Raw genomic sequence first — 144,179 nt, forward strand, 5'->3', positions numbered from 1 at the left:
GGTGTTGTTTTTTTCCAGTTGTGTGAGGGCTGAATGAAGAGCCGGGGAAACTGCATCTTCTGTCGAACTATTTGGGCAATAGGCAAACTGGTGTCGGTCCAGTGTAGGTGCTAGGCGTGCAGTGAGAATCAGTTTCTCGAAGCACATTATAATAATAGGGGAGCGTGCAACTTGGCGAACTGGTCCGTGGAAACTGCATCTTCTGTCGACCTGTTTGGGCGATAGGCAAACTGGTATGGTTCCAGTGTAGGTGCTAGGCCTGCAGTGAGGTGATTCAGAACCAGTTTCTTAAAGGACTTCATAACAATAGGGGTGAGTGTAATTTGGCGAAAATCATTCAGGCATTCGGCTGCTAAATGCTTAAGCACTGGTATGATGGTTGTAGTTTTCAGCCATGTAGGAACCATGGCTTGGGCTAGTGACAGGTTGAAAATGTTAGTGAAGACCTGTGCCAGTTGTCCAGCGCTTGCTTTGAGAACACGTCCCAGTATGCCGTCCGGACCAGCTGCCTCTCATGCATCCACTCCACTTCTGTTGTTGAGAGTGAAAGTGGACTGTGAGCAGTAGTAAAGTCAGCAGCTGAGGTGAAATGTCCTATGCTTTGATCGAAACGAGCAAAAAAGTGATTGAGTTTGTTTGGTAGAAAGGCACTGCTGGTCGGTTGAGATCGAGGTGTCGGTTTGTAGTCTGTAATTGCCCGGAAACCTTTCCACATACGTCTAGGGTCAGAGTTGTGGAAGTGTGCTTTTATGTGGAGTTTGTATGTGTGTTTGGCTCTCCCAATACATCTTTTCAGGTTTGCCCTGACGCTGTTGTAGTCCTCTGTGTTGTCAGATTTAAAAGCAGCATCTTTTGCTTTCAGCAGGAGACAGACCTCAGAGTTCATTCAAGGCTTCTGATTAGGAAAGCATTTCACGCGTTTGACAGTAGTGACATTGTCAATGCACGTGTTGATATGATCCAAATCAGATTATGTGTACTGTAAATGTGAATGTCTGTATGAGAGACCGGTGTGGCCTGTGAGACAGATATGTTGCAGTTAGTATCTTGAAACTGTTGCTGTAGAGAAGAAATGGCCCCCTCTGGCATTACCTTTACTGTCCCCACAGCTGGTTTCACCCATTTGATCAGTGGTGTTCTTGGGTAGCAGGAACAAAGAGAGGTGATCAGACTGACCCAAATGTGTGAGAAGAATGGCCGTGCATGTAGATGGATTGTGCCAAATACAGGTTAGCTCTGGTTTTAAGAATAACGCCTTCCAACAAGTCAACAACATTTATTATATTGCGTGGTTCAAAGCCAAGAACCTAAAATTTGTAATAATGACCCAGTCAAAACCCAGAGTATAATCTGATTAAGAATCTGTGGAAAGAATAATAAAAAAAAAAAAATAAATAAAAAAAAAATATATATATATGTATATATATATATATATATATATATATATATATATATATATATATATATATATATATATATATATATATATAGAGAGAGAGAGAGAGAGAGAGAGAGAGAGAGAGAGAGAGAGAGAGCTAAGCAATAATGATATCTGGAAACAGCAGATAGAGACATATCCCAGGGCACCAGCAGCTGTAAGTGGAGCGAATATTCATGCATTCAACAAATATCTGACAAATATTTTTTAATTTTTGTGTGTCGTAACAAATTACATGATCATCTTGACATTTTCTCAAACTTAATATGGAGAACAATTTGCTTATTGGCATGGAAGGATAGTGAATAAATGCTTGTTAAACTGGCTCCCTGCCACTTTGATATTTTTAGGCAAACAGCCAAGGCAAAGGTTAAATCCACATTATTCTGGTAAAATATATATTTGGTTATAGTCCACATAGATTATTGTCTGTTTAATCTCGTATGGGCACAAAATGGCAAAGCAAGTAGCATTGCTGTCTTAATTCTGGATATTGTCTGTGGATTTTCTACATTTTCTCCTTGTGTGCATTTAAGTTTCCATTTGGTTTTCTGGTTTCTTTTAGACTTCTAAAGACATGCTGCAGGTGGAAAGATAAGATGCAGGTGCTACAAGACATATGACTGATTATATTATTTTACATATATTGGATTATATAGGAAGGTGATAGCTCAGTGTTTAAGGCTATGGGTTACTGTTCAAAGGGGTGTGGGTTCAAGCCAAAGTGCCACCATTGGGTCCCTTGAGCCTTAGACCCCAGCTTCCTAACATGTGTACATCTGACAAGTATAAAATCCTTTATTATTGTACTTTCCAGAGTAACTTACAAACTCATTTGTTGACTGCTGTGGCAAATGTAAAAGACATTTGAACTCTCAATCTTCTGATATAGTATGATTATATTAGTATTAGGCAGGTTCCCTTATACAGAGAGGTTTACTTATTATCTCATTTATGCAACTGAGCAGTTATGGCCCAGCAGTGGCAGCTTCATGCTGCTGGGATTTAAACTCACAATATTTCAATCAAAGGTCCAGCATCTTAACCACTGAGCTTCCACTTACCTACCAGTACCACCTTGTACTTTATATTCCATGAATGGGCTTTGGATTGATTGACTCTCTGGCTAGGTTAAACTATTTACTGAAGATGAATGAATTCAACTTGGAGGACTGGTCCAAAGCAGACAAATTCAATATCGCCTGATTGTATCTTCAAGCATGACTTAAAAAGTATCTGGCCATAATTCAAAACCCATGCAATGCTCATATCCCCCTCACAATAAAAGCCAATGTATTAAGGTAAGGTAACATCAGTGTGTACCTTAAGTCCCACAAGGGATGAAGAAGATAAGCAAGTAGCACATTCAACTAATTACAGCTTCAACCAATCTGAAATACTCCATAACTTTTGAATTTGTTTCATTATCAGCATTGATCGTGTCCTTAAGGTCTTCCTCACTATCCCCAGTCCCTGTCCAATGCATTGACCCAGCTGTATGTAGAAGATTTGTGCAGAGTTTGCTTAGAGGATTTTAGTGTTTAAAAGTGAAGGGGTTAACTCAGGTCACTGAGACCCTGTGTATTAAGAGATCAGAGGGTCTATCTGTGTGTCAAAGATTAGACTGTGGTCTATGGGATAGAGATTTGATGTTTGACCCAAATCAGTGGTAGCATTTGGAAGCAGGTGGTGTCAATAATGTTCGCTGCAGCTAAAGCACTTTCGCTTTGGTCCATGAGGGGTAGAAAGACTAGAATGGGTCAGAACAAATTGTGTTAATCCTTATGGATGTGGCCAGACACTGCAAAACCCCTAGAGAGACCTTTATAATGTCCATGACATCATAAACAGCAAGGATTTCCATTAAACAAATTTTGGTCTTCACTGTGTAGTCTTAAACTGCTGCTACACAATCATCATATTTATAAGGATTCTGCATATTGACCTAGTTAAGTAAATGCTACAAAGGGAATTGCTTTATTGCCATTAAACAGTACCCCACTGTGTTTGTTTGCCAATAGCCAGGGTACACACATAATATCTGATCACTAGATATTGATTAAATTAGGCAGAGCAGCTGCTTAATAATGAGATTTCAAATAATTATAAAGACCTAGCAGGGCAGGAATGCCACAGATTAATCTGCTTTGTTCCATTTCCACACTTCAGAACAGAGAAAATCAGTAAGTTTTTTTTTTTTTATCCCCATGATAGCACCACATGATAGTCCCTGGGATTCTGCATTCTGAGAAACCTGTCTCTCTGTCTGATTTTATGATATTCTGAGCATTCAAAGAGAAATAATAATGTGGAAAAAAGTTTTTTGACAATTGTTCATGCATGGGGGTGTTGGTTTTCAAGCTGGCTTTGTATGTCTGAATATAGAAAATAGACTAGGCTATATAGAGATAAGATGTACAGTCTTGGCGATGGGATGATAGCCAGATTTCAGAAGGTGAGAAAATAAAAAGGACATTTATTGGTGTTGGTGTTATTATTGGTGAGATTTTAAGTGGTTAATTCTGTCAAATATGTCTATTCATATATGGCAAAAATATATATTTCCTTCTTGGATGAATAAATTAATCTATCTATCTATGTATTCATCTATGAATGAATGTATGTATGTATGTATGTATGTATGTATGTATGTATGTATCTATTTTTCTATCTATCTATCTATCTATCTATCTATCTATCTATCTATCTATCTATCTATCTATCTATCTATCTATCTATCTATCTATCTATCTATCAATCTATCTATCTATCTATCTATCTGAGTCACCTTTTACATTAAAATACAAAAAAATATGCATAAGAAGAACAAATAAGAAGAACAAATTTAAAACTCTTTTCTCCTTTGACCTACGTAGGTATGACGTATTCTTGCAAAGAAATCACCTTGACTTTGAAACATTTTTTATAAATATTTGTATACATTGAACTTGCAATGAACTTGGCTAACCTTCTAACTAACCTTGTTTTTGAGCAGGTCAGAACTAAACCATCTGCAAGAGGTTGCTAAACACTGTGCCATTTTCCAGATCCATGGTGCTGCAGGACATCAGCACTGACCCTGGGGATCAGTGAGGAGAATTAGAGCTTGGCCTATCTGCCACAGTCCTGAGGCCTCAGGCCCCTCCCTTCCACTACTCCCGCATTGTGTGCCAAGCTCTTCCCACACTCCTGTTCACCTCTCGTGGGTAGGGCTTGGGATCCTGTCAATCCAGCAGAGTGTGGCCTCTGACAGCCTATGCTTTGCCACAAAGCACTTTGTTGTGGTTTTGTTTGGTTTTGTTCTGCTTCTTACAGGCGTCTGGTGCACCGGAACAAAAATAAGAAGAGGGGGGTGTTCTGACATGTCTGCTCACTGGATGAAAGTTAAAGCTCTATTTTTCTAAAGTCATCAGGACACTTCAAACATGAACTAAGCTTCTGTTTTAACTTGGTTATTAGCAAGGCATAATGGCATGGGAGTTGCTAAGTTGCATACTTAGCATTTATTGCTAAGTATGAATGTATGGTTGGTAGTGTAAACACAGTCACATTTGAAATCTTACATTTTTAAAAGTTTTATGACAATAACATGACTGACAAATTAAATTATTAATGCTCAAAGATGCATGTCTTATGCAGGTCATATGATTTAATTGATCATATGCCATTTGCTACTACATGCTTATTGCTTCATTTTTTGTTTCATTTAAAAAAATTTTGTTTTCATTAAGCTGTAAAAAGACACAAAAAAAACGCATAATACCTGATTATTGTGATACATTTACTTTGGATTTACAAGCAATGGTTTCAAATAATCACATTTTGGCAATCTATGCAGCTGAATTTAATGGATTTCACCTCTGCTGTTTTTTTGGCCAGAGTGCTTTCTCCGTTCTTTCACCATAGCTGCAGCTACTGTATGTGATGGGCAGATATGATCATTGGAGCAGGACCTAGCCCTAGGAACTTGTTCACTTGTCTTATTAGGCTCAAACATGAACACTGAGCAGTGGGGAGGCTTTTGGTTTGAAGGTTGCCATGTATTTGTCAGCCGTGTTCAAACTGTCATAGACTAGATGTGGGGGCAATGGAGCAACCTGCTTCTTTGGTCAGTGCAAACTATATAGCAGATACCCATAAATGCTTTGCTGTCACAGTGCTAATTAATAAGGTGAATTAATTGCATAGAAAGGTTACCAAGGAATATGGTAGACAGGTGATGTGTTGTGTGTTAAACATATATTGAGGCTCAGTGGAGCATATATTTGAATATGGATTAAAGAGGTCATTTAAAATGTGAAAGGTGGTTGAGGCATGCAGGGGGGAAAAAAAGAGTAGGACGTTTACACCTAATGTAGATTTAATGTGAATATAACACACACATACACATGGAGTGAAAGCAATGTGTGATTCTTTGTTTAAGTGAAGAGCACGCTCCTTATCCAGCATGGAAATGCAGCATTTTATGGTTCATTAATTCTTATTGTAATCACTCACACTCTCTCCATCTGCCCTGTCTGTCATTTAGAGAGAAAGACAGAGAGCCTGAGAGAGGGCACAGACTGAGTAAACAAGGGAAATGAAAGAAAGACTATGAGAAAGAGAGATTCATTTTTTTTTCAGCTGCGTAGTGTGCAGGGTGCCCTGAGCTTTCATAAATACAATGCTCCCATAGCATAGACCCTTTGGCAACTCATCACATCAAGGGCATCAAGCAAACAAAATCATATTTCTGCTCAGAGCATTTATGAGTTGCTAACCGAGCATGCAGATTTTGGAAAAAAACATCATTCTGTGCCTTTGTTTATCTACTCTCAACTTTATTTTTTAAGAACTGTTTGAAATTTAGTTTAGCAATAAATTAAATATATAAAAACAGCTGCTATGTGAACGAGTGAATCTCAAAGTATATGTTGCACATTCTATTGATTGCCAATTAAACCTACTTAAACTTTAAAGTGATCTGAAATTCTCTTTTTTTTATTGTGCATATTTGCTATAGATTTTTTGGTATTTACCGAACAATTCTGTCAAATATATGTATTCATTGAGGTTATGTATTGATAATATGGTGATAATATTCATCCCCTCTAGGATGAATAAAGTGATCTGTCTATTTATCGAAAAAACATGGATTCACTTGTTACATTACCACCTGCTATCATTTTGGAAAACGTTATTTCCTTTCAACTGGGATTTACCTTACATTAGAAAATAGCAGACAACAAGCAAGCTGATTAGCTAATTAACACATACCCACTTAACACCTGTTCACTTGATAATTCATACAATATTCTGCACATAGCTATATTTTAGATAATTTGACAATATGATGCACACCTCGCCTTCATATACTCATCCCATTCAGGGTGAACTACCATCAGACAATCCATGGTTTCCAGAACTCCAGTTACTTACTGAAGACAAAATACTCTATTTAAGCCTCCTAGTAAACATTCAACACATAACAAAACCAATCTCAGACACGCTTTTTTTTTTTTTCACAATCTGAGCATACGGTGTTGTTTTACATACAATGTAATTGCTTGCTTGTTAAAATTAAATGTTTGGATAAATAGTAGGGTTTATGTTTATTATTGTTCTTATATATTACTTTTTTAGCAGATTTGACAGACTACTTTAATTAAATAGTGTATTCCAAAAATACATTGGGTTAAAATAATATCAACTTTTCCAATGTGTTTTGTCAGTGGGAAACACGTATAAAATCCTTGATTTCGCCAATAAATAACAAGAATATACATTGCACACAGTTACAAATTGAGATCAATATTTGTATAATCTTTGTATAATACAAATATTATACAAAGATTATACAAATATTGATCTCAATTCGTATAATCTTTGTATAATCTTTGTGTAATATTTTTTCAATAATTTGTATAATTTGTACAGTTTCGGTCCATTAAATGTAGTGAATGAAATTCCTTGATAATAAAAAATATATAATTAATAATAATAATAATAATAATAATAATAATAATAATAATAATAGTAATAATAATAATAATAATTATTATTATTATTATTATTGTTGTTATTGTTATTATTAGATCATTATTAGTCTATTCTATTCATAATGATCTATTATTAGATTCAATATATTTGTTTATTTATTTAATGATTTTAAAAAGAATGTTAAGCCTCTCAACTTTTAACTTTTAACAATTAATTTGGCCAGTGTTTTCATTTTGTTTGTTTAGTAATGGATTTTTGCCTAGATACATACAGAAAGAAATATTTAGTCCCAGGCATTTAAAGAAAGAGCTCCAGTGCATCCACCAACAATCTAAAACAAAAACAGAATAACTAAATGGAGAGACATGACAAGGGTAGATAGAGATGATAAGAGGAAAAGATCTAAGTGATTTTGAAAGAGGTTTCATTATTGTTGCAGATGACAGTAGTACAGTCAGTCACAACAGCTCACCCGGATGGTGTTTCAAAACGAATAGCAAATTTTTGTTTACTCTTTACTAAAACTCCCTTTTTTTTCATTTAAATTTGTCACCTGTCTGTATCTTGAACTGCACACCAGAGTATACTATCACTGCATTAATCTTTATTAATAAATTATAATATAATGTAATTAACAAAATTAATAATTGATATTTAAACTCAGATTTTACCACATATCACTGTGATTGTCATTAACCTTTATGATTTTTTAATGGAAGTTGAAAGCATGATTTTTAAATGGCTGACTCCTCTTGGATGGCTGGTTCCAATTATATACTGGCTATAAAACTGACCCTGTATCCGCAATGGCATTTTTCATTTCCTACAATTGTAAAAGTGCATTATGGGTTCTCTTAATATCTGCATTGTTTGTAGGAAGAATATAATTGCCACAAGCTAATTGTGTCCATTTTGTAAGCATCATTCAAAGATCAAAACTGAGTCTAATATTATGTACATTTTAAATAATTGGTAGTGGCATGATGGTAAAGTGGGTAGATTTGCCAGTTCACAGGTTTCCACTGGATTCTCTAGTTTCCTCCCACTTCACATAAACACGCCTAGGTTGATTAACTATGTTGGATGTAAATGGGTATGCGAATGGTACTTGTGATGACGTGGTATCTTATTCAGGGAGTATTCCTGCCCGAATAAGCTATCAATTATCTCAATGTTCTCCTGTAGACAATAGCCTTCAATTGATGTATGTGGCATGCAAAGAAATCCAATGACTTAAGTATCATGCGACCAGGAAATTGATTTCAAAATGGGGTCGTACTATATCAGCTCATAGCCATGTGATGTTTAATAGTTTAACATATATGATTCTGTCGTATATATGATTCTGTATATATGACATATGATTCTGTTGTATATACTGTGGAAAATGATTGGGAAGGAAATGGTTGGGTTGGTTGAATTGTTTTTGTTATATACTGAATGCATATGGGTTTGAGATCAGAATACAAATATGAGATGATACTTTGAATTTTAGCTTTCATTTCTTTATATTTGCATTTAGATGTGTTGAATGCATGTTAAGAAATGCACATGGCTTATTTGCTATATTAAAGTAACCAGTCACCTCATGCTTCAGTAGTTTCTTACACCTGAATAATTTACTTGCAATGATTATTTTAATGGTAGGTTATACATTTATGAGCAGAAACAAAAATACAGGCAACCAAGTCTAATTTTATAGTTTATTCCCAGTGTATTTTAAGCATTTACACAAGCCCCGCCCAATTCTGTTTGATTGACAGGGCGCGCTCCTGGCGGATCCTCCTTCCAGCCCGCGCTCTGTCTCTCCCTCCGGTTCATACAAACCAAGTTTGCGCACCGGGATGCGGGAGCAGCCTGATCATGGCTCTCTACTGGATTTACTCATCCTTTTTTCTTTTTCTTCTTTACACTTTGCTACACTGTGAAGCCTTGAGAAACTATCCGGATAATGAAGGTAAGCGAACGGACAGTTATTATAGTTTTTTCCACGTTTTTTTTTATTATTATAATGATTATGATTATTATTACGGGTGTATGAGCGCAGTGTCCGATAACGGACATTCAGTTCATTTTCCACGGCTCTCTCACAATGCAATGATGGAATAAACCAGGATTTAGGCAATGCAACTCTGCAGGATCTACAGAACATAGTGAAGAAACAAATAATAATAGCTTGGTGGTTATGGCAGTGATATTTTGTATTTGAATATATTCCTGACTTGTTATACAGTCTGGCTTTTCTGCTGCTCAACAGACGAAATCCATATAAACAGACGTCCATATATAAACCAAGACTTTAGTATCTTATCAGTAAATTTTTGTCCATTATACTTCTAAAAAAAACTACATGCACTTGTTTCAAATCATTGTCGTATTTAATCATTATTCCACAGAATTCTTATATATGATTGGTGAGAAGATATTGATTAGTTTTTATGACAGTATCTCTGTACAGTATGTATTGTAAACCCTAAACTGTGCATTCTATACAGGTTCGTATTGAATGTGATTTTTCCTTTTCATTATTCATAACATCTAATTCCTATAGACTTGTAATGCAAATGATCTACAATAATCTAAAGCTTATAATAAAGGAACTAATAGTATATTCTGTTTTTCTGTAAGGAGACATGTATTTAAGTAGTTTTTGGGAGTCAGCACTTTTTAACATTATTAAGTTTTCTATCAAGACAGAGGACTTTGTGATTTGCAAATTCTCTGAAGGTACTGTACATGACAAGCTGCATTAAAGCCTTGTGAACCTTTAAAGAGGAAAGAGACAGAAAGAGGCCTGTGAGGGAACGATTGCTAATAGGTGTTATGTGATTAGAGGACCTAACCTGTCTTGCAGACATTATGCAACTGTTAAAAGTGCGATAAGTAAAAACTTGGGAAATTTCTGCAGTATTATAGAAATACAACAGTTTGAGACAAGCTGCTATAGTCAACTTTCAGTGTTGTTATTTATAGTGTATGTGATATATAACCACTTATAATTGTGCTGCGTTCCACCAGTTTTTCTTTGCTTCTTTAAATCAACAAATAACTAAATATTGTTTTCCTGAATACAGGATAGTTCATAATAGGTCTATATGATCTTTTGAAGACTAAAGGATGTGAATATGAAGAATTAAGGATGTGAAATGACCTTTTACGTCAGAGTTGAGAACCTGTAAATGTTCATTAAAGCTCTTTAGCCAGGTTTTGTAATAAATTTGGTATACTATGTCATAAGTCTATTAGAAATCTCCCCATTATCTGTGCAGCTTGCAGTGCTTCTAATAAACAGCAGGTGGTATCCTAGAGGCCTTGTATTTTTTATGGGTGCGTGTGTGCACTTACTGGAGAAAGTTTGTCAAATATATTTCTTTTAGAGTAATTTTTTCATGTTAATATTGTTTTTTTCTGTTTGATTACTATTGTAAATCTAGACCAAAGTTTACACTTTTAGCTTTTATCGTTGTCGAGAGACACGTGCATGTTCCATTTTTTCATATTCAACAAACTAGGTAATTTAACTGTATGAATGTTTACTTTGACCAAACAAATATATAAATGTACAGATGTTGTGCTTAATTTTCATTGAAAAATCCTCCCATAGCTTGAATAACAGATTTACACACTCTTGGCATCTGGACAGTTCGATTCTACAAACATTTGGATAAAATACTTTGCCATGCCTCTTGTAAAATTGCCAATGGTGTTCTTTGCTAGTTGGATATTTCTTTCTGACTTTGCGGTCCAGTTCATCCCAGAACAGTTCTGTAGGATTTAGACATGGTGTCTGGGCAAGCCATTGACTCTAAATAGTGCTTAGAGAGCCTGACATATGGTTCGGGTCATTGTATTATTGTATGTTTATTAGCCGCAGTCCAGACAGAATTGCATGGTATTAAAGTATGAAATGGTAGACTTGTTGGTTCAGCATTCCTTTCGCCTGGAATAAATCTCCACCCTTTCCTGCTTCAGAACAACCCCTTAACCATTAAGCTTTTACCTTAATGTTTGACTGTGGCTATGGGTCAGCCTGGTCAAATCTTCTCTCTTGATATTCATGACTCATCACAGCAAACATGGTCAACAACAATACCCCAATTTTAGCTTATAATGTTTGAACTTGAATAAATAAATTTGAAGAAACTGGGCAAGTATAGGCAGAACATTCAGTGGAAGATCTCAAAAAAGTGTCTGCATCTTAAAGGTCAATTCCTCATGGGACAGAAAGCGATCCAGTCAAGACTTGCTTAACGTCTGGCAGAGTCATCCAGCACCTCATTTCATGCTTCGGGGACAACAAGAAGAAGAAACAAAATATATAGAGCACAATGAGTGTAGGGTAAAACATTTTTCTGAAGGAAGACAACTGCAATTTATTGTAATACTCAAAAAAAAAAAATGTATGACCTTGTGCAAAGAAGAGAGATATCTAGACTGTAAAAGCAAATAATAAGTTGCTATTAAGTTTAATTGATTTAGCATTATTTTCATAGACTAGAACCTTCTGTAGAATACTGTATATGAAAAGATCTCAACAACAACAAACATTTCTTTCTAATTGGTTTTAATCTTGGCATAATTTCAATTGCCTATACTAGATAATACATTGAGGGGACTGAGACATATGTAGACTGGTAGATATGTTTAAATGACTCAATTTGTGCTTGGAGGAATTGCCCCTCTATCTTCATAAGACCTTTAGGTTCTCCGTCTTCGGCTACTCACTCTCATTAATTCTCTTTTTGTAAGCATTTCTACTGTGTATGGAGAGGCCTACTTCGCTGCCATTGTTCTCACTACTTGGCACTGTGACAGAGAAATTAGCATGAGAAATAGGCTTCTTTTATGTTCTGTTTAGAGGCCATGGTGAAGGAAGCCCTGGGTTTCATTCTTTCTCTCTCACTCTTGATCTATTATTTTCAGGTTTGAGATCATAGGAAGCATAAACCAGTTGCTTTTGTTTAAGGGTGGTAATGAAGTTGCTTAATTGGCTCAATCCTTGGTCTTAGTTCTAACACTTGGTTTTTCACAGACAATCATTTTCTCAACCAAGGAGATCAGAAATATAAGGTTCGGTCAAGCATTACTTAAACATGTGCTTTAGGTTTCCATTTTCAGTCGATTTCTAAATACACCTTTGTTAAAGTTAATAACTGAACTGTAATAACGATAGTGTTTACAGGATAAATTCAGGTTTGCTGTGTATGCTTGTGTATGTGTTTCCATCTGTGTAGGTGTGTTGTTGCTTTGTGTTTTCGTCTGGTTTTGGAGATAGTGAGGTTGGACGTGTTGGTGCTAAACACTGTACATCTTTCTGTGCAGAGAATGCAGGTTTGATTAAGTTTAAACATTTGTGGCACTACATGATATTTTCTTACAGATAGCTGAATTAAACATTCATTCATTTAATTTGTCATTCATGCATTTTTTTACGTTTTCCGTCTAACCAATTGAATCTACAGATCCATGTTGAATGATAGGATACATCGTTATGCTACATCACTAAAATGTTTCTCTCCATTAGCTAACAGATGCCTTCTGCAATGTAAAGTGTATCTCCACTTTTGGACGAAGTTTTCCCATGAAATTGGTGTGAGCATCTGTAGTCACAAAAAAAGATGAATATAAAGTGTGGAGAGAGCTTGTATTGCTTCAGAAGCACGTGCATCAGCTCCCCAAGCTGATTTGATCAAAAACCACCATCCTCTACTAAAGAATGATCCATTGCCTCTGATTCCTCCAACTGCTCTAAACTCCACACTGTAAACCTTCTCTCTGCCAGCCCTCTCCAAATTATAAGCAAATAAATAACCTTGTTCAGCAAGACATGGTTCAGAGACCCTTGGTATTCGATCGAAATCTCTGTTGCAGGATTGCGCATGGATATTCAAATACCTGGCCTGGTTAACATTCGAGGTGGCAGTATTTAAACGCTGAAATCACTATTTAGGCATTCGTTAGGCTGAGGGACCACATAAAGTCAGTTGGAGTCCTAAATATTTTGATACAGAGGCAGAACTGTCATGATGGGCAATAGTAGAAGCATCTGTTAGGACAAAAAATTCTGTTGCCTTAGCTCTGTGGCAGGTCAAACTTTTAACAAGGTTTAACGTTTACACCGGAGTGGCTGCTGCTATCGAGCACCATGCTGAAATAATGAGTTGACATTTAGCAAAGCTTTCGCAATAGAGAAAAGTTTACACAGTGAAAAAGTGATAGTTGATTACCACATTAAAGTTGGATTTTTTTCACATTCATTTCTTCATGATGAACAGAATATCTTTAATTTTATGGCTATTAAACCATTCAAAATGAGCTGAATCAGAGCTGTCTCTCTGGTTCTCACTGTTTAATCAGTGCCCACTGTCCATAAGTGCATTGTGTGGCTTTATGCTGCTCCAAAACCTCTTTATACATTGCGTTAATGGCCGTTGGTAATGGTATATAAATAAATCCTCTCTTAGGTGAAGCCCTCAATTCATTGACTAAACTCATAAAACATATGTCCACTGCAACCATCATGTACTGATTGAAAGTGAAAGAATTTAACACAATAAAGTGGACCATGTACCATGAAGAACTGGATGAAGAAAACTGCATGAACTGCATGAAGAAAAGGGTTTGCAGAATTTTGCTTAAAGTGAACGCTCATCCACTCAGAGCTAGTGAAACCTGGATAGGCTTTAGTTACAGGACTCAAATGTCTTGGTGAATTCATGTTTGGTTTGCTGATTTTTCATTACAACAGGTAGGGAATTGAAATTCCTCCACAATCCTAATCCTCTGATAACTGTAAAGCCCATTCCACATGTCAAGTCAAGTCAAGTCAAGTCAAGTTTATTTGTATAGCGCTTTTCACAACAGACATTGTCTCAAAGCAGCTTTACAGAAATCAACAGTGAAGGTGAATGGTGTGCGTTTGTCCCTGATGAGCAAGCCGTGGCGACAGTGGCACGGAAAAACTCCCTTAGATGATATGAGGAAGAAACCTTGAGAGGAACCAGACTCAAAGGGGAACCCATCCTCATATGGGTGACATCAAGAGTTTGGTCATAAATCTTTCAACAATACAGAACAATTTGTGATCATCATAGATCCAGCATCAGCTTCTCCATGCCAGGGCCTTTAAACACTCGGCATCTACTTCTCCATGATCATCCATAGGTCCATAATCTTCACGAGGTGGGACGTGACTGGAGCTGGCCAAACCTCAGGATGCCTCGGGATGGGGAGAGAAAGAGAAGCAGTGGAGAGGAATTAGCGTAGCTGCTGTTCATGATATTAACAGCACAAGTTGATAATGTGCATGTAATCATATATTCTGGAGCACAAGGTTGTGATGTGATGTGTGTGATGTGTGTTATGTGTAGGCTTTGCTAAAAAGATATGTTTTTAATCTACACTTAAACTGGGAGAGTGTATCTGAACCCCGAACACTGTCAGGAAGACTATTCCAGAGTTTAGGAGCTAAATGTGAAAATGCTCTACCACCTTTAGTGGACTTTGCTATTCTAGGAACTACTAGAAGCCCAGAGTTTTGAGATCTCAGGGAGCGTGACGGATTGTAGCGTGTTAAAAGACTGGATAGATACATGGGAGCCAAACCATTTAGTGCTTTATAAGTGAGTAGCAGTAGTTTGTAGTCTATTCGAAACTTAATAGGAAGCCAATGTAGGGACGATAAGATTGGGGTTATGTGATCGTATTTTCTTGACCTAGTTCCACGTGTCTTCACATTATAAACTTGAAGACATCTGTTTTGCTATACAATCAATTGCCATATATTTAGTTACTCTCAGTTGATCAGGCCCACCACAGATACAGGTAATGCTGGGTTATTTTCATGATTAATTCAAAAAAAATTTTTTTTAAGAAATGTTCTAGCATATTTTTTTCTAGTTTTCATGAAGTTTTCTGAAGAATAATGTACATGGTCACATATTCATATCCATTTTAAATAGCATGTCAAATGTATAAAGAGCAAAAGAGAAGCACAGCCTTCATAACTTGATAAACACACTCCCCACTACACTGCATGAAGACAAAAAATAATAAAATATAAATATAAACAGGCAGTACTTCACTGAAAACTTGTAACAAAGAAAGGTAGAGATATTATGTATTAATTAAGTGGGAATTCATCTTTTAATTTTATCTTCATGTTTGACAGACGAAGTAAAAAAATAAGTGTTTGCCTTCATATTCAATTACCAAGAATATATTTTCTTCTCCTTCTTATTTTTTAAATGGATAGTCCATGTTTTCAACTTAACAAGCAAATATATCTGTATGTTACCAGATCTAATTGTAAGGCATATTGAATAGATATCTAAATAATATATAATAATACATAGTAATAATAAATATATAATATATAATATATTTTGACATCTTTAAATATGTATTTAACATGCCTTACATTTTGATCTGTTAACAAACATATATATTTGCTTTTTAAATTGAAAAAGTTGTTGTGAGCATCACTTCATAAATTGGAAGGAACTCACAGTTAACAAGACCTCCCTGAATTCTGGAAGAGGTTACAACCCTGGTTAAAACTTAGCGAAGGTGATGCAAAAACATTTCATGTCATGAAAGACATCTATAGCAAATAATGCAAAAAAAAAAAAATTATTTGCAGTAGTTACTATTTAAGGTGCTGGATTTCTGCAATATCAGCAAGCCCTAGATATATTTCCTGAGATACAGTAGCTCTTTATTGTAGATATACAATTACTAAATGTACTGACAGTATCTTGGTAGTGGAATATTACAGGCCGTTGTTCCAACATGTATTTATCCTCAGTGTTTTTATTGATTTTAAAAACTGTGTTCTTGTCTGGTCACTGCCCCAAGACAGTCATAGTACATTTTTAGTCATTAAAATTAGACAAGATATGGGTTCATTGAACTTTTTAGGTTCTAGTAAGTTCATCCAGCCCATTCTTCTTGCTTTATAAGCATGTGCACTGTATAGTTACATGCTACTCATTCTAAAATTAGAAGACATGACTGTAGACTATTTATTAACTGTAGTATGTGTTTATTAGTGTTTGCCCATATGATGAGTTGGTATGTTTTTATTTTATGCATGTCGACTTATTACATGATCTTGGAAAGCTTTGAAAACTATTGGTTTCCTATAGTGTATCACCCCAAGTAATATTGTTCTTATTTTGATTTGCTGTGTGCCAGATTATGATATTATACCTGTACTTGTTATTGTTTAACCAGTGATGAAAATTCTTGCTGAATTGCATGTCCTCCTCTGAAAGGCCTCCTGAGATCCCTAATATCTTTTGCATGGCTGCAAAGTTAAGAATGGCTGGATATAAGCTTCAGAAGATGATGATGTCACTCTCCCAGTGTGTGGCCTCAGTTTGAGTTGTGTAACAACAGTGCATTGTGCTGCTTTACAACATTAACTTGTCTGAGAGCTCTCCTGGGACTGTATATCTGATCAGCTTTCCATGGCAGAAATAAACCATAGTGAGACACACACACATACAGGGGCAGGTGTGGGGCAAGATGTGTGTTCTTCTAATGAGGCATCCCAAGAGTGTACTCTCTCCTCCTGTGTGACTACAGGTCACCATCACACGCTACATCTAACAGGCCTATTTGTACCAGTCATCATTACAAGCTGCTTTCTGGAGTTTGTCAGTGTTCTGTGACACATATTATACACACTATTAATTTGCAAAGTGGTCCTGCTCCTTTATGTTCCTCTGCTCACTTGTTTAAGTACTTCCTGTTTAAAGATAGACAGGACATTGAAGGAGACAAGTCTCAAAATACTTGTTTTTCCCACTGCCTGGTGTTTATAAAGAAAAGTAAAAAAAAACATAGAAATTATACATGGATTTGGAGCTATGATTTAAAGACAAAAATAAATATTACCATGCATTAGCATACAGCATCAGTCTTGGTGTAAAACTGGTTTAATCCGCAGTCTGCTGGATGATACTAGGGATGTATAGTCAGTAACGTATTTTACTTTAATGTATCAATGTATTGCATTAGATTAACATTACCATATACAAAATGCTAATACAAGATACTCCAAGTATAAATACTAGAACTTACTATTCAGTTAAACATTTTGCCAATTACCATTTGTATTCTCCAATCGAGAATCGAGAATCGATCAACTTAAAGCTGGTTCCTTATACAGTTAACAAGGTAGTTGCATGTTTGTTCAACACCTTCTGTAGGATGGTAAATACTTCCTAGGTTTGGACTTTAGATTTTGCGCTACTGCCGCAAGGTTAGCAAGGAAATATAAATTATTGTGAGAAAGTGTAGTCGCAAGTGTCCATCAGAAGACCTAAATGTATCAATTTATGTCTTCACAATTGTTAACTGAGTCTGTATAGCAAGTTCAGATGGACACTTTCTCACAGCCTTCTTTCTCACATTATTGATTTTTTTCTTGCTAACCCAATGGGGCAGCAGGGCATAATGAATGCCACAATAATTACTGTTTTAACTAAATGCTGGTGATTAAAACAGTAAAGCAGGTAGTTGCATGTTTGTCACACATGGACATTTTCAGTAAGCTTATCATCCACCACCTTCTGTAGGATGGTAAATACTTCCTGGTTTTGAACCTTACATTTTTACACTGGCTTTGTGAAGTATATTTTATCCAACTGAACATCTGCTAACCATTTATCTCCTACCATGGTGCCTTGGTGGTCTTTCAAAATACTGGTGACTACCATGTGAGCAGATATGACCATATCTTTGGAGCAGGAGCTCTCAGCATCTAAAGCTTAACTCTTATCTCAACTGTGATAGACGACTGCAGGTCATGACTTCCTGTCAGCAAGCCATGTAGCTCATCAGCTTTCAGCCTTCTGCTCTTTTCAGGAAGATGAACAAAACTAATAAATACAACAGAACTCACATTAAAACATGTCAGTGTGAATGACCTATGTTTGATTTAGTTTAAATATATATTATTATGCCATGATAACTTTTTTAGGTCAAATGTTTTTGTATTGTTTTCTTTTACACTGAAACATGGAAAGTTTTAGTTGTTGTCTGGGTCCCTTTTCTTTTCTTTTCTTTTCTTTCCTTTTCTTTTCTTTTCTTTTCTTTTCTTTTCTTTTCTTTTCTTTTCTTTTCTTTTCTTTTCTTTTCTTTTCTATTTTAAAAGACTAGGAGCTCTGTTGACAGGTTCCTGTTGGATGCTTTCTTTAGCCTCACAGTGAGCTATCGTGTCCCTGTGGACTGCACCATTCACACCTGACAGCTTACTTCCCTTTACTCCAACATATATCAGGTTTCTGCTTGGCCATATCCTTATGTCACGTATGTTTAAAGACTCAGAATTATACTATTCATTCACAACTAGATTTACGAGGAATTTACAAGGGCTATTACGGTCTACATTTGGTTTCCTTATATTCCTTGGATTTCTTACTGAGGCATTTTCTTGTAAAAAATAAAATAAATATGCCATTTAAGGCGAAGGTGTATTCAATAAATGTGAATACTTCCTTGTATATGTCACAATGATGGTTTTGCTGTTTATGCTCTCTGAAGGCACATGCTGATGGGTGAGGTTTATTGGTAAAATTGGTGAGACCTGATCTCTGACCTGATGTGATATTTCTAGCCCCCAAGAGAGTTTAACTGGCGAAAAAAGGCGAGGTAGATTCATGGGTAAAGTATAAAAAAGAGGCTTTGTCCTCTTATTTTTTACTTACATCCTGAACAACTGTTAAGTGTTGTTTGCACAAAAACTTCAAATAATTTAATGAAATATTTTTTTTTTCCACAAAGGTAAATGTATTGTGATTCCTGAAATCAAAATGACAAAATGAAAATAAATTATAATTAAATACTAAATAAATAGAAATAGGAAATCAATACAAAAAATTTTATTTTATGTACACTTAAAATACTGGGTGCTCTATACCAAGCTGAATTTATAGGAAAATCAAATTACCCTGTAAGTTTGATTCAACTATAGTCAGAACGCAACCTCTCATTAGTTTTGTCCTATTTAAATGTAGTATCAATCAATCAGAATCAAACTTTGTCTTCTGTAGTATTAAAAAGGTATTGAACTTCGATTCCTTGTTAAAATGTATCCTATAGCTGTAACAAATGGCTTTGATGGAGATCTTTTTTTTCTCACCAAAACACTCTTTTTCTCTGTCTGTCTGTCTGTCTGTCTGTCTGTCTGTCTGTCTGTCTGTCTGTCTGTCTGTCTGTTTGACTCTCTCTTTTTCTTACTCTCTCCTGCTCTCTTTGCATGCCTCTCCCAAGTGTTTATGCTCTTTTGCTGGAATCAGATCGTTTGTTTTGAGAATAGTGTAAAGAAAGTGGTGCATTCTTCTATTTACTCCTGTAGAGCTTCTGATATCTAATAGCATTATATGGCAGATCTCTGGAGGAAGTTTCATTGATCCTTTTATGCTGTAAAGCTATCATTTTATTATATTAAAGGCATATAGCAACTGCCACAACACTACGAGTTAAACATCCTCACACTAAGTTTTGTTATATTTTCTTAATGTAAATACATCTCAAAGTAAAATTCCTTAATCTCTTAATAAGATCTATTAACCGGTCTGGTGATATGGTATGTTTAATACTGTTATCTCAGTAAAACACTGTCACTTTTGACACCAGTAACCAATCAAATCAATGAAAGTTTTAATTTTTTTTCCTACTCTTTACTCAGCATGAAACCCATAATTATACATAACCTGATATAAATCCATTGTATAAAGAGTTTTAATTATGTGCGTGCCAACCAAGCTCACACACACACACACACTTCGCATTTAATTAGAGGTTGGACACAGATTTCTGAATTATGCTACATTTATTTCAATTTAACGCCATACGGTATGCAACAGGAGAATGACACACAGCATGAAAGAGGAGAAACATCTGAGGTTTGAATGTGATTAAAAATTAATCGCTCTGTTTGCCCGGGCTGTAATTGGTTTGGGATAAAGCTGAAAATAGGAAGTTCGGGGCTTAGGCTACAGGGAGACAGGCTAATTTATATAAATAGAACTTCTAGAGATTTTTTCAACCGCTAATAAATGTTGTTTTAGCAATAGATATAACAAGGCAATAAGGGTGCTTATTATTCTCGAAGTTTGGTTCAGGATTTTACAATTATTTCAAGTTGTAGAGTAAGTAAACCCTAATATATTTTTAAATTACTATTTATAAATTAAAGAAATAATTTACTATGAATGGGAAATTTCGAGAAGCACAAGAGCTTTGGCTTTTGTATGGAAATCATCTGTTTTAGATAGAAGTATAATCGAAGCAGTAAAGCTATTTTTAAAGATGAAAGTTTTATGTTAATGAATACTGTATATGTGGCAGACTTTGGTGAAAATTCGGCCAAGATGTGTAAATATGAGTAAGCATTAAAGTATACATCATAACTGAAGTAATGAAAACAGCTGTATTTATTATTCCCTCTTCTTTCTCTCTTTGTTTCTTCATAAAGTTACCCTTTTGGACTCCATGTCAGCTCCAGGGGATCTGGGCTGGGAGGCCTACCCATCAGAAGGGGTAAGTAGATCTCAAGGTTTCCTTACTCATGTGGCCTACTCACACGGCTTGTGCTCTGTGTAGTTTGTTATATAATGAAAGTAGGCATCCTGTCTGGAAGCCATATTTTATCTGCTTTTGGTTTGCTGATCTTCTGCCAGAAAAAAGAGAGAATGTTTTGAAGAAAATAAAGTCCACATAAGGCAATGTGGAACATTCACAGGGAGTCTACTTTGTTGGCAAATCATTCATTTTTGCATAAATATTTTTTTAGAAGAAACGCTTAACCCAGACAAAGGCTCAATTGTCAGGTCAGTTTGTGTTCTTTAGTAACCCTTTGACCTCACAGTCAGGTGGCTCTGCTATTATTCTGTTGAGTTTGAGGTTCAGAATTTCAATCAACTTTGACTCTGGCGCAGACACTGAAGGGTTATTAAAGAAATGAAATTTCACACCAGCTCCATGAAAGATGGGGAATCTTTTCCAGACTCTTATCTGCCACCATTCAAATCTTCAGCAAGTAAAGAAGCAGTCAAGGCTTGTTGTATAAGATATTTGGCTATAAAATGCAAATGTTGATTGAGAGGTGGTTCCCTCCTGATGAGAAGAGAAAAAGCTTCCTGCTGTTCAGGCAGTTTGTTCTTGCTGATTACTGACTTTTAATACTGAACACAGCAGCATTTAATTAAGCCTCCATTTTAATGCACTCATCATTCATCTGTCAAAGTCTCTTCCCTCAGGACAAAACTCAAACTGGCTAAAAACAGTCTCAGAGGGCAATAGAAGTACACCAAACTAACTAGGGAAACACTTTTATTTGTAGCCTCTTAACATTAACAAATCCAGAGCACAGAATTTTCCCTGGTATAAAAGATGTTTTCGCCAGCATTAGCAGAATAAGGAGACAATGAGGGAAAACACAAAATGTGTCTTTATAAAAAGGTGCACTTTATTATAGTGATCCTTGTTTGTGTGAGATCTGTGATTCATGTTCATATTTTAGTTTCAGTTGGTTTAATGACATAAGTATTTACCAAGTACAGCCTCATCTCTACACTCAATGTTAATTAAATGTACTTAATAGCTTTTTATATGGTTTCCTTGATGAATGTGATCCAGTGGTTTAATAATGTTTCATTTCAATGCCATATAATGTATATACTTAGGTTAATATTAAATGTTATTTTATTACCAGATTTTTGCATATATTTTAAAAACTGCCATACATGCATTATACACTAAATTGTGTAGAGATGTGGATTGAAATGGGCATCCTGTAAAGCCTAACAGATGATTAGCAGCAAAAGGAGTGGCATGAGTCTTGCAGGACATAGAAAGGTGGCATATATTAATATACAAGCTCAGTCAAAGATAGTCAGTAAGTCACATGAATGTTTAAACCATTCATTTTGTAGTCAAAATAAGAGTAAAATCAACACCACATGGATTGTTTTCTTTGTCTGCTAATTGCTGAAAGCGATTGTGTTAGTCAGTGGTGGGCCAAGCATGTCACACCTAGGCCTTCAGTGGTGTTCTACATGAATCAATCCACCTCAGACATCATCTCAAGCAGAAGCAATATTATCCCCATAAAATGACCCTGGGTTTACCATGCATTTTTGTAGTTTGTAGTTGAGTTCTATGACTATGAGAAAAATTACAGTTTATTTGGGAATTCAAAATGAAGACAAATTGTATTCACTCTGATGGCTCAACACAGTTTCCTTTGACTGAGGCAACATGTCATGTGAAGGCTGAAATATGATTCTATTGAAACTACAACCTAATCTTACACTACAGGAAGCAGCACAAGCAAGAGCAACACTTTAAAATCAGGTTTATTGGCCAAGTGTGTTGAAATGCACTAGGAACCCTCCCCATTTATCCAGGCTTGGGACAGGCACTAAGGCTTGTGCAACCCTAATGGCTGGGGTTGGTTCCCTGACCGGGTATCGAACTGGGGCTGCAGCTGTGAGAGTGCCGCATCCTAACCACTAGACCACCAGGGAGCCCTCGAGACAATATGCACAATATGAGTACTAAATAGAACGCCATCTTGATCACTTCTCATTGTGTTTGTAATCATTGTAGAATAAAGATAATAGACTATTGGAAAAAATAAATATTATACGTTTTTTTATGTAAAAATTTATTAAAAGGTAGGTTATTGATTCTGATGGTGTTTAGTACAGCAGAGAAGGCCCACCACTAGTGTAAGTTCTATGTGCTGCTTTGAAATAAAAAAAAATCTCTAATTCTGTCTGTATCTGTTCCCATGCAGTGGGAGGAGATTAGTGTGATGGATGAGCGTAACATCCCTATGCGCACATACCAGGTGTGCAACGTGATGGAGGCCAACCAGAACAACTGGCTACGCACAGCACTGATCCCACGTGCTGGTGCCCGACGTGTTTATGTTGAACTCAAATTCACACTGCGTGACTGCAACAGCTTACCTGGGGTGCCCGGAACCTGCAAGGAGACATTCAACGTCTACTACCATGAATCGGATGGTGCAGTGCCACCTCCACCACTACGGCACGCTCGTGAGAGCCAATATGTCAAAATTGATACGATCGCAGCAGACGAGAGCTTTACTCAGAGCGATGTGGGGGAGCGTGTCATGAAGCTTAACACAGAGGTGCGACACATCGGCGGACTCAGCAAGCGAGGACTCTACTTAGCATTTCAGGATCTGGGGGCCTGTATCGCCTTGGTATCAGTTCGTGTGTTCTATAAGCGATGCCCTCTGGCGGTGACGAACCTGGCACTTTTCTCTGACACGGTGACAGGGGGAGATCAGGCGCTGGTGGAAGTGCGGGGGTCCTGTGTGGAGTACGCTGAGGAGCTGGAGGCACCACGTATGTTCTGCAGTGCCGATGGAGGCTGGCTGGTGCCTATCGGACGCTGCGTGTGCAGGCCTGGATTTGAGGAGATTGATGGGCAATGTCAACGTGAGTATACATTTAGTACGATATGAAGTTAACCATACATTGTGGTTTATCATGTGTGATGATCAAGAAACACAAACAAGAAAACTTGTTTGTAGATTGCTGATTTTTCAGTTCAACTGTACTGAGAATGGGGTTTTTGTGTTTGCTCAATAGGATCTGTTAGAAATAAGTAAGTCTCTTTATATATACACATTGCATGTGCTATAGGGAAATTTATCAGGCCTTCACTTGTCATATTGTTTTATTGTAAAAAGTCTGTCTTTTTATTGTAAAAAAATCAGTCTCAGGCCTGTTGGCCAGTGTGCCATTATGAAGCTCAAAATTAAATAAATAAAAGTGTTTTATCTTAAAATATTTTCCTTCAGCATCACTCTTCTCTTGCTCAGTGGTCTATTGTTATGTTCCACCTCTGCTGGCTAATCTCCTTCCCTGATCCTAAATTATTTTTCCAGATCAACTCTCTGCTGAAATAGTTGACCATCTGGACAAAATTATGGAACCATGTTAGCAAGATATGTTGTCTGGCTAAGATAGCAAGAAAGGATTGCACAGGAATCAGAGAATCACAGAGGAAAGCTAGGGGTTGAGTGCAATATGAATTTTATTTTTAAGCCTCATTGTAATTTCCATGTATGGTTAAACTTCAGACATATTACATTTACAAGGTCAGGAGCAGCTACTAGGATGCATTTTTAGTGTACATACATTTCTAGTGTAAAGGCTCCTCAAGAAAATGTTGCAAATATATTTAGTAATATTCAGTTTGAATAACAAGGCCAACTGTGTGTGATGGAAAGGAATAATGACTGTTTTGTTGAACTTGTTGGGGTATGATAAACTTTTCTTACCCTTTTCTTACCTTCCCTGTATCAACATGAATATCTGCTTCGTTGACAAAATATAACATAAAAAAGCTTTCTTTACATGAGCTGTTGTAGCAGAACAGAGGGGTGTCTTGCAAAAATGTCTTTCTGAACACTATTCTGTCTATTAGCTGGTTTGTTTAAAAATTGGTCTGATTAATATTTGTGGGTAGAAAAGCAACTTTATACAGAATGGTTATGTAAATGTGCCATGTTGGGTGTATCTGTAGGTCTTGGTGAGTAATGTATAAAATGTTTGTGTTTGTCGATCCAGAATTAAACAATCTTTAGTAAAAAAGTACTAAATTCACGTTATTGTTTGTCAGAGATGGTAAAAGTACACACATCCTTCACTCAAGTAGAAGTACAGATAATTACTTCTTAAAAGATCTTTTACTTGGTAAAAGTACTGACTACACTTCACTCAATTTAAAGTCATGAAGTTTCGGCTCTGACATGCACTTAAGTCAGAAGTAGCCATTACTACTACCTTTTTTAGTGTCACACTGGTAACTGGACCCCACATTATATTAAAATATTGATATAAAAGAATTGTACATTTTGTCACCTACTGATTGCATCCAGGCTGAACAACAACCATACAGAACACAAGTAGAGAAATGATGATCACAATCAGGTGATCAGGAATGTCTCCGTTCTCAGTCATGTTTACCTCGCTGACTCCTTCTGTCTCATCCACTTTAGCCCCATGTTTCTTGTTGCTTTCTGCCTGCTTATTGTTATCTTCGTAGGCTAGCCTAAATTTGTGGTGCGTGGTACCCAGGAAATTATGCATCAGTGGTAGATTGAAATAGGATGATGGTCTGAAAACGGTGCGCAATAAAAATATATCGATATTGTCACCAAATAGCCTAAAACTAAAGTAACAAGGCTGGTTCGAAAATGTAGGAAGTATAAAGTACAGATATTTGTGTCAAAAAATTTAATGATTGAAAGTAAAAAGTTAGAAAAATAGTGAAGTAAAGTACTGACACAAAAAAAGTACATTAACTAAGTATTTGCACTTCATTACTTACCATCTCTGTTATTCATATTGTTAAATTTGTTATTTTTGAAATGGAGAAGCATACATTTCTGCATTCCATTTCCCTTTAATCACAAATCACCTGTCTAATAACTTTATCTCAGCTATAAACTAGCGAGTAATCTTTGATTGACGCTGCAGTTCCCTATATGAAAGACAAAGATGAGCTTTTCAGAGCTCGGGCTTAAAAAGATGACACACATGGTGGTAGCCTTTAGGGAAAGGTAGACAGCTCATGTGGCGCCTCTTAGTTCGTCATGTGTATGGTAATGGATTTATGCACAGCTCTTTGTGCTCCCCTGTCTCTTTCATCCAGTGAGGCGCTAATGGATTCATTAAAGGGAGCTGCTTGCCTGACACCAGAGCCGTTCTGTAATTGCACTGTTATTGTTGCATTCCCTGCCCATGTCTGTCTGATTTTTCACCTCTTGTTTGCCTCTTGGTGTCCTCATGTGAAATAGATTGTGCTGTGTGCCTGTCACTTTGAGACCTCTGTTCTGAGGAGCCTGCCACTTTTTAAATATTCATAGCCCTTTCGTGGACTGCTGAATTGAGGGAGGATGTGTAGGTGGGGGGAGGAAATAAGAGAAGGATGATTTTTAGCAACAGAAAAAGTGTTAGAAACGTGACCTAAATGTATGAATACATGAGAGAACAAGATAAGGTGTTGTAATTAATTATCACCTAATTTGTTAGCATGTCACCAGTCTTTGTTTCGTTCATGAGAATGTCCCTGCTGGATTTGGTAATGGCTGTTAAAGATAACATCAGGATAGGTCTGATAAGACTGACTAAAAAGAGCTGTCTGTCTTTGGATAAAATAGCACTCTGCTTTGTTGCTTTGCCATCTGTCTCTCAGCGAAAATGATATAAAACCAAAGACAGGCTCATTGGAAACTAGACCGAAAAACAAACAAACAGAACTTGGGGTTCTAGATTTTCCAGCAGCTTGCAAGATAAACAGAACCGTCACAGCGATGACAGTTGCGTTCCCGCATCGTTGTTATGGCACGCAAGAACACTGTTGGTAATCCCGGCATAGAGGTGGTGCTTGGATTAACTGTTCCTTTGTCTGGCTGACTAAAAAAAGATTTTTCTGGCCTCTACAAAAATCTCTCAACAAGATAGAAAGTATTTTAATATGTTGTTGCTTTTGTTTAATCTCATTAATATATGTTAAAATAAAGACACAGAAAAAAGGTCTCATGATTCTTATTTGAAAATTAATACACATCTTTTTGCTTGTGTATTACAATTTTTTTTCCTGAATGCTTTTGTTTTGCTGGTACAATTTTGGAGAAAATTGCGGGATGAGGACAAACATTTTTTGCTGGAACAAGCAAAAAAACGATCAATCTGCTTTTCGTTGCATTTTTATTTTTGTGTGTTAGAGAAGTAATACATACATAATTTCAATGTAACGTATACTTACTTCCAAATAAATAAAAAAACCATTAGAATAGGGGGTGAACTTTTTTTTGTTGAAATGGATAATAGGGCATCTAGAGTACTCTAGATTCAAGTTTTATGACTAGGAACAAAATGTCAGATGAGCAGCAAATCAGTGAGTGGTAATTTCCAGAACAAACAAGACCACCTTGGATGACATGCATTATTCATTCATTATATTTTGAAGAATAGATTCGACATTTTTTGCTGTAGTACATTGTGTGTATTTGCTATTATTTCCTTTATCTTTATGTAGTCTAAAAGTCAAACACAATGTATTCACTGTATCATTATGTGTATTTATAAATGCTTCTAATGCTATACTTACAATTTACATAATGTCAACAAAATAAGACAATTTAATCATTAATCACGTGCACGATTTATAATCATACATTCTTCAGTATAAAAAGGTGGTGAAAAGGCTGCATCTGTTGAACCTGAAGAAGAAAAAACTATTTAAAAAAACCACACATCCGTCCATCTAAACAGTGAGGTTTACACCACAAGCTCACACACAGCCTCACACTAAAAGATTTACTCATGCTGGAAGAGATCCTAATCCGCAAGAGTGTGTTTCGCCTGACCAGCTGAAGAAACAATTGTTTGTGCCTGGTTCCACCATCACTGTAGGAAGGGGAGTATTGCTATGACAAACGAGACCGAAATATATGATGCCATGGCTCGTATACTGATGTTCCCCCTGTGCTTTTCACTGTGGGTTGTGGAAATTTTAGGTGCTGCTGGTTTTCTCTTTCGCTGCACTCGTAACTCCTATATACTCACCCAAGAATAACATGCTTAGGAGCGTCAGCAGAATTATGTAAGGAGTTGAATTTAGGCCACATGCAGCTCTGATGTTATATTTTATACACTGGAACCAATTGCAGTAACTTTTACAGTAATTTCCTGGCAACTCCATCAAGTTAATGGACTGGTTTATGTGTTATTTCACTATGTTGCACAGGTTTTTATTGCAAATATGATTTAAAGTAATACAGTAAATTGCTGCTAACATTTATAGTATTTATCTGGTCAATGTAACAATCAATGGATATCCAATGGCCTCAAACTACATCTGCTAATTAATTCAGGAAAGGCATTTTAAAAGTACCAGATAACAGTACACCTTATAACAGTAAAAGAGAAATAGAAAATATGTGATGAGGACAAAAAACAACAATTTGTTATATAATTAGCAGAAATGATTGCTAGCCTCATGTCAAATTGAAAGACATAAAGCATCTAATATAGACATGATATGAACGTTTCCATTATAGAAATTTTTATAGAAACTAAGCTATGGTCATGTTGTCAAATACACTAAACTAACCAGTGCAATAGATAAATACTTATCTGTCTCCATTATCTTGACCTTCTATTGACAATCTTTTCATACCTGGCTTTTGTTTTCCTGAAGCCAAATCTAATTTAAACAATATTTTTCTTCTCTTAGTATCTGCTACCTCTGAGTTAAAAGGTAACATTCCGTATGGTTATACTGTTCCATCCATCTCTTCCTTACTTTGGAAGAAATAAAGCTAATTCTTTTTGTTTTGTTACCATCGCTACATCCCTGGCCTGAATGTTGCTTAAATGTTCTTTCAGATACAGTGGCTCTTATGTGAATAACTGTTGCCAGGTCTGTGATTCCACCCTCATTTCTCTCTCCTTTGGGCTTGATTATATAGCTTCAATGTTTTTGTTGAATGTTGATTGAGTGTCCTGCCTGAATGTGCCAGAAATTGAGCCACAGACTGGCATTGTGTATAACACCATGGCATTTCATTGTAACCCAGCCAGCTGTTTCTCTCCCTCTATCTCTTTACCTTTCTTTCTCTATCTCTGCCTCTTTCACTCTGTACATATTTTTCCACTTTTTTGTTATTTTGTTCAATCTCTCTCTCTCTCTCTCTCTCTCTCTCTCTCTCTCTCTCTCTCTCTCTCTCTCTCTCTCTCTCTCTCTCTCTCTCTCTCTCTCTCTCTCTCACCGTGCACAACCACAAGCTGCTAACACTCCGCTGAAAAGTGTGTTGCACAAATTTTACTCTCTTCAAAAAAAAAACAAAGATGGTTAAGAAATAGAAATAGTTTGTGGGTAGATGGACAGCCAGAGACACACAAACAAACAATGGACCTTGTTTATCAAGCAGGATATGAACAGATTTATTTATGCATCTTTCGTAGGAGTATTTACACAAGAAATTTGAAATCATGTTATTTGCATGAATTATTGCACTTTATATAAATGTAATTTGTTTAATTAGTTTTTGTTTTTTTTTTCATTATGTTTATAGCAGATGGATTTATGCAAAGCAAGTTATACAACTGTTGTGGAATCTAAATCAAAACACATCTATCATTGCAGTTCACTAGGCCAGGGAAGAGGAGTACAATCAAAAACCTTTTGTGAAATGGTTATTGGCATAAAATAAAGAATATGAAAAATTGTGAAAAATGTCAACACAACCCCATCAAATAAGACAAATAAAAGTAGTTTAATAATAATTTCATTATGACATAATAATTGCTTCTATGCAAATGGAGGATAAATTTGTCTGTCTAAACTTGTTATCTGAAAACAACTGCTTCTGCTGATGGAATAGTGCACATTTCAATTCAGTTTAATTCAGCGTTAATAGTATAGCACTTTAAACAACACACATTGTCTCAAAGCCGAATATCCATCAATTATATTTTCATCATTGTTAAGGTGTGCTGTTCAGTGATGAGCGCTTAAATGCAGAACTGTTCATGCAAACTGTAGTCATATGCCATTGTAGCAGACGGTTAATATTAATTACAGTCCACATCCATCCTCATAGATCTTGATTACTGCATAGTTTATTCCTATTGGTATTATATTGTATATTATAGAATATTTTATTGGCTTAGAAATTAATCAGAATAACTCCATCTTCTATCTGTCACTCTTCATCAGCTTTCATTTTGAATCAAAATAAGACTTTGACTTTGAGCCTTTATACTCATTTGTTGCTCCCAGCTGTTGGTAAACTTATGGAGTTTTGTGGGTGTCATTAAAGGTAAATGAACCGTTTCAGGAACACGCGTTGTGTCATCAGCCAAGTGTTACAAATTACAAATTATTAAATTAAACTAACAAACTTTTTTTTTCTGTATATAATTATGTTGGTGCTCATAAAACTTTCAGGAGAACGTTCAAAGATACAAAGATTTTTTTTTTCCATAATTGTGGGGGTATAAGTTCTTCCATTGCTTGCACTCTTGTTGAAATGTGCCTAAAATTTTAGAAACACTTGGATAGAGATCTGCACATACAGCTCACTTGCAAAACTCACACAGCTGAGGCTTAGCAGCAGCTGAACTGAGCTCTAATGTGACTAATTCTCGGCGTGAGGAGGTGCCGAATGGGTTTCTCTCACAGAAAGTGGGTCATGGGATTGTCAACACTGCAGCACTTGGCTAAACTCTCTTGCACAGTTTTGCACTGCGAACTCCAAACAAAATGCTAGGGTTGGGGTTGTACTAATTAGGTTAGATATCCAATTTATACAGCAGGAAATTGGACTTGTTAGCAAAAAAGGAATTAAGGAAGGTTGGGAAAAAAGCTGGTGGTTTTATGCGAGTGTTACACATCTCTACTAGTCTTTTTTTGTTTAAAAATAGTGTGACAGTATATGGCGTAAGGGAAAAAAGAGACAATTAGGCGGAGAGGTGCTTGTGTGCCAGTACGTGTGGTCAGAGTGTGTTTGCTCATGTGTCTCCACTCTCATATGATAGAACGTATAGGTCACTAGGGGTTGACCCATCTGGTATGCATTAGCATTGCACACACTAGTGCTGTTGTATTAGGTAGTGAGGCTTCAGTAATCACCTTTAGACTGATTCTCTGTTTTCTAAAGCACCTTGAAGTTTTGGTTGCACATATGTAATCCTCAGCATGCAGTGGCCCCATGCTGGGCCCAGCACGACTCCCCTGAAGCTGCGGCGCAAAACACCACATGCTCTAAGCTACCAGTTGATCTTTTTTATATATCTGTGGTCATTAGGAATATTTTTTTTTTTTACAGAAATTTAAGAGATCTTCAAATATATATTTGATTGTACCAATATGGAATTACATACTCTAAATATTTTTCAGAAATTAGTTTATTTATTTTACTCTTAACATAAGATAAATGACCATAGCACATATTATATATGTTATTGGCACAAAGCAGCTAAAGAGATGAAACAGTGCAAGGAACTGGTGAAAACGGATTGTATGATTATAAGTCATTTCTTCTCTACAGCTTTACACTACAGATTTTACCAGTGAAGCTTTTTACAGAACATTCCCCCACCAGCCTATCTCTCTCTTTCATTTGAAGTTAATGAAGCAAAAATGATTCTGAGCATAAATAAGGCACCATGTCTTCTGTCTAGAAGTCTCTGTAGTGTGGAAAACTAACTAACAATATGTTGACAGCCAACAAATTTTATTCAATTCAGTTCAATTCACTTTTACTCCTATATTATTTTAACAATGACACTTACAAAGCAGCTATGAAATAGATTATGAATATAACTGTTACCTTTATAAATCAGTCCATTTAAGTTTATCCCTTATAAGTTTAAACGGAATGAGCAAGTCAGCTGTGACAGTGGCAAGAAAAACTACCTAAGGTGGTATGAGGAGGAAACCTTGAGAGGAACCAGACTCAAAAAAGAATACATCCTTTTCTGGGTGACCCTGAATGTTCATTCATTATAGTTCCATCATTGTTGAGGTTATCAACTGTTCACTGATGGACACTTGAGTGCAAAGACAGTTCATTGCTACTGTAGTATTTATTATTGTATTACACTGGTTATGTTACTTACAGTCCAAAGCCATTATCATAGTTCTTAAGTTTAAACCCACTCAGAAACTTTATGGATCTTTAGACTGTTCATGGGGAACCATCTTTAGTAGCAAGTTGTCTCCAATTGAAAACTCCAAACTCCAAATGAAAGTTACAGAATCACTGGAGGGGTGGGGGATTTATAAAACTTCTTATATAAATTATAAATAAGCTCCCCTTTTAGGAAGGGATTTCAATGGTTGGACTTTTGTATATTTGTTGCAATTAGCCGTAAATACGTATTCTGAATTTGCTGATTACAAGTCAAATGAATACATTTAGAAAAAGAACATTAATATTCAGTAAACCTATAGGTTAAGTTACAGCTAACCTTAATGTCAGTGCTTTTGTTTAACAAATTCATTTGAATGCCCTTACACCAAACCCCCAGTCCAATATATAATGTTGATCTGACTGACAGATGGATTATGATTATGTAGGTGTGCATCTTAGCAACTTTACACCACTTCTCAAAAACTGCCTTCAGTTTTATGCTCAAAATCATTCTCCTATATCCAGTGCACCAAGAGTGGAGCATTTGATATTTTATATATGTAGAGCGCAATGTTATGGGCATAGATTTTCCAGTGAATATGAATGAATCCTTCTTGATACCTGTTGAAGTTTTTCATAGTCGTCAAAGTGCCCAGTTGAGCCCTTAGTAAATGGCTCGAGGTTTTACTGTAATGCGTTATGGATCCCCTCAGTCTTTTATCAGTGAGCTGCTCTCCCTGCCAATTTGGAAGCTGCTGTGAACACTGTGAAGACTGCTTTCAGCTAGGCAGCATTTTATTGCTCACAGCTAGGAATTCAAAAGCCCAAGACATCTGCAATACCCATTTATGTCTTTTTTTTCATTTACCCTTGACAGTCATGCATTTTCAGAATGGGTTTTACAGTGAAAAAAATACATGTACGTGTTGTCGCTATCATGCAAGAGTGAGAGGAGGATAGAGGCCATTAAATTTATGCCCTGGTAATGCATTCTTTAATTTTTTTTATTCTTAAATTCTTTGTATTTTTTTTGCCAACTTGTTTCTGGTTTGTTTAATGCAATCATCAAGTTAATTCTTAGGCAAATCATTTACCACATGTTTTCAGTCCATTAGTGCTGGGTTAACTGTTGTTTGGATCAATAACAATTCAGTTCTCCACACTAATAATAAACAGCATGTAATTAATTGACAGCAGATGGCAAAAGGCCAGTTTAATAGTTTTATTTTTTTATTTTTAGTGATTATAATTTTTGTTTTGCACTGAGTGGAATAAAACATAAGATAAGATAAGATAAGATAAGATAAGATAAGATAAGATAAGATAAGATAAGATATACCTTTATTCATCACACAGTGAGGAAATTCTGTGTTGAAGCAGCAAAGAAAAATAAATGTGCAAATATATATATATATATATATATATATATATATATATATATATATATATATATATATATATATATATATATATATATATATATATATATTTGGATGTAGAAGAATGTGAAAGGAAAACGTTCATTGATTTGGATTTGAATTAGGAATTTAACTGAATGCAATTACATTATATAGAAGGAAGAGATTATGTTCTAAACTGATACATTATTAATATGATGCACACTAGTGTTTTTATATTGTTTGTTTGATTCTTTTTAAACAATGTGCCGGAAAGGTTTGCATGGTATCTGGCAAAGACTAGAGATATGCATAAGGGCTGGCATCTGTGATAGAGTAGGAAGTAAAGTGGCATTGCATGTGTAAGAATGTGTAGTGACCTTGTGCAAAAATTTCAATGAGAGATGGTGGTTTTTACTTTTATGTGGGTATGAGATGAAACTTGTGGTACATACAAAGACCATAATTCATTAACATGGACTTTCATAGTTCTTTTATTTTCAAACTAACCAGTCTGATTAACAGACAATTTACTTAGGCTCCTAGGATGTTTTTAATTTGAGACTAATTACATTCATTCGAAAATATTTATGCAAATCACGTACAGAACACAGATTTAAACCTGAATGACATAGTTGAGGATGAGAAACTCTCAGATACAAATTTTTAAAAAATCTGATAATCTGTTCTACTACTTAAATGCTTCTGTGGATAAGGATAGTAGAGTTAGATCTACCATACACTTTAGGCCACACCCACTTTAATCAAAATTTTAATTCAAATACAAATGAAATACAGATTGTAGCATTGCATTTCAGCCTAATATTAACCTTAAAATTATTATTATTTATACAACTAGCTAGCTCTAGGATAACTATGACACATTCTGGGAAATGAGAACAGTGAGAATCATAAAGTGTGGATTAGCCATAGACTGATAGTTTCCATATGTGTGCAGACAGCTGCTTGAGTGTGTTGGCTTTATTTCAGTATCTCAGGTCTTGACCTCAGCAATATAAAATTGTACGGATTAGTATCTTCTAGAGCAAAGGCAACAAAGCGTTATCCATTACAGTATGAGCTGAGAGATAACATAAGGAATAAGGTTCCTGTGAGTTTAGCACATTGTTTTTATTAACGCAAACACACAACCAGAGACACACACAAATTACTGTCTGTTCCTTTTTTGTGTGTATGGGTGAAATTGTATGAGAATCAATTAAACAAATGTATGCATAGTCAGATGCTGCTAGCATTAAAATTTGTTTTAAATCTTGGTTCGATTTTTCAATGTTATGATGACGAGAGCGATACGACAAAATTTTACAAATATTTAAAATTCCACACAACAGGCACAGGCAGGTTATGGTTGGACATGCAGCTGGGATGAGCGTATCTCTCGCCCTGTGAGATGCCCCACTCTCACTAGCGGTCGACGGAGTAAAGTTTCAAACAGCAATTTTAGTGATAAAAGCATGTCTTCCAAGTGCCTCCTGCTTGTAGTGAAAAGAAAAAAAAAAGAGGAAAGGCATCAGTTTAGAGCAGAAAATGAAATTTATAAATCAGCATGAAGCAGGAAACGCTGTCACAGTCATAGTACCATCTTTGACTTACGGTGGGGTCCTTGTAACGTATCTCCATTGTAAGACTTCTTGTATATATATATATATATACCATTACACCAACACATATATGCTGTATGTGTGTGTTTGTCCTAGTAAAAATTTTTTACCTCCTTGATAAGGTTACACTCTGACAAGCTTATTGTGTACCATATTTGTGATTTTAAAAAAGAACTCATTTTTAGTTCTTAGAAGGCATTTTCTTAAGGGAGTATGCATATGTCTGGGAGAAAGATGACACGTGCTGGCTTTAACACGTGTGCTATCCTGCTATCGTTTTTGCTTTTTATTTCCAGGTCTCACTCAATAATTTATCCTCTAAGCTGCTGGATGAGCACAAGCCTTGGGAATGTTCGCTGAAAGGAACAAATATTAGGTCAGTCCAGAGAAAAGCCTGGTAAATCCAGCTCCACACAAATTTCTTCTGTGAGGATTTCTTAATCTATGTGTATTTCCTACAACGAAATTAGAAAACATTACTGCTAATCCTACCTGATTACCTATCATCAATCTTGGTTTTTCCTATAAACTGGTTTGTATAGATTCGTGTGGAATTTGCATTTATGTTCAAGTCAGTGGGTAAATAAATCTATGCACGATGCTCTACAATTAACACATAATGCCATGTAGGTTTATTTTTGCTTTTTGTCCAGCATACCCAGAATAAGCAGAATAAGACAGTTACTGAAGATAAATGAATGAGACCATGTTAATACATTATACAGTGAGTGGTAGCAAATGATAGGTAGGGAGTGATAGCAAAAGCTCTTCATGGTCTCTGTACACTGGACATTGGCATGACCATACGTAGAATATTATTTAAATGTATAAGCGAGGTTTTAGAATGCAAGCTAGGCTCCTGAGTGGTACAACAGAAAGAAAAAATAAAACATTTACACTATTATCTGGAGATCAGATTCATTTGCAACCAAACAATGATTCAGCCAACTGTGAAAAATGCGGGGTGTGGTGGGGTTGGTTACAGTCACTGTATTTACAAAAGTATTGGGTCACCTGACCTTTCCTGCTATATGTGGTTCTTTTCCAAACTGTTACAACAAAGCTGGAGGCATTTAATTGTCTTTTATATATATATTTATATACATAATAAAATTTTGCATTCACTTGAACTTGAAAACCCTAACCTGTTCCAGCAAGGCAATGCCTCTTTGCACAAAGTGAGCTCCTTGAAGATATGGTTTACATGGAGTGGAAGATCTTGAGTAGCCTGCTATAGAGCTCTGATCTCATCCCTACTGAACACCTTTGGGATGAATTGGAAGGCTGACTGCACCCCAGGCCTCCTCACATACATAATTACCTGCCTTTCGTAACACCCTTGTGGCTGATGAACACAAATATCAATAAGCACACTCCCAAATCTAGTGGAACATCTTCCCAGAAGAGTGGAGGGAATTGGGACTGAATGTGGAATGTGATGCTCAAATATCACATACCAGAATTATGACCAGGTGACCCAATACTTTTGGAAATATAGTGTATGTGCAGCACATGGTGGATATTTCTTTCCTATGAAGGTTGTACACCACCCTGTGATGCAGCAGTTCAAAAAGATGTGACTGGCTTGCTTGGAGGAAACATGTGTTTGCCTTCAACTTCCCTGGCTGGTAGTTGTTGTATGATAGAAAATTGGCAGGTGAAGAAGATCTTTTTTTTTTTTTTTAAGAAAGAATAGCACTGCATTTTGCAGGAACCAGTTGCAATCTTGTGGCCTTAAGAGTTTTTCAGTCAGTCATTGTAAGACACTAATAATATATTGCAGCTTTTATTAAGTATTTATTTCATAAAATGGTGTATAAGAGTAGGGATTTAAATAGATTTCAGTAGAATTGTAAAAGTACATATGCAGGCATATTTCCCACTGAGAAAATGATTGAGAGAATTTAGTCTCCTGGTACCTCAGGAATAGCTGTATGAATATTTGCTACTTTTCATGCACACTGTTTAAATCTACTACATAAATCCTTGTGTACCCACAGAGAGAGAGATTAAAGCAGCCAGCAATTGAACATCACTAAAATTCAGCTGAATGTTAGACTTTTAAGTGATTTTGTAAAAAAAAAAAAAAAAGAAATTAAGAGAACAGTAAAAACCACCGTAACAGTACATTTTAAATCTCTTTATAAATTGATTGTTTTAAATAGAAAAAAGATTAAGCAGTTATCATCGTTATCATGAATATATGTCTGCAGTGGTCAGTATCTATCAAAAGTGGTCCAAGGAAGGAACAGTGGTGAACTGACGACAGTGTAGGCTGTACTGTGTGATCCGATCTAACAGACGCGCTCCTGTAGCTCAATTTGCTGAAGAAGTTAATGCTGTTAATGCTTGATGGGTCAGGACTGTTTGGCAGCAAAAGGTAGACCAATACAATATTAGGCAGGTGGTCATAATGTTATGCCTGATTGGTGTACTTAACTAAGATGTTTAATATTAGTCAAGTCTAAGATGCTTAGAACTTAGATCTTACCGAGACTGGAAGTAAGGACCCAATCCAGTCCAGAACATATATGGGGAAAGGGTAGAAAATCCAGGGGTTGTCTGATTATATGGGAAAGTTCAAACCACCTACATAACCACCGTCAATTAATCCAGATTGATATGCCAATTGCCATTATTTCAATTTGGCAGGTCAATATTCTCAGGGTCAGATCACTGGACATAATGGTACTGTGAGATAAGGGGTAGAGATGATTAAATAGTTATAATGGTTATTAGAAGCTGCCTGTACCCCAACCAATTAAAATCTTTATCCAGATCACAGTTCTTCAGTTGTATGAATGCTACATATTAAAAATTATATTTATATGCTATAATTATTGCAATTGGGAACACTTAACATGCAATATTTAAGTTGCATATTTATTTATTATTGTTGCCATGTTCAACATGTTCAAGCATTTGTTTGGCTTCTTTCAGCTTTTAGCCTAGCTATTAAGAAAAGCTGAAATAACCTTTATATACTGCATGACAAAGGCAGTCAGATGCTCTAGTTAATAATATGAACTGCACACTTTGCAGTTGACCTTTATCAGTTTAGTTTTGGTTATTGTGTCTGTCCATTTTTGGAAAAAAAAGCTATCGTGTTTTGTATGTGATCTGTGATTGTAAGATGATGTTGCTGACCTTTGGTGAGTTGTCCGCTTTTGTATTTATGCTTCTTCTTGCCCTACGCATATTTCAGCCAAGGTCAGACTACACAGCTGCAACAGCAATGAAAAATTGCATCAGATGAAGCCTTTCCTAAAATTGTGAAAGCTTGGATGGAGTGTCAGGGAAAAAAACTACGAAAAATAGATGGTTTACTTGAGAAGTGACAATAGAGCTGTCTAGTCTGTCTCGTTCAGCCTGTGGTGGTGGTTCAGGTGGACATCTTGACTTGAGAAGCAAAGCCGAGGAGATTGGTGCTGTCAGTGAGGGTATGATGGATGGTGAGAGGGAAATGGCCTTCGGAAGAAAAGATCTCTCCAGGGAGCCGTGGAGCAGATTGAGGTTCAGCAGAGAAATCCCACCAAGGGTAGAGGTTTAAACTCTTCAGCTGTGTGGTTCTTTTACTCTCACCTCTGTAATTGGACAGACTTTTTCAAAGTATTGCATGTGTGTGTTTCTATTTGTCTGCTGATCCACACTGAGAGAGAATTAGGTTTCCAAATCCGTGGGGGATTCTGTGGAATTGACCAAGAGTTTACCAAAATGTGTGCTCCCTACAAAAACTGGTTTATAGTTAACAGGTAGGATAGTGACCTTGTTATGAGTGGGCTTAGAGGAGGTAGTGAGTATAAAGGACATTTTATTGGCAGAGGGAAGTGAAGAAAAAAACAAAAAAACATGAGTCTGTCAGTAGACAGAAGCAATTGTGTCCTTGAGCTGAAATCTCCTCAGAGGGTTTGTGTGTGCATGTGTGTTTGGGGTTGTGTGTGTTGTGAACGACCTTCCAGCATTGCTCACTCTGTGCTTCCTGAAAAAGAAAAAAAAAAAACTGGCACTGTTGCCTTATAGCCTTGGTCCCACAGTGTAGGCTGTATATTTTTTTTCAAAATCTGAATACCTGGTTCCTTAATAGTGAATGAATAATTACTCCAAATACAAAAATGTCTCCAGTGAGAAAGCACATACTCGGTCAATGCTGTGTTGCGATTTCCAGGACACTGGTTTATTGTGTCTGTAAGTGAGAAGGTTCACCAGGTTGTTGCGTACGCTTTATCAGTATGGCCAATTGTTGTAAAATCACAAACTTGATAGATTATCTGAAATAAGGGCTGTTCAGCATAGTTCACAGTTCACAGTGTGGATTACAATATGAATTTCACACCTATAAAGAAAGACAGATGAAACAAATATGGATCCTAATTATATTCTGCTCATCACACTAACTTTCAAAGTAGCAGGACAAAAGTTCTTATGATTTTTTCCCCTGAATACACCAAGGGCAGAGGCAGTTTGATAAATTCCCAATTTTATTCATGTAGACAAGCTTCATACATAATGTGTAACACGATTAACTTGTTACTGTGCCAGATATGATCGCATTATCATTATTGTCATTCTGTTTTTTCAAGCCATGACCTAAACTGCCAGTTTTTTTCTGCCTGTTAAACCATAGTGATATTAATCATTTCATAATGTTACTTCACAGCTGCAACTCTACATAGGTGCCTCTTCTTTGCAGCCTTAATAAATTCAATCTAGCCCTGTGATGCTGTCATAAAGAAATAAAAGAAAAATAGATTCGTTTGTGTTAGAATTTAGAATAATTAAAGTTTTTAGATGAATTGAAATTATTCGTTTGTAGTGATTGAAATAATTTCCATATTAATGTTAATGAAACATGGCTATGAGGGTCTAGGAGTTGCAAAACCCAAGAGATTAGTGACAAGCTTTGAATTAAAGCTATTAATGTGAAGATGAATAGAACCAAGATCAATAAATGCCTAACTGACAGAATAGAGGCTAACAGAATGTTAAAAAATCAACAGAAATGAAGAAAATGTGAAATATTGAATTTTTAGTCTATTTGCTTTTAAACTCGGAATTGGCTTTGCAAAAAAAGAAACATAATCTAAATTTGAAAATGCTGAATGTCAGCTTTAATCCGAGAGTGCCATAATTTGTCGTATTTCTTTAATAATTTAATGGGGACTAAGTGAGCCAAACTACTGTTCAGTCACTTCAGTGCATCACTGGTGCGGGATTACTATCTTCTTCTTCTTCTTCTTTCGGCTGCTCCCATTAGGGGTCACCACAGCGGATCATCCGTCTCCATACCACCCTGTCCTCTACATCTGCCTCTTTCACACCAACTACCTGCATGTCTTCCCTCACCACATCCATGAACCTCCTCCTTGGCCTTTCTCTTTTTCTCCTACCTGGTGGCTCCATCCTCAGCATTCTTCTACCAATATAATTCATGTCCCTCCTTTGCACATGTCCAAACCATCTCAATCTCTCCTCCCTCACCTTGTCACCAAGACATCCTACATGCTACCTCCAGCTCCATCTCCTGTCTTTTACTCAATGCCACTGTCTCTAATCCATACAACATCGCAGGTCTCACCACAGTCCTATAAACTTTCCCTTTCATTCTTGCAGATACTCTTCTATCACAAATCACTCCTGTCACTCTTCTCCATCCACTCCACCCTGCCTGCACTCTTTTACTATACATTTCTTAAATGTGTGTTGCAAACCTACCATTGTCTTTTTCTGTGATGTTTTTCATTAGAGTTATTAGAGTATCAGTGTTGTTGTGCCTGTGGCCCACTAAGAAGGTTTTTGTTTATTTACTGTACACTGATACTCGAAGCAGCATACATACATTTTTGGCAAGCAGCCATACAGCAGATTTCCCTCTTTCCCATTTATTTTATTTGCAGACAGTTTTTATGAAAGAAAAAAAAAAACCACATCCAATTATTACAGGATACAGCTAAGCCTTTAAGGGGTTAATGTTTAACAATGGTAGCTTGGTGCTGCTGGGACTTGAACTCATGACCTTCTGATCAGTAGCTAAATTAGCCCCTAATTACTGAGTTATCACTGTTAGCTCTCTGGACACATTATGTTGGTCAGCTTATCACAAGTTTTGCTTACCTTGGTGAAAGTTTGTGAGCTGATATTGACTGCTTATGACAACAAAATTTTTTTTTTTTAATCCTCCTGATGATTCACCCTGGGATGTTTTGCCTACCCAAATGTGAAAAGTTGTCTTCTGTTTTCTTAAATGCGTTTAATGTGAGGGCTTGTTTCTAAAAAAAACATATCAGAAAAATGTAATTGCAGTGTTTTGTGTATATCCAGTTTATTCTGTCAAACTGGTGAATATTTTTGACTTTCTTTTTTTTTTTTTTTTACCTAATTACATTTGCATTGTGCAGTGACAGCAGACAGTTGGCCACAAATAGGCAGGAAAAAAACTACTGGGTCCAGTCCAATTATGAGCATGCATTTTAGAATTGTGTTGTCATGGTGACACATTCTTTTTGAAATAAGAGAGTGGGAAGACCTTTTGCCCTATACATACTTGACTGCACATGGCACCCTCTAACTTAGCCATTCTCTCCACTTTGAATTAGCCTGTGATATACAAATCCATGCATTGCCAATGCTGCTCTGTGATATACAAAGCAGCATTGCCACCCACATCCTGTCACATCACCAATGTTTAGAGTAAAGATCATATTTCTTATCTGAGAAGAATGCAGCTATTTTACATTAATGCAGTAAAAGAACACAGTAGATACTGTTGTATATTCGTCGTCTTGATGAGGTGTAGTTGTCGGCTGGAAGGACTCTTCTTTAGACACAGTATTTCGTGTAAATAATGATTTTTATTCAACACAGAAATATAGCATCTTTACAGGCCTTCCGGTCAAGCCTGGAGTCAGCACGCTCTGATTCAAAGTCTGACTCCAGATCCATGCTTACACACACATTAAATGCTTGCCCGTTTCCTGGGTCCACCTCTTAATGTAAATGAGATGCATGAGATGAGCTTACTGTGCAATAATGTTGAACGTAAAAAGAAGCCTGCCTTTGCCCTGACTGAAGTGTCCAGATGTTTCCAGGGCTCACATTCCCAGATCATAAAACATAAAGCGCATCCCGTTTTCCTGTACCTCGAAGTATATGGCGAACGGGTCAGAGGTCGGCTCCCAAGAAGATATACATCCTGGACCACATTCCATATTTGTTTTAAGAACATTATCTCAACACTGGTGAGAGCCCGTATCTTTCACCAGTCTTAAGATAACATTAAGTCTACTCCTACACTTTTGTTTACAGAGAACCAACTGTCCAGGCGGTTCAGTAATTAACTTTGGCCTCTCCAGGAATGTCACCATTGCAGAATAACATGAATTTAGGCCTTTTGATATTACACATTTAAGATACTATACATTTAAGATACTACAATACCAAGACATTACTCTCAAAGAAGTCGCTTAATCCTCCTTTGAATTCTTTATACTGTAAGTAGGATTTTCCATGTTGTACTAAATAACATCTACTTGCAGATGTGCTTTAAAAGTTAAGGTTATATTCTAGTTCGTGTGCATGCGTGTGTATGTGTGTGTGTGTGTGTGTGTGTGTGTGTGTGTGTGTGTGTGTGTTTCTCTGCCGGTGATGGAAGGATCCTCTGCTGGTTAGTTGTCAAGGTGGCAGGTTGATGTCTATTGAACACCTTCATTTATTATGCACGAGAGGCTGCAGATTGAATGAGAATTAAAGTAGAAGCATTCCAGAGTTGCAAGGATTACTCTCTCTCTCTCTCTCTCTCTCTCTCTCTCTCTCTCTCTCTCTCTCTCTCTCTCTCTCTCTCTCTCTTCTCTCTCTCTCTGCCTCTCTTCATTGTCTTTTTTCAATCCCAACAGTCATAAACTGTCTCTTAGTCTTTCTATCCCAATGTCAATCTTGGCACTTTTCCTTGGCCCCAGAGGTTATAGGCAGAAGTTATTGATTACCTTGTGTGAAGAGGCAGAAATCTCATGCATCTAAATATTTGATAAGTAGTTCAGGTTGAGCTAGCTGAAATTGGTTCCTTTTATCGGTCTCATTGGTTTGATCAAAGCTCTTGGTATAACTGAGGAGACTACATGATTGGTGTCAATGTTTTGACCAAAAGCGTGTGACCCCCACAATTTAAGTGAGGAGAGGGCATGAATTTACAAAGGACTGCAGTTGGCAAGACTAGCGCAAGTCCATCACTGTTTGTGTCAGGGTCGCACAAAGAAGTCATAGTTGAATGTATTTTTAATTTAGACTGAGACAGCATTTTTTGCAGCTATGCCCTTTATTGATTTGGATATTTGAGGTTTGAGCTCAATTTATTCTAGTAGATCTAATGCATAATTTTTCTAGTATGCCCACTGAGTTGTTTTACATGTCTAGCTAGATTCATCTTGCTGTGACTTGCTTATTTATTTATTTGTTTGTTTGTTACATGATTGTTGTGCTGTGCATTTAACACAGAGATTAGCAATAACATTTTAGTTTTCTATTTATTTAAGTATTTATATTTAAGTGAATATACGTATGTACAGAATATAACTGCAAACATTCCTGCTAATAGTCGTTATTTTATTATCAAAACATTTGATTTCAATAATGACTATAGACAGTTTGTTTCTATTTTTTCAGATTGTCATAAAGGTCTAGTTTGTGTGCATGTTTTTACATGTTCAACATTTCGCTGATTGTATGTTCCTACCAATCTTGTGCTACCGTATTTTTCGGACTATAAGCCGCTACTTTTTTCCCACATTTTGAAACCCACGGCTTAAACAACGAAGTGGCTAATTTATAAATTTTTCCTGGGTTTTTCCCAGTTTTACAAACTTCAAGCCAAAAAACAGAACCCCATAACATTAGACCAATGAAATTTCCGAACGGAAACGAAAAAACCTCACCTGTGTACTGAGCTGCACGGCATCGGGAGAAAAAACTTCCATCGGGTGATTTTTAAACGCACGACAATGCCAAAAGATAAACTCCCGAGAGAAATAGTTGTGAAAGGAAGGAGGAAGACAGTGAACAATGACTTTCTTGGTCGGCTACTGTTTAGATACAAGCCGTTGTAACGCGTTGAGTCAGGGTGACGGGATAGCTCGCTTCTGGCATGCTATTCCCAAAATATCGCTATGCTCTTAAAGGAAGCGCAACATATTTCACCCGTTACACCGTGTGTAACGTGTCTTTCGTTAAAACCTGTGTAAAGTACATTAGTGTAGACATGTAGCGGCTTATAGACAGGTGCGGCTTATTTATGTTAAAAATAAAAATATTTATAAAATTCAGTGGGTGTGGCTTATATATGGGTGCGCTTTATAGTCCGGAAATTACAGTAATACTTCCTGAACTGTCAAACAAGTACTATTGAAGTTAAGTTAAGTGGTTTGATGTTTTCTTTCGCTGCCAAACACAGAAACACTAGTTAAGATTGAAGTAATTCTTTTTGCACTCAACTCAGCCTCAAACTCTCCTCAGGACCATTTTGGGGATTGACTTCTTTTCTTGTTCTGTATTTTGCGACCAACAGGCAGGCATACAGTTGGTATTGTTCGTGAGCTGCTGGCTTTGGCAAGCTCTGGAGTGGTTTCATGAGAAAGCATGCTTTCTACAGTCTGTAATATTTGCCAGGGAGAAGTGAGGACTTGCAAAAACCACAAGACACACACAACTAGGAAAGTCTGGCTTGACTCTTCTCACCATTTACCACAGGCTTTGACTGTGAGGTACATTTCCAGATTCCTGCCGAACATAGCATTGTAGGGTGTTTTATTTTTAATCCCGAATTGAATCATATTTGGGGAAGTTAGGTCTTAGACATTCTAGGTACCCAACCTCATTTGTTATTGAGTGTGTATATACTTTGATAATAGATTTGTTCTACAGTTTTGCAAAGTTATAGTACGAAGGGTGTTCAAGTCAAAATGTTTAGTTTATGAAATGAAAGAACAAATTTCAAAAAGTGGAAACTGCATTTATTTTTTGTCATACTCCCCTGCTACATTTATGTACTTATCCCAGCATTTAACTAATGCCTGGGAAGATTTGGCATAGAAAGATTTGTCAGTATACCTGACCCACCTGACACCTGCTTCTCTTCGTCATCAGAGAACCAGCAAGACTGGAATTGTCAATGACTGACTTACAGCCTTTTCTGAAACGTGTAAACCAGTGGCGGGCATTCAGGGCCAGTAAAGCTTTCTCTGCTGAACACATTCAAAAGCACTGACCTACATTTACAACCTAAATTCTAATATTTTTCCATGAATTATTTTCAGCCTCTATGTGCTGCCATGTCCATCTACTCTTCTTAGGGCCTGCAAAGTCTGTTCTGCTGGCCATTTTTACTATAGTCTCCTTTAAGAAATAGCTCTGTTTCTTTAACCAATCAGATTTCATATTTGCTTCGCAGGGCCAGCTAGCTTGGCCCAGAGTAGAGTCAGCAATTTTCAGAGGGTCAGAGGGAAACTGTTACAGCCAAGGTCCACTGGCAAATCATGTCTGTAGCGCTCTGCACAAATGAATACATCTGAGTTAGACTTTTTTATGTCTAAGGAGGAAGAGAAATTTTTTTGGTCTCGAACAAACTTAAAAATAAATTTTCGAGAAAAGCTAGACATTGGGAGTAGAGGTTGGCTGACCCCGAGCTAGCTAGCTTGTTTCAGCCTGGGAAAGGGTTTCCCTCTTCCAGACCAGTGAATACGAGCAGTACCACTGGCTTACAGCCTCTATAGAGTGGTGCAAATTATGAGTATGAATTATAAGTATGCATCTCTGATGAGTAGGTTGAATTTTATTTAAATGTTAATGTTTTGTCATGTTATTAGACAAATATTGATTCTGAACTGCTCCAGATGACGTAGGTGGCACAGTTGCGGTGGTAGTGAAGAAGTTTGGAGTCTTAACTGGGTTTCTTGCTTTAGTAAAATTCTATTCAACCTCCATATGTGAAATGCCTCTCTCTCTGTAATGCCAAACTATGTTAAATTGCGTTTTTGTATATTATTGATGGTCTTTATAATTGCAACGTGATAGTGGTGGTTTGAAGAGGTGGATTAAGTTGGGTAAGTCCCCACTGAAAGCCCAGGTACCAAATGCACGGCCCACCACTGGTGTACACAAATGTGTAATACATTCAGATGTATTATTGCGGATAAGAGTCTCATCACCATACTGTGCTTTAAGTCTTCTGTAGAAATCCATGTGTTTTACACCTTTGTTCACAAGAAACTTCATCACCCCTCGCTGTTCTATGCATCCACTAGCACTGTTGTCTGCCATCTTGATTAACGTTCTCTGGACTGGCCCATGGAATGTGCACCGCCTATCAGATATACAGCAGGACACACTAGCCACTTAATACTGCACGCAGTACCGCCATGCTAACATCTATTTTTTTACAGTAATCCCTTGTTTCAAAACCGCCCACAAGAAAGGAAAATCGCATTAAACAGACGCCACCCCAAAAATGCTATTATATGTACTGTACTGTAATAACATTTTACTTCATTTTATAATTAATATTTTTATTTTTATTAATACATTTTATTATTTTAATATAAAAACAATTCCCTATAAGATTTTTAGTCTATCGTGCTATCCGCGAGAGACCGGGAAAATCAGCCAAGCAAATGAGTTGTGGCAAATGCAATTCCGCGATAAACGGGGGATGCGAGATTCGAACCATAGTAAAGCGGGGATTACTGTACCTGTAAAATTAAGGCCCCATTTGGCGTAAACATCCATCATAATCTTATAAATAAATCAGTGTATATGCATCTGAGTTTTTTTTTTTATTAATTTGATCTTGTGTCTTTGGCTTGAAGAATTAGGAGCTATGTAATTTCACTACTAAATGATCAGTGAGCTGTCATGACATTGTCAGACCATGATACAAATGAGTAGAAGGTCTAGAAATCATTCATACTATGTGTTTCTATTGATTGATTGTCAGAATACCCAGTCTAGATTTTGAAGAAAATAGGGCAAGGATTGAAAGAGGGAAAAACAGATAGAGTGGATAATAGCCATAGTTTCTTTTCGGCTTCTCCCGTTAGGGGTCACCACAGCGGATCCTCCGCACGTTTGATTTGGCACATGTTTTACGCTGGATGCCCTTCCTAACGCAACCCTCCCCAATTTATCCGGGCTTGGGACCGGCACTAAGAGTGGCTGGGGATGGTTCCCTGACCGGGAATCGAACCCGGGTCGCAGCGGTGGGAGCGCTGCATCTTAACCACTAGACCACCAGAGTGGATAATAGCCATACCAGATGATTATTTATCAGAATTAACAACAGAAACAAAGATACCTAGACTAGGCCTGAAGAGCTTTTACAACACATTCTTTAAGCAGAGATAAAGCCTTTTAGTGCCACTATTAGCAAGTAGTCAAACAGCATTGTGGGCAATGTAGGAAACTGAAGTAAAAATATGTCAGTGGAAGACAATAATAAAAAAAAAATTTATTATAGAAGAAATCTTGAATAACATTCAAGATTGCATGTACAAGTCTTTCAGTCGGAAGTTTCCATTCAAGCAAATCACAGGGTAATGAATTGGTGGCTGCAGCTATACATTAACCTCAAATAATGTATGTGTGCTCTTATCAGAGCTTTAGCAGCCCACTTTCCATTTCCTAGCTCGTTCAGGATGTGTAGTGGCTTTACTACAACTGTCTTTCCCCTGAGACGCCCCTCATTTCACACAAGAAGATTTATAGGCAATAATTCCAAACACACAGGCCGATTTCGGGACATCTGAATAAATTTTGAGGCTTTACAATTCACATATGTGCATGTGCAGTGATAAGTTGCTGATGTGGGATGGGGGGTTGTGATACACATGCACATGCAGTGATGAACTGCTGATGTGGGGTGGGGGTATTGAGGTAGTTGAGGTTAGGTGTGGGGATATTAGAAAAAAGGAAAGATTGAGAATACACTGAAGTGCGTATAACATATTTCAGTTTTTATAAACAGCATTAATATGTTCTTTAGTGAAAGTGGCAGCCAGTTTGTAGGAAGGAATAAACCTCAAAATAGTTTTATTTAAGCTTTGACGGTCAGGCTGTGAATCTCTGAAGTAAATCCGCAATATTTTTAACTAATAGGTTTGTCATTATACGTAATTCAATGCTGAGGAGATGATTCTTAAGGCAGATGTGAGGACTGATGTGCATTTAAGCAAGTTAACCACAACCTAGTTGATTTGAGAAATCATGCTAGAAGTGACGTCCTGTGGAGACAACATGACCCCAGTGAGCTCCGGTGTACAAGCATGTCTCTTCTTCACTGTCTGGAAAATCTGGCTGAGGCAATGCGCTGTGCCTGATGAGATGTGACATGTTTGAGATGTGTTTGCAAAAATAAAGAGTTTGCTTTTAGTGCTTCGACAATATGGGAGTCTGGTACAGTGTCCCTGAGGGACACTCTAATGCATACACACACGCTACACACACTAACACAACTTTACTACACACACTGACACACAAGACCCAATCTATGAGGACACACTTAACCCAATAAGCTTTAACATAAACACAGGTGCTCTGTTGGCACAAGATAAATGTTGGCTGTGCCTCGCTGGAAAAGGAGCTGTTTCTGTACTGTTCTGTGATTTAATATTGGATAGCTTTTTTGTACTGCCCACTGAAAGATCTGTTGGCGACACTTTATTATGGAAGTGAATAGCTTTGGATTATGTCAATTTCTCCTGGATGACACTTTTTACACTTGTTTTTTTTACTTGCAGCTTGTAGACCTGGATTTTACAAGGCCTCAGCCATGGATGCCTACTGCATGAAGTGTCCTCCACATAGCTACTCTCATCAAGACAAGGCATCTGAGTGTGTGTGTGAAAGGGGCTACTATAGAGCTGAAACGGACCCTCGTTCTATGGCCTGCACAAGTAAGCTCATTGAGTGCATATTATTATAGACACTAAGAGTTCCCTAAAAAGAGAATCCTATTAAATTGGAATTGTATCTTATTATACTTACTTTACTTATTGATTGACAAAAGTCTCCACGTATTGATGTAAAGGTCCACCTTTTTATGAATGACATCAGCACTGTCTTTGTAATAAAAAAAATTGCTCTAAAAATAACTTTAATATTAATGTTAATCAACAATTTTCAGTCAGAACTTGTTTGTGTGTGTGTTTATTTGTGTGTGTTTGTGTGTAAAAGGGCCTCCATCAGCACCAGGAAACCCGATTTCCACAGTAAACGAGACAGCAGTGACTCTGGAGTGGAGCCCACCACGGGACACTGGAGGAAGAGGGGATGTAACCTACAGTGTCCATTGCAGGAAGTGCTCGGGCTCTGTGGGTGAGATGGTTGAGCAGTGCGTGCCCTGCGGCAGCAGCGCTCACTTCAGCCCACGGCAGTTCGGCCTGGCTCACCCCAGAGTTCTGGTTAGTGAGCTTCAGCCTCGAACCAACTACACGTTTAGCATTGAAGCTGTGAATGGAGTCTCAGATCTCAGCCCAAGCCCTCGACACCTAGTGAACATCAACATTACCACCAGCCAGACAGGTTAGCTACACACATACATACACACACATGCACATACACATGCACACACAAAAAAGCTGGAAAAAATATACTACATTCTTTGCAATCACCTGAATACCTATGGTAGATAGTATTCTGATGTGTCAGCACTGTCCACCAGCTTTATCTTTGAAATACAGGTTTAAGAAATCTTTTGGGTTTTTATTTTCTACTATAGTACAGGTACAGAATATCTGCTATCACACATTTAATCTTTTTTCCAGTATATCATAGTGGCATTTTACAACATTGGGTAATATTAAACATGCAGTTCTCATACACCGATAGAATACTTTTTATAAATTGTTATAGAAATTACATTCTGGTTACATTCACAATGACCTGAGTACAAAATGTGACAGTTAAGTGTTTTAAGTAAAATAATTAAGAAAAAAATATATGTATATGTCAAAAAGGCATGAACGCTTTTTTTGTTTATATGCAACAAACTAGATAGTATGAAAATTTCTTCTTCTTCTTCTTCTTCTTCTTCTTCTTCTTCTTCTTCTTCTTCTTTTTCTTCTTCTTCTTCTTTTTCTCCTTTCGGCTGCTCCCATTAGGGGTCGCCACAGCGGATCATCCTTCTCCATACCCCCCTGTCCTCTACATCTGCCTCTTTCAAACCAGTTACCTGTATGTCTTCCCTCATCACATCCATTACCCTCCTCTTTTGTTCTTCCTCTTTTCCTCCCTCCTGGTGGCTCCATCCTTAGCATTCTCCTACCGATATACCCCATGGCCCCTTCTCTGCACATGTCCAAACCATCTTAATCTCTCCTTCCTTGCCTTGTCTTCAAAATGTCTTACATGCACTGTCCCTCTAATAAACTAATTTCTAATCCTGTCCATCTTCATCACTCCCAACAAAAACCTCAACATCTTCAGCTCTGCTACCGCCAGCTCCATCTTTATTTGAATGGAAAAATCTTCTGTAAGCCTGATTAACAACCTTACACATTTTTACCTTCCATACAGTTTATTCCGCTGACAAACTTGCCATGCCTCTTGTAAAAATACCAAAGGTGTTCTTTGCTAGTTCTTGCAATCCAGTTTATCCCAGAGCAGTTCAATAGGATTTAGCTTTAGTGTCTATGCAGGCCATTCTATGATAGATAACACTACAGCCAGCTGTTTGCTCTTTAAATAATGTATGCAGATCCTGAACTTATGCTTTGTCTTGTATGATGCAGTCAAGACGGAATTTCATGGCGTTAAAGTACGAAATAGTAGCCATGTTGGTGTATTCCTTTCACCTTATATTGCAATAATTTTCCAACTTCCCTGTTCTATAACATCCTCAACCCATTATGCTTCTACCTGCTTGCTTGAGTTCTTCTGTTCTTCTTTGGGCAAATAAAATGTCAGATATGGACTCATCTGTCCACAGAATTATTTAACTGGTAACTTGCTATAATATATTGCTATAAAATCTAAAGGGATACTTCTTCTACTTAATGTGGAAGAGTAGATATATTTCAGTTAGTTGTAGTGATGTATAACAGGCTTCTTCACACCCTGTCTTTCATTGCAGTTCCACTCTTCAGCAAAAGATAATTCATGGCTAATCCACTCTGCCTTTTCTTCAGAGTTTACTGCTGCTCTGTGTAAAAAGGCCAGCTTTATATGTATAGCTCTCACATGACCTTAAACCCCATGCCCACAGGCATGTTGGGATGTGTTATTAGGCCCCCTTGGCCTCATAGAAAAAAAAGGAGAGAGGGAAAGGGGTGAGTAAAAGAGAAAGAGAATGTCAAAAATAGAGCAAGATCAAGAGGGGAAAATTGTGAGAGAGGAGAAGGGGCAGACAAGAAGATACACCACGAGGGAGGAAAAGGCAGAGAGGGAAAGAGAAAGAGGATAAAATGGAAAGTCAGAAAAAGACAGAGAGAGAGAAAGAGAACAGAGAATGAGACGTGATGAGGGCTCTGAGAGCATACCCGACCAGGACACTCAAATCACGCTAATAAGAGCCGACAATGGCGTTACCATAGAGATGAGGTGGGGATGCAGTAAGGACTAAGTGATGGCAGGCAGCATAGCCACTATGTACCATTAAAATATTTACAAGATAGATCCAAGAGTCCAAGAGAAGAGTATGGATGTGCTGAAGAGTTACCTGTGTGTTTGTTTTTAGCATATATATATATATATATATATATATGATATAAGATATAAGATATACTCCTAAATTCCATGGTTCCTTTGTGTCCTGGAAATATATAGATGAGTTATTCGGTCAAAAGTACAGACAAAAATACCTGGAACATGCAAATTGTGCAAGTGTCCTGGGATTCCACAAAAAGTGTATATTTAGACTAATAAGTCACTAAGATTTAAAAAGTTTGCACGTTATTTCCTAAATTAATTTAGTATATACAATATTTAGCATTTTCACCAAATTAAAATATTCTTAGAATTGTTGAAAAGAGGAAGGCCAAGGAGGAGGTTCATGGATGTGGTGAGGGAAGACATGCAGGTAGTTGGTGTGAAAGAGGCAGATGTAGAGGACAGGGTGGTATGGAGACGGATGATCCGCTGTGGCAACCCCTAATGGGAGCAGCCGAAAGAAGAAGATATTCTTAGAATTGTTATTTTTAAATGTATATATTTTTTAGTAAAAAAAAATGGCTTGTCTGAACATCTCCATGTTTCAGTCACTCAGGTTATGGGTTGTATCACATTGATGATAAATGTAAGTAATCTATCTCGGCTTTTTTTGAAACCTTTGTGACGTTTTATCTATAACATTTGTTGAGTAAATCCGATATTTATACCCAGTTATTTTATGTCTTGTATCTTGTATGCATTGACCCAAGTGATATCCCAAATGAAATATACTACATGCTTTAAAGAAAGTAGTGTGGAATAAGTGTAAAAATTTGGCTTAGAGAGATGGATGTACTCTGTCTAAAATGTATTTCAGACCCCTAAAGTGGCTTAAGCAATTACATTCCTATCTACATTTAAACCTCTCTGTAATCCACTTATATGTTCATGGATTTTTTATCAGTCATATATATAAAATCCATATATTGCTGACGCACGTAATGTCTGAATGAAAATGAGCCCTGAGTTCTGACATAGTCATGGAACATGATGTCCTGCAGTGCCTTGGACTTGTTATGATATTAAAGAGGTTTCACTGCTCATCATTATCTTGTAATCTCTATTACCCTTAAGAAGGCTGAAGCATGAGCACAACTATTGTCTTTCTTTCTTTCCTTCCTTACCTTTTTCCTACTGTTATTTACATATTTTCCAGGTCCAAAACAGGCGGTTCTCGTTTGTTCAAGTCCTCACACTCTGGCATTTTCATTATCACTCACGCCTTGTTTTGCTGTCTCTATCCTTCCTCCTCTCTTCCTGTCCCTTCTTTCACTTACTTCTTTTTTTCTCACTCTGCCTTCTCCCATTGCGCTTTAGTCAACTCTCACTTTTTCATTTACTTGTCTTTTTTGTCTCACTTTTCTCACCTTCTGCTTCCTTTCTCCCTCTCACTCTCTGTCTTTGTTTCAATGTGCTATGATAGCAGCGGTACACTATTACCATGTCCCAAGTGCTACAGACATGCCGTTGTGTTGTACAGAGCATGATTCGGAGCATGAATGTTCTTGCAACATTACTTACTACACATGCTGCATAATTTATTACCTTTCAAACCTCCCTCTATCCCACCCCCTTCTCTCTCCCACAGTCTTTCATACTCTTTAATTAGAAGCACAATTAATCCTCTTCCTTTATGATGGTGATCAATTTGAATCTCTTATTCTGCCTCCATGTAATTGTTATGCTTCCTCTTTCTCTCTCTCTCTCTCTCTCTCTCTCTCTCTCTCTCTCTCTCTCTCTCTCTCTCTCTCTCTCTCTCTTTCTCTCTCTCTCTCTCTCTCACTCTCTTTCCCTCTTTCAGTGAGCGTGATAGTTAAGGAGAGGAGGAGCAGGGACAGCATCACCCTGGCCTGGCAAGGTCCAGAAACGCCCGATGGTGCTGTGGTGGAGTATGAAGTCACCTACTATGAGAAGGTTAGTCGCTCTTAACTAGGCTAACTGCCCAAATCTTCACATTCACCTTTCTGACTGTAACTAAACCAGCTCTGATTGGACATATGGTAAGTGTTGAGCCATTGCTCTTTATCACACCTTGGGGAGCCACTGGGATGTCAGCACTCATAGATTCATTGTTTCCAATTAACATTCCTGGATGCTAAATGCATGCTGTGACCCTGAACATTTCCTGTAGCACATTTGGTGACATTGTTGCATTTGTAAATGTGGAAATAAAACTGGTTAATGATTCTGCTCAGATGGAATCTCCTATTCCTTAAACTAAGCCTTGAAACCTTGAAAAAAACTCCCATAAGTTATATGTAGAATGAAAATAATGTGTTATATCTTTTAAATGTTTTTATAATCAACACTGAAACAATAACTAGACAGTGTCTTAATGTAAGAATATAAAAAATAAAAAAAATCTCTATTCCTGAATGGAAAGAAGATAAGCCAAGAGACTATATTTCTGCTTACAGAGATTGACATTAGCAATACAATGCTAATAATATTAATAGAATCTCAATTTGAAAAAAATAAAATAAATTGAGTGTCAATACTGGTTAAAAAAAAATCTATTGTCTACATTTAAAAAAATCTATATCTGTATCTGAATGTAGATTTTCGAATACATGTGAAAATGCAGACAATGTTCAAATAAACTGAGCCGTTATTGTCAACACTGAGAATAGCCTGCGGATTCTTGACAGTTTCATAATTACTCATAAAAATGTGGGACTGATCAAAACCTTCAACCCCACCGCATTCTATTATTTATGTTCGTTTGTACCAGTTCATGATATTTTGCAAGGATTTTGTTGTTTTTATTTCCTCAAAATGCCTCACTTTACCCAAAGCTAGACAAAAAAATGAATGAAGATTTTCTGTAGAGCACTGTACATTCATAATCATATTCATGAATATGGCTTTTATTTGCCCCACAATCTTCTCTCTTATGAATACATCTGGTTATTTCAGTCAATTACAGTATATGATTTCAGTGTACAAGTATGTTAGAAAGATAATAGTATGACATCAAATTGTGTCATATTGTATTAGTTTAAATGCCATAGTTTCAGCATGCAGTGTTTGACATTTTTATTGATGATTTAGCAAAACAGTAAATGTTGTATGATCTGAAAGATTAGTCATTATTAAGATTCCTAAATTGCTAGTAGTTTTGGTGCCCATGATCATGTCATGCTGAATACAGCAATGCATCATATAACGTCATTATATGTGTTTAATTTCTCCTGATGTTTTTTGCAAATAGCTGAAAAAGACATGCAGGTTGTCCCTTCATTCTAAGGAGGTACTAGGAAGATGAACACTGATTATTATGATTTATGCAGATGATTATAGGCTATATGGCTTCAAGAACAAAGATCACAGATGAGCACACTTGGAGCATATGTGAGCTTGCTCTGTTTGATGTTGGGCACGCAGTCCACCTGGCTTGAGCCAAGGCCTCACACATTTATCACTGTTTTCGCTTGATATCCTAAGAGAACTACCACAGAGAGTCTCCTGCCAGATTAAAATGCCACATGCCTCTGGTCAGAGCCCATGAAAGAAGATGGATGAATATCCGTCCATAAAATATTAATGCAGACATTGGTGGCGTGTAAACTTCAGGAAAATAAGACAGGGTTATAAAACAGCTGTTCAGAAGCCTTTCCTGGGATCAATGCTGTCTAATTATTTGTTTCGATGAGTTCTAGTTAAGGCAAACATAAAAAATGCATTGCTTCAGGTTTCTTTCTTGCAAGTCGGTTTAATTTGTACTTTTAACAGCAGATATTGTACAAGATTAGTCTGTCACTTATATAAATTAGGGATACACATTTTAAACCTACAATTTTACCCCCAAATGCAGTAGCCTGAGGTAATATTGGGAAAATAAAACACACTTTTAGATAGAATTGATGTAATTGATTAAATAAACTAATTTGAGCTAGAGCTAATGAGTAATTAGTTGTATACTTTGGATAAATCCAGTTTAATTATTTATACATTAACCAATATGTGGTAACTTAAAAAAAACTTTACATGCTCAAGCATTAATCAAGTAATATTGTAAAGAACCCTTTATTTGAATTTTAAGGGCAAAGACAATTACCACTGATTGTATAAGGATCATCTGCATCAAAGTCTGCCTCATCACCTGACACTATTGTCACTTTCAGCATTTCACCATACATCTTGTCATGTTTGTCACCCTGACACATCTTTACACTTGATTGATGTCTATTATGCTCTTAAGAAATACACTATATGGTGAAAAATATGTGGACACCTAACCATACAGTATAAGGGTCTTCCCATAATTGCCACAAAGTTGTTTTCTAGAATGTCCTAGGATGTTGTACCACACAAGTAAAACCTTTTACTATTTTACCAGAAATAAGAAACCTTTATCAAACCATGCACAGAATTGTGCTTTTAATTGCTCTGTCAAAAAACATAATCTAGTGATACTATGAAAAGTCAGTTTGTATAGTAAAGGCTTGTTATTGTCACATGTACATTACAGCACAGTGAAATTCTTTCTTATCCCTTGCATATCCCTGCAAAGTACAGCACACCTTAAGCAAGGAGGGTTAAGGGCCTTGCGAAAGGGTCCAAGAGTGGCAGTTGGCGATACTGGTGCTTGAACACCCAACATTCTAATCAGTAGCCCATAGCCTTAACCACTGAGATACCATTATTTTTTGGCCAAAAAATTTACATTCTCAAATAAATACTGACTATTTTTTTTTTATTTCAGAACAGCCATGCGCAGTAGGCAACATTTGGTAGCAAGTGGAAATGTGGAAAATCACAATAAATCACTTACTATAGCTTGCAAATATTTTGGATCTGATCATAGATAAATGCCTATAAGCCTATAAAATATTCTATATATCTAGATGATATATTTTTATAGAATCTATATAATGAATATATTTATAGATATATCTTGTGTGTCAAATCATCATTCTCTTGTTCTGCTTTCTGGTCATATTAAAACTGATCCCAAAAAGAGTCGATTCACTGATTCCAGACATTTAAAAAAAAAAATGCGTAAGCTCAAAGTTTTGATTTTGAGTTGATTTTATTGACTGAAAATGATTAGTCTTGCACACACTGAAAGCAATGTTTTACATCTCAGTAGCTGTTTATGGGGTCTGGTAAGTCAGCGGGTAAAGCATCGGACTTTGGGTTTGAGGTGATGGTTTCAAATCCCAACATCACACTGCTGCTGGGCCCTTGAGAAAGGCCCTTAACTGCTCAGTTATATGAATGAGAAAACTAATAATAACCTTAGATAATTTAGTAGCCCTGGAGAAGGGCATTTGCCAGATGGTGTACATTTATTTTGATATTACTTTGAATTTATCTTAACAAAAACAGATGCAAAATATTAAGTGGAACCAATTCAAATTATTTACCATTTGCTAGTTTGGGTGTCTATTTAAAAACATAACTTATTCTTATAGATTAATGTTAATAAAGAATAAGCCTTCAAGTTGTGTGATTGGATTTTATATAAAATTAAGAAAACATTTTCGGGTCCTGTCTCTGTTTGACTCATTAAGAATCAGCGAGACCAGAACTACACAGTGCTGAAGACCAAATCCAACATAATGACAGTGGAGGGCCTGAAGCCAGGTACGACATACGTGTTCAGGGTACGTGCTCACACAGACGGAGGCTACGGCAACTATGGAGGAGAAATTGAGCTGGAAACAAGGCATGAAGGTGGGTGTTAGCAAAAAATCTACACATTCCCGGATTTTTTTTTTGTAATCTATTTATTGCTTCATATTAAGGTATGTTTTCATTACATGTCAATAGATTCAGTAGGTGTTAAGAAGTACAAGGTGTTTCTTATTGTCCTTGTTTTCACTTCTTCTCAGTCTGCTACATCTGTTTTCCCAAGTCCTTCTGTTCTGTTATTGTCTCACAGCACACAGAGCTGGGGCAAAGACATCATTAAAAACCACTGAGAGCGCTAACCATGATTGATAGACTACAGCTTTTCGCATCATTTCTCAAAAGATTTCCAGCTCCCCCAGCTCCTTGTGGAACAAGACCAAGCATAGTTCACTGTTAACCTGTTTTTTTTTCTTCTTCAGTGAAAACAACACAAAGCTTGAGACAGTTAATCTCAGACAACTGTAAAATATTTATGAACTGATGATATCTTGTCACCAAACTCAGTTAGTCTCTAGAGGTGTGCACACACACACATACACACACTGCAGTCTTTCGTTGTTTTTTTATCTGGATTGTTTGAAGTTTTCTTGTGTTTTATTAGCCTCCTTGACATTCGTGATGAGGGTTCTGAGTAGGCAGGTCCCATGCCTGTTAAACAATAGAAACAATAGCTGCTTTATAACCCACATACACATATGCCATGTTCTGTCAAATTCATAATGGGATGATCATTACATGTAAAGTCATAATCTTGCTACACCTTGTTTGAAATAGGTTAGGTTTCATAAAAGCTAACTACATAATTGACTTTGCCATAATTCACATTTGAAATTATTTATTTATTTTCATCCAAAGAAAGATCAGATTCATGCTGTATCTAAGTGGTTTTCTGACAATGCTGGAGTTCCAAATTCACCACCAATTAAATCTGAAGTTCATACACCTTATACAATTCTAACACTTTATACAATACTATATACAAATATGGAGTAATTGCAGAATAGCAGATGGCATTCTAGATCAAACTTGAATGAGACACGAATAGGTGATGAAAATGTTTTTTTATTTTGCTCATTTTATTGTTTGTATTAGTTCATTTTCAGCTAAATTAAAACCCATTTTTATTTATCATGCCTTTCCATGCTTTTTTTTTTTCCCTAAAAGCCAGCTAATTGTGTTTTCCTTTTTAAAATCCTAATGGAAATTATTTTTCCTTCTCTTACAAGCTGTTTTGGAGAACATGCTCTGGCTTTCTGAAGTGCACTGTAGTTTTTTCTGTGTTGCCTGATGGAGCATATGTTTATAGACCTGGGGAATTTTACATTTAATGTATGTGTATGTAATCTGACGATCACAGTTTAAGCAGAGTTGAAGTAGTGAACAGTATGCTGTTGAACCATCCATGCTGAGAATCAAAACCACTTCACATAGATGATTTAAAGCCTAATAAAAATGCATGCTGTAACTATGAGTAATTAATTGAAAAAAAAAAAAAAAAAAAAGATTTATGCATTGGGAGTTGACAGTCATTGAGACCTGCTCAGAGCACTACATTAGGCCCTGGTTTCTTCGAAGTCGCATTTAATCCCAAAACCATTGCTATGCAATGCACAGACTGACTGACAGCCGGCGTAATTAAATTAAAATTTGCAGTGGTGTGCAAAACTAGGTCCATTAATGTGTAATAATGTCTAAAAACCTGTGCAGCCTGTATTGTTGCTATATTTTGTTGCCTAATAATGCAGCAATTCTTTAAAGCTAGTAAAAAATCGTTTTGCTGTTTAAATATGGTTTACATATGGCAGTTGAAGGCATTTTATTGTGTAACAAAGCTGGGATTTTAAGTGTCATTTGAAAAAAAGGGGGAAAAAAATTATCTTTGTCATTTCAAGTCAGTGTCATAAAGTGGGCAATTTCCACAATCCTATTTAAAGAGCCTTGAAAATGTACTTAAAACTCTGAATATGAATACTCTTTCCAGGCATAAATGTTGATTTAACGTCATTGAATTTAACTAGAGTATGAATTCAATGATTGAATGGTTCACTGTTGTATACTCAGTAATGGACCCAGAATGAAAATCAGACCAGAAACCAAAGCTTGGGTTTAATAAAGCGAGTTTGATCACCGCTGTTAAAAATACCTGCTGTTGTTTCTGACAGACATGTTGGCAGTGGGAGATCCAAACCAGAAGACCATCTTGGCTGTATCCATTGCTGCTGGTGTAGTACTCTTCATCCTTCTTGTGACCTGCTTTGTGGTCAGTGGCAGGTAAGTCATTTGCATTTATATAAAAATAGTGTTATCTTTAGTGATCTTTTAATTCAGTGTTTCTTGTTTTATATGTAGGTTCAAAATTTGCACAAAGAGTTAAAAATGTCAGCTGGCAGCTTCTCATGGAGAGATGAAAGCCTTTTTGTTTGGTTTATTTACTGCCTTCTATCTTGGAAAATACATTAATAAGAGCTTTAATGCTACCAAAATGATAAGATTGTTTGAAATACACACTAGGATAAGCTAATGCAGCCTTACTATCCGAAGTAGGATTTGAGAGAAAATAAAAGGAGTGAAAGTGCTCCACTAAAAATCGCAAAGGTCCATGATTGCAGATAGCAACCCACTGGGATGAAAGCAAACACTTGAGAAGACAAATGAAAGAACAAGAACGCGTTGCTCCATCATCGGCAATAACGTTGGTCATTAAATGAGTATGAATTAAAATTATCAGAAGAGAGAACACACAGGGGGAAGTAGACAGAGGGAAAGAAATGGACACACCGAAGAGAAAAGTGTTTAGATAACACATGGGAGGATCAGCTTTTGATGTATCATCAGTTGATCAAAGAGCAGGACATCATACCTTAATTCTTTCCCTATCAAAGGATTTCTTAAAAGATTCAAATATTTGTTTCGATTTCATCATGTGCCTTTCTATGCTATTATGGTTGCCATTTTCATCTCATCACAGCTTGTCAGAAAAACCTTATAGAACCACATAATACGGTGTGTTATAATTAAGAAAGTGTGTGTGTGTGTGTGTGTGTGTGTGTGTGTGTGTGTGTGTGTGTGTGTGTGTGTGTGTGTGTGTGTGTGTGTGTGTGTATACGCGTTTGTAAAAAGACCCTTCTGCAAGCAATAAACAAAGGGTTTGATTTCTATTTTCTTGGGGCAGAAAGTTGCACTTTGTAACAGTGATGCTAATACAGTGTGGCAGGCTTTAAAGTAAAGTACAGGCCACTGTATTAGAATTGAAGGCAATGCCGAAGAACACTTTAAATGTATTCACTGCTTTGTCACCGAATTATATGGTACGTTCTGGATTGAGCTGGATATTTGATATGTAGTGTCCAGAGTTCCTTTTTTTCACATTTTTGAGGAGAAGGGAGTAACCTTAAGGGAAAGTTTGATTTTTACTAAGAATTTTGCAGTAGAATAGTTTTTCAAATAATTTATTCCTTGCACATGTTTTTATACAGTATATTTATAAGCAGTAGATCATGATTTAATGACTACAAAAATTCAGTTAATGTACATACTGTACATCCATGAAGTCCTATTCAATTATAACTTAAATAAATCATAAATAAAGCACAATGCTTCATGACTAGTACTTGTGATTCATGAAACACAACATCATGCTGTTGTAGGACAAATGAGAAGTGGCATAGTGGAGAGAAGTGATTTTAAATTATTTTATTCTGCTTACATTTTCTGATTTATACATGATCATACTTTTTTTTTAATAGGGGGTTACATTTGTTATTGTATAATGTCCACAAGAAATATTATTTCCTTTTGTTTTAATTCATGATCTACATTCATAACACACATATTGTCATGTTACAGAGGAAAGAGAAAGTCCTCTGTGCTGGAGACTCTGCTGACACTGACATCCTTAAATGATATATCATATAAATACATGATAAATAAACTTTACCAAATCAACGATTATATATGTAGGTTGGTCATTGGTAAAAACTGGTAGATAGTTTGCAGAAGATGTTGCTTTGAGGTCCAGAATCTTATGATTCATTGAGCATTGAGTTTAATTGACTATCAAATTTTTCACATTTTTCAAGCAAACGTTTTCAAGCATTTTTTTTTTATATTGTGACCTCATTTTATTGGCTCAAAATTGCTTGTTGCCATCTCTTCTTACTGAGAAATGATTCTAAGGTAACAGAAAAGAAAAAGAAAAATAAATATTTTCTGAGCAAGTGTGTTTAAACATCAGAATGATGTTAAGGGATTCATGCCTTCTGGCCTTGCTGTAGCACAACAACAAAATATAATTGAATACAATTGTGAATTATAATATTTGATATAATTATATAATTATAATAAATGCCCATTCGGTGCCACCCAGGTGAGGATGGGTTCCCTTTTGAGTCTGGATCATGTCAAGGTTTCTTTCTTATACAATCTCAGGGAGTTTTTTCTTGCCACAATCACCACTGGCTTGTTTATTAGTTATAAACTTATAAGGAACAAACTTATAGGCACTGAACTCTGTAAACTTGTTTTGGGACATTGTCTATTGTAAAAAAAAAAAAAAAATCTGTGTACAGATAAAACAGAATTTAATTGGTTCTTTAATTGATAATAAAATTCAGATTAGTTGAAATTTTGCATTAAAGTTTTTATTAATTATATTATTTTAAATGCTTTTAAATTGAGCAGGTATAAAAAAAAATGAATCATTTCAAAGCCAGCTATTGATAACATACCAGATGGCATGTGATCATTGTCCTACTCTGCCCTTCTGTTTCTTGCTTTCTGTGGGAACATAATTATTAAATGGCATTTGCACTCCACCAGGCAGAGATTTGGTGTGGTTGTCTCTGGAAAATGTTCCAACACACTTGCCAGACATGGCTGCAACTTGTTCAGGTGTTTCCCGGTCGGCTAATGGACACATGCCATTCGCAAGTCCAATTAACGTTTTTTGCATGTCCTGAAAACAGAGTTGGACCAGGCTCCTTTTGTGTTTGTATAAAACTAATTTTCTTGGACTCTGGCCAGGGGACTGCTTATGTTATTATTAAAGAGAATGATCACAGGTTAACAGGTTTCAAATCCCCCTCATTCACAGTTGTGTTGATTTCATTGTTTGCCTTTGGGTTGAATGTTGATTGGGATCTTGTAGTTTGGTAATAGATTGATCATTTTTAAAGGATTAGTTCTATGTTCCAAACTAACTGTGAATCTTAAATTAAATGGGTTTTATAAATGGTTGTGTTTTAATATTTTAAACCTGTTTATCATTATACAGCTTTTCATTCCCATCTCTTGCTAGCTCTTGGGAAAGCAGTTAGGAAACGCTATTCACACTCCACTGATTAGAGATTTTAATTATCCCAGTGGAAATGTACATGCTGTTAAGAAAACATCTGTACAAGTCAATGTTGTCATTCTTTTTCTTTCTAAAATAATGAATTGCCTGTATGTTGTATTTAAATTTGCACTGTAGTCAACCAATAGACCACAGTCCAAAAACAGCTCCAGGAATGCAGATTAAACCGAGCACTTGACCTTTAGAAATGTTCTTGGAAAACCCCTGATATAGCCATTAGAGTGTAATCAGCCTTTGGTTGGGATGTTTAGATGTGTTTTCTTTGGAAGCAAGTATTTAACATAATATCATAAATACTGAGGCAGAAGAACAGCTAATGGCCTCAGTGGGTTCTGGGAATTGAGGGAGAATGTGACTCCTGTGTGCAGGTCTTAACATGGAAATAGATGTTGTGCACTATGCAGTCACCTCATACATGTGCACGGTAATAGGGGAATATTTCTCATAGACCAGTTTCACATAAAAAAAGACATCATGGTCAATCAAACTCCCAGAGGAAATAAAAACATAATGAAAAGCAGACTTTGATACAATAGCTATAATCGCCTAATGTTTCTTTTAAACAAGACTCTTTGGGGAAACTTTATCCAGCACTTTCCTTTAAATTTCATACTCTCTCTTTCTCCCATTCTCAAGCACACACTGACACATATTGACATTATACGAAAACACACACACACACACACACACACACACACACACACACACACACACACACACACACACACACACACACAATTAACAGATCTGCCATGACTACAATCGAATCTTAATTGATATATATATACAGTGAGGAAAATAAGTATTTGAACACCCTGCTATTTTGCAAGTTCTCCCACTTAGAAATCATGGAGGGGTCTGAAATTTTCATCGTAGGTGCATGTCCACTGTGAGAGACATAATCGAAAAAAAAAAATCCAGAAATCACAATATATGATTTTTAAACTATTTATTTGTATGATACAGCTGCAAATAAGTATTTGAACACCGGTCTATCAGCTAGAATTCTGACCCTCAAAGACCTGTTAGTCTGCCTTTAAAATGTCCACCTCCACTACATTTATTATCCTAAATTAGATTCACCTGTTTGAGGTCGTTAGCTGCATAAAGACACCTGTCCACCCCATACAATCAGTAAGAATCCAACTACTAACATGGCCAAGACCAAAGAGCTGTCCAAAGACACTAGAGACAAAATTGTACACCTCCACAAGGCTGGAAAGGGCTACGGGAAAATTGCCAAGCAGCTTGGTGAAAAAAGGTCCACTGTTAGAGCAATAATTAGAAAATGGAAGAAGCTAAACATGACTGTCAATCTCCCTCGGACTGGGGCTCTATGCAATATCTCACCTCGTAGGGTCTCAATGATCCTAAGGAAGGTGAGAAATCAGCCCAGAACTACACAGGAGGAGCTGGTCAATGACCTGAAAAGAGCTGGGACCACCGTTTCCTAGGTTACTGTTGGTAATACACTAAGACGTCATGGTTTGAAATCATGCATGGCACGGAAGGTTCCCCTGCTTAAACCAGCATATGTCCAGGCACGTCTTAAGTTTGCCAATGACCATTTGGATGATCCGGAGGAGTCATGGGAGAAAGTCATGTGGTCAGATGAGACCAAAATAGAACTTTTGGGTCAGAATTCAACTAAACGTGTTTGGAGGAAGAAGAATGATAAATACCATCCCAAGAACACCATCCCTACTGTGAAGCATGGGGGTGGTAGCATCATGCTTTGGGGTGTTTTTCTGCACATGGGACAGGGCGACTGCACTGTATTAAGGAGAGAATGACCGGGGCCATGTATTACGAGATTTTGGGGAACAACCTCCTTCCCTCAGTTAGAGCATTGAAGATGGGTCGAGGCTGGGTCTTCCAACATGACAATGACTCAAAGCACACAGCCAGGATAACCAAGGAGTGGCTCTGTAAGAAGCATATCAAGGTTCTGGCGTGGTCTAGCCAGTCTCCAGACCTAAACCTAATAGAGAATCTTTGGAGGGAGCTCAAACTCCGTGTTTCTTAGCAACAGGCCAGAAACCTGACTGATCTAGAGAAGATCTGTGTGGAGGAGTGGGCCAAAATCCCTCCTGCAGTGTGTGCAAACCTGGTGAAAAACTACAGGAAACGTTTGACCTCTGTAATTGCAAACAAAGGCTACTGTATCAATATTAACATTGACTTTCTCAGGTGTTCAAATACTTATTTGCAGCTGTATCATACAAATAAATAGTTTAAAAATCATTTATTGTGATTTCGGGATTTATTTTTTTAGATTATGTCTCTCACAGTGGACATGCACCTACGATGACAATTTCAGACTCCTCCATGATTTCTAAGTGGGAGAACTTGCAAAATAGCAGGGTGTTCAAATACTTATTTTCCTCACTGTATATATATATATATATTTTTTTTTTTTTTTTTTTTTTTTTTTTACAACTCAACAACTCAAAATGGTCAAAAGGAACATCATATCTTATTTGTCTGCTGGCTGGGGTGTTGCAATGTCATGAACTATTGGCCACATCATATTTCTTAAATGTTCTAATAAATAAGCGCAGCCTGAACACTAACCTGTAGTGTTTTTTCAAGACATTTCTGCTGAATTCAGGATTTATATGTGGCGAGATCGAACCAAAGACAGAAATCAATCAAGACAGAAACGGGTTGACAGACGTCAAGTCACTGTTGGTCAGACTGAATAAAATACCAAAACCTGTTTGTGTCTGCAGGGATATTACAGGGAGATATCTGTTTTATTTCATTTAAATTAGTGCTGTTTAGACCAGGGCTGTTGAGTGAAGTAATTCCTTTTAATTCTGTATTAATTCCGAAAGAAGGCTTTCAGGCTTCAAGGCAAATTACTGATTAATATTATTGTTCTCATTCAGTTTTATTGTTTCAATATCATACATTATGACATATGGCAGATGATGACAAGGGAACAAAATCAGCCACTGATATGGTGCAGAATTGTTTTCTCTAAAATGTATGGAAGAAGTTTCTATTTTCAGGGTTTTAAAACAATATGTAAGTTTTAGAACAGATTTTCCCTTTTTATTTTCTAGGAATTGTGACAAATGAGTAAGTAGATGAGCTACATTATTTCTACTATAATGTAAGTAATTACAAAACCTAACTGTGATTTGTAATTGTAGTTGTAGGCTGATTGCTTCTAGCCATAAGCATTGAGGGAATGTGTGTTTATTAAATTCTTTTGTAGTAATATGCTGATTTTGGTAAATATCCAAGAAGCATGAACTTGTGTTAATTTCTCTCATAATTAGTATTAAGATTAAAATTTAGATGTTTTTGCGATGAAACAAAATATTAAATAGCAAATGCTGTCAGTTTTATTACACTGTTGTTCTTGTTATTGTATTGATAATTCCATACCTTTTTATATATTTTTTTATTTAATCTATAGTTGATTTGATACCCAGTCTAATTGGTTAAAAAACAAAAGGTAAAATAAGTATGACCTTAATTTAAGTTCTTAAATTATTAGATACATTTGCCATTTTATGCAGCAAACTATGCTGTATAGAATGATGCCTATTCTGTATATTAACACTAGCATCTATGCTATGGTTGTCCTTCAAGAAACTAAGAAAAAGCAAAAATAGCTGGATTTATAATAGACACACACACAGTGATCTTGGTTTATTAGCGGCCACGAAGAGGGCCATCTTTATGCTAGACACATGCCTAAGGATCAGCATGGGTTTTTGTCCTAAACCCATGTCCCTTTCTGCCTCGTTAGCACTATGAAATAAATCCTACCTATAGTCTTCATTACTTCTGAATTCCCACTACTTATATCTCATCCGGTAAGTCTGCTGGTGATTGGCGACTACATTCCTGAATGTGCCATTACTTTGCTGAACAATTTAGTTTTGACCAACGGCTCGTACATTTTAGAAATCAATGTAATTTCCATCCACTGTCATTGTGACCTTCCTACTGCTGATTTATAATGTGTTTTAAATCTAGGCCTTGTCATAGTCTGTCCCTATGCCATTTAGACTCTAGCTTTTGTTTACACTTAACCCATTCCTGAATTGAATTTGAATTTCAAAGTGAAAATGTGTTGAATTGAAGCCTCCACTGTTTTTTTTAGTCTGTCTGTCTGTCTGTCTGTCTGTCTGTCTGTCTGTCTGTCTGTCTGTCTGTCTGTCTGTCTTTCTGTCTGTCTGTCAGTCTTTCTGTCTGTCTGTCAGTCTTTCTGTCTTTCTTTCTTTCTTTCTTTCTTTCTTTCTTTCTTTCTTTCTTTCTTTCTCTTTATTACTCATTCTCTGTTAGCACTATGCTCACTCATTACACATAGGAAGAATAACTTTGTCAGCACCTCCACACCTCTGCATCTGCACCAACTGTCACCTGCAGATAAAGGCTTTCACACAGAAACACACACACACACACACACACACACACACACACACACACACACACACACACACACACACAGAGGCAGAGACAAAAGAAATTTTTAACAAGAGAATCAAACTTGGTCAAATACCATTAAGCAAACCTTTTTTTGTTTTTTTGTTTTTTCTTTAGAAAAAAACAGGGAAAGTGTTAACTGCACACAGATCTATTTTCAAATTTTTTTCCCTCAAAAATGTCATTGATGGATGTCTGTTATTCAAATCATCAACCTTTCATCCCCCATTAGATCTGTGAGAGGAAGGCAAGCGTATTTACAACTTTGAGCAGAACCTCTTGGGCTTCCGCAGTGATGGGGGAAGTGTTTCATCAGTGTGCGAAATTGTGGTATAGCAGCTGCAGGGGAGGTTTTTATGTTGCACCTCAGGGGTGTGAGGGTAAGATGGGAGTGTTTTGGGTGGGTAGGAGGGTTGATTTATTTTTCCTGATTACCACATGCTTCAATCAAACACATAGCCCCATCCCCCTCCAAGTACATATACCCACTCACAACCTATCTGTACCCTCAAAGCCCTCAGCCATGTGAAAGCATGTCCATCCATTGGACTGTCTATGTGTCAATTATAATGTCGTGTATGTGTGTGATGAGCACAGATGTGCACTAGTATACCGCCACGCGTGGTTCGGGTTGTTTGCTAGACAGGTGGGGTCTCTCTGGGGACCCCCTCCACTCATTAAAAGCAATGAAGGGGAACCTAAACATACACGTATCCCTAAACCCCCGTTTGTGCTAAAACAGGCCCCAAAGCCCCAGCTGTGCAGCAAGATGCAACAGGGCAGATTAGAGGGCGAGATGGATGGAAGATCTTTCCATCCCAGCAGTCTCTTATTATGTAATTGACCCCCAGTGCTCTACCGCCCTGCTTGAGGCTCTTATGTTAAGCATGGACTGCTGCACAGATGCTTTCTGATCAGCTGTTGTCAATGGTTCTTTTAATGTTCAGCAGTGGGCATGCTACCGACTCAAACCCTGACTTTTGGTTTCCTTTTTGTTTAGTTTTTTATTTAATTCAGCTGTATTTATGTAGCAACAAAATTACATGGTCAAAATAGCTGTAGAGCTTTAGATTCAGGCCACTAATGTGCAAGCTAGAAAATACATTTTCAGCAGAAATGCTATGCTTCCTTTTTTTTTTTTTTATCCAAAAATTACAAATATGTCATTTGTAACAAAAAGAACTGAAAGAATGACAAAAATTAACTAGCCAGATATATACATATAAAAGTTTTATTCAACTAATTTGCCCATTATCCTCAATTTATGATCTCAAACACACATACGGTTGTTGTCCTCAGACAGCATGTCCTAACAGTCTGACATCATTGTTTTTAACATTGCAGTAACATCCCTGGCTGTTTAAACAGTTGGACAATGATGCACAGACAAGTAGAAAAGTTATAAAGTGTTATCACATGTTACATCTTATCACATGTAAAAAATAAAATAAAAAATTGTATATGCTAAAATATTATTATTAATATATTGACTAAGACATAATACGTCTTTTTTCTGAATGTGATAATGGTTCTCTAATGTTATATAACATCCTTATAACCATGAAAGTTGACTTTTGTTTGTAACTAAAAAATACTGAGCATTTTGTCTGTCCACAAAGTCTTTGGTTGTTACGTGCTCTAATCGTAGCCATCAACACATTTGTCGCTATCTACATCAGGTCATCCTGTAAGACTTGCATGCATTAATAATGGGACTTTTGTTGTCCTTAGAAAATGTTTGTTGCTATGCCATAAGATCTGAACTTCCATACACTGCTTCCATAAAGTGTCTTTAGGAATCTTCTTGAGAATTACCTTATACCTATTGCCCTTTGGTGCATTGAAAATCTTCCCTCTCAGCTTTTGTGACAGTAACTTCATCATGGTTGCAACAGACCCCTAATGCATCCCTGGTTGGTGAAAATTAAGGGTCATAAAGACTGGCAGTCAGTTTTGTAATCTGCAATATTATACAGCGGTTGCATATTTGTAACATGGCACTATTAAAAAATATCCTGCTACTTTATTTACTTTCAATATTGCATCATTCATTGTCTTTGTTCAATTGTAACATCATTTAACTGATAAAGGTTTGATGTATAGCAAAATCTATTTCTGCTGAAAAGGTTAAAGTTAGGTATCTTTACTTTTAAAAGCCTGAAGAGTTAAGGCAGGAAGTAAGAGAGAGAAAGAATGAGTACAATATGTTATGTTATGTGCATTTAGGAAATTGAGACAAATGAATTATATTGCATCTTGAAAACCTTAAAAAAAAATTTTTGGTTTCACTTTGGAAAAAAAAACGTAGACCTGTAACATTTTTACACAAAAGTTGCTGTGTGTAAAGAAAACAACCTCTCTATGTCTCGTGAAATAAAATTGATAACCAGTAGCCACAATCTGCTGTGCTAAAGACTTTTCATTTCGCGATCAGCTGCGTGAGGTTCAGTGGTGAGCCCTTGCAAAACATAAATATTCAACAGTAAATTTTCAGAATGTGTTATGCAAGTATTGAGCTGTACTCCTGTGGGAGTAGCTTTAGAGCGCTTCCTTTCTCCAGCTGGTTCCTAACAGAAGGCTGAAGCTCAGTGCTGAAGTTCATCTGCTGTTACCCAGATGGGCCTCCTTTCTCAAGATGACCAGTCACTGACCGTCTCCATTTTACCATGTAATTATTATGCTCTGTCAGGCTTTATAATCCAGCTTTTTCTTTATAATCGAGCTCTCTTAAATACATGCCATGAAAAGAAAGAAAGCAAGCAAGAGTCTTGAAACGGATTAAAGGAATAATGAACAAGTTATCAGTTTTAAGCCCTGCATGCTTCAACCCTATATTCATTAAAAAAGGCAATATTTAATTTATGACCTTTTGTGCAGCTGTGATGAATGATAATGTCTGACATGTCCAGCTTTCAGTGTATTTTTAGTTGTAATAAGAATTAGGATGAGACATCTATTAGGTTGCCAGACTCTTTAAATAGCAGATTTGTGCCTGCCTGATTCTTATTGAAGCTCACATCATTGTGTAATATTGCATACTGTTTGTTATCTATTTCTCTCCATGGTCTAATAACCCATACAGGCAGAGAACCTTTTTTTTTTTTTTTTTTTTTTATAATTGATGACAGAATGTTGTATTTTACTTTTGCTAGGCACTGCGGCTACATCAAAGCAAAGCAAGACCCTGAGGAGGAGAAAATGCAGTTCCAGCATGGCCATGGTGAGAGACACTTTGATTTCAGAAAAACAGTATCCAAAGCAACGTCTTAGCTGTAGGCAAGGAAATACAATGCTTTTAATCACCAGAGATCACCTTTATATCTTTTTTGTCTTGCAACTTTTTTAGTTCCTTACAGCATATCCTGGAGAACCTGAGTTGCCTGTAGCTAGTTAAAAGACACTCTGTAATTTGACTCTACTGTTTAGTAAGTGGGCAGAGGGAGAGCATGTTTCTTAGCAAGTCATGCATTTGTCAGTAAGTGAAAGCTCTGTGTGCTGAGGGTCCCTCTGTCGCATCTGCTGATAAATTATGCCGCTGATCACTCCAGTTGCCTAATGTGTGTTTTCTCTAATGACGCTTTTCCTGCCTGCCAAAGACAATGCTTAATGAGGTTGCAAATGTAGAGCATCGTTCTTTTAGGAAAATAGATGGGTTACTAATGAATGAAGCAAACTGACTACAGAAACATGGTCGTTATCCTAACCTTGCTGCCTTCCCTCATGATTTTTCAGTCCCACTTCCTGGAAGCAGAACTTACATTCATCCACACACATATGAGGATCCGAATCAGGCAGTCCGAGATTTTGCTAAAGAAATTGACGTCTCCAACATCCGCATAGAACGAGTGATTGGAGCAGGTAAGGTTACGTCGTTTAATTTGCCCAGCTGTAAATTCAGGCTAAGAAGAAAGAATGAAACATCAAGCCATATGTGAATGTGTTTTAAACCAGGTGAGTTTGGGGAAGTGTGCAGTGGCCGGTTGCGTCTGCCCAGTAAAAGGGAAATCCATGTGGCCATCAAGAGTCTGAAAGCAGGCTACACAGAGCAACAGAGGCGGGATTTCCTCAGTGAGGCAAGCATCATGGGCCAGTTTGACCACCCCAACATAATCAGACTGGAAGGAGTTGTGACCCGATGTGAGTTTCGGGTGCATGTTCCATTAGCATATACATATACACAGTGGGATGCAAATTTAAATATATTTAATTTCTTTTTAAACACTGTTCATTTAGCACATAATAAAAAAATCTACATGTTTTTAGATGACTTGGGAGAAAATCCAGATTTTTAAGGTTTAAAGATGATTTGGTTGAAACTCGAGTTACACATCAGAACTAGGATCCTAGTGGACTCAAAGAAATTGTTGCACAAGTAGGTTTCTTCATTCATGCAATTCATGGAGTTAGTAGTCATATATGAAGCTCGCCTGGCAACAAAGACATATGCAGTGAATTTCCAACATTACTGTAAAAACCTGATGATTTGATTTAGGATTCTAGTTTGTTTATATTTTGTAAAATAGACAATATAGACAACACTTTTTGCCCATAAGATTCATATGTGCTTTTTGAACATCCCTATTTACATTTTGCTAAAATGTGCTGATACAATAACCTTTACTCTTCTGGGAAGATGTTCCACTAGATTTTTAATTGTGGTTGTGGAGATATGTGTTCATTCAGCTACATGGGCATTATTAAAGTCAGGTACTGATGAAGTGTGAGGAGTAAAGATGGCAAAAGTACACACATCGTTCACTCAAGTAAAAGTACAGAAACATGTTTTAAAAGACTCTGGTAGAAGTTGAAGTACTGACTACATTTTTTCACTCAAGTTAAAGTAAATAAGTTTGGGCTCCGACATGTACTTAAGTAAAATCTGTTTTAGTGTCACGCTGGTAACTGGACCTCACATCATATTAATATATTAATACAAAAGAATTTCAAATGTTATCTAATGAATGTATCCAGACTGAACAACCACTTTATAGAACACAAGTAGAGAAAAGATGATGATTAGGAATGTTTCTGTTTTCAGTCATGTTTACATCGCTGACTTTCTCTGTCTCATCCACGTTAACACCATACTTCTTGTTGCCTTCTGCCTTGCTCATTGTTAGCTTCGTACGATAGCCTACATCTGTGGTGCAAGGAAATGATAAACCAGTGGTAGATTTAAAAAGCCACTCGATGACAAGAAATAGGTTGATGGGCTAAAAACGGCACAAAATGAGAAGAAAAAATATTGTTCATGTTACCAAATTGATTAAAACTAAATGAATAGCCTGGCTTGACAGTGTAGAAACAAAAAATACAGACATTTGTGTGAATTGTGTAATGAGTGAAAGTAAAAAGTTCTATCTAAATAGTACTTTTGTCCATATAATATATATTTGAGAACCATCTCAATTTTAATAGAAAATGTGTTCCCCTCTTGAGAAATGCAGATCTCTAGTTAAGGAATGTACAGAAAATGTTAAGAGAATTTGTAATTCATTCTTATAGTACTGGCATTTCTGAATATGGATTTTTATTTCCACTGTTTCTAACAATATGTTTAATAAAAAATAAGTAGTTCTGGTTTAGGCGACAGTGAATTCGGGTTTAAATCCAGATACAAATAACTCAGATACAAATATTTGTAGCACTAAACAAATACAAATAAAGGCAATAGTAGTTGCATTGCATTGTATATTTCATGCACATAGAGTGTATTATGTAAAGTGTTTTAATGCTCTGTTCCTGTTATCCTAAGACATGGATGTAAGAAGCACAGAGTATATGTATAGGTGCATCATATTTTCTCTGTGATCATTTTCTCCTCTTTAGGAAGAAACAGCATGAAAGGAACATGAATATTTCATGGATATGAATATGTATTATATTATAATACATTGCTGTATCAGAAAAATGCTGGCCTACTTATTGAGAATTCCACAGCCTTAAGACAGAGAAATTTCACTGTAACAAACTCACTAAAGCATCTAAAATGTTATAGGTGACAATTTTATGGTGTTCTGCTTAATATGTTTGTCTCTAAAACGGGATAGACTGAAGTAAAATTGTTGATACTCTGCTTCCTGTGTTAATTTGCATTTCAATAGAGCATATTTTGAAAATTCGAGCTAATAAACAGCACACATACCGACCCCCAAATTGGGGCCTATTAGTCAGAGGATAATGACGGCCACGAGGATAATGTTACTACAGATCTCTGCCCTACATTTATCAGTTCACTGAGAGCAATTTTGCCATGTTATCTACTCATGGATCCAAAGTGGTGTGCTGTTTAGCACTGGTGTGTAGTGTAAGAACAACTAGTAATTGGATCCCTCGAAAATAAATAGTCAACCAGTCTGCTATATTAGCAAAACCTATTAAAAAAATAAAAGATTTAACAAAGGCTAATGTGATCTGTGGCTATAATTCTAAATTTGTCCAAACATTTTACATCAATCTCCAAATCTGGTCGATTTCTCCGTCTGACCGAAAATGGCACGGGATGTTACACTTCTTCCTCCATCATGAAATGATAATCAAAATTTTTTTATGCACCGCTTTATTTACTCCTCCAAAAGACATGTGGAGTAAGCGAGTGGAAGTAGAACAGAAAAACAAAATTGCAGTCATTACAGTATATAGAGCAAAAGCATTTCTTTTTACAATGAGTACAGGGAGTCTGACTTAGTAAACAAGTCTATATACAGTAAACTATTGAAAAGATCAGTGATAAATAAAAAATATGAATACACTTTATAGAATACACTGAATACAGATGAACTATATGTGAACTATATGTGATAAATCGAAACAGATTCAAATTTGTTCAACTGTAGCATTGTGTTTTAAACACGTCCCTGAGGACAGTCTTTCAAATGAGTCTGTGAGCTATGTATAGTATTTTGTATAATTTTCATTAGAATTTTGCTGTTGGAGGCACATTGAAAGGATTGGTGGACTTAAAAAAAATTCATATTCATGCAAGATATACTTATCTGACCTCATAAGTACTTTTAAGTAGCACTATATCTAATATGATATACTGCCAAGTTACATTATCCATTTTATGTATACTTCTTTACTGGTTGATATACTGGCAATCGCTGTATCCAAAAAAGCAATATACAGTGAGAATCCAGTTTATCTTGATAATGGATATTGAACTGGTAGGACAGTTTATATGACAGATCCAGTATGGCATTTATTAGCCTTGACACCATTGCTGATTTTGCAGATATCATATTTTGTGTGTGTATGTGTGTGTGTGTGTGTGTGTGTGTGTGTGTGTGTGTGTGTGTGTGTGTGTGTGTGTGTGTGTGTGTGTGTGTGTGTGTGTGTGTGTGCGGGTGGGTAGATGTTAGGTTTTAAGTGTGACCCATTCCATGTGTGTGTGTTGAGATTGGGTGAGATAGGAGAGATAGGATCATGTGTGGAGTGTCACAGTAATTTCACAGGTCAGAGAGCATCCTGATGGTGCTGTGCAGAGGCAGACGACAGGTCAAGACCCCCGTACACTGCATTACAGAGCCAGCTGCCAATCTAGCACCTCTCCTTGCTCAAAGAGCATAATTACCCGTCTGAGAAAGACAATTTGGGATGCATTAAAGTAGAAAAAGAAGTTTGAAAGAAGACAACTAGTTTATGTTTATTCTTGCTGACAGAAGGAGAAAGGAGGAGACAGGGCACAAGCATAATTATGTTAGAATATGAAATGTGGCTGTCACATTACACAGAGCTTAAAGACCTGGTATATCATTATCGGCGGCGACAGAAAAATTAGACCATGATTGAGCTCATTGTAATGCAAATAGAGCAGCGGTTAAAAGAATGGGACTAGACTAGACCGTCGTCCTCCAGCCTGTCTTAACCAAAACACTGAGCTGTCATGGTCTCTATGGTAAACCCATTGTGCATTTAACTGCCAGATTAGTAGACTATATTCAATCTGATAATGTGAATAGGCTGTCTACTTCTGCTGAGTTTAGAGTTAATATGGTTTTAGATGGTTTTCTTGATGGATTCTGGCTTAGTGTTTGGTCTGTGGGCAAAGGAAGCAGAGATCAGGATCATAATAGGATTATTTTTCACCCCGGAGCACTACTTTTGACTGGTTTTATATTCTAGAAAGAGGGAAGGAATACCCTGTTGAAAATCCATTTTACTCTGCCATACGACAAGACCAAATTCATGCTTTTTAAAAAGCGATACGCATAAACTTTGTGACAAGAATTTCTGAGTAAACACCAATTTAAACTTGTTTTTTAATTAAATGCTTATGATTTCTCTTTTATCTATGATCTCTAGTTATATTATTTTTTATGTGGAAATGTGAATGCATTAATTCAAGGCACATTATAATTCAATATGATTTTGTTATGTATCCTAATCCATCTAAACTAATGTCAGGACTGATCATGTTTTTCTTTCCCAGTAAGATCAATATATATATATATACAGTGGGTACGGAAAGTATTCAGACCCCCTTAAATTTTTCACTCTTTGTTATATTGCAGCCATTTGCTAAAATCATTTAGGTTCATTCTTCTTCCTCATGAATGTACACACAGCTTCCCATATTGACAGAAAAACACAGAATTGTTGACATTGTTGCAGATTTATTAAAAAAGAAAAACTGAAATATCACATGGTCCTAAGTATTCAGACCCTTTGCTGTGACACTCATATATTTAATTTAGGTGCTTTCCATTTCTTCTGATCATCCTTGAGATGGTTCTACACCTTCATTTGAGTCCAGCTGTGTTTGATTATACTGATTGGACTTGATTAGGAAAGCCACACACCTGTCTATATAAGACCTTCCAGATCACAATGCATGTCAGAGCAAATGAGAATCATGAGGTCAAAGGAACTGCCTGAAGAGCTCAGAGACAGAATTGTGGCAAGGCACAGATCTGGCCAAGGTTACAAAAAGATTTCTGCTGCACTTAAGGTTCCTAAGAGCACAGTGGCCTCCATAATCCTCAAATGGAAGACGTTTGGGACGACCAGAACCCTTCCTAGAGCTGGCCGTCCGGCCAAACTGAGCTATCGGGGGAGAAGAGCCTTGGTGAGAGAGGTAAAGAAGAACCCAAAGATCACTGTGGCTGAGCTCCAGAGATGCAGTCAGGAGATGGGAGAAAGTTGTAGAAAGTCAACCATCACTGCAGCCCTCCACCAGTCGGGGCTTTATGGCAGAGTGGCCCGACGGAAGCCTCTCCTCAGTGTAAGACACATGAAAGCCTGCATGGAGTTTGCTAAAAAAACACCTGAAGGACTCCAAGATGGTGAGAAATAAGATTCTCTGGTCTGATGAGACCAAAATAGAACTTTTTGGCCTTAATTCTAAGCGGTATGTGTGGAGAAAACCAGGCACTGCTCATCACCTGTCCAATACAGTCCCAACAGTGAAGCATGGTGGTGGCAGCATCATGCTGTGGGGGTGTATTTCAGCTGCAGGGACAGGACGACTGGTTGCAATCGAGGGAAAGATGAATGCGGCCAAGTACAGGGATATCCTGGACAAAAACCTTCTCCAGAGTGCTCTGGACCTCAGACTGGGCCGAAGGTTTACCTTCCAACAAGACAATGACCCTAAGCACACAGCTAAAATAACGAAGGAGTGGCCTTACAACAACTCCGTGACTGTTCTTGAATGGCCCAGCCAGAGCCCTGACTTAAACCGAATTGAGCATCTCTGGAGAGACCTAAAAATGGCTGTCCACCAACGTTTACCATCCAACCTGACAGAACTGGAGAGGATCTGCAAGGAGGAATGGCAGAGGATCCCCAAATCCAGATGTGAAAAACCTTTTGCATCTTTCCCAAAAAGACTCCTGGCTGTATTAGATCAAAAGGGGGCATCTACTAAATACTGAGCAAAGGGTCTGAATACTTAGGACCATGTGATATTTCAGTTTTTCTTTTTTAATAAATCTGCAACAATGTCAACAATTCTGTGTTTTTCTGTCAGTATGGGGTGCTATGTGTACATTCATGAGGAAGAAGAATGAACCTAAATGATTTAAGCAAATGGCTGCAATATAACAAAGAGTGAAAAATGTAAGGGGGTCTGAATACTTTCCGTACCCACTGTATATATATATATATATATATATATATATATATATATATATATATATATATATATATATATATATATATATATATACTGTATATAGGGGCCTCAGATTGGGATCTGAGGAAACAGAGGTCAAGTCAACATCTCGAACTCTGTGTCAGAGTTTCTCAAACCATTCCAACAATTGTATAGTGTGGCAGGGTGCATTAATCATTAATCATTATCCAAGAATGACACTGAGTGACAAGTATAACGAGAATAATAAAAAATAATAGTAATAAAAAAAGAATATTACTTTGTAACATGTCTATTTTCATTTTATTTATTTTGTTTTTAAATACATTTAAATATAAAATATTTTAAAATAAAATATTTCAAGATGCACACAAATGTTACTTTAGAATGCATTTAATCAAATATAGATAAGTTCTGCTTCTATGTAATCAGACAAGCATAATATGTGTTTGTGCTAAGATGTTCCTCATTGTGTTGATTAAAGTTAGCTTATTAAATTTGGCTGCTTTTATCAAGAAATTTGTCAAGTTGAGAAAGTGTTAACTTTTTCCCTGTTGTGTGTTTAATCACATGAATGTACAGTCACTACAGTATTTGCTAGTAGAGCATTTTTGTGATGAGTAGATTAGATTCTGACTTAATAAGATGAAATTCCAGACTTAAATAGAGTGTATATAAATGTGCATGATTTTTTTTTATGTATGCAAACACACATATTCTTTAAAAAATATATCTTGATATGTAATATGACAAATTAATTTAGTTCGCTAAAATCATTAGAATCCAAACATTACTAAATTTTTTTCTTTCTAAATGCTCTGAAATTGATAGTCTGTTTTAGTTGTTATAAATTGAGACATGTGCACAATTATGCAGATTTATCTGTTATTGCCCTGTTTGAATCACACTCCTTTTAGCAATGCGCAAGGCAGTGTAATTATATATCACGGCTAAGAGCACTGTCCAATATCAATCATACACCATTACCCACAGCAATGGATGAGCAGCTCATGACTAATTGCCATAATGAACTGATCACAGGGCCTTCTGCCACTTTATAAGAAATGAACTTCTTTAATTAGCTTCATGTGTTGGTGTGTATCTGCAATTGTTATCATTTCCAGTCCAGGTTGTGACCAGTGCTATGTACGTATGTAACCGATGGGGGCTTGTGTGGATATTAGTCTTGCTTAGCAATTGGTTAAGCCCCAATTTGTTTTAATGACTCCCTGACCCTGCCATTCATGTCATGTAATTTACTTTTTGATAAGCGTAACATACCCAGCTGTTCTTTGCTAATGTTGACAGCTTGAATGAGCATCTCATTCAGATGGCTTCCACACAGAGAGACAAAAGCAACAGGACTTGGACAGATAGAGAGAATGTAGTTTTTGTCATCTTCCAGTAAAGGAGGACAGTAACAAAGTGATTCACTTAATGCTTCTTCACCTTTAACCTCACACTCCAGCCTAGGGAACTGTGTTTGGTAATTACAATCATTGCCATTTGAGTCACCCTTGCAATTTTCTTTTGACCTTAAATTGCCTGCCTGGGAGCTCAGAGTAGAAATTTTCTTGTGAATGAGGTGAGACGGGACGTAATATTAGGTACTATCATGATGGCAAGGAGGTGTGTCTGAGGGCTTGGACGGCACGTGCAGAAAGAGTTTTCCCATCATTCCAATCAGCCCTGGTTGATAATCAGGGCAGATTAGCCCTTTGTTTGGTCCTTTTTTGAGCCCCACAGAACAGGTTTGGGCTCAGGCTGGAGCTACTTTGATTGACACTCTGTTTTTGCAGTGGAATCAAGGGAGAATTTTTAATCACTTTGTGACACACAGGTGTGAACGTCTCTTTCCCTCCCACCTTTATTCAGCCCCCATATGCGGTGCTGGCAGCTGCCTGTGCAGAAAGAAGTGCACACTTTCCCATTAGCAGATTTTTGCACCTCTTTCTCCCCCCTCCCTTGGCCAATTCATCACCACATCCCCCAGGAGCCTCCCTTCTTCTAGCCTTCCGTTACCCCCACCCCCTCCATCTTGCTTCCCTCCATAGGAACTCATTACCATTCATGGTATTTCTGGACAAAGATATTCTCTGAGGACGGCTCACTCTAATTATCTGCCTGACTGTTATTGAGAGCTTTGATTAGGGGCTGTCACTATGAGTAACAGCCAGCAGGTAGAAGGCAGAAGAAGAAAGGTGGGTAGTCCATAGGGGTGCGCTACTAGCATTCATTCGTTTCTGTCAGAAACAAATTAAATATGGAACATAAAGCCTTTTTGGCCACTTTGCAATGTCTTTCTGAGTCTTTCTTCCTTGAAGAAATAAATGTAAAGCACTCTGTCAGAACCTCTTTCTCAAACACGCCTGCACACACACACACACACACACACACACACACACACACACACACACACACACACACATGCACACACACACACACACACACACACACATGCACACACACACACACACACACACACACACACACACACACACACACACACACACACACACACTTTCACACACTCAGTCTTTCATCTCCGCCTGCCTCATTTTTCCTTATAAATCTACAGGTAAACCTGTGATGATAATAACAGAGTACATGGAAAATGGATCATTGGACACATTTTTGAAGGTGAGTATTTTTGTTCATGTTTGTAACAGCCAAGAAGGAGAATAAATCAAAAGTGGCTCATCACCCACAATTACAATTGTGATTAGTGACCAATTTGATCTATTCTGTGTAGCTCCCAATATCACTCCTTATGACTGTATTTTATTGCTATTTTATAATTTGAAATGCTGAAAGAGACTTAATCATCCCTGAAAAAATTAAATTGTACTTTTCATAAGAGTTTCTAAGCAGCAGCTATTCTTAGAACATATTAAACACGTTAAATTTTATTTCATAATACAGAGAATTGGGCAAATGTACTAACTACTAGATCTTTGCAATAGTTCCTAGGTCAACACATTTGGTTTAAGATTTTATGAATTGAAGTGGCAGGTTAGTGTTGTTTAATGGGGAGGTTGTGAGTTCAAATCCCAGCTCCAAACACCAGTCACTGTTGGGCCTCCTAACCATCAACTGCTCAGCTGTATGAAATTAAATAACTTTATGTCGCCCTGAATGTCTGCCACATGCCATAAATGTAAATAAATAAAAAAAAAAATTACTCAGCAACAAAGAAAGTGATCATTGAATATATCAGCTTGTTATTGAGGCAATGGCAACCAATACAGATTGGACAAAAACACCACAGGATCCAGAACATGTAAGATTGTGTAGAGATATGTATAGGGTAGATTTGTTTAAAAATCCATATATTTTTTACTAATCATTCTTTCTCTTAGTTATGTTTTACCTGCCATAAGTATTTCGTGATTAATGAATCTTGATATATTTCTCTAAATATTAACAAATTCTGGTCATGGAATCTGACCAAGATAAAGAATTCACTGAAGGTGAATGATTCAATGCAGTAAACACTTTGTGTGGTGCAGTGGCCATTGTTTGCATATAAATTTGCATGTTTTTTTCTTTTTCTGAAGATTTTGAGTGGAAATCTGCGGGTATACGGTTGAAATTACTTAGAGATGAATCATAAGTAAAATGCAAAGAAAATGACTGAGATTGATAACTTATGGGAGAGCAAAGAGTAAAAAAGAGTCTATATGGTGTTCATAGTGGAAGCAAGTATTCTGAGGTCTAGCTATAAAAGCAAACTAAAAGGTAATGTCATGTGTGTGTCATTTTCGAAAAAAATATTTAATGTTGCAATATATATAAAGTATTTGTTTGGCTTATAATGTGTTGTAAAGGTAATGCATAAGCGATTCTATGTTTTTTTTTTTGTATTGTGGTAGAAACATGACGGCCAGTTTACAGTGATTCAGCTTTTGGGCATTATGCGTGGCATAGCTGCTGGAATGCAGTATCTCTCTGAGATGAACTATGTACACAGAGACCTTGCAGCAAGGAACATTCTGGTAAATGGAAACCTGGTGTGCAAAGTATCAGATTTTGGACTGTCCCGTGTCCTGGAGGACGACCCAGATGCAGTGTATACTACCAGGGTAAGGAAAAAGTTGAATTACAATTCTGCACTCCTTTATCTAATGCAGTTTTTTTCTTGTCTTTCACCTGTCCTTGTCTTTTTAGTGTTAATAAAAAAAGAATACAGGAACATCACAGTAAAGGGCTTATTTTAGAATTCTAATTATCCTTTAATGCTGCACTCCCCTCCCAAGCATAAATGAAATGAAACAAAATTGGAAGGCGGACTTGATCTAGTTGTATAATGAGAAGTAGGTCAGTAGTGTGTGTTTGATGAAAAACTTCTAGGATGGCAGTGAAGGTTTTGGATAGCGAAGCAGTCACTCCAAAGTACAAAAGAAAACAGCATACTCTGCAGAATCACTGAAATCTCACACGGGGGAGAGAGAGAGAGAGAGAGAGAGAGAGAGAGAGAGAGAGAGAGAGAGAGAGAGAGAGAGAGAGAGAGAGGCAGAGAGGGAGAGGGAAAGAGAGAGAGAGAGAGAGAGAGAGAGAGAGAGAGAGAGAGAGAGAGAGAGAGAGAAAGAGAGAGAGAGAGAGAGAGAGAGAGAGAGAGAGAGAGAGAGAGAGAGGCAGAGAGGGAGAGGGAAAGAGGGAGAGAAAGTATACAGTAGTATAGTCTTTTGATTAGAACTCTTTCTCTTCAGAGATCTTTCATTAAGCTGCATCACTAAGCTGTCCATCACATTGCCCTGAAAGGCTTTTGGCAGACACTATTAATCTACTTTCTCCTCTACAACTAGATCTAGTTAGCTTTTATACTTGTTTTATATTAGATTTGTTTCATTCAAGATAAGATTCTAGATAAAGAATTATTATAATCTATGCAGGTTGTTTTCCCAGTATGCACATTCAGAATAATCTCAGTGATGATCAAACGTGTGACAGTGTTGAACGGGGAAATGCATTTAGATATGCAAGAATTGTAATTACATTCATACCCACCATCTAGGGTCATCACTAGTAGGATTTAACACAGAATCTCTACCCATGTCCCACAAGGAGCAATATTGTCTTCTATTGACAAACAGTCTGGTTGGATCACCAAACCAAGTGAGAAATGACTGAGGGAATGACAAAAAATTATATAATAGAGAAATTAATAAACAAGACTCACTGCAGAGTTTAAATTACACAAGATATGCATTCTAAAATACTCAAAGCAGCCAATCTCAAGTGAACAACCATGCTATAATTAGTGAGATGAGATAGCATTTTACCTATTCTGATGTTTGATGTAAACCTGAAGTGAAGGACCTGTATCTTTATATTTTAATGCATTACACAATTGCCACATAAATGACTAAATGGAGACCTCCATGAATATGCAGGTGTATTGGTGTTAAAGTGATGGCTTATTGTTGCTTTTTTTTTCTTGTTACAGGGGGGAAAGATTCCTATCCGGTGGACAGCTCCAGAGGCCATAGCTTACAGGAAGTTCACTTCAGCTAGTGACATGTGGAGTTACGGTATCACCATGTGGGAAGTCATATCATATGGGGAACGGCCATACTGGGAGATGTCCAATCAGGATGTGAGAATAATCAGTATACATATGAATTATAATGTAGTTCAAGAGGTTTGTCAAATGAATATTTACTATAGCTGAACCTATAAAAGATTCTACATGCTTTTAGACGTTATGAGCTTTCCCTTTAACTTTTTTGAGTCTTTCTCAAGGTTTACTACTCTCACTTACAGAAACCTACTCTATACACTGTGCAGTGTCTATATTGCCAGCTCTCTCCAAGTGGTCCTTCTGTGCCCTGTCATATAAACATCAAGAGGTTTTGAAGGTTCTGCCATCCGCCTGCAAAATTTCTCTGCCAAAGCACTGTAATTCCCCTGACAGCAGTTCCGGCAAAGACTAAGACCTGACGCTTGCAAACTAAACCAATTAAATGCATCTGGTGGAAGAACATTTCCAGATTTCTGTTAGCAGACCAAGAGAATTAAAATCCATTGCGCCTAGCTCATGGCTCATAGAGATTCTACATAATAAACCTTTTGATTTATTTATTTCCACCTTTAAAAGCATTGCTTTGACAGAAAGTTGGGACCAACCAAATTATAGAGCACAGCTAACTTGCAACTTTATAGTCAGAACATGAGACTGCCTCCATGCCTGTTAGCAACACTTTCAGAAGAATTTTGGAAATATTATTCAATGCATTAAAAAGAAACCCATCTGTGCATTTCCTTTTTTGCCATGGCAACACCATTCTTGTTGTATATGTGTGTATTACTTGGGTCTTCTATGTAGAGTAGAGCTAATTGCTACATTTGCATGTAACTAGGTTAGTCTAATGATTGTAGAATGATATTCAATACTTTCAATTCAAATTCAACACTAAGTTCCATGTACTAAATAATAATATTAAAACCAGAAACAGCTTACTACACAATTTTTTTATTGATATGCTAAAAAGACATATGTTTAAACTTCTATGTTTTTGTTTATCCTCTGCAGGTGATAAAGGCAATAGATGAGGGCTACAGGCTGCCAGCCCCTATGGACTGCCCCGTAGTGTTACACCAGCTCATGTTGGACTGCTGGGAGAAGAACCGCAGTGACAGGCCTAAGTTTGGGCAGATAGTCATTAACCTGGACCAGTTGATCCGCAATCCAAGCAGCCTGAAACAGCTGGCCAACAGTACAGTCTGGTGAGAATATGCTGATATGCAAAATATTTATAAAGCTTTGCACCTCCACCATGCTTCACTGTTGCCTGCAGACACTCATTATTGTACCGCTCTACAGCATTTCGGCAAACAACTTGCCTCCTGGTACAGCCAAATATGTTGACTCATCAGTCCCAAGAACCTGCTGCCATTTTTCTGTACCCCAGTTCCTATGTTTTGTGCATAGTTAAGTCACTTAGCATAATTTTCACATCAGAGGTACGACTTCTTGGTTTCAATTCTTCAACGAAGACCACTTCTGCCTAGAATTTTCTAGACAGCAAATGGGTGTACCTGGATACTATTTTTCCCACCAGTTCTTTGATGATGGCACTGCTGTACCTTTTTCGATGTCTTTTAACCAATACATTAAGTTTCCTTGGACGACCACTGCATCTACAGTCTTCAACATTGTTTGTTTCTTTGTGCTTCTTCAAAATAGCTTGCACAGCACATCTCGAAAACCCCAGTCTGTTTTGAAGTCTTTGCCTGAGAGAGACTTTGCTGATGCAGAATAGCTACCTTGTGTCTTATTGTCTTATCTGCAGTAGCTAGACTCTATGGATAAATGTTTGTGGACATCTGAGCATAGGATCTCTATCTGCTTTTTAAACATTTTATACCGTATTTAGTGCCTTCTTGTTATTATAATAACCTCCACTCTTCGTGTAAGTTGTTCCACTAGCTTTTCATGTGTGGTTGTGGAGGTTCATGCTCATTTTGCACAAGTGTATCAGTAAAGCCAGTTGCTTATGTAGGGTGTGGAGGTCTGGGGTGCAGTCATTCCAATTAATTACAAAGGTGTTCAAAAGGGTTAAGGTCAGAGCTTAATAGCAGGTTAATCTTTCATTCCAACCCATTAAAATCTTATCTGCATGGAGCTCACTTTGTGCACAACTACCTCACGTTACCATTTCCATCAATTTGAGACAGTTTAACAATTGAGGGCTTTTAAGATAAAAGATTGATTCATCTGATTAATGAAAACCCAATTTCCTTTTCCTTCTCACCAATCAAGCACAGCTGTTAAATATAATAGAGAATGTGTATGGATGTTAGCATGGAGCGGCATGTCTTTCTGTTTAAGACATCAAAACACAGAGATTGTGCAGATATGATCTTATGTTATTGTAGATAGAAACCAGGTGGATGACCAAATAAAAAATTTCTGAGAGACTGCAGAATGGAAGCAGATGAAGGGCGGTTTGTTTAGTTGGGCACTAACCAGCAACAAAGCAAAACGTGTCTGCTTTTACTCCCGGCGCAGCAAAAGGCACAGACCACGCTTCATATTTGGACAGAGCGGAGTCTGAAATTCTCTTGATGGGATTGTGTGCATGTGTGAATGTGTGCAAGTGTGTGTTACAGGGATTACATTGTAATCAGGCATCCCAGCAGATCTGGAAAGCAGCATGATAACTGTCTAGGTTCTGGCTGCTGATTAGCTCTGACAAGGCCTTTCCAAGGCTTCTGTGAGACCTACCTATGACACATACACACACAGACACACAAAAACACTGTAGAGGGAGCTGTTTATAAACATCCCCCTTTCAGTAGTTCATGCGTTTGTTGCTTTTTTCTTTAAAACTAGACATTTGACTGCATCACTTGTGTAGGCTCCCTGCTCCAATTTTGGATCATAGCACTTAAATAATAATTGTACTGTAGATAGAACAAATATAATCCTTTTTAAAGTAACCCAATAAAAATGAAGAAACATATAATTGACATGCAAAGTCAATATTGTTCTTAATTATTGTTTTGTTCCAGATCAATTAACTTTATTTAATGTTTTTTATGCACCATTGCAAAAGCAATTAATAAGTAATTTCACAACTGAGGCAATTAAAACAAAATATGTATAACAAGTGAGATTCCATGGTTGGAAAATACTTGAGTAATTGTATGTGGTTATTATACTTAAGAATTAAGTATGTTGCAACGTTCCTGAAATCACATACTTGTGTTCTTAATTTAATTTCCAACCCTAAAAAAGAAAATCCTACTTTTCTATTTAAAGCCTTAACATACTCAGAGGTCTGTTCTCTTCTCATCCAGCAAATGACTGCATGCTATGCATCAATAGAATGGGCTCTTACATGGTTTATTTGAATTGTAGTTATATTCAGTGTAAAGCATCCAATCAAATTCAATAAAGTAGAAAACAACTATAAAGAATTGATGTGACCTATGTTGCATGGAGTGAAAATTGTTTAAATGCTACACATTATCTGTAATTTTCCTTGGAAAATTACTTGGAAAGTGTTAGTTTAAGTGTTTCAGTAAGAGGTAGGTCTTTACCAGTCGCTTCAAGATAGCCAGGGATTCGGACATCTAGGGGAAGGTTATTCCACCACCTTGGTGCCAGAACAGAGAAGAGCCTTGGAGTAGACTTACACTGATTGTACCAGTCGAGCAGTGTTAGAGGATCTCAGGCAGTGTGGTGCAGTGTCAGGAGTGATGAGGTCTCTGAGGTATGAAGGTGCTGGTCCATTTTTGGCCTTGTAGTCAAACAGAGGTTGGGTTTTAGTTGATGAGCACTCATCCACTAAAGTCCATCAAGATACATGGTGTGTATTTGTTTATTTTGATACACTAAAAGAGAAGTTATTTGCTTTTTTATTTCAAAATGCACTTTGCTGTATCTTTGGCCAACCCTGCAAATACCTGTCCTAAATAAAAACATATTGTGCCCATTTTTTTGGCCATTTTAAGAGTAGATAAAAAAAAGTGTTTCATATATATATATATATATATATATATATATATATATATATATATATATATATATATATATATATATATATATATACTGTACTGTACTGTACTTTGTCAGTTTTAGAGTGCATGAGAAACAATCTTTATTCCCCCTTCTGTCCTTAGGGAGGACCCAGTAAGTCCAGAGCCTGCATTTAACACAGTGGCTGACTGGCTGGACTCAATTAAGTTGAGTCAGTACAAAGAACATTTCTCCAGCGCTGGCTATGTCACTTTTGACTCTGTCCTCTATGTCAGCATCAGGTTAGTATCACAGTCATAATTCTGCCAAATTATAAAAGTAGAAATAAAATCCATTAAAAATCCTTGACAGCTTTCCTAAATACTAGCAACTTGTTTAAATATACACTCCTTTGCAAAAAAATGGTCCAAGCAATAAATTGGAAAAATGTTAAGCTTTAAAATCATTGATCAGGAAATCAACAAAAATGTAACAAACACTGTAGATCTCTAGGATTTCTGGTTATATATGCAGTAAGAGCTTGTCATTAGATCCTTGATAGGCAGCATCAGATGTGGCACTAAATAATGGCTAGAATTTTAAGAAAAATGCATGCAATTATTTTTTTGGAGGGTGTACATTTTATTTGTTTAATTGTGCATCATTACATCACGATCTTGCTTGTAAGTACAAGACGACTATGTAAGTGAATTTCCCTGTTTCTCACTAGCTTTTCTCTCAAAAGTTTACCTCGAAAAAAGGAAATGATGGCACACAAGATCTCAAAAGTGCATTGCATTTGTTTAATTCTAACCCATGAATTTAATGGCTTGGCCCATGTTTATTTATTTATTTATTTATTTATTTATTTATTTATTTATTTATTTATTTATTTATTCACATTTTATATTTATTTAATTAATTAGTATTTTTTTTTTTTTTTTTTTTGCTTAGGATTGTACTGTATATACTATATATTGTATTTACCTGTATGGGTATTGTAAATGTGGCATCTTTTTTTATTTTTCTATCTGAATGTGGATGTAGCAGCACAGCATGTACTCTGAGATATATGTCAGCTTCTAAACAAAATGTCACAGTTAGTATAGGTAAAGAGGTGGGGCTAAATATCATTGGATGTGGCTTATTATCACAGTCAACCGTCAACCGTCATACAGGTTATACACACATAGTGCCGTAGTGGAACATACATTTACTACATAAGCCTAAGAATTTTTAGTTTGTAAATAAAATAAAAAAAAATCTAATTTGACCTGTTGAATTATTCACGCACTGTGACTGACACTTTATATATATAAGACAAAGTTGAAAAAATAGTTTGAGATAATGATGATATTAAACCAAACATTTAGCCAACACAACAGCCAAACTCACTAAGTTAACCAGTGATTACTTTGATACTGAGTAGGAACGAATATTTATCAGGTATGTAAAAAGTGATAGTCTAATTTTGTTACAGATAATGATGTCAGCTGATAAGTCTAGATAGACCATCCACAAATCATCCATTTTTGATTATCTATTTTTATCACAATCTTGTTTAAAGCTTTGCATGTGTCAATATTTAAATTCAATTTAAGATATATATTTTTTATTTGTATAGCATTTTTTCAACAATGGACTTTGTTTTACAGCAGCTTTACAGAAATAAAAAATGTATAAGTTTAGTACCTATAAGTTTGTTCCTTATAATTGTAAGTTTGTCTTAAATGAGCAAGCTATTGGTGACTGTGACAAGGAAAAACTCCATGAATATTTCTTTAATGATATTAGTAGACATAATCAGGGTGTTTTTTTTAATGGCAGAATAATAGCCTTCTTTGTGGTATACAATTTAAGCCACTATTGAAACATTTTCTTTAATAGTGAACTGCTTTCATACTACTTCGTTGTAATTTCACTCTTCTTTTGCATTTTCAGTGAACTTGGAAAGTTGGGAGTTTCACTGGCAGGCCATCAGAAGAAAATCCTCTCAAGCATTCAGTGCTTACATGTACAACAGCAGCATCAGCAGCATCAGCAGCAGCAAGAAACCCATGTGCAGGTATAAGAATTAGACTTTGGTAAAGCCCCGCCTCTTCGCTCCTAGCTCCATCCTCAGACAGACACGTGTCCTCTTGCCCATAATTCCAGCCAGCCACACTATCAGCACAGAGATCACGAACGCACTTCGGACTGCCGTTTCTGATTTGTGGCAAGGGTCATGGGGGCACATCCAGTTATCTGGGCAATGTTGAAGACAAAGCCACATCACAATGTAGAAGGGAGAAAAATGTTCTGTGATTTTAAAGGAAGCACTGGGAAACCTCACTGTAGTGTAATTTTACTTTGAATAAGACCTTTAGTGGGAAAAAAGTGGACCACGCTGTAAAAAAAAAAAAAAAGACTTGTTTTGTAGTAATTTGGTGGTCTGTTGACTTGATGCTTTTAGTGTTGATGTAGGTGGTGTTTGTGTACCACAGGTGGATGGACTTCTGAGATATGACCACCTGTGAACATATTTATGGTAGAATAATAGTATTTTCCAGCAGCTGAAAGATAGCTTGAAGCACTGACCACAGTCATACAGTACAGACTGGAAAAGGATGCATTGTTACTCCATATGCCATGCAGACTGTATGTAAATGGAGTGTACAGTGCTCCTATTCATTTGGCCTGTCAGGTGCCAAGGACAATGGAGAGATAAGAACCTGAAGTCTTCAAAAACATAAGCATTTGCCCAGTGAGGAAACGTCTGTCACATGTCTTCAATGATTTTTTTTCATTTTTGTTGAACTGATATTAAGAGACACTTTTATCGTTGACACTGCAATGGATGTGTCTTTCTATTTTATGTAATGTGAACATCATATTAAGAGGAAGTGCTGTTTTTTTTCCCTTACTCACTCTTTGGAGTATCATCATGCAGTACTTTAGCCGCTAAAGCACAGAAATCTTTGTTGTTAACAAGATGTTTTTTGTGTCATGTTTCTCAAAATGCTGTGTACATAATGCTGTGTACTTATTAAAGATAGACATGTCTGTGATACAGGCACTTCAGAATGCACCTGTTTAAACCAGAGATCAAGTATCACACTTAAATTACAGTTGTTTCAAAGTGAAAGAATAGAAAATGGTTTAATTGTACAGTATTCTTTAATGTGTGTTTGTACAGTCATGACTTTGTGTCTCAAGTATTCTGCTGGTTGTATACTCAGACAAGGGAATGCCTCATTTTAACGCTTTGATGCTAGCTTTGGACAGAGCAGGATTGTGCAGTGAACGTAATGGATGTATTAGCTTTATCGCAGGTCTGGAAAGCTAAACAGTTTCTCAGGATTTTTTTTCTCAAGAAAGTGTTTTTCAAGAAGACAGGATTTGGAAGAAAATCATGAGACATCATTTTCACACTTTCCAGAATTATTGGCATTCCTCAAAACGATTGGAACCCATCAAAATATTAAATAAAATTTCATTCATATTTTTGCTAGCATATACAGTGAGGAAAATAAGTATTTGAACACCCTGCTATTTTGCAAGTTCTCCCACTTAGAAATCATGGAGGGGTCTGAAATTGTCATCGTAGGTGCATGTCCACTGTGAGAGACATAATCTAAAAAAAAATCCAGAAATCACAATGTATGATTTTTAAACTATTTATTTGTATGATACAGCTGCAAATAAGTATTTGAACACCTGAGAAAGTCAATGTTAATATTTGGTACAGTAGCCTTTGTTTGAGGTCAAACGTTTCCTGTGGTTTTTCATCAGGTTTGCACACACTGCAGGAGGGATTTTGGCCCACTCCTCCCCACAGATCTTCTCTAGATCAGTCAGGTTTATATCCTGTCGCTGAGAAACACAGAGTTTGAGCTCCCTCTAAAGATTCTCTATTGGGTTTAGGTCTGGAGACTGGCTAGGCCAGGCCAGAACCTTGATATGCTTCTTACAGAGCCACTCCTTGGTTATCCTGGCTGTGTGCTTCGGGTCATTGTCATGTTGGAAGACCCAGCCTTGCCCCATCTTCAATGCTCTAACTGAGGGAAGGAGGTTGTTCCCCAAAATCTCGCAATACATGGCCCCGGTCATCCTCTCCTTAATACAGTGCAGTCGCCCTGTCCCATGTGCAGAAAAACACCCCCAAAGCATGATGCTACCACCCCCATGCTTCACAGTAAGGATGGTGTTCTTGGGATGGTACTCATCATTCTTCTTCCTCCAAACACGTTTAGTGAAATTATGACCCAAAAGTTCTATTTTGGTCGCATCTGACCACATGACTTTCTCCCATGACTCCTCTGGATCATCCAAATGGTCATTGGCAAACTTAAGACGTGCCTGGACATATGCTGGTTTAAGCAGGGGAACCTTCCGTGCCATGCATGATTTCAAACCATGACGTCTTAGTGTATTACCATCAGTAACCTTGGAAACGGTGGTCTCAGCTCTTTTCAGGTCATTGACCAGCTCCTCCCGTGTAGTTCTGGGTTGATTTCTCACCTTCCTTAGGATCATTGAGACCCCACGAGGTGAGATTTTGCATGGAGCCCCAGTCCGAGGGAGATTGACAGTCATGTTTAGCTTCTTCCATTTTCTAATGATTGCTCCAACAGTGGACCTTTTTTCACCGAGCCGCTTGGCAATTTCCCTGTAGCCCTTTCCAGCCTTGTGGAGGTGTACAATTTTGTCTCTAGTGTCTTTGGACAGCTCTTTGGTCTTGGCCACGTTAGTAGTTGGATTCTTTCTGATTGTATGGGGTGGACAGGTGTCTTTATGCAGCTAACGACCTCAAACAGGTGCATCTAATTTAGGATAGTAAATGTAGTGGAGGTGGACATTTTAAAGGCAGATTATGTCTCTCACAGTGGACATGCACCTACGATGAAAATTTCAGACCCCTCCATGATTTCTAAGTGAGAGAACTTGCAAAATAGCAGGGTGTTTAAATACTTATTTTCCTCACTGTATGTGCCAAAGTTATTGTATTTATTCCTATTTTAAATAAATGCAAACAATTGTCATTGATTGAAAACCTTTTATAGTGGTTCTTTTGTTCTGAAAGTTTCAGACCCCAGAAAAAAAAAAATCTTTTTTATGTTGTCATAAATCATACACTGTTTTCAAGGTTTATAATGTAACCTTGCATACATTTAAAAAGGATTTTGTCCTCCATCAGCATGAGAAAAACACTTTCCAGCACAAAAAAAGCAACATTGACCTACGCAGATCAGTTAAAAAATACATTAACATTTAAATATCATTAAGTATATTTTGGTCCATAACAAAAAAGATTTAAATTATCTGGCAAATCGACAGAAACTATACCCGTGAGCACATGATACCCTCAGAGTGTGGGGTGAAGGTAAAGGAGGGAAGGAGGGAAAAAAGATTTGAATGTATGTACATTTGGTTGTTAAATTTGAACTGTTGAAATTGTTAAACATCTGCATAACAGCAAGCTGTCATAAAGCTTTGGAAGAAAAAGGCCTTTTCTTAGAGCATCTCAAAAAATTGAAACTGGAACTTCTGCAAACATTAGTAGAACTACAACTGGCATTAAGTATCATTATTTTATGAGACCAAAACCAAATAGTTGGTCATATGCCATCAGACATTTCATGAGATACAAAGAATAAAAATCCCTGATCCCCATAGTATATTACAGAGGTGGATTATTAATGCCGTTTGTAAACAGTGGTTCAGGGGTCTAATGAAGATCAATTGCATCTTGGATTCTTTTAAATGCCAGGATGTTTTAGAAGAAACCCTGTTTGTCTCAGCAAAGACATTCAGAAATTGCTATAGATAGAGTTTTAAACAAGATGATGAGATCGACAGATAAATGATTCCAGAGACGTGAAATCAATGATTCTCAACAAGCATCTCAGTCTCTGAATTTGACCGCTACAGAAATCTCCAGTCTGAATAGAAAAGGAAATCCAACGTGCTCAAAGGTTAGAATCTAAAAGGTTCTTCATGAAGGAGTGGGCTAAAATACCTTTATAAGTGCCTCAAACCTTGCTAGAGTACATAAAATACTGCTGTTATTCTCTCTAGATCAGACATCATAAACCTTAAGAACATGTAGAAAATCGATATTTAAAACACAATTTGCAAAAGATCACACTGTATGTGACGTTTAATAAATTTCTTTGCTCATTTTTATAAAGGGTACCAATAATTCTGGAAAGCACATATATTTTATTTTCTTTTTACAGTGGGTAATTTGTGTTCATTTACGCTTTGAGTAATATGAGGGAAGATATGAATGAATATGAACTGAAACTGTATTATAACAGCAGTTACATGTACCACATAGCTTTTGCCATTAAATGAAAAGAAAAAAAGAGAGATTGTTTGAGAAAAGCTGTGTGAAAATTTAAGTTCTGGCTATCTGGTCCTTCTATTAAACTATTAATTATTATTATTATTATTTTTTTAAGAGCAATGATAAAAAAATGGCAGCCATTTCTTTGTATTTATTCATTTAATTAAGAAGGCTTCCTGTGTTTGTTGTTCAGCAATATGCACTGAATAAAGAGTTCCCATCCAAGAACCTGGCACATCTGTGCCATCACATGCTAATATAAGGTAAGCTTTCCTTAATCGCCAAGTTACTGGAGCATATGTGCTTATTCAAATTTGCTTGTCAAGCAGAAAAAAAGAGACACTGAATAATTCATTTGAGAGTTGCAAAAAAAAGTATTTCAAATCAATAAACCTCTACTCTTTACAAAACACAGCAGGCTGAATTGCAGGCAGGGTGAAATTCTGACTGCGTCAAATTCCCAATAATTAAAAGCGTTTTTTTTCAGTAATTTAATTTGAGACCAAGGAGCTATTGTCTACATCCAAGCACACACACACACACACACACACACACACACACACACACACACACACACACACACACACACACACACACACACACCTGAGAGGAATTACCAACAATGAACAAAATGAAATCACAACATTATTATTTTCATCTTTTCATTTTCCTAACACATAAATGAATATACTGCACCATTATTGCTTTACATTTCTACATTGGAAATGTAAACAGGACAGTGTTTTCACAGCTAATTACAGGCTTTTCCCTATTGTGCCAGTGTGTTTCCTGAGCTTTGTGCACTTACGTTTTTTTTTTCTAAAGAGAGAAAATTGGTTACCTACAAATTGAGCAAAAATTCTTTCTTTTTTTTCCTGCAACATTTCTCCCATAAAAGAATAAGAAAATTCTCACCAACATGATTTATTATTTTATACTCAGCCCATGTTATTGTAGTGTATATTTAACTGTTGCAGTGTTGTCGAACATACCACTAGTTTATTTTTCAGCATTGGAACGATTTTTGGGGTTTATTTCTTACATTAAATCACTAATTGTTAAATTAATAGCTCATACCGGCCAAGCCCTCACTTGGAATATTTTATTTATATGTTCCATTAAATTTAATTTTTGTTCATTGTTTGTCTTGCTGCTTCTCACATTTTCATAAAAAGAACAGTTCCATTAATGTTGCTAAAAGTGAATTATGTTAAAATTATGCAAATGTCCTCTTTTTGATTTACACTTAATAGCTTCCCTTACTTGATGTTCGCATGTTTGGTTGAGCTGTTTCCTTATTCTCCTGTTGAATTGTTGAACATCATGTCTAATAAATTTGTCGATAGTTTTCATTTGGTATTTCTGTTTAAGACTCAGCCCTTTCATTGAAGCTGTAGTATTTAACCAGTTATCAGTGGACTTTTGTTATTTTAGCTACTGAAAGCATCAGTTGATTCCATTTTCACACAATAAAAGTGGTAGAGAGAAGCGAAACTTTAGGTTTTGACACATGTGCACCTGTTTCTATAGAGACACACATCCAAACAGACAGCACCATTCCCTCCATTCCCTTGTTCCCCTTCCAGGAGTTGCTGGTGAGATCCATATGAATGTCACACAAACAGTGCCAAGGTCTTTACTATTCTCATCATGCTCTGGTGAGATGAAGGGCCACCATCTGGAGTTGGAGTGAAAGGCTGCAAGTTATTTCCCAAGTTCTCCAGGGTAGATCCCTGAGTAAAGCTCCAAGCAGCTGTTCATCAGTCAGCATTAAACTAGACCTTCATCACCATTAGCCATTTTCATTATTCTGGTAAATAAACTATGAGTGTTTTGTGAGTGGTGTATTTGCAGGCAATCTTAAAGTGGTCCAGATTACAGGTGTGTGCAAAATTTAGTCTTTTGGAATTTAGTCTTGCACTTTCTACTCATACTCTCTTTATTAATCTTGCTCTCACAAAATATAACCCTATTCTGAGGCATACTTGTTAAGCATATAAAGTTTTTTGGGGGAATGTTTGGCCAATCAAAGCATTACTATTGTTTTCAATCATAGTCAATCAAGTGTTACTATGCCTTAGAGGGTGGATTCTACTCATTTGGGGATATTGATCTTGTTAAGAACAAAAAAAAAAGGACTTGAGTGCTGCTATTGCTTTATGGTAAAAAATCATTCAAATACTGTTGCTGAGTTGCTCATCTGTACTCTTCTGAGAATGAGACTAACTTAATTAATATTGTTTGTGTTTGTGAGCAAAAACATTTGACCTGTCTGGAGAATTCACAAGGAACTCAAACACTTTGTGTTCTTGCTTCAACAATGGCACTCCTCAGGGGTAGGCATAGCACATGTTAAATGCTGTTTAAAGGAAGAAAGTGCCTCATGGTTCACAGTCAAGAGTCTACATAGTAAAATTCTTTTATCAGGCTATGTCTACACTAATCCGAATACATATAAAAATGGCGTTTTTCATCTAAAAATGCTTCAAAAGATTTTGGACACAATATCGTATTAGTCTTTTCTGAAAGCTGCTCATTCACAATGTATAATCTGAAAACGCTTATGTCCCTGTACTGCGCATGAGCAAAACATAAGATGCTTCGACCTGTGTCATTTTTGCCTGTCGCTTTATAATGTCATAGCCTCGGTTTTTCCAGTCCAAATTGCGGAATGGAGATTTATAATTTATCTACTTGGAAGAGCATTTTCAAAAAGCTACGTTTTGACTGTAAATGTCATCACAGTGTGGATGGAAGCCCAAAACAGAGAGAAAAATTTGCATTAAAAAAAATTTATTAGTGTGGACATTGCCACAGTAAGTTAACATGTACTTAAAAAGTGAAGCCTCTATATTTTTTTCACAAATTACATGAACAACTAATAAGTGACCTGTCAGACGGTGGTCACATCTAGGCAACACTTGAAAGATATAATTGGACACAGGTCTACCTTAGCTTTGCTTTCACCTGCAAGTTCAGATACACTTAATTGCTAGGCTTGGTAATATGTTTCAGTGCTAATAACCGTTTCTAGAATGTTGGGTTCAGTCAAGGCATGACACATTGCTGAATTCTGGTCCTCCGAGCTGACAAATAGGGCATGAAATTCACTAGCCTTGACATAGTAACAGTTGTGTTTAAGTAAAAGTCACTTTATTTCTTTGTCTTTATTGGTTCATGTATAATCATTTACAATATCTACTGCATATCTCTGTAGTAGTAACTGCACTTTTAAAGCCAGTATATCCATTAGGCTTTGACTGTCCACCTCTGTGGGGCAAACCACTGCATGCTGTAATAGTCAGCAGACAATGGAAAATAAATTATACCTTGCTTTTGGTTAATCAGGCTGTAAGGTTTTGGTCAGCCCTTGCCCTGATTGGCATGCCTCCTTTCATTGCACCATTGTGGCGTCATATTGTATCCTACATAACTCCTGTCAGTTGTCTTGCTGTCTTTGAAACTCACTTAATCAAAAATTACCATTGACAGTAACACTCTCTCCTAAAACTCTACAACGAACATGATCCCCTTTCCAAACAGGCTGTTAGACCTCTCAAATTAAGTTACTACTGATTTTTACCATTAGCTTATACCATAAGACAGGCTACTGCTTCCACTGCATGTGGCAAAAATTACAGTTTTCATCAAAAGATGTTTTCATCAAAGATGTCCATATGCCAAGTCAGAGATTACTCCTTTATGAAGACAAAAGCCTTTTATAAAACTAGCACACTGTTGAATATCAAAGCAACTTTGTACCATGTAGACGATGTACCACAAAATTGGCATTACAATGATGTGATATCTGAGCTTTCTTTTAACGCTGGCCATTGTTAGAAAAAGAAAATTCAGCCAGTAAGAGTGTATCATGACCTGTCTTTACATCCAGGGCAGTTCTACTAAGCTACACTAAGCCCTGCACTTTATTGCATTGGTGCTAGCAGTTTTTACATTTCACTAATGCTGGCTATCAGCTCCTCTGCTTATGTGTACATGATCTCTCAACTCCTCTCGGCTCAGTATCCAAACCAGCTGTTCTTTGATTGTGCTTTTGAAAAGATTGCGTTCCTTTTCCTGCCAGGCATTGCAATCGTGTCAGTTGACCACTTTCCTCCCTGCTGCACTCATGTAATGCCTGAGGAGGTGTCTAAAGAGGTATTTTTAGATAGCATGCACTGTAGTTGTAATTATGCTGCAAGTGGTACAAACTCTGTAAATTTAAAGAAAGCTATTTGGGCATTGGTCTTTGGTAATGTTGTCTAACTCCCAACTCGTTTCGGACTTGGCAGTAAAAAGCAAAATGCCCTAAAATACAGGAGAATAAAAATGGGATGGTTGAAAAAAAGTTTCATTATTCAAAAGTTGGAATCATGAAAACAGTTAATCTGTGTTCACTGTTGTCATTTGTGCTATGCCCTTAAATTGTAGCAAATATTAAAACAAGCAAAATACCCTCATCCAATGTGTAAATCATCACACTCTTAAATCCCAGTGCAGATAAGAAGCAGCACCTGGAATGTGGTAGATTACTGGTAAACATGTTTAATTACTGATTAAGAGGTCATAAATTCATATTACCTCATTCCCAAGATAATCCTGTTGAACCCTTACCTGAGCTGCTCAAACAGGTCTCTAAATAATAGTTGAATCATATACACCATATCATTAGTTATTTCTACCATAGGCACCATCTATGGGAAAACACTGGGTTTCTTGCCCTCTAGAAACAAAATCTGAAAAAAAAAATGCAACACACTGATTGCAAGGAATAAACATTTCAGATTTCAGGTTACTTAAATAAATGTACCATCCGGTTGTTTCTCTTAGACTTTTGAAATGCATTTTGTTCCAATAAGTCTACATTATTTGTTGAGTTTGATATTATCTGGCTGTTGTTCATCAGTTGATTATGTGTCAGCTCACATTAAATTAGTTGTTGAGTAGTTGAGTTTATGTGCTTGTGTAATGCCTCCCAATTGCGCACATTAAAGAGGTGAAAAAAAGAGTGCAGGAGTGATTTGTAATAGAAGAGTATCTGCAAGAGTGTAAGGGAAAGTTTATAGATCTGTGGTGAGACCTGCTATGAGAGTGGCAGGAGGTAGCAGAGCTGAAGATGTGGAGATTTTTGTTGGGAGTGATGAGGATGGACAGGATTAAAAATCAGTTTATTAGAGGGACAGTGCATGTAGGACGTTTTGGGGACAAAGTGAGAGAAACGCTATTGAGATGGTTTGGACATTTGCAGAGAAGGGACATGGGGTATATCGGTAGGAGAATGCTGAGGATGGAGCCACCGGGAAGGAGAAAAGAAGAAGGGCAAGGAGGAGGTTTATGGATGTGGTGAGGGAAGACATGCAGGAAGTTGGTTTAAAAGAGGCAGATGTAGAGGACAGGGTGGTGTGGAGATGGATGATACGCTGTGGAGACCACTAATGGGAGAAGCCGAAAGAAGAAGAAGGTGACCTTTACACCAGTTTTTTGTTCTGGATGTTAATCGATGTGTCAGGGCAGATGCTTTCATGCTAATAGCGATAAGCAAATAGTAATACATGGCTTATCTATGAAATTTCTTGTAGCATTTTACAGCTGCTGGGATAGACCTGACATTCCAGGAGTGTATTCCCATCATTTTTTATATATATATACATCAACAGAGAACACGATCCTAGACAAGATAATATAATTTTATTTGCCACATATACAGTACAGCACAGTGAAATTCGTTCTTCACATATCCCAGCTTGCTCAGAAGCTGGGGTCAGAGCGGTGGGTCAGCCATGATATGGCACCCCTGAACACAGAGAGTTAAGGGCCTTGTTCAAGGGCCCAAGAGTGGCAGCTTGGCGATACCAGGGCTTGATCCCCTGAGCCTCTGATCAGTAACCAAGAACCTTAACCACTGAGCTACCACTCCCCTATTATATAAGGATAAAAGTTGATTGAATAAGCAATGAACAAATAGTATTATATAATTTTGTTTTCATGACTCACATTTTTCATTTTAGCAATTTCACACCAACTAATACTTTGGACAGTCAATAGTATGTGACCAAAAGAGATTATATGCTCACAGTGTTGTAAATCACAAACAGTGTATAAATATGAAGCCATTCGTTTGAATAACAATATGTCTTTTTGACGTCCAGTCACAGTAACCTACATTTACTAAATGTGCTTCAGTTTTTGAAGCTTGTTCGACAGTCTGCATTTTAGAGGTGTGTGTATTTGTTGGTGTGTTTGTGAGTGTGTGTGAAATAGATCAAGCATGAAGTTAATGGCAAGATTTATGAGTTTGAATGATAGACTGTCTGTCAAAATGTAAAGACGAATTAGATGCAAAAAAGCAATCGATAATTTGACGTGATTCTTCTAAAGAATGCAAACAGTGTGGCTGTTTATTCCTCATGGCTGACCCATAAAAACATTTCTCCTTCTGATTATTATCTAATTACCCAAACATCTGGCTCCTGCTGGCTTTCAATTGAACTAAAATAAATGTTTCTTTTTTATTAGAAAAGGAGCACCAGTGGTGGCACCCACCAATGGTGATCTGTAAAGTTCATCCCCATGTATCTTATTGTTTTAATTAAACTAGCAAAACTAATTAAAATCAATATTCTGTTAGGTAATGAAACCAAACACAGACCATCAGGGGATCTTCAATGTGGAGCATTGCGGGAAAAAAAGCCTAAGTTCATTATCTGGTGCACTCATCTCTCTCTGAACGCAGCATGATTGTTCACACTTGGCTCGCTCAATTCTCAGAGTCCAATACAAATTGAGTCTGTATTTTGTTCCAGCTCTGAGGCCAAGCCAGGTCCGAGAAACCATCCACTAAATGTCGCAATTTGGTGATTAAGATGTAATTGAAAATATACTTGAGACATCTGTTTGGGTGAACACCTTCCTGGAAACATGTATGGTGAACATTTATAAATGCCTTGAGGACTGTATTAGAACAGATTTCAACTGTCACTGTAATGAATTGCTCCAATTCTCCACATATCAGTAAGAAAATAAGCAGTGAGAAAGCACCACTTATATGAGGGCAGGAGATATTTTCACACAAAACATACACCTTCTTCCATCTGTGTACACTTGGCTATTAAAATATTGTGCATTTTTCTCCCATGTTCTGTAGACTAAATCCCTATTCACTCCACATTCATGCCACTGCACCTAGCATCATCTAACACATTAGATCAAGACCTCATCTTTATTTATTTCTTTTTTAATTCAGGTTACATCAGCTATGTTTGCAAACGTCTATGTTTTATGTCTAATGTTTAATTTTTTTTTTATTTACAATTTAAGCCCTTACAGGGACACAGCCATCTTGTGTGGATCAATTCATATATGTCCCATATTTACAACTCCTTTGCTCTGTAGCACTGTTGTGCATTAAACCAATGCACTGGAACAATAGTTGCTGTGTATTTACGTTTAAACCAATTCTGGTTTGATAGCATGATAACAGGCTATTTATGAGGCCTCTTTTTGTAAGAAGCTTCTCTGGTTGAGCTCTATCCTGCAGCATGTGACAATAATGAATTAAAATTCAGGACATTTTCGTCTCTGAGCTGATTTCAGCATGAGTGACAACCAGAATTAGCCATCCACTCTCCTCAAGAAACAGGCATGTTGCATAAACTTGCATCACAGACATTGTTTGGATTGAATGATTTTTTCATTTCCCATTTTTATCTGTGAACAGAATTTTAATATAATGATATTTAAGTCATAATTATATCATATCATTCTATATATTGCAATGACAAATAAAAAAAATTCTTTTACACACCAGAGGAGGCTGGTGGGTGGTGTCATGCACAGTTCTACACTACCCATCAACCAATGTACACATGAGCTTGTCTCGAGCCTCATCTTCAGCTAATCATCCTCACCTGTGTCAGAATGTACCTTGTTAAGCAACCTATTAATGTTCTCTAGTCTTTCTGTTATACATGTCTACATTTTTTTTCTTCTTTCTATTTTGTATTTGTATAGTGCTGTTAACAATGAACATTGTAAAGCAGCTTTAGAGAAATAAAGACGCTATGATGATGGAAATTTTGTTTATTTTTGTTTGTTGTTAATAGAAGTTTAGTGTCTAACACTGGCCACTGTTATAAGAGAGAGAGAGAGAGAGAGAGAGAGAGAGAGAGAGAGAGAGAGAGAGAGAGAGAGAGAGAGAGAGAGAGAGAGAGAGAGAGAAGGGAGACAGGGAGAGAGAAGTAAGGATTATTAAGTATCCTTATTGTTAAATAAAAATTAGACACTGGGCAGTGTGATCAGGATTTAACTGGGGGCTCCGTGTTTCCTTGCCTTTGTGCCTTTGTGCCAACCTCCCTGCCAAACTAACGGTTATATAGTAAAGATACTATGAATTATGAGCATCAAAAGACATAAGCATATTAGTTCTTAGTTCCTAGTTCCTATTAGTTCCTAGAATAGCAAAGTCCACTAAAGGTGGTAGAGCATTTTCACATTTAGCTCCTAAACTCTGGAATAGTCTTCCTGACAGTGTTCGGGGCTCAGACACACTCACCCAGTTTAAGTGTAGATTAAAAACATATCTTTTTAGCAAAGCATACACATAACACACATCACATATCATAACTTTGTGCTCCAGAACATCTGATCACATGCACATTATCAACTTGTGCTGTTAATATCATGAACAGCAGCTACGCTTATTCCTCTCCACTGCTTCTCTTTCTCTCCCCATCCCGAGACACCCTGAGGTTTGGCCAGCTCCAGTCACCTCCCACCTCGTGATGATTACGGACCTTTGAAGAAGTAGATGCCGAACTCGCAAACATCCCGAACCATCTAGAGACGTACCAGTGCCATTTGGATCCCGCTACATGTGTTAAGTTTGACATTGGACCTCCTGGAGTGTTTAAAGGCTCTGGCATGGAGAAGCTGATGCTGGATCTGTGATGATCACAAATGCTGAGCTTCTAAAACTAGGCGCTACTAACCATATAGACTGAATAAGACTGCAGAAAGAACATCACTTATAATCTTATACTCCAGTGCTCATGTTAGTTCTCATGTCACCCAAATGAGGATGGGTTCCCCTTTTGAGTCTGGTTCCTCTCAAGGTTTCTTCCTCATAACATCTAAGGGAGTTTTTCCTTGCCACAGTCACAGGCTTGCTCATCAGGGACAAATTCACACCATTCACCTTAACTGTTGATTTGTGTAAAGCTGCTTTGAGACAATGTCTGTTGTGAAAAGCGCTATACAAATAAACTTGACTTGACTTGACTATTCCTGTAATGCCTATTAAGGAAACAACTGTTAGTTTCTCAAATAACCATTACTGAAACTCCAAGTGATTCTGCTGTCCACTCATATGTTCAATTCTGAGACACCAATAATATTCATAACCATCTAATTTATTGTTATGTGGGTGTGAGGGTTGAACTGTGTGTGTGTGCACACTTTGTGCATGTTTTGTGCATGTATGTAGCCAAATTGACATAAACCTTTCTAAACTAAACCACAAATGATTGGTTCGTATTATAAATTATAAGACAATAATTTAATTTTAATTTGTTGTTAGAAACAATAAAAATATTTTATATTTAGGGAGTTCAGGTTAAATTTCAATATTTGTAATAAAATATGTCAGTGTAATTTAGATATGTGTAGACAGGAAATGGTCTTGCCCTCTGTTAAATCAGCAATACAAAGAAAGGATTCAACTGCCAACCGAAAAGCCTCCACGCAATTAACCGTAAAAAAACTCTGAGAGATAAAAATGATGTCTTACTTACTGTTAATGATATTTTAGCAACACAATTCAATTTAACCCTTGACCTTTTCTGAATTGGCTATCAGCTAAGATGTGAAATTTATTGATTGCACTTTTCAAATTCTTGCTCATTACATAAGCAGATTGGAGGACTGACAGGCAAATTGTGGGATGTGTGCTGTGAGCAAAAAAGAAATAAAGAGGAAATATGCAATGTAATCCTAATACTTAACAATCTTTGCTTTAATATTTTACATTTGCCTCTTGTGAAGTGATTTCAATTTTGGTTCATGAATGCTAAAATCCCAAAAGGAGATTAAAGTTCTTCTAAAGTGTGGAGAGACAAGGGAAAAAAAAGAGCTCTTACGAAGAAGGGATCAGCGGAGGTGGAAAATGGATTTAACTATGAGCAAAAATTCCTATGGATGGTTGTAAAAGGCTATGAAGAATGAAGACCCTCTCGCTTTGAAGCTGAATGTTCTTGTATTCATGCTTTGACGAAATCGATTTCTGGCCAGAGAGAAATTTTCATTAGCAGGAAGGATAGAAATTAGAGCGTGTGCGCTTCTTAAGCGCGAGGCCCGACACACTGCAACCGACAATCCATCTTCCTTTAGTGTGTATTTGCCATGCTTGTATGTGGGAGGAAGCAGAAACCTTTAAGAATCAATCTCCATTCCATCTTCTGTCACTCTGTCCAACCCCCCCCCCCCCCCTCCCAAACCCCCCCACCTGCGAAGCTTTGCTCCAGCACATTGATCGACTGCTGGTAAATACAACAATAATTCAATGTCAAAGGCTAAGATTTATCATCATTTGTACCTTGCTCATTGGGGAATATATTATTCTGGCTAAATGAAAAACAAAGAGGCAGCAACAAATGTCCACTTGTGATCAATGCTAAATATGGGCGAACATTTTTGTCAAATATAAAATCAGGGTTTTCCTGTTCCTGATATAAGCAGAACTGTCTGAGTACTTAATAAATAAATAAAACAAATATAGCAAAATAATAAAATTCATTCAAAAACAAATGTAATAAAATGTTATAAATGTTACTAACATTTAATAAAAACATTTAAATAATATAGCTACTCTCTGGGGAGTAAGTGTGCTCATTCTGCCTTTGTTTTCATTCTTAAAAAAAAAAAAAATACCCATCGTATTGACTAAATGCAAAACCCTCACTGACCTCAGCCAAGCTGTGATAAACCTCCCATCATCTCCCAGAAGATTAAGTAGACAAGGAAGTCTGGGAAGGAATTAAAATGCATAGGCCTAGTGTGTTTATGCCTCTATATGACACTTTAATGAAATACAGCGGGGCCAATACCACTCAGGAGCTTTCTTAACATTACAGAGAATTGAATAGATTGAGTCAGCATTCGACATCACAGCTTATGGGCTGCAATTCAAATCGCATACCCTTGGACTTCAGTGTTTCCATTTCTTTCTTTTTTTCACCCCCTGTGACAATACCCTGAGGATTTCTGGCATTACCTAGACTTTCATTAGGATTATTAAATTCAGCAGGCTAATGCAAACATGTCAAAAGGGTTAGCATACTAGAATGGCAGAAATCTTGCTGTATGATAAAGAATATAGTGGGAGAAGCTAAAGTGAATGTCCTGAGGTGATGGAAAATATTGTGAGGGACATATGGGGATAACAAACAAGCTTTCTGCAAGGCAAAAAGAGGACAAATTAGCATCAACTGCATGGGGTGACAGCAGCAGGTTAGTCATCCTAGCCTTGTGTCTCATAAACAACATTTCCTAGCATTAACATTGCAGATGAATACAATGCACAGGTGAATATGACAATAAACAACAACAACAACAACAACAACAAACTAATAAACAAACAGCAGATGGTAAATTCTTCATTACATGTTACAGGTAGATAAATGGATGAACAATAAAAACTGATGTCAGCAATGTTAAAATGTTGAAAGTAAGATAAAAAGTAATGTCCAACCATTAGAACCATGGTTTACTAGTACTGTTTTTTTTTCTGTATTAGTGATTAAATAGCTATTAATCATAATCATAAAAAATTATAATATTATGCAGATTATATGATGCTGTAGCAAGAAACATTGCTGCATTCCCTAACTTCCCAGCAAAAAGGGTTGTAAAGAAAATCCGTTCCATCCATTCGATTTTTATCCTAATAAGCCTGGAGACTGGGCACAATCACACACTCACAAATTCTGGAAGATTTTAAAAGACCAATCAACTGACAGTGAATGCCTTTGGACTAGAGGAAGAAACCGGAGTACACAGAGAAAACACCCAAAGCATAAGGAGAACATCCAAACTCTGCAAACAGGACAGAGAATGCACGTTAACCCACAATTCCAACTTTGATCAGGATCCCAACCAAGATCAGGCAAGATGTAAAATAATTCACTTGTGTTAGTGCTTTATCTAGATACACATCTATCCAGAATCCAACTATTCTGGCTGCTGAGAATGCTTCTGTGCTGTTTGGTGGACTATGAAAGTTATTCTTTCCTTTTTTTGTTTTTGTTTTCTTTTCAATCATTTTATGCCACTTTCATGATTTTTGCCCAAGCAAATTTCATGAAACCACATATTGAATAGCATTTTTTTCTTTTTTAACTTCAATTTTTCTTCAACATTTTTTCCTGCGAAATTTCTGTAAAACTGCAAAAATATTTGAAAGAAAACCCAGCTCATGACTCCGACGAGACTCCGCATGCTCTCGCGCCGTTCTGCTCTAAATTGCATCTGTTTTCAGCAACTCTGCCATAAAGCAGTGGGAACCTCATCTTTAAAAATAGAAAGCCTATTCACAAGTTCCACAAGGGCACAGACCCGCGCCGCCCCACGACACCACACGCAGTCAATCACTAGCAGCCTGCTGAAGGCTCTCTTTATTATGTGCATATCTTTCATATCCCAGGGAGCTTGTTATAGGCCAGGCCCAAGCCCATGTAATGGCATGCGTGACAGGTACCTCGACAGCTTAAAGAGCCTTTGCGAAGCGTCCCCGTTTTTATGCACTCTTCCTCGCGCCACTGGAAGACTGACAGTTGACCTTATCAGCACTCTGCAGAGGAAATTTACAGCGCCGACCTTCTGAAGTGTGCATTTAAACACCCCCTTTTACTCTGCTGGGGTGGGTATGAGATTGGACTCTCTGCTTTGGAGATACTGCAGAATGGAGCATGGCATCCATCTCACTGGCCTGTTGATACTATGCTATATTACATCTTTACAAAATGTGACACCGGAGCCAAGAGTAAATATCAGACCTGTTCATATCTCATCTAAAAGATGTAAAAAGCATACACAGTGGAAGATCAACGAGCCTGCATATGTGGCTTACACAGTGTAATCAGCCATACAGCTGCCTAAATGATAATTAAAGAGTGTGCTACCTCAGAGCAGGAGGAAATAACTAAATCGCCCTGTGCAGATCTTGCACAATGCTAAGTATAACTGTACAGGCTATATTGTATAATTTATCTTGACACCAGGTTTAGAAAACTCCTCTCATGTGATGTTAGTGTTGAGCAATATCCCAAAATAAACGTGCGCCTTTATTCACGGTCCCTAAACCTGGAAAAGATGATCCTGACTAAATCAACCTCTGGTAAGTATGTTTTCTCTGTTTTCAGACTTTTCAGATTTATTTTTGCGTATGTCTTCTTCTGAAGGAGACTTAGCTGCAGGATTAGACACTAGCTGTAGCGTTAGGTTGTCTCTTTTCAGGGGAAAGCAGAAGTGGAATCAACAGGAAGGGCAGAAGCCAAGCCATGTATTTATTCATAAATTTTCACTTCATTTCATTCAGTCAAGAGTCATGGTGAATCTATACCATGTACACTGGATATGAGGTGAAAACACTCCCTGGATAGGATGCTTGTACATTGAATGGCACTAAGCATGCACACACTTAAACGTTTATTCATGCCTAGGAAATTGAGCTAATCCAATTAGTATAGTCAGTCAACCTACTGTCATGTTTTAGGAGGTGGAAGGTCACTGGAGGACCAGAAAAAAATCCCACACAGACACAGGGATAACACTGGGACTCCACACAGATATTAAACTGAGCTCAGGGCTAAGGCACCAATGCTATTTACCTATCATCACTGCTGGTGCCACCCAGCATTGAATAACAGCTTGTTAATCAATATAAAAAAAAACATTATTGATTTCAGTTGGAGGCTGGTAAGATCTCCACAATCCTGTTTCATGTTTCTGCTTTCATTATATTGACAGACTACTAGCTAGTTAATTTTTATTTCAATTTCCTATTTTAGATTTTTCTTTCCAAGCCGAGGCTTTTCAGTGAAAAAAAAACAAGAAGAGTCAAAAACCATTCAGACCATGTTAGTGCATTATAATCTCTTACTTTGGTATTCGGCAAATAACATTGCGCTTTATTAATGGTAACATTCATAATCTCCTCTCCCAGCAGATAACATTGTGTTCGCTATATTTCCCTTTGCTATAAGTAAAATAACGTGTGTCTTTGCACTACAAGTGAATCAATATTTGCAAAGATCATAAATTATTTAAAAATTTGCAAGCTGAAACAAAAAAACAAAAATAACAATACACTGACACTGACAACAGTGCAGAAATTCCATTACTTTATAGACAGAGTAGGAAAATACTTTGAATATTACAGTTTCAGTTTTGCCTCTGGTCCATTTATTGTTTCATTACTGATTTACTGCTTGCTTTGTTTGACTAAGAGTATGCTTTCAGTCTTATTCTGACAGATGTGGTATTTGGAGAAAAAAGTAATAAAATAAGCATTGCATTGGCGACCCATTGTAGTATTCAGCTGTCGGGTAGACCAAGGCAGAAAAAACAAAACATTCTCAAATCCCTTTAACTGTTTTGATTGGATCATAGGTTTACTGTCTAAATGCAGTGAAAATCCAATGAGTAAAATGTTTTGAAGCATGTGGCATAGAGATGAAAAAAAAAATCACGAATTGGTCACAATTTCTTAGCACAGAGAACTGTCTGTATATAGGTATTGGCACATATGTGGTTCCTCAAATTGTTACTACAAAGTTTTGTTTACATTTACATTTGTGGCATTTGGCAGACGCCCTTATCCAGAGCGACGTACAAAAGTGCTTTGAGTCTCTAGCAATGAATAAATCTACACTGGTACGCAAGATTATAAACTTAACATAAATATAACTCTTGAATTCTACAAAGCAAACTTGGACAGTCCTAATTTAAGTGTTTTAGGAAGAGGTAGGTCTTCAATCGTCGCTTGAAGATAGCCAGGGACTCCGCTGTACGGACATCTAGGGGAAGTTCATTCCCATCACTTGACCTAGGGAAATTTTTCCCTTTATTCGACCTAGGAAAACAAACCTGTTCAAGCAAAACAGTGCCTGATTTTAGTGACGTGCTTGTGGTTAAATGAGTACAAATCTTTACAACCACACTTTAAAATGTAGAGGAATGTGGAGGTTAATACTTTATAACAGCAAAAAGGGGCTAAATGTGAAATGGGATATTCAAAATGCAATTACGATTCTTTTTATAAGGTGTCCAAAAACTTTTGTTCATATAGTGTATCTGAGGCTGAGAAAAACCTTCAGTGTGATAATTCACACATCACGATCAGAGTGCTGGCATTTCTACCACTGATAAGTGTTTGACAGTGTTTTCAAGGGGTGGAAATGGATCTGTGTTTGGCACTGTGTGTGAATCTAAATAAGATAGAACTTTAACTGAATACACATAAACTATTTGAATTGACATCCTTCATCCTTCACAAATATGTTTTCAGATATAAATAAAAGTTAATTTATAATTATATTATCACTATATCCCCAAATAATGTCAAGTCAAGTTTATTTCTATTGCGCTTTTCACAACAGACATTCTCTCAAAGCAGCTTTACAAAATTGAAGAGTTATGTTGAGCGATGTGTATTTATCCCTGATGAGCAGCCATGGTGACTGTGGCAAGGAAAGAAAAACTTCCTTAGATGTTATGAGGAGGAAACCTTGAGAGGAACCAGACTCAAAAGGGAACCCATCCTCATGTAGGTAATATCAAGTGTGAGTGTGATTATAAATCTTTAGAACTGGGGAGTGAGAAGTGACATGAACACTGAAATTTAAGATTATGAGTAATTTCCTTTCTACAGTCTTATACACTCATTTGAGGTTATGGAACCAGGAGCTACTGAGCAAATCATAAAATAGCTCAACATGTGTCAATGCATCAATATGTGTTAAATAACATACTAGTTCCAGTTTAAAATGGTTTAGAATAGGTTTCTATACGGTGGTCGACAAGTCCAAAACATATTAACAAATCCGAAAACAAAATAACAAATGCAAAACCAAAATAACAAATCCAAAAACAAATTAACAAATCCGAAACGACAAAACTTACCACTATATCCCCAAATAATGTCAAGTCAAGTTTATTTCTATTGCGCTTTTCACAACAGACATTTTCTATTGGACGAGACACCTGTCATTCACCTGTATATCTTGAATGACAGGTGACTCGTCCAATGATCGGTAAGTTCCCATATACCAACTATACCTACCTTTTCCGGTTTGTCTGAATTGTTGCACGAAACACATTAACAAATCCAAAAACACAATGACAATTCAAACGACAACCGGAAAAGGTAGGTGTAGTTTGTGAATCGGTTATGTCGATTCTTTTATGTCTAAGAACCCTAATATCTCGAGCACAAGGTGGGGCAAATTTGCCATTTAACGTCGGTTATCTCGATTGGCGCTGTGCAGCCACAGAAAAACTCGCGGAAGTGGCGGAAAAATCAAGCCTTACAGATGCTACAGGTGTAGAGCTGTGTGTCAGAGTGAAATGACTCGAGAATTTAATGTTGACACTGGTTAGCTTTTTGTAAAAACGAACTACACCCCGCATACTGGTTTTGTATACTGGTAAATCTCTGCTGTTAGTTGGTGCACATATGCCTTTTGTTGTTAAATGTTATGCGATGAACGGGAGGCGAAAGCCGAAGTGAAAGCAAAACAGTTTATTGCAACACAGGGCAAAGCCAAACACAAACACTCGCCTTGAAAGTGAATATTCCCGGTGGTGCGCTCTGGGAGCGCGGTCCACTAACACCCAAACTGAAAAGAGGCAGACTATATAATCCACGCGCTGAACAGCACACGGGAGAACGTGGGATGAGCAGCAAAAGCATAGAATTAACAACGGCAGGATCGGGGGAATCCGGGATGCGCTTTGGGAAGAAAAGCACAGCCGGTGAGAGAGTGCGGAGTCCGAGTGGGAAGACACGTACCGGGATACGCATGAGCGATAACAACAATAACGGACGGTGAGAGTGTGGAAGGGAGGGGTTTAAATAGGAGCTGGTGATGAGTGCTAAATGTGCGCGATTGAAGCCTGAAGCTTCAGAGAAAGCGGAGGTTTGACAGCTGCCGAAGGGGGCGTGGCAGGTGGATTCCTGACGGTTAACAAACATGTATGTAGATTTTTATAGCATGACTTCATCAAACAAATCGCAGCAATGCTGTTGTGTAAAAAACCTCCAAAAACACGTGCATGCACATTCTCATTTATTAACACACATCATGTACATAAAGAAATTTCAAGCACGTTAATATACTGCCGCCATATTGGTATTTATCTCGATCATCGGTTATCTCGACGCTTTTTGGCGACCCCCCTAGGACATCGACATAACCGGGTGTGTTTTGGAACTTTTTTCTTAGTTAGTTTTTTGTTGTAAATATAAATCTCTTAATTTTGGGAAAATTTAAACACTTTTTTTGTCCCTAATTTCTAGGGTATAATGTCAAGGAAAACCCCCTTCAAGTTTTTAATACAAAGCACAGATTAAGTTAAAGATTAATGCATTAATTTGCATATAAATAATCCATGTGGTTAAAAGCGTTATTTATAAATGTCATTTTTACCTACACTTCCTACCTCTACTCCCAGGATAGAGACTATTTTTCTTGTTTCACTGCTATAATCATTAGCTTCAAGTTCTACATTCAGACTGCACACCAGATTTAAACGCACATCCATCTTTCTAAATCCATCTGGCTAGATTACATCCTGCACTCTTTTCCTTTTAATATGTGAATGGATTTTCTCTACCTGACAGCACAAGACATGACAAATCTAGTTCAAGAATATAGTGAATTCTCATTTATTAGGATTTTTTTTTTTTTTTTTTTTGTAATTAATACAATGCACAACATTTCCAGCACAATTTTTGTTAGGGTAATGAGTCAATTTATTCACTGTGACGAGTCATGGCAAAAGAATAAGACAATTCATGTTGTCCTCTCAATTTATTTCAAATTTCCAAAAATACAGACAAAGAGCTTTGGCGCCAGAGGCTTGTATGAGAAAATACTGAAAAATGTATTACACATCTGGAAGGCTTGTTCTTCTTTCCAGTACACGTGACCTGAGTCATCAGTCATAGTAATGCAACGATCATGTCAAAAAGCGTCCCAGAGAAAAATATAGTCCATTCATAGTGCGGTGAGTTCCCTGTTCATCTTTTCTCCAATTAAACCTTGATGCTAGTTTAATGCTAGGCTTTGCTAGATTCAAGGTGACCTTCTTGTAGGGCAGGCCGAATAAAGCTAAACTTAATTTTTGTAATATCATCACTCAATTCAGACTTCAGTGACCTTCATTTGGTTAGGGGGAAAAAAGAGGGATTTGTATGATATGTTATAGACATATAAAAGTAAGGCTCAGTTGGCACATTAATAAAAAAAACAAACATTTGAACACAAAAAAGCATTATTCTGTAAGCTCAAGTACAATATTTGGTAAATAGGAGAATGGTGGCACCTGAAACCACACTATATATACATTTTAGAGTTAATAGAGTTTGAGTTAAATGAGTTAAGTTAATTAAAGTTTGAGTTATTAGGAGCGTTAAACAATCAGCAGTACAACTATATTAAACACACACGCACAAACCTAGAAACAAGCAGATATTCAAAAAACATCAAAATATATCTGTTGTGACATCTAATTTCTAACATGCATACAGGGTCACTCTGTAATAAAAATTGCAATTGCAAAAGCCATTATAGCATTGTGGTTTTCCAATACACTATCTAAACACTCAGTCCAGGTAACTGTTTTTGTAGTTTTGGACCACTTTTACAAGGATTTTAATTAATTCCCTTACAATTGCCTTGCACTGCTCTGTGCCATGAATTCCCTGCAAATAGCAATATACTCTTTCTATTTCTTTTACAAATGAAACCATTGATGTATGTGGAAAATATATATTTTTTTCTTTTCTAGATCAAAGCAAACTATAAACTGTGTTCCATTCAGTCTGTCCCTGCATTTCTTCACAAATCATTTCCCCCCTACAGGATTTACATGCTTTTCTTTCATATTCCTTAACCACATACATTCTACATTAGTGTATGCATTAATACAATGCTTTATAAACTTTTCTTTTCATTCTGACCTGTTGCAAACTGTGACTGTCCTTTTTTTCTGTGGTTGTGATATGATCATATTTCTGTTCTCATCTAAACAAAAACATTTCATAAAACATTTATCGTTTAGTTTATTTTAGAATAAAATGATGTCAGTTTTTGGTTGATTGATTGTTGTTTTTATGTTTTTCTTGTGATTTTTATTATCATTTTAAAATTAGTTTTACTTCTCATTGAGTATAATATAAGTGGTGCTATTTTATTGTGATCAAAGATTTTTTTTAATCATGAGCTTATATACTATTAGACATCTGTTATTGCCCCCCCCCCCCCACACACACACACACACACACTTCCCATTCTGTCAATCTTCCATTTTATCCAATTCTCTCAAACAAAAAAAATAGAAAGAACTGGGTTAATGGCTAAGGTGAGATTTTTAACAGGTGTGGGTGATAATTTACCATGACGTTTTGAATATTAGTTTTGAGTGATTTGGTGATGTGGCTTTTTTTGTGACATGCTGGATAAGAAAAAAACATGTTAATTGTTAATCCTGGCGGTTCCTGGTGGTCTAGTGGTTAAGATGCAGCGCTCTCACCGCTGCGACCCGGGTTCGATCCCCGGTCAGGGAACCATCCCCAGCCACTCTCAGTGCCGGTCCCAAGCCCGGATAAATTGGGGAGGGTTGCGTTAGGAAGGGCATCCAGCGTAAAACATGTGCCAAATCAAACGTGCGGAGGATCCGCTGTGGCGACCCCTAACGGGAGAAGCTGAAAGAAAGTTTTAATTGTTAATCCTGGCATGTGGAAGTCAACATGCTTAAAACTCTCCTACTGAAAGTTTTTCTTATCTATCATGTTTTGGGACCCAGAATGACTTCTCAGGTCCAGGATTGTTCTGACAGTGTAAGTCTTTAAATGATGAGCTTTTCTATTTGTCATTGGCTTTGGGATGATGGAGAGGTAAAGCTAATTGAAATTCCTAATTAAAAACGATGCAACTGTTTCATACTCTATTCTCAAGGATCCCAAAATATCTGAAGGCGAGTTTCTTTGCTGTGCATGGGAAATAAATAGTTTGAATGACATTAGTTATTGCTGAATAGTTGCACTGAGTAGACAAGGTGAATAATTAAGCACATTTTATTTATAAAAAATATTTTATGTAAAATTAAAAAAATATTCATTTCCACCGAATAGATGGATCAATCACTTAATCAGTTAATCAAACATATCTGTTGACCATTTGAAGGATACTAATTAGCAATGTTTGTAGTTTAGCCATATTGCCAATGAAGTTTTATATGTGTTAAACAGTATAATAATTCTATACTGATATATGTACACACCGATCTGAGTATACACACATATTTCCTCCAAGCTTTCCTTTTGACTTAACGTTTATATACTTGCAGTAAAGTGAGTGAAGTGAACTAAAAGAAAAGGCGGGGGGGGGGGTGTTAGGGGGTTTGGCTTGATAGGCTTTAATAAACTTCCATTAAGTCTTAAATACAGTTTTAGGGAAGTGAGCCAAGCTGTAAGAGAGGGTGTAGCTATCCTTGCTGCCTCAAATTTAACGAGAGGATGGAGCTTTAGTAGGGTTCAACTCATTAATTCATTTTCTAGCCCATTAAGCCTGATTGGAAAAAAAACTGACAGCAATTAGAGGGTTGAGCAAAGAGCATGGCTAGCACTGAAACAAGAATTCACACTGTGATTCCATCTCCACTTCGATTTAGTGCACCATAACTAACAACAAGGTAGAGCATAAGGGCAGAAATGGCAATATATCTATAACAATCTGCTGACAGAAAGTGGAAAGAAGATGAGAGACACCCTTGCTCTATTTGAATGAAGGATGGTACAACCCAGGACACATACAGTACCTGTTAATTAAAGCACAAAGTCAGATGTAGACCTTCTGGCTGTCAGATTACTGTCAGATTAAATGCTGCAGGATTTTATTTTACAAGTCATTGTTTCAGTTTTATGCCTCTTAGGGCTCATTCTGTGGTCAGCTAAATAACCAATGCATTCTGTCTATTCCAACTTTCCTCCATATTCTCATATGTTTCTGTTTTATTTGGAAAATAATAGTAAAAAAAAAATGACAATGTATTTGTTGTATTTGGACCTGTACAGAGCCACAGTTCGCCAGCCTACTGTCAGCAGCAGGACCATGAGCAAATGACCAAAGTATCTGTGGGATGACCTATAAGATACAGCATGCTTGTGCATCAGATAGGAAAGATAGTGATAGACTTTGTATCAATCAGTCATTGTATGACAAAGTACATTAACTTTTGTGTGGAAAAATAACTTTCACAGATAGTATGTTGCTCTCCCAATAATAAACACTAGATCGAATGAGTTTAGTCAGACCTTAGAAAGTAACTTTACAAAGGGCAAGACCAATAATGAATCAAGCTGGAGCCAAAGCATTAGCATGAGTAGTGGGGTTGAATGAGGTCCATCACTGGCTCCAAGCCAGCTGGAAGATTATTGCTGGACAGGACAGCTAATAAACCAAAAATGTATGTGTCACTAGATGCAGACTATATTTTTTTGGACAATATAATGTTCAGCAAGGTTGTGGAAAATTGGGAACCATGTTTTCATTTATTTCAGTTATTTGAGTTAATAGTGATTGAGGTATAACCACCCACTTTATTGATAAAGATCCAAATCCCACCTTCAGACAAAACAGTTGCATTTTTTTAAGCATTTCTCTGTGGACCTAGCAAAAGTCTTGTTTATTAGATTTTTTAGTTGTAATGCTTATCTACCATATACAGGTATATATATATTTATGGGGGTGTCTGAGCTTAGTGGGTAAGGCATTGGACTTTGTATCCGAAGGTCATGATTTAAAATCCCAGCCATGCCAAACTGCCACTTCTGGGCCCGTGAGCAAGGCCCATAACCCCTGCTCAGTTGTATAAATAAGAAAATGTAAGTTGTAATGGATAAGGGTGTCTGCCAAATGCTGTAAATGAACACACTGTGGCTAAAACGACTGGTATTGATTTGAGTTTACTGCTTACACTAGTGTATGTGATATGCCTATGAATTCATATTTTTATTACAAAGAAAAAGTTTACAACCGTTTCTTGCCAATGTTTGATTCTATTTTGAAACATACAAACCGTAAGCATAAAAACAGTTCATGGAATAATTTCCATGAATTATGAAATTGATTCATTATAGTTTTTAAAAGCGATTTCGTGATTCTGAAAACGTTTCAACTGCCTCTACCATATTTTCTAAAAAATAAGTGCTTGCTATCTTTTTGTGCTTGCATGTAGTCGTTATGTAAGGGGCTTATGTGCAGCATGCTTTTCTGATTTTGTGATATTTGGACATCACAGTTCTGGAACCTGAAACAAGTGATCTGGCATCTGCAGAGTCTTAAAAATCTTTCTTTCATCTTAGGGCCCCCGAAGTCTTATCTGTGTAAACACACACACTTAATTCCCCATCCCTGGAATCCTTTGCTGTCCATTAGGAAACATGAAAAAAGCAAACTTTTTAGATGGTCTGTTTGGACAGTGGATAGATTTTCAGTGCTCCAGTTCTGACAGGCTCTGTTGTCTCTGTTGATGCTTAGACCCCACAGAGATCTTACATTAGCACCTACTCTGAACAAAATGACATGATTCCACCTGTGCACAGTATAAAATACTACTGCACACAAAAACCTTCAACAAACTATTTTTCTACATTTTAAGTTAAGTTGATCTGATACATTTAATTTCCTTTAATAGTTTCACATAAAAAATTAGTTATCGGAATTGTTCAGAGAAGCATTCAATCACCTTTAGTAACACAAGGATGGATACATACCTGTGTGGAACACAACCATTGCTGGGCACTACAAACTTATTCATTTACACAATTATTCAAACACATTTATTTACAACCAGAGACTAGAATTTATAATAAAAATTAATTTATTGTTTAATTTAGGTTTTTGAAAATGATAAGGAAACAAGAGAAGATTCAGGGAATCTGTTTAGAACATGCAAAGAACTCCAGAAAAAGAGTAAACCATGCTTGTTATGGACCATTCCATTCCAATAAGCACTGAAGAAATCTCCAACCACCACAAAGCAAAAATGCATAGTGAGTTGTATAAGTACACATGATTGGAGTAGTGGGATAACACCACAATTTTCCATGATAGAGGTGAGACTCTTAAGATGCAAGTCAGATGCAAACTTATCTTGAATGCCCTCCTTGAAGATATCCCATAAGAGAAAAATCTCTCACACACACACACACACACACACACACACACACACACACACACACACACACACACACATGAATAAACAAACTCATTAACTGATTGCACAAAAATGCTGTTTTGCTTTGTTTCGATCTTTTATGCTAAAACAATTCAATTCAGCGATTATGTACATCATTTATTATTATATGGACAAATCATTTGCACTAACAAAAATATTATGTACAGGTTGGCAGTGCAGTGTCACTGTGTCTACTGTCCCACTGCCTTATGGTGTCTTTTTTTCCACTAGGTATTGCACACTCTTCATGTGGTGTCCATGTTAACAATTAATTTTGTGAATTTCTGTGTTTTGTGTTTTTTTTTTTATTTTATTATTTATGTTGTTTGATGGAGCACACTGATTCTAGGGGAACATTCTTTCATTTCACTGTGTTCTATAGTGTACACTTTCTTTCGGCTTCTCCCATTAAGGGTCGCCACAGCGGATCTTCCGCATGTTAGATTTGGCACATGTTTTTACGCCCTTCCTAACGCAACCCTCCCCATTTACCCGCACTAAGGTTTGTGCAACCCTAATGGCTGGGGTTGGTTCCCTGACCGGGGATCGAACCCGGGCCGCAGTGGTGAGAGCGCCGCATCCTAACCACTAGACCACCAGGGAACCTCTACTGTGTGCTATAGTGTATATGGTTGTAATGACAAAAGCACACTTGACTTGACTTGTTAGTGGAATGGGCTCGGTGCAGACCATTTGAGGTCTTCCTAACTAACCTTGTCTCCTGGACATTGTTTTGTGCCTTATAGAATATTACACCTGTAACTCAGGTTTTCAACTCAAGTTTTTTTTTATGCTCACCACTGTTTACAAACATGCTGAGAAGAAAAGAATCTCAGAACATGTTGAATCCTGTAGTAGAAAGGCTCCAAGAACAGAAGGAGCTTCAGGTCCCACCTCTTTCACCTCAGAGCAGGTAAAGGCTGCAGTGAGGGCAGGATAGGTAAAAATTAGAAAATGTCACATTTTCATTCAAATTGTTTTCTTTTTTTCAAGCTTATGATGACCCTTTTAGTCATAAAAGAGCAGAATACACTTTTGACCATTTCTGGGTTTTTTGGTGTTCCTGAGTGCTTTATGTATTAGGCTGTATCCTTAATATAGTTAGGCTGTATTCTGTGTGAAAAAAGGAAATCTATGTATGGTTGTTTTAAAATTGTTTATGCATTGTACACACAGTAACACACACAGTGCATTTTTTCCTCAAACAAATGCATTTGAAAACGGATCACATAAACTGTGTGAAGAAATGGGAAGGGTGACTAGATATTCTTTTTGATGTACAAAATTACTAGGAATTTCGGGTGGATTTGTGGGTTACATGTGTAAATGAGCACCATGTATGTTTCTCTGTGCTGTGCTGAAAAAAAAAAAAATTATCAAGTAAATGCCTTACCAAAAAAATTAGGTTCCCTTAGAGCTCACTATGACAAAAGACACATGACCATCATACCCATTGCAGTATTTGAAAAACCTATTTCAGATGTGTCCCAGATTTGGGATGATTTTTCCACAGTTTTATGCATAGTTGCTTATAAAGGATAATCTAGACAGAATCTGTCTTTTTTTATTATCAATAGACCATCCTGTTTACTTGCTCTGACACTATATTTAATAATAATGACATTTATTATCACATTATATTACTGATTTTCTCATTGCAGCATGTCAAATCTAAAATTATCTTTTTATTTTCATTTATTTTATAGACTAGTATGTTGTCTAGAATATGGACAATAAAATTTCTATGTAGCAATGGAATTTGTGTTTGTTTTAAGCCATTTCAGGTTTGTGTACACCTCATAGAGATCCTTCAAAGGAATGAAGAAAACTATGTGCTGTTTACTGCTATTTTTCGGTTGTTGGCAACTGAAACCGAAGGTCCTTTTTTTTTTTTATTTATGTTTAACCGCTTATCCACTATTCATGCTACATAAAGCCAGCTGAAACACACCAATATGCTTGATTTGCCATTATAGGAACCAACATCTAATTTGGGCATAGTTCAAAATCAGAGCTCCCCCATAACTACACTCTGATTGGGCATATTGTCTCTTTTCATCGCCAAAACAAGGCCTGTGAAATTGGCCACCATTGACTGAGTGGCTGTGTAGATGCCATGTGTAATTACACTAACATCAGTACATTTTCATCTGTTTGTTTATGCTGCTTGTCTGTGTAAAAAAATGTCCTCCTGAAGTCACTGAAATGTCTGGAGAGCATTTTAGTGACTTATAAGGAGAGTTGTGTTCTTCTTTATGTTCTCAGCACATGTATACACAAAACACAAACATATAGGTGACAGAAGGGGTAAAAGAAAAATAGCTCTTAATTAATAAAATAATATAAAAAATATTTGAAGTTCTAGAAAACAACGTGCAACATGCAAACAATTATTGAAAGTTAGATGCAATCAAAAGGTATTTTTAAGCTGTTGGGTTACTGATCTGAAGGTCTGGGGTTCAAGCCCTGGTAAAGTCAAGTTGCCACTCTTAGGGCCCTTTATCAAGGCCCTTAACCCTCTGTGCTCCAGTGCTCTAACACAGCTGACCATGCTCTCTGACCTCAGCTTTCTAACAATGCTGGGATATAAGGTGCAAAAAAGGTTGGGGACCGCTGCTATAAAGTACATGTGACAAGCATAAAGCATTTCTTTTTTTTCCCTTTTTTTATGCTTCTGCATTCATAACATGAAATACATATAAAACATGTACACAAATATTAACTCAATGCAACACAATGCTTACAATTACAGCAGCAAACACATCGCTTATAAAAGCACACACTAACACAGACATGCACGCACACGCACGCAAACACATTTTTGTGAGCCATTGAATAGCATGTATTCATTTTTTGTTTCATTATTAGCTATCAAATGCAATTTCATATTTAATTGCAAAAACAGTAAATAAAGCAAACGTCCTGTTTTCCTACTACCAAAATGTTTTTTTTGGGGGGTGTGTGTTTTTTTATTTATCACTTTCACTGAAACTGTCCTAAGCAGTTTACTGTGTACTAAATGATGACAAAAACTCATTTGTGGCGTTACTGCTCCCACCACTGGGTGGCATATTGTGACAGCTAATATGCAAATCATATCAAATTGTTATTCTTGTTCATTACTTGATCAGAATTAGATTTTAGACGTGGGTCTTAATCAAATCTGGTTTAAATACTGTAGGTTCACAAATAGGTTCACAAATGTGAGCCTATGTGCACTGTTCATTTAGGTTGGGGGTGGAAAGAGACTACAGGTTTGTTTAGTTGTAGTGCATTTAAGACTTTTTCAGTGTAATAATTTTACAATCGGTTTATATGAAAACCAAGCAATAGCTTTGCTTGGCCTGTGGGCTTTGAGTTTAAAACGTGCTATAGAGCATCTTACTATAATTTGCCCTTCTACCTGGACTTCAATCAAAATCTATAATCTCTTTGAAATTCATATCTCTAACCATGCACAGCAGGTGGTCCATATTCAGCTTGCAAAAGTATGCGGGGGTTTTTTTTGTTTGTTTGTTTGTTTGTTTTTCATTAATGACAGTTTAGAAAAGTTGTACTCCTCTGATACGTTGAAGCAGGCAAGATGAGATAGGGTTAGATCTATATTTGGAAAAAATATGTTGTAAATTGCTTTAAATTATTCAAAAACCCATGCAGGAAGAACATCAGTGTCAATATGTCCAGCAGTCGATATGTCCGTCTAGTCGAGTTTTTTCTTGCTGTCAAGCTTTCTCGAGCTATAACTAGGCTTTTTTCTTATTTGTCAATCATGCAGTTGAGCTAATCAGAGGCCCTATCTGAGCTCAGGCCATATGGTTTCAGCCTCACCTATCTCTAATTAGAATCATGGTCTGCTAACATCAGATGTTATGCTGCTTTGAGTGAGTGAGCAAAATCAAAGCAATTCAATACACAATCAATATAATCAGCATCAGCAATTTCCTGGAAATCGACTGGTTAACGGCAACCATCTGGTGTGCGTATAAGTAGCAAAAAGAACATTTTACTTCCAAATCAGAATATGCAGAACACTAGTTCAAGAGTACTTATTTAAAAAAAAAACAATACGGATCAAATCAATACCACAAAAGACCATTAATGTGTCCTAATTTGCCTAAATTATGCACTAAAAGAAAGTACTCACAAGAGTAAAAGTACTTTGAGTATATAACAAAAGAGTGGACAAGTACTGGGACATACAGTGCCTGCCAAAGTTGGGAAACACAAAATATTTTATTGTTTTTAAAACACATGCATGTTCCTTTTCTTTATATGCAACAAACTAGGTAAAAGACACAAAACACACAGAAAATAGGAAGTGCTCTTCTTTACATGCTCTAACAGAAGATATAAGATGTAGAAAAGGAGGGAAGAGTTGTTTAGACTGCCTGATACCCACAGTCAGATCGGAGCTAGAAGTTTAATAGTTTGCACAGGGAATGTTGGAGACTTTTTCCAGGTGAAAGGAATACTGAAACAACATGGCTACCATTCCATATTTCAACAATTATAAAATAATGTATAAATTTATTGCCTATAAGTTTGATCCTCACAATTGTACATTTATTTCTAATGAGCAAGCCAGTGGCAACTTTGGCAAGGAAAAACTCCTTGAGGAAGAAACCTTAAGAGGAACCAAACTCAAAAGGTAACCCATCCTCATCTAGGTGTCACCATTCAATTCCTTCTGAAATTTGAACCAACTTCAAAATACCACAGGACAATGACACAAAACATACATACAAGCTCTGTAAGCATTATTTAGAGAGCAGACAGTCAACTGGAGTGTTAGCATAGTGGAATAGCGTGCCCAGTCACCAGCCCTAAATCCTATTGAACTGCTATGGGATGAACTGGATCACTGGAAATATCCAACTAGCGAAGAACACCTTTGGCAAGTTTTACAAGAAACATGGAAAAGTTGTTCAGCTAAATGTTTGGAGAAACTAACTGTCTAAAAAGCAAAAGTATTTAAAGCTAGGAAATTAAAGCTTAACATCTATGCATTCATACATTAATTTGGTCAAAGTAAATCTTCATATCATTAAATTACCTAGTCTATTGCATGTAAACAAATGTAACAGTCTCCCAAAAAAACGATAAAAGACTAGGGGCTTCCAAACTCTTGACAGGCATTTTACCAATACATCATGTAACAAGAAAGAGTGCTGTTGGCTAGCTAACACACTGTCACCATAAACAAAATGTAAATTAATAAAATCAAATCTATACAGTAATCCATCGCCATGTCACGGTTCAGCTTTCGCGGTCTCACTGTAACGCGGGTTTTTACATAGAACATATCTAATTTTGTTTCGCAGATTTTTCGCTTTATCGAGAGATTTTGCAGTATATAGGTAGTATTGTTAAGAGTTATTTAAATTATTTTTGTGGTAAAATAAGCATTTTCTAGCCTAAAAAAATTAAGCTTTCAAAAAAGCTGTAATGCTCTTCTTGGATATGCAGTACATTCATTTCATCGTCATCACCTTCATCATTGTAAGTACTGCACACTTAATTCAGCATCATCTTCATTATTCAAGTTGTCTCTTCACTGGTGAGTACCAATATAGAATTTTGTATATTAAAATTAAGTAGGTTTGAGAATATTGAAAGTGTTTAAGAGCAGAGGAAAGGTTTATAAAACCTTAAGATATGCAGGTATTCTGTATACTGCACTGTATACAAATTAGGTTGCCACTTCGTGGATCGCGGGGGGTATCTGGAACCCCCTACATTCTATTTACAATGGACAAAAGAAAATCCTTGGTTAGTGCTTAACATTAGGTTCTTACACTTGAATACCTGATATACTTAAAACCTCCACCCCTGTTGCTCAAGGAATTGTCAGCAATATTAGCAAAAAAATGTCTACTGAGCCATACAGTGTCTACAGAGACCTTTGTGATACTTATTTCAACATACTACAGTAAGATTTAAGACACACGCATTCTCATGTCAGATGCTCTTAGGATGGATAATAGATGAAGTGGGACACAACACATGTTCCTGCACTCCCTTTGAGGAAGAGCAAACAACATGATAAAGAATCCGTGTACCCCACGTTGTGCTTAGTGAGCTAAATCACATTAATTACAACCAATTGGCAGGCAGAGCGACAGCAGGTGCTTCCAGGGCTGTGGGTAATTGCATGACTGCACCGGGAAAGTGCTGGCACCTGGGAAGTCTTGACTACAGATCCAGCCATGGATGTGTATTTCAATTCTGCTCTTCCTCTTCCTTCCAGATGTTCCGCCCAGTAATGGGCCCATAGTGAGCAATCATAGGTGAGAATCGCAGTGCTGTTGTAATTGCTGTCAGCAATTCATCGTTTGAAATCTAATGTTTCCTGAAATTCACTAAATTTGTCTACCTAGGTACAATTTCAAAACATTTGAAGTGATCATTTTCTAGTCTGAGTTACAAAGTTGTGCTACTCTTTATCAGCATAGCATTTATTCTTTCATGTTTTATATTTACCATCCCTCTGTTAGTGATGTAGAGCCTGTCATATGGGTAACAAAACTGTGAGTGAATATGAGTCTGCCACACTGCAGCTGTTAAAACTGCCTTGCTCATTTCTAAAATAAAAAAATACAATCTTACCAATATTCGTTTATTATACACCACTCACTCCATATATATATATATATATATATATATATATATATATATATATATATATATATATAGGGTTTAGGTCTGGAGACTGGCTAGGCCACGCCAGAACCTTGATATGCTTCTTACAGAGCCACTCCTTGGTTATCCTGGCTGTGTGCTTCGGGTCATTGTCATGTTGGAAGACCCAGCCTCGACCCATCTTCAATGCTTTAACTGAGGGAAGGAGGTTGTTCCCCAAAATCTCGCAATACATGGCCCCGGTCATCCTCTCCTTAATACAGTGCAGTCGCCCTGTCCCATGTGCAGAAAAACACCCCCAAAGCATGATGCTACCACCCCCATGCTTCACAGTAGGGATGGTGTTCTTGGGATGGTACTCATCATTCTTCTTCCTCCAAACACATTTAGTGGAATTATGACCCAAAAGTTCTATTTTGGTCTCATCTGACCACATGACTTTCTCCCATGACTCCTCTGGATCATCCAAATGGTCATTGGCAAACTTAAGACGTGCCTGGACATGTGCTGGTTTAAGCAGGGGAACCTTCCGTGCCATGCATGATTTCAAACCATGACGTCTTAGTGTATTACCAACAGTAACCTTGGAAACGTTGGTCCCAGCTCTTTTCAGGTCAATGACCAGCTCCTCCCGTGTAGTTTTGGGCTGATTTCTCACCTTACTTAGGATCATTGAGACCCCACGAGGTGAGATCTTGCATGGAGCCCCAGTCCGAAGGAGATTGACAGTCATGTTTAGCTTCTTCCATTTTCTAATGATTGCTCCAACAGTGGACCTTTTTTCACCAAGCTGCTTGGCAATTTCCCCGTAGCCCTTTCCAGCCCTGTAGAGGTGTAGAATTTTGTCTCTAGTGTCTTTGGACAGCTCTTGGTCTTGGCCATGTTAGTAGTTGGATTCTTACTGATTGTATGGGGTGAGCAGGTGTCTTTATGCAGCTAACGACCTCAAACAGGTGCATCTAATTTAGGATAATAAATGTAGTGGAGGTGGACATTTTAAAGGCAGACTAACTGGTCTTTGAATTCTAGCTGATAGACAGGTGTTCAAATACTTATTTGCAGCTGTATCATACAAATAAAAAGTTTAAAAATCATATATTGTGATTTCTGGATTTTTTTTTTGTTTAGATTATGTCTCTCACAGTGGACATGCACCTACGATGACAATTTCAGACCCCTCCATGATTTCTAAGTGGGAGAACTTGCAAAATAGCAGGGTGTTCAAATACCTTATTTTCCTCACTGTATATATATATATATATATATATATATATATATATATATATATATATATATATATATATATATATAATGAAATATTGCTGAAAAGAACCCTTTGCAGCCCTTCCTATCTTTATGGAATGTAGCTACACCACTTACTTGTCAATCATAAATATAAAACAAAAAAATAAATAAATAAAAAGAAATATATATATATATGTATTTTAAAATGTAAAATAAATTTTTAAATACTATAAATTAACTGTTTTTTAAATAACATTTAATATTTATTCAATCTTAATTCAAATAATAGAAGGCTACTGCACAATATTATTAATGCTTAGACTGCATAAATGTATTATGGTCATGGTTCATCTCTGGACCATCATGTAAGGTGTTTTATGGTGGATTTGTTTTTCTTAAAAAAATTTTGTTCATATAAGAAAAAATAAAGCACACTAGGTTTGTGGTTTAGCTTGAGCACACAATAAATTAGCACAGGTAGCTTCTTAGTCAACTGCTATAGCATTTACAGCCTTTCCGGTCTTTCGTATATCTTTTTGGAATGTAGCTTCTCCACTAACTAGTAAATCCAAAATATATTTTTAATTCCTTCATTTGAGGGATTTGAATACAAAAACGAATTATTCTCCCCAGTGCTTCTGGAAGCATAGTAATAGCATTCAAATTAATTATTGAAAAAAAAATTTTGTGCTGGTCCTTCCCCATTTCCTTGTGTTTGCTTTTCACTGTGTACTGATTCAGATTGTCCTCACTATTCATTTATTTTACAAACACCCTATTTTACGTGATCGCCTTCCTGAAGCCATGAGTTCTCTGCTTACAGTAAAAAAAAAAAAAAGCCTGATTTGGTTTGGGAGAGTGTTGCTGTATGGTGTCCTAGATCCAGAAGCAATAGAAAAAATCTAATCTGTGAACCACTTTAGTTCAGAAAGGTTATGGTCAAAAGGTTATCCTTGTTCGACATGAAACATGAAATTAATGTTTTGGTTTTGTGAGCACAAATTGTAGTTTTTGGCTCGTGACATGACTGCAAGCTGTACAGACCTGCTTTGAGACCCTCTTGTTGCCATGACAATGACTTTTGTGTGTGCCAAATATGCAAGGCAACATATGGTTTGCTTGTGTTTATGCACATAGGTACATATGTAATGCGTTTTTAAGGTCAGGTGAATTAATAGGTCAGCAAACAAAAATTATGTTGCATTAGCATAGAAGAGCAACAATAAAATGCTGTAATATGGCGCAAGAGTATGTATCCAGTTTAGCCACAGGAAGGCAAGCACGCATCTTTTATTTGAAATTGCTAAGTGGTTCCGAATTTGGACAGACATTCAACTCAAATAAATTATTCAACATAGAGGAGAGATGGTGGTCAAAATATTCACAGAGGACCCAGAGTGAAAGGAGTGTCAAAACCCTGTGAAAACACCTTGTGAAAGATGCCCTGCCTGATACCCACTCAACCGAATACTTATTTTATTATTTGATTGTTTTCAAGTTTCAAAACCAAGTGTCAAATTATTAATCATTTTAATCTTTATTAAAGTTTCAATGCACATTATGATTACTGCATAAATGCATCACGGTCGTGGATAATGTATGGACCCTGTGTGGACCATCATATAAGGCATTTAAAAAAGGATTTGTATTCTACAAAAAATTTTTGTTCATATAAGAAACAAAATAAAGCACACTAAGGTCATCAAGGTTTAGCCTGAGAACACATGTCAAATATTTTCAGTGCTTTGAGGACAGGACATTCCCTGTCACTATGAATAAGTTATATAACTCATAGAAAAACTGGTAACAGCCTCCATTCAGACCCCCAGGCAGAAGCTGCAGCCAGTGACAGTGAATTAACCCTGAACTCAGCATGAACCCTAACACTACCCACACACCTTCCAAATGCTTGCCTTCTGATCTGTCAGCACCATTAGCATTAGTGCAAAGTAAAATCCAGGAAATTTTACTTTGCATGCTTACTCTTTTTTTGTGATTCCTCCACTTTAGCACCGTCTGCATTTCTCTCACTCAGTTACACATAAAACTCACTCTGACTCACCAACTTTACTACATCACTTCCCATTTGTGTTTTGGGAAAATGCACAATATTTCCTATTTCTGTTTTTTTTTTTTTTTTTGTGGCTCAGTCAGAGGAAAAGTTATAGCCTTTAAAATTACCAAAGAAAAAGTAAGATTATTCCAATTTCCAATTTCAGTCAAGTTGACCAACCTACAGTACCCTTTATATTTAAACCTACTCTAGATGATTTATGAAAAAAACATCTACAGGTGGTTTACAGTCACTTTGCTTATCAGGTTAATTCACATCACTGTGTGAGCTTTACCTGAGGTAAAACTCATTAATGGAATCTCTTAATCCAACTGATAATACTGACATCTTTGCACAAAAAAAAATCACTAATTAATTTGTTCTTGCCGGTTTACTATTTTTTAGTTTTTACTCACTATTTTTTTATTAGGTCATATACGTATTCATTTTATGAATGTATGAACTATTTCTGTGTTAGAGAACTAAGTGCTCATTTCTAAAAGCTCTTCTCTGTTTTGATATTGATATGAAGGTGCAGGAGTTTCAGTCATTTAGGTTTACACCCCTTTTTTATCTGGCACATAGCCATTCAAAAATATTAGCTTTCTTAAAATAGAGATATCAATGTATATTCTTTGCAAAATAAATAAAAAAAAACCTAGAAACTCCCCCAAAAAAGCTGTCATTTTTTGGCGGTTTTCCAGAATGTACTCAAAGCAACATCTGACACATTTTTTTTCACAGACTGCCACACAAATTTACACATTGATCTTAATGCACATTTAACCTGCCAACCCACGCAATACCCACCATGCTATCTCACTTGCCCACACATTCATATTCATCTGCTCATATGTCTACTACCATATCTACCCTCTCAATCTTATCTTTAAAGTTCCATAACCCAGCTTACCTTTTTACAATCTTAAAACTGATTTTCACCAGACTTTATACTAGTAGTGTCATCCTTTACATAGGTAGTTTTCAAAAGTTTGAGCGTGCATCCCCCCTAAATCCATCATAACCTCCTAATAACATGTACTATTTATTGCACAGAAATACCCCCTTTTCAAAAAAAATTACAAAGTTGTACATAGTGCATGTTAAAAGAAATGAGACATGTGATTTTGCTTATTTGAATAAAGCCAGCAATGCAAGGAACACAAGCAATAATCATTAAAGGCTGTGATTGTTAAATAAAAATCTAGCTATATAATTTTTTTTCCACAATGCCTGTCTTGTGTGTATAAAAGTTGATAAGTAACAAAGTACAAAGCAAATAACAGAGTAAACGTGTGAATAAGCAGTAGCAAAGGGCATTACATACAGCACAAGCTTTCATTAGAGGCCTGGGTATTCACTTTGTCTTGGAATCCAGAAGATCAACAGTGACATTTATTTATATCCTGACATCAACGTCTAAAGACCAACTTGAGCAACTTCTATTGTTCAGCACACAACTCCACTCATTTCTATGATTTCAGGGATCGTAAATTGGTTCATAGTCCATATTACTGTAGATGCTAAACTCTTAGAACCAATTATACAATGACAAGAGATGTGCAACAATCGTCACAAACAGGAGAACTATTTTTTTTTAAAACATATTGTATGTGTAGAAGGGTTTCCTAACTCAGAATAACAGAGCTACCATTTCCTTTAAAGTATACAAAGTTGTAAAATGTATTCCTAAAGTAAACAATTCGATCAGTATTATTGTAGTAATTTATAGTATAATATTTATAGAACCTAAAATATACACTATAGAAATTCGCACTTGGCAGAGAATCTACAACATATAATGTTTTGATAATATAAAGTCCATCAGCATTTAGGAATCAAGCCTTATATAATATGCAGTCTGTAGTTTTTGCCTGAAATGGAATCTCTAAGAGTGCTGTTTAAACACCCACCAGATTAGCATGAATCATCAGCTCTTAGCAGTGTATGGTAAAATGTTTGAGAGGGTGAGGAATATTTCCTGTAAAAGTATAACACTTTCTCACATTCTTTCTGAATATCAGATTTAGAATAGCTATCTAAATGCTAAACACGGAGTCCTTCGGGAGGCTTACAAAGTCCTGCTCAGATCAAGTGTAAGGGAAGAAAAATGCTAATTGTTTTATAAATGAGTACTCTGGTGTGGCAAAGTGCGCAATGAATTGTAAATTGCATTGTCAGTAACATACTGTACCTTATTTCTAGTCTTCATGTGCTCAGAATTTCATGCCTCAGCAGGTTTAAAATTCATATTTTCTATTAGAATAACAGAAAGGGTGCTCTCCTTAAAAACTACATACAAAAGTATATAAAAACAAACAGGTGTACCAGCGTTAACACATCCTGTGCAGAAATTACATATTTCAGGATTCTCTACGTAATTAATTGTTGTGTTATTCTTTATGTAGCCCACGTTGCAACCTTACTGGATCTATTTTGAATCTTATTCATATGCTATTTAATCTTCATCCTGTGAGTGTACTTTATTGATCTGCAGTTGCTTGTTGCTTTGACTCTAAGGTCAAAGCAAAAATCTAATGATTATGAATGCTAAGAATTCTTTAGCTTTAGTAAAAATTAAAAATGCCACACTTCAAATTATCTGAATAAAAAAAGACAAAAATACTACACATGTATATGTATTGCTAAAAAGTTAACATTTATTATTGCTTAGTAGGAGTTTTTAAGAAAACTGAAAAAGATTTACTTGCATAAATGTTTAAACCCCCAGGTTCTGGAAGCTCAACACTGACCCATAATTGCCATTGACCTACATTTTACATTTTATAGCATGGCAATGCTGGGATTTGAACTTACAACCTATCATTGTAAAGCCCATCTCTAAGCTAGCATTTCCCAACTCAATCAAACTATTACTGAGAGTGAAGGAATGCATAGAAAAAAAAGCAGTTGTGGGTTAAAATGCTTTATTTTTAAACAGGCACATTTTGGGTTATGTGAAATTCCTGCTGGGATAGTTAAAGCTATCTATCTGTTTATCTGTCTGTCTGTCTGTCTGTCTGTCTGTCTGTCTGTCTGTCTGTCTGTCGGTCGGTCGGTCGGTCGGTCGGTTGGTCGAGAACTACCGGCTTTGTGCAGTGTTGATAATGACAATTATAATGATATGATTAATAACAGGCAGGTGTGTATGATCTGTGCTCACTGTGTGTATGATCAGTAGTCTGTAGCAACCACATCTGTAGGTCACAAGGCAGGTTGGGACTTGATGGCCATCATGTAAGTCACAATGAATTTTGGGAATTTTTGTGTGATGTTGATTCCGGCATTAACATCACAATGTGTTAAAAGTGACTGAATCTCCTTTGTGCTGTGTCATTATTCTATTAATAATTGAATGTATTTATAATTAAATAACAGTTGGTAGCTTTATACACACAAGCTGGAATCAGTCAGTATTACAACATCATTAAAAACAATAATTTTTTGTATTATTTAAAGCTGAATGCTTTCAATTTACAACATTGAGTGAATGTTGTAAGATTTTGGTGTATTTTATTTGTTTCAAAGGGACTACATTGACTGAAGTGATATTCAAGCAGTATATTTGTATGTTTGTTCAAGTACAGGAATGATGTACTTTACCCGAGACTGTCAAAGCATGCGTTTACAAATGAAACAGATACAAAATCTATGTACAACGTGTACATAAGGGCACACATCTGAAAGCTGCAAAGTCTTCACACTTACTGTAAAAGCTCATCCATTTCAGTCTGCAGTGTGGTTTACACTTCAGCTCAGCGATGTTGCAATACCCTTTGTTCATGGTAAGACAAAAGCCTTCTTGCTTGTGTGTGTGGAAAAAAATGACTTTACATTTAGACTAAACTCTACTCATGAGGTGCTGTGTGTGTGTGTGTGTGGGGGGGGGGGGTATGTCCATCTTTTAGACATTTTCATGTATTAATTTGTTGCTTGCTGTGCTTTAGGTGGCATACGTGTGCTTGTTTTAACTAAGTCTAGCTTGGTGTATGTGACATGCATGGTGAAGACTTTTATTCAGTGCTTTTTGCATAACAATTACCCACTGGCATGCTTTGATACTTCTGTGCATAAACAGTTTGTGACAAAAACAAATTAAAGACATTTCAGGCCAAAATTGAAACTCATATTTTATCATTAAGAATTCAGCTCAGAAATAGATTATAGAGGTAGTTGATAATTGGAAAGTAATTTGTGCTGTTTTGCTTGATTTGTTGTGTGTGTTTTATATTTTGTTATATTATAGTCCAATTAAAACATTCAAATACTTTACCTGTGTTTTGTTTTATACTTCACAGCATTCCACTCATATCAAAGACATCATTCTGTCAGACTGTAACCCTTATAGTAGCATGGTGTGTAAAAACAAAACAAATTAACCTTAAAGTGTTTCATGGCTGATGATTCTAACGAATACAGCTGTACATGCATATGGTCTCCGTACCTAAAGCTTTACGCATTAAGTAAGTTTAGCCTTTCCTACGTTCACAATGACCACCCCTATACACACACACACACACACACACACACACACACACAAACACACACACACACACACACACACACACACACACACACACACACAGAGAGAACCTATGCTGGTCAGTAGAGCAAAGCGCAGCTTACATGTACAAGCTAAAGTTGAGCTTTGTTGTTCAAAATTTACTTTAAATAGTTATAAGTGACAAACACACACAGACAGTACTAACATTTATTCACTGCATATATTCATAGCAGCATTTTTTTATTAATTTAAAGAAAGTTAGTTATACGTGAGCTCTTTGGAAATAAATATGTCAATAAATGTTTGTCCATATAGGCTGTGAATAACTGACCATCTTCAACAAAATCTCAGATCATACCATGGCCTAAGGATTATGGCTACCAGAGACTAGACTTCCCAACAACAGACTCTGTCACATTAACATTTACCTTACTAGTGATCATCACATGCACATGAGAGCAATCACACAAAGTATTTAAGAAGCCGTATAGTTTCACCAGTAATTTTCAGACTTTATACTGCTGACTTACCAAGCTGTTTTTTGTTGTTGTTTTTTTTTTTTGTTGTTTTTTTTGCTATCCTGGTTTTTGATTATTTTTCTGTACCTGTTTATTGATTCTCTGGTTTGCCTCTTCTGTGTGATTTGCATCTCACCTGAACTTTGCATGTATGTGGATTACGATTTGGGTCACCATATTGGATTCGATTGCCTGTGTTGCAACTAATAAATTATTTCTAGGATTTGCATCACTTGGGTCTGCACTCACCTTCTCTGATGATATCCCAGAAGGCATTTTTAATTATGATATATTAAACAAAGGCAAAAGACAATTTCAATTATAAAAGGACAGGTCTCAGTGGATTATTCGGATATTCTCAGTGGCCATTCTACCACTCTAGCGTCAGCAATTCGGCCAGTTGATCGTGACTCTGAATCACAATAAACCTGCTTGCCCATAATCAAATCAGTATCTTCAACCTGGAGATCAATATCAGGGGAGTAAATATAATGAAATACGCTGAGCATGTTCTCTCTCCTGATTACTCGCAGCAGGTAGTCAGTGCTATAATGGACATTGCTTGGTGAACAGTGAAGAGTGTGGGATATCGAGGGCAGAGCTAAAGTCACATTAAAATATGAATTTCAAATAGCGATGCAGTAGCACTGTAACTGTGGTCTGTTGCGAACGTAGTTTTTATTGCCAAAACTAAGCTAATGAACATGTCATGATTTATCATTTTGTATTTTTGCAAGTAATGTAAATTGGGTCATTTAGGCTTAACTAAGCTTACATTTATTGAAGCTTCAAAGTCCTGCTGGGGGACATTCTGCATAGGGTCCTTTTGTGACCAATACACCAGGCAGACTGGACAGTTAATAGTGCATGTGGGGGCAGATGGGAAGTGTGTGTGTGTGTGTGTGTGTGTGTGTGTGTGTGTGTGTGTGTGTGTGTGTGTGTGTGTGTGTGTGTGTGTGTGTGCGTGCGTGTGTGTTTGTAATGGCGTAACCAGAAGACAGAAAGGAGTGAGGAAAATTAGGGAAAGCTCAGCTGACAGGCACGTTCACCTCTGTCACTCATTTCTCCCACTCTCTAACTGATTACGAGGTCTCCTGGGACGAGAGCAGGCAATAAATGAGAAAGAAATACGGATAGAAAGGGCAGATAGCTACAAAGATGGACAGAAATTAAAAAAGAATTGGATGAACAAGATGAACAGTAAAAAAAAAAATTCTAATCAAGAGATGTTTTGTTTGTATTTTCCTCTTTCAGTCTCTTTATGACTGTTTGCAAACAGCATTGAAGAGTCCAGAACCTCTTTATGTTGGCAGTTTAAAAACTAATATACTAATAAAATGTATATAAACCTGTTCAAAAATCTAAGTAATATCTTGTTTACACAGAGTTTACTCCATTTTCCAAGTTGGTGTAAAGGAATACATGTATAATCAGTGGTGGATTAAGTGCCCCATGAAGAACAGTCCAGAAGTATTTGCATGTACTGAAAGAATTTACTCCACAGAAACTCCTGCTGTGGGAATACAGTTGTGGTCTCATGATCATTTATGTATTCACCTCAAAAGATTGAGAAAAGAGGTTGTTGTTTTTTTAAGTGAAAAAAAGTATGAAGTAAGTACATATTTTGCATTCCAATGTAGTGAAGTAAAATTTTCAAGTAAAAAAACTGAAAAATGTACCTGATTATAGTAATGAAGTAAAAATACTTCCCTCTACTGTAATAGACAGATTGTTATTGCACTGTGTCCATTATGGGGTTGTGTAGGTTTTATGCGGTCTTTTGAATGTTCTCATTAGCATTCCAGATTAATTATTGAGTAATTATGATTTATATTAATGACAGTTGGATACCTTGTGCCTCTTACAGGATGTCTTGAATATTTTATTTTGTCCTACCAGAACAGTTCAATGAGGTACATTTAAGTAATTTCAATGTCTGGTTTCAATTTCCATTTCAAATAACAATTTTTACTTGCTCAAATATTTATTAAAAAAAAAAAAAAAACAAGGTTTGTTGGGTGGTGCAGTGTAACCACAATGCACGAGTGAGAAGCTATTTAAATCCTTGGTATTACTTAACATTTAATTACAGAGGACTGCTGCTAAAGCTTCTCATATGGCATAAATTACACCTGCTGCAAATCTTTTACCCTCTCATTCAGAAATCATTCTCTCAGTAATGTGACCACAATATCAAAACAGTTCCACACGACTAACACACACCACATGCATGTGGTGTGCAAGAGTGACATTGAACATTGCATTTTCTTGTTTATTTTTCTCAAAGCAATCACTTTTTCATTTTTATTCAACGTCTTTTTTATTTTAATGGCTTCCCACAATGAATAGAGGGTAAGGGAACCATATGACGTTTAGCTTTCCAAGGCAACATTAGTGGTTTCCTTGGTAAAGCTTTAGTCTTTTCTGTGCAGTGTTATGATTACTGAGACCACTTGAAAGTCTGTCTGTCTTTTACATTAGGATGAAGGATCTCAGCAAATGGCACTGTGGAGTGGGGACTATGCTTAGCCTTACGATCCAGTACCAGACTGATATATTATGTGGGAAGGAATTCAAAATCGAAAGCATGTAGTCATTCCACTAAACCACATACAGACTATAAAAGCAGAAATGAGTTAGACAAGAGACCAAAACAGCTCAGTGATACTTATTAATTGGACATAAATAAATAACAGATTATAAGCACTGTATTTTATTCTAAAACTAAAATATAATGACTGATCTATACAACTAGGTAAAACAAAAATAATTTTACATTTACATTTTTGTATGTATACTCAGACGTATAGGCCCAATGCACAGGAGATCCTAGGACATGTGAAGGGATTTTGTACATATTGTACCATAAAGATGCTTTATATGAATAGTTATATGGCTATGGTTAATAAAATAAAAGAAAAAAAAAAAAAGAAAGATTTCTTGGAGGGGGAGTGGTGGCTCCAGCGGTTAAGGCGCTGGGTTACCGATCGGAAGGTCAGGGGTTCAAGCCCCGGTATCGCCAAGCTGCCACTCTTGGGCCCTTGAGCAAGGCCCTTAACACTCTATGCTCCAGGGGAGCATAGAGTGTTACGAGAAAATAAAAACCAAAAACCTTACGAGAAAATAAAAACCAAGGACCGTGACGTCGGAGCGACGTGGGGCCGCCTTCCCGTGGGCTCACCACCCGCAGGAGGGACCGTAAGGGACCGGTGCTGAGAGGATTGGGCAGCAGTCGAAGGCGGGGGCCTTGACAGCCCGATCCCTGGACATGGAGAAGTGTCTGGGGAATTTGCTTAGACTGCTGCCCCCGCGACCCGAATTACGGATAAGCGGGAGAAGATGAAATGAAATGAATGAAGATTTATTGGGTGTTGTAAAATGAAACCTGTCTATCTATTCACTCCAAAGGGCCTTGATCTGTAAAGAGATTGCCATTTATTGTTGCGAATACAGTAGGAATCTGACAGGATTTACCAGGCTATGAAAATAATACAAAATTCTACTCTTCTGTACAAACTCAATCCTGCATCTTAAATAATTAACATCTTAAAGACTATTCTTGGTCACATAGCAAAGTCCACAAGAGTGGATCATGTCCCTGTAGGAAATTGCCAGACTCCAAAGAATGATCAAAGAACAGTTGGATGTAATTTAAAAGTTAGATGTGAAATGGATTTTGTACATCTTGTACCACAAATATGCTTTATGTGAAGGGTTATATGACTATAGCTAAGATAAAAAAAAATTATTTGGCATTGTAAAATAAAACCTACCATTGTATTCATGTTCATTTAAATCAAAGAGCCTTGGCCAATAGAAATATTACCATTTATTGTTGTTAATACTAAAGAAATGGAGTTTTGAATGGTTTTCTTTTAAATAATTATCTAGAAAAGAAAATCACATACCTTTTGTAACACCTTGTGTAGTGATAAGGCACAAATGTGCAGACTGTCTTCACATCAGACTGCCTGTTAAAAAAAACTCCAGCAGGCAAACCTAGCTCATTAAAGCATGCAGGTTGGCACCCTGTGTCATAACTCCATGCTCTTACTGGAAATGGGCTTGTAAGTAAGCAAGGCTGAGAAATGCAAGAAGAGGGACAGGCTGTCCTCATTTAAAAGTGTCTGGATAAGCACAATCAGCACGATTAAGCTCTGGAGTCTCTGCTAGCTCGCCATTAGCTCATGCCAAAGCTATTTGCCTGAGTGACACCCTGCTGTTTTAGTAACATGAGAACACACACTTGCAATCTATCCATCAATCCTTCTCTGCCCCTCTCTTACTCTGTGTCAGTGTCTCTCACCCTTAACCACTCCAGCACCACTGCTTAGCATCCCGCTGCTAATGCCTGTGTATGAACAGCATGATGTTCAGACCTGAGAGCAAGGAACGAGAAGCTCAAATTCTGTCTCAGCCCAGTCTTTTATGTCCAGGTTTTTCTGCTGTAGTGCAATCATGAGAACTGAATTCACTTCATCTCTGAAATGAATGTTTGATCAAGGTCTCAAAGGACTATATAATTAGGTCAAAAAAGCCTTTGGACAAGTCTATACAAAGCTTTGCTCCAAGTGATAATGACGTCTGATATTCAAGTCAAACACTTTTTGTTTGAGGAAGAGCAGTTAAAATGAGCTTCGAAACTCATTGCTATTCCATGTTTTTTTAATGAATTCTCTTTTTATATAGCTTTAAAAAGGTAAAAGAAGATGGTTTTGACTTTCCCATGCCATAAAATGCACCAAGGGAACAAATTTGCCCACAAAATAGTGTGGGTAATAAATTATATAATAAGGGACAGAAACAGAACTGGGACCTTCTGACTGATCACATACAACAAAGAAAAATGAGGACTTATCTGACCATTAAATTGAGGTTTGTATCCAATTTTTCCATTAAACAGCTAAAAACATGGCATTTCAGAAACACTACTATTTGGAATAGGCAGGACTGGCAGAAAAATAAGTTGGAGGGATGATTTGACCATCCTTAGCTTTTCCACTATGGCCTTGCCATACGCTATAAATGTAAATGTGAATGATGTGAATGATGAGAAGGATAGTTTGGTTCTAAAAATAGGGAGGTCAGTGAGAATACCACTGCTAGTTGAATAAATGGGCAAGAAAACAGGCAAGAGAATGAGCTTTCTGGCTAGCAAGCTCTTTATTTTGTTTTTTGTAGAGACTGAGCATGACTAAATGAACTTGGGTATGTTTATTATCATAGAACTACACTAGCATTTGGAACAGCTGATGTGTTATATGTACCTTTACCTGGCTGGATGCTAAAGAAGAAGCTACACAATTTAATACTTTATCATTGAGCTGAGGCAGTACCGTGTTTGTGGTTTCTGGAACAACTGATTAAATTTACCAGGCTATGGAAATAACTAACTTCTCTACAACACAATACTGCAGCTTAAAAATTCACATTTAGAGACTTCACTTGGAGACACAGCAGTGTCCAAAGCAGTGGTTCACTTTTCTATATGAATGTTTGCAGGAAACTGACAGACTTTGGAGTTTGATCAAAGAGGAAGGGTTGGATGTTGCCATCAAAAGTATTGTGTAACTCTCCTACCTGCATTCATCCTGCTGTGCACCAGGTTAATTTATTTTAATATGAATATAGAGTCAAACAAGTTCACACCCCATCTATGTATTCACAACACATGCAACACATACTCCAGCTTCAAAGTTTTAAAAACAACCTAGCATTGTGTGTAGGTAGGATAAAATCATGTATGAGGACTTGGTCATGCAAATCAAAATCAGAAAAGAATAGAATACTGTTCTTTGGAATAGGACAATTCATCCTTCACATCACAGTGGAGCTATGTAATAATGTCAATGCTAGTGGTAAATCAGAGAAAGTACATTTTTTATAGCCATACAGGCTATAAAATAGCCATAGAGTACATATATCTCTTTCTTGTATGATGATGATTTGGAGAACTGTCCAGATATATATAAAAAGCATCAAAGAATTATTATCAGTTTAAAGCTGGACATTAGGCCCAGTTTCATGCAGAATTGCTGCATAAAATGTATGTACTCCAATCAGATGTCATTGCATTGTAAATGATTTCTAATTAAATCAGTGATTTGTGTGGTGGCCTGGGAAAACCCTTCAACTGGTCCCATTTTGCCCCCACTGGTCACATTAAAAGAATATGATTTCCAAAACATCAATTTAAAAATAGTGTAAGTAAAGTTCATAAAATTAAGTAATCAAAAGTGAAAAGGAAGAAAATTAAATTTAAATGCTGAAGACAAAGCTACAGATTTTTTCTTTTTTTTTTTTTTTTTTTACATATTATGTAAAATAATAGGTTATTATTTTAACCTACAGAAAAACATTTTATAGAATGAAACAATATATTTTATTTTGAAATAAAAATCACACTTAACCATATGTACTACATTGTGGATGTTTTTCCATCTTTTATTCATTGCTAGAACAGTATACTGGAGAAGATCCTGTGCCATCGTTGAATTACACACTGCACTGCAATGGACTAGTGCTCTAATGATGTACTCTGAACAGAAGCAGAAACACAATCTGCACCGAACTATTTGCCGATAATGGGGAGTGTTATTTGGGACACATAGTGAAATATGGCTTAATCACTAAATGATGTTTTACTCCAGGGTCCTTCTTTGTCATTGTGTAAACCTTTGACCTCATTCTGACCCTGTGCTGATCCCTATCACCTTCATAGTGTCTTGATGACATTATTTATTAGGAGGTATACAGTAATAATGGGGTATAGAAGGGAAATCACTTGATGAAATGACGACAGTCTAAAAAATTTTTTATATGCACCTGTACAAACATGTACGGTTTCTGAATGTATTCACTGTTCATCATGCAGTGAACTAATTGTTTGCCATTTTATAGTGCAGTCCAAATTCCCAGTGGGGAAATTATGTTCTCTGATAGATGTCCAAATGTATTACCTATTTTACACCATAAGTCCATAAATCACTGTTTACAATGTTTAAACTGTTGCACGACACATCCACTTCCACTAGATACATAATTATTTAATAATAGGAAATGTGTAATGATTACTAACGTCAACAGGTACTCAATAGCACAATGCAAAATACTTTCTAATAAACTTTTTAATTCTTGTCTATCTCAAGGCCAGCGGGCCACATCCTGATCACCACCTTATTTCATGGTTCCCTAAAGCTAATTTCATTCAGATTGCTTTGTCATGTTTGCACCTCGTTTAATGTTGCCTGTGAGCTAATTTTGAAACGGTAAATAGCAATTGAACAGACACTCAATGGTCAGTAAGCTAGCACGTACCTCATAAATATTAATGAACCCTTCCCTGTCAGTCGATAATGTTTTAAAAAATTAGCAAATTGTGAACAATTGACACAAGGAAATGAGTGCAGTAGGGTGAGTAGCCATGCAAAATGTGTACAATCAAATGGTAAGGCAGATAAAAGACAATTTCATGAGATGCTAAATAGTAACAGAACAAAGGTGGTGTGTCTAGATTGCAAAGAGGCAGTGCTCAAGAAAGATTATTTATGTATGCATATACTGTTTGTGTGTGTGTGTGTGTGTGTGTGTGTGTGTGTGTGTGTGTGTGTGTGTGCGTGCGTAGTTGTGTTAATAAAAGCAACGAGTCTAAAAAAAAAAGGCACTTCTGAATGAATGATAAAAATAAGTCTTATTTCTTCAACCTCCCCTTTAAACGCTCACAGAAACACACTGCAGCTCAGCCTGAAATCGAATTTGGCACAGCTGCTTTAGTTTTAAACAGCTGACAAGTGACTGAGTAAAAAGATTACAGACACCAAATAGATTCTTCTTTCTGTTTATTATGACCCTGTGACCCCCCTGACTGACCCCATCCTGACCCTGTCACCTTCAAAGTGTCATTAGAACATCATTTACAAGCATGAGCCACCAAGGGAATAGGAAATAAAGACAGATAAATCGTGCACACCTTCCTTTAGCAGCATTGTGGCACACTCAATGTAGGGTATGTGAGCATTGCATATACCTTACAAATGTAGGGTATGTGAGTGTTGCACTCCTGCAAAAATACACACACTCAAACATAATTGAGAATTATAGCAATTACTGTAGATTAGAATATTTAGAAAATTGGTGTAATTTATGACATGGAAACCAAGTTAATATTCTTATAACATTCCAATTACAGAAGAAAATTGGTTCAATCTGATACAATTATCACTGTTTGATTCAATTTAACCACATCTTCCAGCTTGTCCAAACATGATGGTGTGCATAAATCATTTCTGTTCAAATCGCTGCGAGCAAAGTTAGGACAAAAGTTCGCATTGCACATCAGAAATAAAAGCATGGTCTGTGTTACTCCAATGAGTATTCAGCTATTGTATGAATAATTCATTGCGTGCATTCAATCTAGCTTAATTTCTGTAATTACTTCTGAATGTTCATTATAAAAATGCATCAATTGACATGCGTCATCCGCGAATTCAGCTGTGCTGCAGTGAAGGAAAAAAGAATACGACTAAACCAAATAGACAATAATATCAATAATATCTGATTCACATTATACATGATTATAAAGTTTTATATTTAGACGATTCAGGGACAGGGCTGTTATCTTGAGAACAAGATGAATGCACATATTAGTAGTAAAATAAACTGATGTATGAGAAATGTTCTGAGAGAAAAGGAATGGGAAAAAAGGAGACTGATAAATGCTGTATTTTTCTTAGAAACTCTTACAAAGCTCTGAACTTTAATAGCTGGGTGTTGAGACTGCACTGGCAGTGATTTAATTTAGACACTTGTGTCTATTAAGTTAATGTGTCTGGCCATAGCTCACTTTTGGTTTGCAGTAATGTGTAGATAAGGCTGGGGATCATGCTTTATGTGCTGAAGCACTTAACATAGTCTAGATGTAAACCTTTAGTGTGTGTGCTGCAATGATTTTTACTAAATAGCCCTTACTAGTTGGGTTACATGCCAATTTGTGTTTGTAATGTTATTACCCATAGCTGTTATGATATAAATAACAAGCATATGCATTGTCTTCGGAGGCGTTTGCCTAGATTAATCCAAATTCTTACAGCATTTTCTCCACAATTCCCTAACACAGCAGACAGCTGTTTCGGATAGTAAAGTATAACACATGCTTGTTTGCAGGAAGACGCTTTAGGTGCCTGTCCACTTTCTGCATTGATGACCATGGTGCAATTCAATGCTGAGGTTGCCGATTGCTGTATTTTATTGATACAGCCCTCAAACCCTCTACTAAATGCATAGACTGAATTTGAGGGAGCAACACTGAGTTACTGTGTTTAACAGAAAGGGAAGTAATTTCTTACTTTCCATAACTACCAGTTTTAAAATCAGTTGAAATCTGAATCATTTTAAATTCTGAAGTTTTTAAATTCAGCATTTTCTTGGCATCTATATATAAGGTCATACATAGAAATAGAAATAAACTATTAAGTACAAAAGAATTAGCAAACTGAACAGTGAGCACACTGAAAAGATGCAAAATTATAAAAGTTAGGTTTTTTTTAACTAGAACGTTAAACTAGTTAAATAATATCAATAATAATCTGTAAACATGGTTAAAATAAATAGCAAGCTCATGCAGAGGCAACTACTCCAGGTTGATAAGACATGGCAAGTTTGTGTTTGCATGGTAAATTTGTGTTTTTGTTTAAGACTCAGGAAATCACATGGTAATATCGTAGCCAGTCAACAATATAGCTGATAAATTATTTCATTTAACAATATATTACACTTTTTTTTTTTTTTTTACATTGATTTGTATGTATATATATATATATATATATATATATATATAGGCTTATATTCTAGATTTTTCAGTCAAACCCAACTATTTGGGACTCATTTTCTGATATGCATCATTATGTTTCTATTTGATATTCTCATTAAATAATGATTTCAACAGTTCAACAGGTTACATTGTGGGATCCAAAATATAAGAGCTAATGATCAGGCTAGAAAGAGCTTCTTCTTACACTTTTTCAGTGACATTCAGCATTGCAGTAATGAGTAATCTAATGCAGAAATAGTGGAAACAGCAAATGCTGGACTGAAAGTTTCAGAAAGAAAACAGTGTTTCAGAGTCGCAGCAGAGACACACTTTGCTAATTAGCAATCTATGACCTGACAGGCCCGATGGCATTGACAGTGGAATTAGCATGAAAGTTGAAACCTACCTACTTGAGAAGAGCGGACAGGTGAGGAGGTGAGCTGAGCTTGAGAGACTAAATTAAGTGAAAGAATAAAGCACTGCTGCATCGCTCTCTTTGGATATAGATAAAGTAGGGAATACTTGCAATCAGGGGACAGTTCAACTACACTGTATGGAATATAATGAATTTTTATATTGAACAATTAGTATAATTGAATATTTTGCCTTTAAGGGTTAAAATATACCCAACTCTGTTGTAGTAATGTTAAAAGATTTACTCTAAAATGTGCAGCAGATTTTTCATGGTGATTACTTTATGATTCAAGACTAGGAGACTGAAAATATTTTTTGTTACCATTATGTGACTCTGTTAACAATTGACTTGAGTGTACTTGAAGGAAAATGAAAAAGAAAAGTCTTTGTCAGCTTTTTCTGATTGAAACGTTTGAACATTTTTTAATGTTTAATACCTGCAGAGGTTTCATTTGGTAAAAAGGGTTTACATAGGTGTCACACTGTTTTATAAATAAATAAAAAAAGTTAATTTACACATAATATAACATTGATAATACATCAGTGTTAGAAAACAGAAAAAAATATAGTTTTTTTGTCCTCATCATAACTCATCAAAAGTATATAATTTACATAAAGACTTAAAGTAAATATAAATCGAAACATCCATCAAATCAAGTCAAGATATAACCTTGACAAATCAAAGTTTTTATGTAAAAGTAAGTACTATTTAATATTTATTTATACTATACTACTATACTATTCATAATATTTATTTGAATATTAAATAATGTTTCCCAGCTAGTGACAAGTAAAGCATGTGAGAAAATCCTTCAGGCAAATGTAGGTGAAACCACCTTTTATCTATGTTATATAAATATCTAATGGCTTAATGTAAAAATGAGCAGTGGGTTTTAAAAGCAATCCTTGTTGTAAATGCAATACTAGGAAGATGCACTGAAGTGCACTGACTTATGTTTTAATATATTTTTTGTCCATGAATATGTATTCAAGTGTTCCCAGTAGTCTATCCTCTTTATTTTATAGCTTTTCTCTCACGTGTGCTGCTGCAAAGAGCAGCGCCACGAAGGGCAAATTTATGTTGGAGTTTCTATCAAATCAGATTTCAGTCGTCACGTCACGTGTTGGATTAAGGCCTTCAGAAATGGGGCTTTTGGTTGCTTTAAATCCATGTTGCTTTAAACAATCAGATAGTGACTTGCTTACTCTAAGGCCACTAAGAAGACCTAGAATCACGTCGCGATTTTCATGTCCTTTGATTGGATGGTCAGAGAGTGTACTATTCAGAGCTCACAACTCGCATCTGTAGTAAATTGCACAAGCTCAAAAATATTCAAGTGGATTTAATAGCTCATTTTCATTCCACAATGGCTGTCAGAGGAGAAGAAATTGTTAGATACACTTACAAGGGCACTTACAAGACGGACTTGTTAAGGGAAGCTGGATATCATGAGGAGAAATCAGCCAAAACAATTCAAAACAGTTGTTAAGCTTTTTTATGAACCATTTATACGTTTGCCTTTTTTTCCTGTAGAATTTCAAATCCCCAGAAAAACAGTAATGTAGAGAAAAAATGCACAAAAAAGAGGTTATTTGTTTTTTTTGGTTTAGGAATGGCATTCATTCTCACTGCTTGAGAAACCCGTCTGTTTCTCAAAATGTCCTTCATCCCTCTAATAAACTTGTTGCTAATCCTGTCCATCCTCGTCACTCCCAATGAAAACCTCAACATCTTCAGCTCTGCTACCTCCTGTGTTTTACTCAGTGCCACTGTAGTAATAATATTTTCTGTGTTGATTATTTTCCTACACATCATCACATTACATTAATAGAACTATAGTCTTTACTGTTAATGCAGTTGGAGATGAGAAAAGTGTAACAGAGACAAGACAGAAAACGAAGGAAAATGGAAAGTATTAGCTCAGTGGATAAAATGAGGGGTTTCTGTATCAGAAGGTCCTTGAGCAAGGCCTTTAACCCTCAACTGCTCAGCTGTATAACTCAGATAACCATAAGTCACTCTGGATAAGGTCATCTGTAAAATACTCTAAATGTATGAGGTGGTATCAAAAAGTGTTCATACTAGCTCTGTTTACAAGAAAGTACTTTGTTTATCTACGTTTATACACGATCACCTTCAAAATAGTCCCCTTGCATAGCAATCCAGCACTTTTGGAATATGTCCTGAAAGTCTTCTTTTTGAAGCGTGTAAAACACATTCTGCGATTCGCGCTGGATCTCCGCAATGGTGCCAAGACGGCGATGTTTGATCTGGATCTTCATCTTCGAGAAAGAAGTCGAAATCCACAGGAGCCAAATCTGGCAAGTAGGGTGGGTGCTGAAATAAG

General features: G+C 36.7%; 1 protein-coding gene across 1 annotated transcript; it reads left to right on the forward strand.

Annotated features, from left to right (window-relative positions):
- Window positions 1-9,186: 9,186 nt before the first annotated feature.
- On the forward strand, window positions 9,187-89,165 carry ek1 (eph-like kinase 1). The gene is made up of 17 exons (XM_083529880.1): window positions 9,187-9,374; window positions 20,904-20,968; window positions 23,229-23,901; window positions 48,912-49,067; window positions 49,348-49,695; window positions 53,621-53,733; window positions 57,336-57,498; window positions 59,619-59,727; window positions 70,405-70,472; window positions 70,985-71,110; window positions 71,204-71,389; window positions 79,924-79,985; window positions 81,218-81,427; window positions 82,792-82,941; window positions 83,878-84,071; window positions 86,973-87,110; window positions 88,750-89,165. The coding sequence occupies exons 1-17, from the start codon at window positions 9,281-9,283 to the stop codon at window positions 88,877-88,879; spliced, it is 2,985 nt and encodes a 994-aa protein (XP_083386006.1). The 5' UTR covers window positions 9,187-9,280; the 3' UTR covers window positions 88,880-89,165.
- Window positions 89,166-144,179: the final 55,014 nt, after the last annotated feature.

This window comes from Silurus aristotelis (assembly GCF_946808225.1).
Source record: "Silurus aristotelis genome assembly, chromosome: 25".
Taxonomy (NCBI): domain Eukaryota; kingdom Metazoa; phylum Chordata; class Actinopteri; order Siluriformes; family Siluridae; genus Silurus; species Silurus aristotelis.

Bases quoted from the DNA above. Each gene is read 5' to 3' on its own strand.
- ek1 (XM_083529880.1), top strand. From the start codon at position 9,281: ATGGCTCTCTACTGGATTTACTCATCCTTTTTTCTTTTTCTTCTTTAC. The intron at 71,111-71,203 runs GTAAGGTTACGT...GTTTTAAACCAG, and splicing joins AGAACGAGTGATTGGAGCAG to GTGAGTTTGGGGAAGTGTGC. The intron at 82,942-83,877 runs GTGAGAATAATC...TATCCTCTGCAG, and splicing joins GGGAGATGTCCAATCAGGAT to GTGATAAAGGCAATAGATGA.